The 121,412-nt window shown below is 36.2% G+C and overlaps 7 protein-coding genes across 15 annotated transcripts; 4 read left to right on the plus strand and 3 right to left on the minus strand.

Annotated features, from left to right (window-relative positions):
- The first annotated feature begins 1,403 nt into the window (after window positions 1–1,403).
- LOC127421746 (lens fiber membrane intrinsic protein-like) lies at window positions 1,404–3,030 on the plus strand. The gene is made up of 5 exons (XM_051664829.1): window positions 1,404–1,560; window positions 2,030–2,222; window positions 2,333–2,482; window positions 2,619–2,753; window positions 2,852–3,030. Exons 2-5 carry the CDS (start codon window positions 2,048–2,050, stop codon window positions 2,908–2,910), a joined length of 519 nt encoding a protein of 172 aa, XP_051520789.1. The 5' UTR covers window positions 1,404–1,560; window positions 2,030–2,047; the 3' UTR covers window positions 2,911–3,030.
- Window positions 3,031–4,135: 1,105 nt separating this feature from the next.
- hspa8b (heat shock protein family A (Hsp70) member 8b) lies at window positions 4,136–9,628 on the minus strand. Its single transcript, XM_051664817.1, has 9 exons — window positions 9,462–9,628; window positions 7,738–7,954; window positions 7,416–7,621; window positions 6,289–6,441; window positions 5,637–6,192; window positions 5,343–5,545; window positions 5,019–5,217; window positions 4,700–4,932; window positions 4,136–4,603 (listed from the first exon to the last, which is right to left on the minus strand). Exons 2-9 carry the CDS (start codon window positions 7,940–7,942, stop codon window positions 4,418–4,420), a joined length of 1,941 nt encoding a protein of 646 aa, XP_051520777.1. The 5' UTR covers window positions 7,943–7,954; window positions 9,462–9,628; the 3' UTR covers window positions 4,136–4,417.
- A 9,246-nt stretch (window positions 9,629–18,874) lies between these two features.
- On the plus strand, window positions 18,875–22,175 carry si:dkey-4p15.5 (zona pellucida-like domain-containing protein 1). The gene is made up of 11 exons (XM_051664823.1): window positions 18,875–18,920; window positions 19,373–19,486; window positions 19,635–19,861; window positions 20,028–20,212; window positions 20,320–20,392; window positions 20,501–20,598; window positions 20,702–20,782; window positions 20,872–21,043; window positions 21,152–21,245; window positions 21,351–21,371; window positions 21,744–22,175. Exons 2-11 carry the CDS (start codon window positions 19,384–19,386, stop codon window positions 21,836–21,838), a joined length of 1,149 nt encoding a protein of 382 aa, XP_051520783.1. The 5' UTR covers window positions 18,875–18,920; window positions 19,373–19,383; the 3' UTR covers window positions 21,839–22,175.
- Window positions 22,176–31,256: 9,081 nt separating this feature from the next.
- On the minus strand, window positions 31,257–52,414 carry LOC127421747 (synaptotagmin-like protein 2). The gene is given in 20 exon segments (XM_051664831.1): window positions 31,257–31,703; window positions 31,902–32,107; window positions 32,862–32,961; window positions 33,847–33,940; window positions 34,567–34,728; window positions 34,824–34,926; window positions 35,011–35,180; window positions 37,336–37,449; window positions 37,550–37,644; window positions 37,889–37,942; window positions 38,243–38,335; window positions 39,247–39,511; window positions 39,514–41,909; window positions 43,897–44,706; window positions 45,622–45,748; window positions 46,023–46,089; window positions 47,021–47,132; window positions 47,568–47,719; window positions 50,530–50,760; window positions 52,288–52,414. Coding segments are annotated over 19 exon segments (5,364 nt in total). The 5' UTR covers window positions 50,631–50,760; window positions 52,288–52,414; the 3' UTR covers window positions 31,257–31,560.
- A 2,533-nt stretch (window positions 52,415–54,947) lies between these two features.
- Window positions 54,948–86,428, minus strand: picalmb (phosphatidylinositol binding clathrin assembly protein b). 9 transcript variants are annotated; one of them, XM_051664807.1, is made up of 24 exons: window positions 85,753–86,428; window positions 75,912–76,054; window positions 75,688–75,763; window positions 75,455–75,557; window positions 75,025–75,118; window positions 73,486–73,597; window positions 70,938–71,044; window positions 70,810–70,851; window positions 70,078–70,089; window positions 69,846–69,931; window positions 69,557–69,680; window positions 68,479–68,612; window positions 65,054–65,145; window positions 64,755–64,907; window positions 63,969–64,052; window positions 63,612–63,701; window positions 62,880–62,990; window positions 62,486–62,593; window positions 61,680–61,710; window positions 61,473–61,572; window positions 61,316–61,375; window positions 61,122–61,226; window positions 60,763–60,874; window positions 54,948–56,290 (listed from the first exon to the last, which is right to left on the minus strand). In XM_051664807.1, the coding sequence occupies exons 1-23, from the start codon at window positions 85,880–85,882 to the stop codon at window positions 60,782–60,784; spliced, it is 2,190 nt and encodes a 729-aa protein (XP_051520767.1). In that variant the 5' UTR covers window positions 85,883–86,428; the 3' UTR covers window positions 54,948–56,290; window positions 60,763–60,781. The 9 variants fall into 9 exon arrangements, with proteins under 9 accessions (XP_051520767.1, XP_051520772.1, XP_051520770.1 ...); XM_051664812.1 differs by lacking the exon at window positions 64,755–64,907; XM_051664810.1 differs by lacking the exon at window positions 63,969–64,052.
- A 7,182-nt stretch (window positions 86,429–93,610) lies between these two features.
- On the plus strand, window positions 93,611–102,287 carry LOC127422195 (zona pellucida-like domain-containing protein 1). The gene is made up of 10 exons (XM_051665525.1): window positions 93,611–93,716; window positions 95,699–95,919; window positions 96,936–97,117; window positions 97,617–97,689; window positions 97,924–98,021; window positions 99,324–99,404; window positions 99,692–99,863; window positions 100,648–100,753; window positions 100,846–100,875; window positions 101,197–102,287. Exons 1-10 carry the CDS (start codon window positions 93,611–93,613, stop codon window positions 101,358–101,360), a joined length of 1,233 nt encoding a protein of 410 aa, XP_051521485.1. The 3' UTR covers window positions 101,361–102,287.
- Window positions 102,288–104,307: 2,020 nt separating this feature from the next.
- LOC127422214 (zona pellucida-like domain-containing protein 1) lies at window positions 104,308–108,358 on the plus strand. The gene is made up of 10 exons (XM_051665552.1): window positions 104,308–104,423; window positions 104,569–104,789; window positions 105,272–105,456; window positions 105,919–105,991; window positions 106,109–106,206; window positions 106,298–106,378; window positions 106,703–106,871; window positions 107,638–107,746; window positions 107,905–107,925; window positions 108,026–108,358. Exons 1-10 carry the CDS (start codon window positions 104,330–104,332, stop codon window positions 108,166–108,168), a joined length of 1,194 nt encoding a protein of 397 aa, XP_051521512.1. The 5' UTR covers window positions 104,308–104,329; the 3' UTR covers window positions 108,169–108,358.
- Window positions 108,359–121,412: the final 13,054 nt, after the last annotated feature.

Below are 121,412 nucleotides of genomic sequence, written 5' to 3' on the forward strand. Positions count from 1 at the left end.
GTCTTCCATTGAACTCCTATCAGCCATATCATGAGTATCAGCTCTTAAATTGATAAGTGTAGTACAATACAAACATTAATAGCAGGTAAAACACTTGAAAATGTATATTAAAATATACTGGTAGTGCTTGAGGTGATTGAGTCCCCTGTTCTTTATGTAAAAGGGCTTTGAGTGTAGTGTCAGAAAAGCACTAAAAGTGTAAAATTCATTCATTCAAAATATGTGAATATGAGAGTTGTTTATCTTCATCAAAGCAAGTAATATTTCAGTTTTTAATGTTTGCGCATATAACATTATATTAACATGAAAATAGCATGTTATGACCCCGGCTCTGAATATCTCCAGCCATGATCACACACAGGCAATGTCTAGGTAACCTCAAATCATGAGATTTATCCGCCAGAAGAGCAGTGCCGAAGTGTTGCAATTTTAACTTGCTAGAGAGCACAAAGTTACATAGTGCAGCTTTAATTATAGCTTTGTTTGAAGTTATTTTAATATTGTATTATACACTGGGTATAATACATGGTTTGGTACATTACTAATGAAAAATAAGTGTTTACTGCTTTTCTCATGAAACGAATACTGAAGGATCATCAGTATAATGACTGATTGGGAATCTGTAAATTCCTAGCAGTACCATACTTGATATACAGTAAAAAAATTATATATGTAATATGCAAATGTAGTTGTTGATAGCTAGTAACAAGCTGCAGGTTTCAATAGTTATTTGAACAGATCAAATTTAAGGTGGGTTAACTCAAGTCGTTCAGGTTTTTGCTACACAAATTATTTGAGTAAAGCCAACATTTTAATTTCATATCAGAGAAACTCATTTTCATTGTGTGAATTAAGTTAAACCAACAATTATTATTTTTCTGTGTGTTTAATGCATATTTTTGTCACAATGTTTTTTTTTTTTTTTTTTTTTAATTAAACAATAATTGTCAACCCCTCTGCAGTACCGCTGCTGACACCCTGTTAAAGTCATTGGTTTCATGTAAAAACCAAAATGTTTTTAAACACAATATTTCACATGATGTTGCTATAGTAGAGAAATGTCACTGAGTGACGGCTGCATTAAATATTCCTATCATTCTATAGTTTTGTAAGGCTCAGGTATGGTATAAAAATGATGGTTTTTGCACAAAATATAGTTTTGTTTTGTTTTTTCTTCACTGATAGATAACATAATCAATGTAATGAACAACATTATTTACTGAAATGTACTTTACTAAGAACTGCTTGTTATTTTGCTGTCAACTTTTGTATGATGTTTCTAAATTGTCAATTGAAAGTACTTTGTCATCAGTATTAGTGAAACAAACTAGTGCTAAATAGTTTTGTATTTTCAGCAGATTCTCTGAAGCACTATCTCGGCCTCTCTGATTGGCTGCTGTTCTGACAGCTCTATTGTTTCTCTACACTCTCCACCTAGCTCTTGTGCACTGACAAAAAATAACTGCCAATAGCTCTTGGAAATCTGCCTGCCTTGGCACAATTGAGCTTTACACTATTCAATCTGATAACAATTTTATTTTTGAAAAACTACAAAAACAGGTAGGTGATTCTTCCTTTCATATTATATGTTGGTTTTGTTATAGTGGCTTGTGTTTCCAAATCACTTTACATATTACAAGAGGTGATTTAGGCCATGACTCACATATATTCTGTATAAGTTTATAAGCTGTGTAAGTTTTAATTTGGGTAAATAGTGTTGTCAAACTCTTTTATTTATACAAGAATGGTTCATTTTAAACTATCTTTATTATCTTTAAACTACAAATGTAAAACAAGTGATCATGTATGATGTGCAGAGTTTTAAAGATGGTAAATTTAGCTGTTAAGACTTAACCTTAACCTATAATAATGCAACAACTTAAATAATGAGTTGTAAAACAACTATTTGAGTTATTTTTAGTAAAGATAAATCTTATTTATTTTAAATAAAAGTCACTTTTAAACATGGTCTTGCTTCATATTCAGATAAGGTCTTGGTTAATTTTAGTACTGTTCCATTTTGTTTCAGAGTGTCTGTAGGTGCAAGATGTACAGCTTTATGGGAGGTGGATTGTTTTGTGCGGGAATAGGAAACATACTCCTGGTAATCTCCACTGCCACTGACTACTGGATTCAGTACCGCCAGTCCAGCAGTTACATGCATCAGGGCCTGTGGCGCTACTGTGTTCCAGGGAAATGCATGACACACACAGACAGCATTGGTGAGACTATCACACCATGGATAGGCACTGTTCTACATGATATATACATTATTGTACAAGTTAAAATCACTTTTTATGTACTGAAAAGTCTCTGATTTCATTTTAAACAGCGTACTGGGATGCCACCCGGGCCTTCATGATCCTGGCCATCCTAGCTTGTTTCTTTGGCATCATCATCGGTGTCATGGCTTTCATCAATTACTCCTCCTTTGATAGCTTTGACAAAACCTTTGCTGCGGGAATTCTCTATTTCATTTCATGTAAGAATGCTTATGTCTATAAATACAGTAAAAAAAAAAAACAACAACAACAACTAATAGGCCAATACAGACACTTTAATATCATTTCCAAAATTTTTGTTAGCTTACTTGCGTTTTATTCTGTTCTCCCTTACAGGCTTCTTTGTGCTGCTGGCCATGGCTGTCTACACTGGGATGACAGTTAACTACTATGGAAAACGCTATGGGAATTGGCGGTTCTCTTGGTCATACATAATGGGTTGGGTTTCTGTGGCACTCACATTCTTTTCAGGTATAGTTAATACTACAATAAAGTAAAAAATGTTACATCATGACATTGCAGTCAAAGTAAGGAATTTGTTGGTTATTATTCCTTGTCTTTCTCTGCAGGGATGTTATATATGTGTGCTTACCGGATGCATGAACCAAGAGGCCCCATATCACGCTAATCCGTTCAGTCTGAATGTGAACCATCATGTCATCCCTGGTCCCTTCATTTTAGACCTGGCATTTATTGTTTATTTTAAATTACAAAACACCAACTAATAAATGACTAATAAACACGTTCATTTAATGTTTTATACATAATCTTATTTCCTACACAAACTAATATACACATGATTGGCAGCTAGGTTTGGTAAGACATAAGACATATTTTAGCTGGTAAGACAGCAAAATCCTTTAGAAATTCTTGATTTTTATGGTAAAATATACAAATCAAATGCAGTTAATTAGTATAATTTCTTGTATAATATCACTAGTATTTAATTTGTAGCACTTCACAATAACGTTGTATTCATTAAAATTAACTACATTAGTTAACACAAATTAACAATAAACAATACTTTTACAGCATTAATCTTGGTTAAGGTTAATTTCAACATATTTTTTAAATAAATAATGTATACTGTATGTTAACAGTAGTTAATTATGAACTAACAAAGGGGTTTTCAAACTGGGGTCTGGGGACCCCCAGGGGGCCGCAAGAGTGTGTTAGGGGGTCTGTGGAAAATTTTGAGAGAGACATTTTTTTTTTACAATATGTATTTTTAGGGCTGTCAAAGTTAACATTAAGATATTCATTATCTAGGTTTAATGCAATAAAAATGTCATTCAACCTTCGAAAGGCAGTAGAAATCTAAATCAGTAGACTTATTATTTTACTCTATTGACAGCAATACTTAAAAAAAATTAATAAATAATTATAAACCAAATTAGCACTTAATTTTGTGAAGAAAAACAACTGTTTGGTTTTAATGCAATGAGAATGTAAAGGCCAAAATAGTGTTTTTAGGAAACATGTCTTTGTAATATAATGCTTACTATTTCTTCACACAGTATATATGTTTTTTTATACATGAAAATATATAGCTCCTTTATATCTAAAGAAATGGTTCCCTCCCTGGGGGATCATCATATTTGAGTGTCCTTGGAATCAAAAAAGTTTGAAAGGCCCTGAACTACAAAATAATGAACAGTTGTGTTTTTATTAATTAACATTAACCAAGATTAATAAATGCTGTTAAAATATGTTGTTCAATGTTAGTTTATGATAGCTAATGCGTTTACTAATGTTAACAAATAGAACCTTATTGTAAAGTGTTGCAATTTAATTTTGAAGAGTTAACTGCAACAATTCTACATTGACACAGCCAAGGAAACTTTACATTGTGACTGGTAAATCCTTTATTTGTCTTGGTCAGACTCAACAGGCTGTGATGCATTCAGCATTATATTTAACATAAATTTAACACATGAATGAAAACATGCTGCTGCTATGCAGCACTCTGGTAATAAATGAACATTTGAGTTACACATCAACTCACAACTGGTCTGAATTAAAGGTCTGAGATCTATTACATCTTAGAAACATGCGATAGGGAACAAAAAGCAAAACATATTAAGGTGCTCCAAAAACAACACACTTCACACAGTGAGAAACTTTCTTTGAACAAATTAATCAACTTCCTCAATAGTTGGTCCAGAGGATCCACCTCCACCAGGGGCACCTCCAGCTCCTGGGAAGCCTCCAGGCATGCCCTCTGGCATTCCACCAGCACTCTGGTACAACTTGGTGATGATAGGGTTACAAACCTTCTCTAGTTCCTTCTGCTGATGCTCAAACTCATCTTTCTCAGCAGTCTGTACAGAAAAGACAGGACACAACTGAGTTACTCTACATACATAAAGATGACTGTACATCTCAGGTCTACAAAAGTTGAGCACAATAAGCCATACCTGGTTTTTGTCCAGCCAGCTTATGACCTCATTGCACTTGTCGAGAATCTTCTGCTTGTCCTCGTCACTAATCTTGCCCTTGAGTTTCTCATCCTCGACTGTGGACTTCATGTTGAAGGCATAGGACTCAAGGCCATTCTTAGCAGACACTTTTTCTCTTTGGACATCATCCTCAGCCTTGTACTTCTCGGCTTCCTGGACCATGCGCTCAATGTCCTCCTTGCTTAGACGACCTGAAAGAGTTGGGGCCACTGATTAAGTTTAAGGTTTTAAATAGCAAAACTAGTAAGAGACAATCAGAAGGTCAGGCCTATGGTACCTTTGTCATTGGTGATGGTGATCTTGTTCTCCTTGCCGGTGCTCTTGTCTACAGCTGAGACATTCATGATGCCATTGGCATCAATGTCAAAAGTTACTTCAATCTGGGGAACCCCACGAGGAGCAGGAGGGATACCCGTCAGCTCAAACTTTCCAAGCAAGTTATTGTCCTTAGTCATGGCTCGCTCACCCTCGTACACCTAGAAGAATGCAATCTGAAGGTGAATCTTGTTGATTCAACTCTGCGTGAAACCATTGGCAAAAAATGGAAAGTGCATAGATTCATGTAATCGATACATGCTATGATGAATGTTTGTTCCCGCACCTGAATGAGGACACCAGGCTGGTTGTCTGAGTAGGTGGTGAAGGTCTGTGTTTGTTTGGTTGGAATGGTAGTGTTACGTTTGATCAGGATGGTCATGACACCACCAGCTGTTTCAATACCCAGGGACAGAGGGGTAACGTCCAGGAGCAACAGGTCCTGGACATTCTCAGACTTGTCTCCAGATAAAATGGCTGCCTGAACAGCTGTAGAGGAGGAAACTTGTTTTTTACAGGACTTACTACATTAAAGTAAGTTTGAGTGATGAAGCATCAGAATGATAGTTATTCTGATTACCTGCTCCATAGGCAACAGCTTCATCTGGATTGATGCTCTTGTTAAGCTCCTTGCCATTAAAGAAATCCTGCAGAAGCTTTTGGATCTTGGGGATACGTGTGGAGCCTCCAACAAGGACAATGTCATGAACCTGAGACTTGTCCAGTTTAGCATCACGGAGGGACTTCTCCACTGGATCCAAGGTGCCGCGGAAGAGATCAGCATTCAGCTCCTCAAAACGAGCCCTTGTGATGGAAGTGTAGAAATCGATTCCCTCATAAAGAGAGTCGATCTCGATGCTGGCCTGAGTGCTAGAGGACAGGGTACGTTTGGCCCTCTCGCAGGCTGTCCGCAGCCGACGGACGGCCCTCTTGTTGTCGCTGATGTCCTTTTTGTATTTGCGCTTGAACTCTGAGATAAAATGGTTGACCATGCGATTATCAAAGTCTTCTCCCCCAAGGTGAGTGTCTCCGGCTGTAGACTTGACCTCAAATATGCCATCCTCAATGGTAAGGATGGACACATCAAACGTGCCACCACCGAGATCAAAAATCAAGACATTTCTCTCAGAGCCGACCTGGCACAAACATAAGTCAGATTAGAGGACTGCAATTTCTGCTTGTTTTCAATAGTTAATGCTTTACTTTTGCTGTACAGTAACAGTAACACTAACTTTCTTGTCAAGGCCATAGGCAATGGCAGCAGCAGTAGGCTCATTGATAATACGTAGAACATTAAGGCCAGAGATAGTTCCAGCATCCTTTGTGGCCTGACGCTGAGAGTCATTGAAGTAAGCAGGAACAGTAATAACGGCATTCGTAATAGTCTGTGAACAAAAATGGAACAATGAGTTTAGTAAAACTTTACATTCAGTACATTAACATGCACTTTAAAGGTTTGATTTCAGTTTGACTTAAACAATAATACGTCTTTTTAAAATGTCAACGCTTTAGTTAGACTGAAATTTTATTTTTGCAAAGTCGAACAAACAGACCTAGATAATGCGACTGTAGCTCGGCTTTGTCCAGCATGTACAGTAAATAGGTTAATAGCACCACAATTGCCCTCGGTGTTGTGTGCAACGCTCCGATTGACAGAGGTGACACACAACGTGTATTTAAGTCATAGTATTTGAAGTCCCCCTTCCAAATATTCAGTTACGCATTGTCATGTATACTTGGACAGACAGATGAAGACTGCAGCCCAACAATGCGAAAACCCTCTGTAGCTCGATTATAACTGTGCATGTATACTGTGCATGTAAAAGTGTTTAGTCAAAAATCGAATTCACAGTATTTAAAGTCATCATCTTAATATGGAACTTCTTAACCCACTGGTGCTTAAGATATGTTGTTCAAACAGGCAAGATTAATACAACAGGCCTTTAATAAACTATTTTGTGTGTCAACGTTGACAGGTTGAATGTGTCAACAGCTTTAGAAACGACAGCAACATAGAGGATATTCCGTCAACATTCTCAGTATAGAGAAAAATTTGAATAGTCTCCATATTTTCAATGTGCTGACTTGAGAAGGGTATAGCTGCAGGCAGAGGTCCAAAAAAGGGTGGGAGCTCCAAACCGCCAGCAAAGATATAGGGAGCCCCTAATCTTACCCTTTCCCTAACCTTAACCATGAGTGGAAGTGATGCACCCTTTTGGAGAAACCCTGCCCCTTCTGGAGTAACCCCACTCTCTTTTGGAGATTCCACCCCCATTTGGAAATCTCTGGCCTGTAGCTATACCAACTTGGCTGACTTGGGGGCATTATGGTGTACTGGGAATACTTGGCAGAAGCTCACTTTTCCAAGGTATGCCTCTGCAATTTCCTTCATCTTTATAAGCACCATGGAAGAAATCTCCTCAGGATAAAAGGCTTTGGTCTCCCCTTTGTATTCAACTTGAACTTTGGGGCGTGAGCTGTCATTAATAACGGTGAATGGCCAGTGCTTCATGTCTGACTGCACAACGGTGTCATCAAACCTCCGTCCAATCAGCCTCTTTGCATCTACAGAAAAATACAGCAACAAACTCATCAACGACATTCACTTAAATGTTTTGAACATAGAGTCATGCAACTTTGCAAATATAAAAAGGATGCATACTTTTCACAAGACTGCTTACCGAAGACTGTATTGGTAGGGTTCATTGCTACTTGATTCTTCGCTGCATCACCAATCAGCCTCTCTGTGTCTGTGAATGCTACGTAACTTGGTGTGGTCCTGTTGCCCTGGTCATTGGCAATGATTTCAACTTTGCCATGCTGAAAGACCCCCACACATGAATAGGTGGTCCCCAAGTCAATGCCAACTGCTGGTCCCTTTGACATGGTTTCTGCTGGCTGTAAACATACATGGTAGTGGTTAATTAATATTCATGGTGGAAAATATATTATATGCATGCGACCCACATCTGTCAGTATGGAGACTTCCAAAAATAATGGTTTTATTTACGTTTGATTTGCATCCTATTTATGGGATTCTTTTTTCTTTAACTTAAAGGAATATTATAGGTTCTATACAAGTCAATCGACAGCATTTGTGGCATAGTGCTGATTACCACAAAAAATATTTATTTTCTTTAAAAAAAGCAAAAATCAAAGTTACAGTGAGGCACTTACAATGGAAGTGAACGGGGCCAATAATTTTTAGAGGGTTTAAAGGCAGAAATGTGAAGCTTATAATTTTATAAAAGCACTTACATTAATTCTTCTGTTACAACTCGTGTAAAACTCTGTAAAATTGTTTTAATAGTAATTTTTACAGTCATTTTAGGGTTTATGGTAAGTTGTAAAATTGGTTATAGCTTTACACAGAAAAGGTTGGTAAGCGATTTTATCACGCTAAAATCATGTTAACACACATACTGTTTACCTTTTGTGGCTATACTTTTACTTTGAAACAGCAAGTATTTTAGTGTTTTCGTATTGGCCCAATTCACTTCCATTGTAAGTGCCTTACTGTAACCCAGATTTTTGCTTTTTTAAAGAAAAGGAGGGGCAAGACAAAATACATTTTTGTGGTAATCAATATTATTCCATAAATGCTGTCGATTGAGCTTAACTTGTATTGAACCCGGAATATTCCTTTAATAAAAAATGTAACAGGTTAGCTCAATTGTAACTGGTTTACTAAGGTTTAAGACATCAGATGACACTGTGACCAACATGCACTGATGAGCTCGACCACTAAAAAAGATCAGATGTCATTAATGTGTAAAGGAATGCTACTTCAGACAGAGCTCAGCAAATTCCTGAGAACAGCACTTCTGTTTAGAACAGAAACAACTAGAGCATTCTTTCGGTTTCATTTGTTATATAAATGTAAGATATAAAGAACTCAGTGACTGCCTCAGAGAGACGAAGTTTAAGGGTGGGTTGTTTCCTCTCGCTTGGTCCAAACAAGGCGTTCCACAACATGCGTGATTTCCGTAAGCGTTCCAGAATAAGAATCGGGTGTCTAGAACATTCCATAAACCCCACGGATCGCGCGCACGCTTGCCCAACATTTCGAGAACGTCATGAAATATCAACGAATATTTAAAATTAACCACAATAACGACGGATAAGTACGCTACTTTCTTCAGGTCGAATAAATAAAGTCTGTTATTAACATAATATTTGATTAAAATCCCGTTTGAAATAACTTTCAATAAGTAAACTAGCAAGTCAGAATATTATTATTCACGACGGGTCGTTTATATGTCGGTTAAATCCAAATAATTTTCACATAACTTTGGTTAATAACGGACCACATTTGTAATTGTACGACTGGAATCAGTTTGTTTCTTATCTTTAAGAAAACCTAGAAGCTCTTTGACATTAAAGACAAAGTAACAGTTCTTCTCACCAGCTGATACGCCGTCTACTCCGTCAAACACCTGAAAAAGCAAAAAACACCACTTGTCTCTTCCCTGTTCTTGGGTTCACTCACACTGCAACACTCGGATTGCAGAGATGTGCTATAATGCGCTTCAAGACTTGCTTAGAACAGTCCAGAATATGAAATGAGCGCAGCAGCCAATAACAGCGCGGGGGCGCTGAGGCGTTACAGATGAAGAACGCTGGCAGAATTTAGCCTATAAAACAACAGAATGTTCTAAGGAGGAACTTATCGACCTATTCTATAACATTCTCTGACGGACCATGCAGTATTTTTCGCATTTATTTTGCAGTTCACTCTCGAAAATCATTTCAGACGAATGGTCAGAATCAGAATGAGCTTTATTGCCAAGTATGCTTCCACATACAAGGAATTTTAAGACAGAGATAATAATAATTTTAAAAAATTGTAATACAAATAAAAAGCGAATAGAAATATAAGTAAATATATAAATACACAATAAGACAAACTATATAGTATGTACAAATACAAATCTGTTACAGTGCAAGGGAATGTAATGCAGAAGGGGTTGGATATGTTAAATAATGTAATTGACTAGGCTGTGTATTGCACGTAATTATAGTATACACCAACTTTCATTGGTGTAAAAGCATGTTTTCCCCGTTAACTCCGCAATGCGATCTGCTCTGAACAGCTGAAAGCCTGGCAGATGTAATGTGCTGTCCGGAATGGCTTCACTCAGACAGGCTTCTGTGAAGCACAAGGCACATAGCTCCCTCTAGCAGTAGTTTGAATAAACATTTGCCTGTCGTTTGTCTAAAGGCCATGGGCCCGTATTCAGGGGCGGAGCTAGGGGGGTGGCCTTGGCCACCATGGACCGAAGCCTGCCACCCCATTGGCCACCCCACTCGCAATTGCCTTTTTGGTCATTTTTTGCCTTGGGCACAATTTAGTTATTTACACAATACACCAACCACCAAAGGTCTTACTAGAAAAAAAGAAATTATGATCCAACATGAATTTTCTTGATAAAAAGATATGATCGTGTCTGGTAACGTGCATGTAAAATGGCTAGAAATAGTATTTTAGCTTAGTGTAAAGCTGACAATTTACACAAGGTTTATTTCTATTTCTTCTGCTCCAAACTTACTTCTCTGTCTGCTCGTATGAATGTAACACATCTTAAGAAAGTGTTTCACTGCTGTTCAAATGCACTTTGGATCGCATCATTTATATGTATAAATGTTTTCCATCTGAAAGGACTAAATATTAAATGAAACAAATGACAATAAAATGCAAAGTAATCTCTTCAGTAATCAAAATACTTTTTGAATGTAAATGTATTCTAATTACCAATGATTTAAATTGTATCTGTAGTGGAATACAGTTACTTATATTCTGTATTTTTAATACATAATCCCGTTACATGTATTCCGTTACTCCCCAACCCTGTAGACAGATATTTTTCGGTTGATGAACATTTCTTCATCCTGTGTTGATGTAATTAAACGAGCACGCATCCCGTTAACAGCATCAAAACACCGGGTAGCCCTGCGATTGCACTGCAGCGAGCGCACATCCACAGGAAAAAATACGCTATGAATTGTCGGATGACGTGCGGTCTGGAGAGGGCATATATAGTTTGATAGATAATTCTGCTGACGGATGACAGAAATTCGCAATTCATTCGCACTACACAGTTTCATTTTGATGTGGCTAGAGAGTTGTCAAAACCTTTATCTCCAGTGTAATTGGGTTGTTTCGGTTTGTGGGAGAGGTAACTGCATATAAATTTACAATAATGAAAACGCCCTTGCCTCGTGATTCAGTTGATACCTTTTTAAGTTCAATGTTAACATTATAATATTTTTTTAATTATAATATTATATTATTAAAATACATCGACTCAGTTGTGATTCAGGCGATGCCATTTTAAACGGTCAATAATATTAATCTGGATTGACGGCAGCAGTCATGCACAGGAGGACTTCTAAGCTATCGTTGTTTTAGGAGCTACTTTTAGCGTTAAAATGCTTCATAAATTACTCTTAGATGAAAATTTTACGAGTCCTAAAATTAGGAGTGACATGGCCCTAATTTTTAAGAGTTGCTCTTAAATTTCCATGTTAGGAGCTACTTTTAGCCTTAAGATTTTTTGTGAATACATGCCCAGAGCCCATCACCTCTGATATGGGATAGCTAAGGTATGGAGACAGAAAAGTCTAAAAATAAATACATTTATTATGTCTCCATATAGCTAGGGTTGCCACCTTGCCCCTGTAAAATTCCTGGACATCTGATAAATGATCGAAAAATGTATTACTGGCCATCATACAGAAACAACAACAACAACAACAACAAAAAACATATTGTTTATGCAGTGGTGTAGTAGTGTCTGAAGAGGTGGGCATACTGTGAATTTATTAAAATATGTATGTAAATTAATAGGTGTCATTAATGTTCCTTTCATTAGGCTACTATGAAAATTGTTAATACTTTTTAATTACTCTAATTAATAAACGAATACATACATAATACGCAATAAACTCTTAAGCATTGTATAGCTAATATAAATGTAGTTATGTTCACGTTAACATGTTATCTTGTATTACCATATATACAGTAGCCTACATAAGAATGAATGGTTATTTGTTTTATTTGTATACTATAATGTGCTTTTCTGTTTATAGTGAAATTGTTTTCCTACTAAGAAATATACATTGAAATTATTTGATATCACGAGAAAAAGGCACCTATCGACATCTGCGAAGAGCATCAAAAACTAGTATGGGTGCAATAACATGCAATATTTTCACAAAGTTTAATTGTATAAGTTAAATTTAAATGTATATATATATATATATATATATATATATATATATATATATACAGGTGCATCTCAATAAATTAGAATGTCGTGGAAAAGTTCATTTATTTCAGTAATTCAACTCAAATTGTGAAACTCGTGTATTAAATAAATTCAGTGCACACAGACTGAAGTAGTTTAAGTCTTTGGTTCTTTTAATTGTGATGATTTTGGCTCACATTTAACAAAAACCCACCAATTCACTATCTCAAAAAATTAGAATACATCATAAGACCAATAAAAAAAAACATTTTTAGTGAATTGTTGGCCTTCTGGAAAGTATGTTCATTTACTGTATATGTACTCAATACTCGGTAGGGGCTCCTTTTGCTTTAATTACTGCCTCAATTCGGCGTGGCATGGAGGTGATCAGTTTGTGGCACTGCTGAGGTGGTATGGAAGCCAAGGTTTCTTTGACAGTGGCCTTCAGCTCATCTGCATTTTTTGGTCTCTTGTTTCTCATTTTCCTCTTGACAATACCCCATAGATTCTCTATGGGGTTCAGGTCTGGTGAGTTTGCTGGCCAGTCAAGCACACCAACACCATGGTCATTTAACCAACTTTTGGTGCTTTTGGCAGTGTGGGCAGGTGCCAAATCCTGCTGGAAAATGAAATCAGCATCTTTAAAAAGCTGGTCAGCAGAAGGAAGCATGAAGCGCTCCAAAATTTCTTGGTAAACGGGTGCAGTGACTTTGGTTTTCAAAAAACACAATGGACCAACACCAGCAGATGACATTGCACCCCAAATCATCACAGACTGTGGAAACTTAACACTGGACTTCAAGCAACTTGGGCTATGAGCTTCTCCACCCTTCCTCCAGACTCTAGGACCTTGGTTTCCAAATGAAATACAAAACTTGCTCTCATCTGAAAAGAGGACTTTGGACCACTGGGCAACAGTCCAGTTCTTCTTCTCCTTAGCCCAGGTAAGACACCTCTGACGTTGTCTGTGGTTCAGGAGTGGCTTAACAAGAGGAATATGACAACTGTAGCCAAATTCCTTGACATGTCTGTGTGTGGTGGCTCTTGATGCCTTGACCCCAGCCTCAGTCCATTCCTTGTGAAGTTCACCCAAATTCTTGAATCGATTTTGCTTGACAATCCTCATAAGGCTGCGGTTCTCTCGGTTGGTTGTGCATCTTTTTCTTCCACACTTTTTCCTTCCACTCAACTTTCTGTTAACATGCTTGGATACAGCACTCTGTGAACAGCCAGCTTCTTTGGCAATGAATGTTTGTGGCTTACCCTCCTTGTGAAGGGTGTCAGTGATTGTCTTCTGGACAACTGTCAGATCAGCAGTCTTCCTCATGATTGTGTAGCCTAGTGAACCAAACTGAGAGACCATTTTCAAGGCTCAGGAAACCTTTGCAGGTGTTTTGAGTTGATTAGCTGATTGGCATGTCACCATATTCTAATTTTTTGAGATAGTGAATTGGTGGGTTTTTGTTAAATGTGAGCCAAAATCATCACAATTAAAAGAACCAAAGACTTAAACTACTTCAGTCTGTGTGCATTGAATTTATTTAATACACGAGTTTCACAATTTGAGTTGAATTACTGAAATAAATGAACTTTTCCACAGCATTCTAATTTATTGAGATGCACCTGTATATATATAGGGGGTGACGTCACTAAGTGACGAAACTCATGAATATTAATTAGGTTATGTGGGGATATATCAAATTAGATTTTACATTTTTAAAAATGGTCATTCTTGATGGTCAATTCAAGAGCTCCAATTAATATTTCACATAAGTAATTGGATAAATTGATCCATACGTGATCTGAACATCAAACTTCAGCGCTGGATCGCCACTTGTTATAACACACACTAATGAAATGGAAACTCCTGCTCAAGAACTGGAGATATTTCTTCTGCATTAGACACTTACCTGACGAAAGCTATTTCACAAAGTGGTGGGGACAAAATTGGCAAAGGCAAAAAGTGGAAGGGACATGTCCCACCCGTCCCACCCATAAATGACGCCTTCGGATGCTTGTGCATCAACTAAGACGCTGTAAATGTCCCGCCCCTTACTGAAACAGAAAATATGATTGGTTAGCAAATATTCAATCGCGTCTGAAATGAACGTTTTAATTGGTGGATCAGCCAAGTCGCACTGTCTGTCTTGCCCATGCCATCAATTGTGCTCACCTCCCGCAGCTCCATGCACGTTTGGAGATCATATCTGTACATTAAAAAAAAAAAAAAAAAAAAAAACAACAACAACAACAACAATACAAACACACAATTCACTCAACTGTGCTGCGGCATAGCGTTAGATTGAAAATGTTTCTGGTCAAAAGCCTACTTGTTGTTCTGGTGGCCATTTTAGCACAAATTTAGTCTATTTTTAAGACGCGCATTTCAATTTCATGACAAAATTCCACTGAAATGAATTGTGTTATTTTTACCAAAATTAAACAAAAACTTAAAATATTTATTTATTTATTTATTTATTTATTTTTTGTTAAAGATTACTCAATTCAATTTGATGGAATTTTGTTATGAAATTGAAATGTGTAATAATAATAATAAAAAATGTGTAATTTGTGTGTGTACAGGTTTAACATATTATTTACTTTTTCAGGCCCTAAGCTGTTTTCTTTAGTTTATGGTTCACACTGAACATTTAAAAGTTTGAATATGTACTGTATGTATAAAGTATAGAGTTATCTATAAAACCAAAGGAAATCAAATAAATGTACAAAAATATTTTCAAGATTTACATGTTTCAATGTCATAACAAATTTCAGTCAAACTGAATTGAGAAATCTTTAACAAAATTAAGTAAAAAAAAAAAAAATTTTAAAAAAAGTTTGTTACCTATTTAATTTAGTTAAAATATCACAAAATTCAATTTGATGGAAATTTGTTATGCAATTGAAATGCGCAAATCTTTAAAATATTGAAATATGAAAACATTACTTACAGTAAGAGGAAGGACTTTCCTTTATATGACGTTTTCCAGAACATTAATATTTTATAGTAAGTACACTAAAGTTTAAAGGCTTGTACACAAAAGTGAAAAATCTCAATCGTCCGTACAAACCAGTTCATTAAAATTAATCAGACTTTCTTATGATTCATATGAGAATGCATTTGATTCTCCAACTTGCATAGTGTGCTTATAAACAAGGGTTCATCAAGGGTTCATCAACAAGGGAAAGCATCTGAAAAATACTGAAATTCCAGGAGATTTTTTCACCCCAATTACATTTTTCCAGGACAGATGGCCAAAAAACTGTACAGTTCTGGAAATTGCTGGACTGGTGGTAACTCTAAGGATAGCACAAACACAAAGTAAATGTTTGCCACACATTACATACTATCTGGACATTCATACATTCATTGGACAAAAATGTGATAAGCAATTTTAAATATTATCTCCTTCTTGTTCCAGTGATTTTTAAATATATTGTCAAAATCATTCTTGAGTCAGTTGTGAATTGTAGCTATGTTGTATATGCCATTTGACATGGAGGTTGTTGTCTGCAGTTGTTCTACAAAGAAATAATCTTACCTTTGATGCTTATAGTTGTGGTTATGTAGGCCTATTTTCTAATTCACATTTTCATAACTATTTTCATAACTAATTATTTTCGTCTTGATGTATTTCTTTTAGAGGATTGGCCACAGCTCCTGTTTGCACTACAGAATAAGTGTTAATCACACCCGTATGGTAGATTTGTCAAGTTAAGTGTATATAAATATAGAGTATGGAATGTTATAGGGTGTGAAATCTATATATAAAAATAAAAGAGCAGGTAGTGAATTCTGCGACAGTGAACATACAGTAAAGTGACCAACTGAGCTATTTAATTATACCATATAGCAGCATACATCAGTAAAGTGACAAGAAAGTGAATGAGCAGAATGAGCATCCAAATGCAAGGATGAGTGAACTAGTGGCTGTTTTGACGGTCTGCAGATGGAAGCTGCTCTTAAATTTAGTCATGTGTTTGCCACTTAAAAAAGAAGCCACAAGGGGAGTGTTAAGACGAAACACTCTGTCAGTCAGAGACCTGTCAAAATTGTCAATAGTGGCAATGATTTTAGTAAGACAATCAGTTCACATGCACTGAAACCAATCTGTGACAGCTCAGGTGGAAACAATACCTGGTTTAAGCCTTCTGTCTCATAAAGGGATGCAGGTATTGTATAGAGGGTGTGATGAGTTTAGTTTATAGTGAAAGCGAAGCAGAACATAGACACACCCTGATGGACTAGACAAAGCAGAGTGGTTAGTAATTTCAAATCCACTGGGATGTGATATTTTCAACAAAAAGGGTTAGATCAGAAAAACAGTGGAATGTTTTTGTAATATTATTCTCAGTACCTTTTGTACCTGCCCTGGAAAAGGCCACAAGGTACAATCTTGTCCTATCAAAAAACATGTTTTGTTATTTGAAATAACTGAATACTGACAGGTTAACCACAAACTAAAGCAAAATAGACCTTTTTTTTTTTTTTTTTTGTTAGATTAATTCATTTTAACTAAGTATTTAGTTGATTTTCCACAAAGACTCCCATCTGTTGTTTATCTTAAGAGCTTTGTGATTGTTGGACTACATGCTGAATATCAAATATGGCATGCCATAGCTATGTTGGAGAAAATGCTTTGAGAATAATTGATCTGCCTCTGTCTTACAAGAGGAATCCCCTTTACTGTTTGTATATAAATTCAGTTTGCCCTGTTATCTTTGAAAAGGTGCTTGGTTTCATCAAGGGAATATCTTTTATGTGGTTGCTCTTGTAATATAAAAAAATATCTAACTATGATGTAAGTAGTAAAGGTAGAACCAAAACTATTAATACAAATAAATTATATGTCTTAAAACCCCTGTACAGTGACCAGCACCTTTAAAAAATAAATAAAAATACAATAAAGTTTTTGATGAAAGTACAATCCTAACCCTATTCTGATCAAGTAGGGCTGCTTACTTTGCTGTTTGCAGTCATTTTTGACCAGACACAGTACAGGTGTTTTTGTTTTGTTTTTGTTTTTTTGTTTTGTTTTTAAAGAATTTATATAATTTCTTCTTCCCTGAAGAAAAAAACAATAAAATTATGCATTTTGTGTTTTTTTTTTTTTTTTTTTTTTTTTAAAGATGTTATTTACATATAACATCTTATGTATATGTATATTTACACATACATAAACCTAATTACATTAAAAGCCTTGTTGAAACATGAGGAAAATATGAGAATGTGTCCTGTTTCATGGGCAGATTGCTGCCATCTGGTGAAAAAAAAAAAAAAATAACATGACTTGAAAATCATGTTATGACAATAATAGCCGGTAGATGGCCTCAGTGTTCTATGCAGCCACTTACTGTGTTGTAATTCTACATTTTATCACAAGTTATGCATTTAGATATATTTTTCGACATTATCAAACTATCTTTTGTCAAAGTTTAGCATTTTTTAAAACTGTTTTGAAGTATCAGTTTTTGCAATAATGTCACATTATGCTTACAGTCAAACCTGACCAGGTGTTGAGAAGAAATAAAATAATAATTTTGTCACCAATCATTTATTTCAAATTTAAAATGTAATAACTGTAAAGTTTCACCTCTTCATTTCTCTCTCTCTCTCTCTGTGTGTGTGTGTGTGTGTGTGTGTGTGATTTTATCTGCACTGTGGCTTTTTTATATATTGTATAAGACAAAATTATATTTAAACCATTCACAATGATGACTCTAAGACATTATAGATATTACAGATTCATTTTCTGGTAATGCATGATCTTCTGTAAAGCTGCTTTGAAACGATGTGTGTTGTGAAAGGCGCTATACAAATAAAAATGACTTGACTTGACCATCATTTCCTATGGTCTATACATGACCACGAACAGCAAAGGTGTCGCTTTTTTTTTTTTTTTTTTTTTTAAACAAACACTTAGACTTATCAAGTCAAGTCCAAATTTGTTTTGTGTGTTCAGATGGCTAGTGGAGTAAAAGTCACAAAGTCTTGTACCACTCAGATAAATAAAACCATTTGTGTCTTATCTGAAAAATGTATTATGGTCAAAAATGACCGAACAGAATAGGAAGGTTATTACTGCTTGAAACAAATCTGTACAAATATGCTCAAATATATGAACATATATTGTATATATATGTACATATATGGCCATATTAAGATGATTGTGGTGTAAGGACATACATATAATCCTAACATGATATTAGGAATACATATATTTTTGAGCTGTTGAATGAATATAGCTTGCTCAAATATATGGATTTTTTTATGTAAATTTTTTTATGTAAGGTCTTGATGAGAAAGTTTGTTTGATAGAGATTTGACATACTTATAAGATGCACCAGTTACAGTTGTTGTCTAGGGAATTATCTGTTCAGTCAACAATATTGATGACAAAATTGTTTTGTAAACTTACAGTAGAAACCAGGTTTGAATAGTGAAGAGGTAATATCAGTGAAGAGTTCAGAAGGTCTCGTGTTGCTCTCTTCTTTGTTATGCTTTGTCGCACACCCTTTTCCTCTGTATAAATACAGAATCTGAATGAACTTGCAATGAAGGAAGGTGAAGTTACTCGTTCAAGTTCAAGAGTTCTGTGGGTTGTTGCACACACAGGGTGAGGTATACTTTATTCTCTAGAAATGATTTATTTGGCATACATTGCAAAATTCATTTTCTTGTCGGTTTCCAGTAAAAATATCTAAACATATCTAAACATTGGTCAAATTTAGCTTAAAACAAGAAAAAATTATTCTGAGAAAAATATGCTTAATTTAAGAAATATTCTAGGAAACGAGACAAAAGTAAATTGCACTTGTTTCAAGAATGTTTTTGAAAAAGAAATCCAGAAAACAAGACCACAAATATTATTATTTATTTTATTTTATATTTTTGCAGTGTAAGAAATATTTGCTTCTGTATAATACTGCAACCCTGAAATGAAACTTTTTATTTCATAGATTTGATGAATCATAAAATTTAAAATGTGTGGTTAGATACATTAATATTTGATGAAAAAAGGAACTTCTTCTCAAATGCTTGTCTTTTCAAATGGTTTGTCTTTGTTAGTTTGCCTCAAGATGATCAGGCTAGCCCATCTGATTTACCTTACGGCCCTCGTTCTACAATGTGATGCTCAGGGTCTCCAAACGTGTCTTACTTCCCCTTCCTACAAACTGGCAGGTCAGTGCTCTATTCTCTTAAAGATTCAGTTAAACTTTCTTTATACAGAAAGAATTATGTATCTGTGATGATCTGATACACATACAGTATGTAAGTCTAATGAATAATTCAGAAGCATCTGAAATAATCAAATATTCATATCTTTCAGAAAATGCCGATATGACAGTGACATGTGGAACCAATCAAATGTATTTAAAAGTTCTGCTGTGTCCAATTTACTTCGGAGGATACAATGAATCTCTAATGGCCCTCAATGCTAAATTTAACATCCCAGCCTGCCTCGGGACAGCAGACTGGACTGCCAGTCCTCCTGTGTTGCAATTCAACTTCTCAATCTCTCAGGAAACACTGTCCCTTTGTGGCAACAATATGAACGTAAGAGCTTTCTAAGGTAGTTCAATCAATTTCAAAGCTATTCACTTTTAAACAAGATGCACAGACTCAAAAAAAAAAAAAAAAAAAAAGAAAAGAAAAGAAAAGAAAAGAAAAGAAAATAAAAAGACTTCCAGCATTTCTTGTTTGTTGCTTTTTTGTTGGTTAGATCACAAATCAAGTGGGCACAGGAGTATTCTCAGACTTCTCCCAAATCCAGTCTGTTAATATCTCTGGATTAATCAATTCCTGGGATCTCAGTAGCAGCACTATCACTTACCGGCAACAACTGACATACCAGTTTTCATGTGCGTATCCACTGCAGTATGTAGTCAACAACACTCAGATTGCCGTGTGAGTATAAATCCCAAAAATCTATTCATGAAAATCTATCATGTTGACATTTCTAAAATTCATACATGTACTGAAACTTACTAAAAAGCTTCTCTTCATGTGAACAGGTCAGGAGTGAGTCTTGCTATTAAAGACAACAATGGAACCTTCATCAGTACTCTAAGCATGAATCTTTATAGTGTAAGGATCCTTTCTTTATGTCTGAAGATTAAATAACATTTACACAAATTACAGAGTCAGTCGATACAAATTTCATTACATCCATCTCTTTATTTTCCAACTTTTAAGGCTGCGGACTATAGTACTAAACTCCAGATACCAGTAACTGGGCTGCAGTTGAAAACTAAAATATTTGTTCAGGTTAAGGCAACAAATCTCACAAACAAGTAAGACTTTAACTCTTGGATGTATCAGAATGTACTTATTGAAATTCACAGCACTGCTTACTGAATTACAGATGTAAAAAAATACAATTTTGTGCATTTTAAGGTTCAATGTGCTGCTGGACCGTTGCTACGCCACAACAAGCCCATATCCATCCAGCAGCACCTCCTATGACCTTTTAATTGGGTGAGTCATTCATAAAAAGTGGAATGAAAGAGCGCAGTTAAGAAGATGCCTAGTTCTCTTGTGACAACATCATCTATTGTTGTCTATAGGTGCCCTCGTGATCCACAGACAAAGATCGATTTGAACGGGATATCCCAGGAAGCTCGCTTCTCCTTTGAGGCTTTCCGCTTTTTGGAACATAGAAACCTGACTATCTCCACTTTCTATCTGCATTGTGCTACCAGACTCTGTGAGAACTCAACTTGCGCCTCCTTGATTCCGGTAATTAAAAATGCACAGTGATGCATATATGATGCTTTAATTGTATTAGAAAGTGGCAGTGAATCTTTTACAGAAGGTGGATATCATCATATCTTTTTTGTTTTGTAGAGATGTGTACAAAAGAGAGAGCTGCAATCTCCAGTCAACTCGAGTGATGCAGCCACTATCTCCTCAGGACCAATCAGAACCAGAGTTGACAATGGTAAAAAGAAACATGTCAATTTTCCAAGCCTTTATGAATAGATAAATAAACCAAACCAAATGACTAATGAAACAAAATCTGTCTTTTTCTGTGTTGCTTCATCAGGTGTCCCTGTGACCTCTCAAAGTAAGAATTCACCAATACCAGTATCCTAAAGGGGTGGTTCACCCAAAATGAATATTCTGTCATCATTTACCCTAATGTCATTCCAAACTCGATTGACTTTCTTTCTTCCGTGAAACACAAGAGGAGACATTTTGAAGAATGTTGAATCTGCTCTTTTTTAAATGAAAGTGAATGGTGACTGAGCCTAACATTCTGTCTAATTCGTATGGATTTGGGACAACGTGAGAAAATGATGACACATTTTCAGATTTTGGTGAACTATCTCTTTAACTAGATAATAAACAAACCTTATCCAGACATTTTTACAACAAATGTTTTGTTATGATAATTTCATTTACTGTACAACTGATCTGTTTCCCCATGCATATCTAGCTACCTCATCAGGATCCACCTGTCATGTGACATCTGTTGGCATAGCCACTGGCTTGTTGAGCTTCTTTCTACTGGACTGGGTGTCTGCATGGTGATACAGCAAGATGCGGAAATTCCTTTGGCTACCATTTAATTGAAAGCAGCATGTCTTGACTTTGCAGATCTCTGACTATATGATGAGAATGTACAAAAGTTATGTGTCAGCCATCAACAGCTCTATTTCCCAATTAATACTGTTGATAATACGAATCTTTTAGTTCTATGATCTTTAAAAAAGAAGCATGTTCACAAAGTAGTGTTCACAACACCAACTTTTGCAACTGTTATATTTAAAGTTTATGCATGTATTACAGTTCTTGGGAATAATTATATCATTTTTATCTTGGGGATGTAAATGTAACAATTTCACATTTAAACATGAATAAAAACGTGTTAGACACCATCTTTGTTCCTGGGATTTAAAAAAAAAATATATTATATATTTTTTATTTATTTATTTTTTCAGAAAAATGTATTCTATATATTAATCCTATATATTACATATGGTAATTTTAACAGATTTTTAAACCACATTTCAGTCAAAATGAAAGTTTAATTACTTTAATAAGTTAGAGTATATTTTCACTTGACAGTATGGCAGCTCGAGTGCTCAGGTACTGTAATTATTGGTCACTTTATTATGGATTTACATATCACAGTTACATAACTAAAAAACTTTTGTGTTTTGTTCAAAAATTGTTTAAGATAGTTGAGGTTTGAAAAAGCTAACCATTTACGCATTCTGTGGACTAATTGCAAAAAATTGGTCTAATTTCTTCAGAACTACTCCCAAATAATAATAAAAAAAAAATATCGTATATGTTTACAATCTTATGATGAACAGAAATAAAAAAAATGTTGTCCTAACTTTGTAAGCATATAATTTTGTTTAATAGAATATCTTGGCCCCTGAGTGGACTAGAAGCTCAATCTAAGTGTCATTAGAAAAGAGTTTATCACCAATAGTCGATAACATATTTTTCTAATGATTTGTTTAGCATGCTTTTCCTGCTGGACTGCATATTTTGTTCTGGACATCTTAGAAATAACATTGGATTATTTACCCAAGCAAGCTCACAGACAAGTAAACAATGGCTCATTTTGTAGAAAAAAAAGTAAAAGAATGTAAAAGCAGATATAAAGTTTTTGGCTATACTTGTGGCTTACAGCTGCATTTATCAGTATATAATAAAGACGTTCGTATTTGATGTCTGATAGAAATCATATTTAATTTTGTGATACTTTTGAAAATCTGAAAAATTTGAAAAACTGTGGTATTAGGACAACAAAATAAGCTGTACAGTCTTATTCTTGAGAATGAGAGCTTTCATTGGATAAATGACTAGTCCATTAAAATGCTATGTGAAAGACTTTCACATTAATATTTCTACTACATTACCTCTAGGTAGCTCTTTTTTACTACACAGCTGTTTTCAGCCCTTATTTTGTTATTTCAAATCAAATCAAATCAAATCAAATCAAATCACTTTATTGTCACACTTTATTTTATGTGACATAAATGAAAAATATATGGTGTGCTATGAAAAGTTTAGATTTTAAGCTTTCGAAAGATACCCCATATGCCTGACTTATGTATCCAGGGATTTTAACATTTTAAGCGTAAACCTATTTTGCAATATAGCGCCCCCCATGGACCTGTTGGTGGGTCCATAGAGTTTAAGGGGTTTTAATAGACACAATTTCTGAAGCAGAATGTGAAGAGATTATTTCATAGAATAGACCTTATTCACAGTAGCACGGTACACTGAAAAAAAAGAATGTTTAACGTTATGTAAAAATGCTACAGGAAAAAACTTTAATTGGTTAACGGGTAGTTACCTTAACATAAATGTTAAAAAGACAATACATGTCATTTTATGGTAAAATATTTTTAAAATGTTGTTTTTTAGATGTAAAAAGTAGGAATTTACTGTGTAATAAATGGTAAAAATATATGTTATGTTAAACAACAGAATACATGTACTTTTACGGTTATTGTTAAATTATGGTTAAAAAAACTATAATCAGGCATTCCCAGAAGTCCCTGTGTGACCCATCACATTTTATTATATTTTATGGGCATAGTTATGCTTCTTATTTGTAATATCAATTATGTATTTTTGGGTGTTCCGTGTTATATTTTATGTTGTTTAGTTAAAGTTTATTGCATTATTTTAGTGTCACGTGTGTTATCCTGATGGTGTTTTGTGCTTGTGTGAGTGACACTATCTCTACATGTGTACATTAATTATTGCTCCTGGATGGGCCACTCTTGATGAACTTTAAGTCATCACGTGGACTTAGGTTGAAGTCATTAAAACACATTTTTTAACCACTCCACAGATTTCATATTAGCAAACTATAGTTTTGGCAAGTTGTTTAGGACATCTACTTTGTGCATGACACCAGTAATTTTTCCAACAATTGTTTACAGACAGATTGTTTCACTTTTAATTGACTATATCACAATTCCAGTGGGTCAGACGTTTACATACACTAAGTTAACTGTGCCTTTAAGCAGCTTGGAAAATTCCAGAAAATGATGTCAAGCCTTTAGACAATTAGCCAGTTAGCTTCTGATAGGAGATGTACTGAACTGGAGGTGTACCTGTGGATGTATTTTAAGGTCTACCTTCAAACTCAGTTCCTCTTTGCTTGACATCATGGGAAAATCAAAAGAAATCAGCCAAGACCTCAGAAAACAATTTGTGGACCTCCACAAGTCTGGTTCATCCTTGGGAGCAATTTCCAAATGCCTGAAGGTACCACGTTCATCTGTACAAACAATAGTATGCAAGTATAAATACCATGAGACCATGCAGCCATCATACCGCTCGGGAAGCAGATGCATTCTGTCTCCTAGAGATTAACGTAGTTTGATGCGAAGAGTGCAAATCAATCCCAGAACAACAGCAAAGGACTTTGTGAAGATGCTGGAGGAAACAGGGAGACAAGTATCTATATCCACAGTAAAACGAGTCCTATATCGACATAACCTGAAAGGCTGCTCAGCAAGAAGAAGTCACTGCTCCAAAACCACATGGGGACAAAGATCTTACTTTTTGGAGAAATGTACTCTGGTCTAATGAAACAAAAATTAAACTGTTTGGCCATAATGACCATCGTTATGTTTGGAGGAAAAAGGGTGAGGCTTGCAAGCCGAAGAACACCATCCCAACCGTGAAGCATGGGGGTGACAGCATCATGTTGTGGGGGTGCTTTGCTGCAGGAGGGACTGGTGTACTTCACAAAATAGATGGCATCATGAGGAAGGAAGGTTATGTGGATATATTAAAGCAACATCTCAAGACATCAGCCAGGAATTTAAAGCTCGGTCGCAAATGGGTCTTTCAAATGGACAATGACCCAAAGCATACCTCCAAAGTTGTGGCAAAATGGCTTAAGGACAACAAAGACAAGGTATTGGAGTGGATATCACAAAGCCCTCAATCTGATATAATATTTGTGGGAAAAACTGAAAAAGCATGTGCGAGCAAGGAGGCCTACAAACCTGGCTCAGTTACACCAGTTCTGTCTGGAGGAATGGGCCAAAATTCCAGTAACTTATTGTGAGAAGCTTGTGGAAGGCTACCCAAAATGTTTGACCCAAGTTAAACAATTTAAAGGCCATGCTACCAAATACTAACAAAGTGTATGTAAACTTCTGACCCACTGGGAATGTGATGAAAGAAATGAAAGCTGAAATGAATCATTCTCTCTCTCTATTATTCTGACATTTCACATTCTTAAAATAAAGTAGTGATCCTAACTGTCCTAAGACAGGCAATGTTTTCTGTGATTAAATGTCAGAAATTGTGTTTAAATGTATTTGCAGGGTCGGTCAACCCATTAGGCGACAAACGCGAGCGCCTAGGACAGCATCGCTTGGGGGGTGCCAATCTACTGAGCCAATAAGTATGTGTTCAATCTGTGACAAACAAAATGTGTTCTGTGTGTTCCGATGATGTGTTGTGGTGCCCCCCATGGAACAAATGGACTGTGTACTAAATGCCTTACTACCATACTACTCTTACTGTTTCTGTTAGACCTGTGTTTGGCAAAAAAACAGTGAGAGTACTATGGATAGTATGCCATTGTGAACACGGCCATAAACTCAGCAGGGTTCGTGAACTGAAGTGATGCCTGATGAGTGAATTAATCAGTCTTTTGAGTCGTTTCTTCTCAATGAATTTGTCTAACGTACGGGCAGTAAAACAGTAACGGGATGCTTTAGAAGACAGAGAACAAAAACATCGCTGAATAAAGTGAATATTTACTTACAATTCAATTAAACAAAACCTGCAGCTGCATTCAGTTCTTTGCCAGTGATGAAGATTATGTGCGAGTGCAGTCTGTGAACGATTGTCTACTGCAGGTAAAGAGACTTTCTAAAGAAAAGTGTATCAAAACACTTATATTAAATGAAAGTGCTTAAAAGTACCAAAACCAAACCAATACCATGTTTTTTGGACATGTTCTTTGGAGTAGCCTTCTATATAAATACCATGATATTGGCCTACTGTATATAATAAAAATACCATGGTTTTACCATATTGTATCATCATTGTACCATGATACTGCCACAGCAGGCTTTTAGAAAGGTAATTTTGATAAACTGGTGGGTCTCACCTAGGGTGCCAAATGGGGTAGGACCAGCACTGTGTATTTGGTTAAGGTGTATGTAAACTTCTGACTTCAACTATATATGTATATATATGTTTGTCTGTTTTTTGTGTGTTTTTTTTTTTTTTTTCAAAAGTGTAAACTTGTATAGAGAGAACTGCATGGTAAGTAGTACGAGTTCAAACCTGGATCATGTCATTCCACAATCCCATTCTCTTCGTAAAATCTTCCTGTGGTTTACTCAGTGAATCTGTATAAGATAACTCTCTCTCCCAAGGGAGCATGTGTTCTTTGTTTTTGCTGAAAGATAGAAAGGAAACTCATGTACTTCTCTTATTTGTAAAGTTACGGAGTCGAACAGAAGAATTGATTCCTGTATTAGAGTCGACTCCAATTCTAGGACTTGTCAGAGACGAGGAATCGACTCTTTTGGAGTAGACTTCCCATAACTACACCAGAGCCCTTGTTCTATGAGCATTTTTTTTTTTTTACTCAACTGACCAATCACGCTCTCTTCAGAAGTTCGCCACTGACCAATCAGTTTCACTTTCGAGCACACGCTGAAATACAGTCACAGTAGTTTTACTATGGTATGTGCTTGTGAGTCTCACATCGGAAAGATGGAAAATGCTGCATTCCGAGACTGTATACGGAGGTAGGATGAAAATCAGGTGTCTTTCAACTGTTCTGAGACCCATTTCCATAAAAGTTCCATTCATTCAACAGCGCTGTCGGTTAAAAGCCATTAAGATTAGGCAGCAAGTAAGCTGAATAAATGTTGTATGCAGCACAGTGTTACAGCAGTTCTGTGCTCGATCGACATGAACTTTCATCTCGTGCTCTCATTATGTATTATGCACAAAAGTTCAGAACAGCTCTGCTCTGAGATCGGTTTGTGCATGCCGTTAACGTGCGCTGACCGTGTTAAAAAACGCTCCAGCTTTACTTCAACTGCATAATTTCAAGTATGTTTGGCCATTAAAAGTGCTTAAAAAAATCTAAAATACACTCATGGCACCGTGGTTTTATGGACCGAGGAGGATATGGGAGCATTTTACCATGTTATGAAGGAGCACCAAAGCCTGTCAAAGCTGTTGTCAACAGAAACAACACACACACACACACATGTTGGTGCAGCTATCATTATGAGGACTCTCCATAGACAGTAGCGGATTTAGGCACGGGCGACATGTGCAGTCAACAACTTTGGGGGCCTGTTGAAGCGGGTTTCGCATAGGGCGCCATACAAGCTAGAACCGCCACTGTCCATAGACATAATGATTTTTATACTGTACGAACTATAGATTCTATCCCCTAACCCTACCCCTAAACCTAACCCTCACAAAAAACTTTCTGCATTTTTACATTTTCAAAAAAACATCGTTTAGTATGTTTTTTAAGTGATTTGAATTATGGAGACACTAGAAATGTCATTTATGATGCCACATTTATAGCATAATACCCTTGTAATTACCAGTTTGTAACCTAGAAAAAGTCCTCGTAAACCACTTAAACCTGCCCACACACACACACACACACACACACACACACACACATTGCACAATACAAAACAATTCTTTAATTGTTCAATTTATTTAAAGAGGTCTTAAATTTGGGGGCATAAAGACAGGAATCATGATATGACCTAATGTGATTATCAAACTTCAAAAGAATAATATTGAATTAAATAAATGCATGCGCTGAGTCTTTCAGAGTGAAAACGCAGCACTGTTGTGATGAGGAGGAGGGTGGGGCCGGGCCGTGTGTGCGCACGCCCCAGCCCCCAATCGGGCTAATCAGCCGAGGAGAGGGATATAGATGAGCCGGATGTGGCAGTTCGGGAGAGAGAGAGCCACACGCAGCTGCCGTGTGTGTTTATGTTTGTGTCTTTTTGTTTAAGTTTTCATTAAATATTACTTTGATGGTTCATCCGGTTCCTGCCTCCTCTTTTCCCATTTCAACTGTATTTTCTCCAAGCACGCAGGGCTTGTGAATGTTTCCTGCTGTTGCAGAGAAGTTCACAATCATTAAGCCATATCGGAAATTTATGACAAGCGATCACTAATGATCAACTGTTGATGATGATGATGATATAATGTTGATGAAATATGACAATATTTACTTTTAATTGTTTATATTGTAATATGTTATAGATTAATGTGGGAGAGCACATTTTATTTCCTTTATCTGTTTAAATGAGCAGCTGGAAGCAGTGAAGGGCAAACATTTTAAAATAAGAGTCCCATGTGTATTCAATTTGGACACTTGTAGCCTCTGTCTGGCCATCCCCATCACAGGAAGGAAAGACCAAGAACATTTCATATAGGCTTCCAATTTTAAAAACTATTGGCAGATTAATTGCCTTTCATTCAATCAGGCCTGGTTCCAGATCAAAATCACTGAGGGTGCTTCTGAATATAGTGGGGGTCCTCTGTATAAAGTGGAGATGTATCATAATTACATATTTTTTAATAGATTAAATCATGTTCAAATGCTACTTAACGAAAACCTTTTTTTTTTTTTTTTTTTTTTTAATGTACAAAATATTTATTGCTTTGTTGCTTTGTTTTTTTCCACATGATCTGTTGCTGAAAATACCATCAAATGCTGCACCTGCAGATTAGGACCTATTGATTAGCAAAATCATACACGTTTATAAGTTTTGACGCAGCATTTTGTGCATTCACAAAATGCAAGGATTTTTTGGGTTTGCTGGGATTCAAGAAAATCTGCTTGCCAATTTACAGTATTAGTCTTACATATTTAATTGAGTTGGGGTGTGCAATTATTTTGGTACAGGGGCCACATCAGCTGTTAAGTAGAACATGGAAGAGAGAAGATAAAAGTTCTGCATAGTTGTATCTTTTAAACCCAGACATGCACTCAATGAATGATGCACAATTTTCTGAAGTATATACAGATTGATTGGACCATTCTGCGATTGCTTGAAATTTTGCTGCAACTTTTCTATCATGTGTTAGTAAAACTGAATAAAGGCTGAGTATAATTATTAATTGTTTATTTTTCCATACTTCAATGCAGTGGTAATTTAGTATTCAATTTAACACGCTACATCAGGAGTCTGGTTTAACAGTAAAATAAAATATTCGGAAATGAGATTCTAAAAGCTTATTTTTATGTTTGCTGCAAAGTAGACAAAGTTTTATTCTCAAAACATTATCAACCTGTTTACATGCTCATGGGTCATGATGTGGGTCTCGTCAATGATTGGCACCCCATTCAGCACTCAACTGAACACACTTTTCTTTGAGCATAATATTGCACTACTGAGTGCTTAGTTTTTTGTTTTTTTCCAAAGAGGAGAGAGAAAGCACGTGCACTCGCGTGCATGGTTATCAGATTGCATAAATGAAGTATGACATAAAGCGAAATATTTCCAATTTTTGCAAGTATAAATCTCTGATTGGAGGTTGCATCTATTATCTGGCAATGCCACAGAACCGGGCATGCTTTCAACTCATTATCGTATCAGCAAAATCCAATATTGGCCAACCTCTAATTTGTATTTATTTATATAATGGTACATAAACCAATTTTAATGTGATATACTGTATATGTGGAAAACATGTCTTAAGTATTTTAAACTTGCATATATCCTACACTGTTTTACTGATAAGCAATGTTAAGGCCATGTTGAAGGTGTGGCCCTGCAGAGTCTGATACTTGATTTATTTTGAGATTGTGTGGATTTGTTTTGGTATGAGGATACGGTATTAATTTGATTTGTTCAGGTCTTGAAAAAAGTCTTAAATTTGATTTTAAAAACTCTGCAGCAGCCCTGCCAGAGGAAGAATACTAGGTATTTAAAGGTGCTGTTAGCTATTTTTTTATGTAATGGTATGCAGAAAAAGTTCCTACTTCCTAAAAGATATTAATCAATTAAGTGCCGCTTTACTGTTCGGTGTCAGTCTGAACAGTATTTGTATCTTTGATGTGCAGGATTTTTGAAAGAGGCGGCGTGGCCAATTCAGCGGATAATCTCTTGGAAGTAGTATGGCTAAAATAACTTTTAGCACCTTTAAGACACACAACGTGATTTTTTGTTTTTGTTTCACTGGCTGATTCGACTGTGTTTGTACACCTATCAATGTGGGTACAACATAACGCAAACGTTTTGGTAACTGAATGCCTTTGTAGAAATTAGCTTGTGCACAGGCGTATTTCTTACCCATTAAAGGTGCTGAAAGCGATTTTAACCGTTATGGAACTTCCACATGATTGAGCTGTTGAATTAGACACGCCCCCTTTTTCCAAAACACCACCCTCCAAAGATAGTGTTGAGACTGACACCGAACAGTAGAGTAGCACTGCGTCTTCTCACGGTTGCCAAACACAACAATAGTGAAATAGCGCCCATTCATGGCATCCACCACCTGTTTCTCCCCCAGCAGCATTTGCACATATAAATGCATTTTGCGGGAGGTGGTGAGCAATAGCAAAAGCACCCCACCTCCCCAACCCCTGGATGACTGGAAAGGGCCCCACAGATCGGTGAGCCCCAGGGCTCCACGAAACCTTAATACGGCCCTGATCTCAGGACACTTATTTCAGAGATTTTCAGTGATTTCTTTCAGGGAGAAGGAACATTTTCTTCACACCATTCCATCTCTTACAGTCGCTTACAGTACCTTTAAAGCATCCCATATGAGTGGGGTTACGGAGATAAAGTGGTTGTGTAATTTTAACAAGGTGGCCACTAAAAGAGGGGATACAAAAGAGGGGAATACAAAACCTTTTCTAGGCCTTTCCCCCTTCTTTTTTCCACATTTGTTTTTCTGATATATGAAAGGAGTCTCATGTGAGTAAATCAGTCTACAAATATTTTTCAAGTCCAATTAATTTATTTAGATGTAAAACTTTTTAAAGCACATTTGTCACAAACCCGGCCCCTCCACAGCTTCTGTAATTAAGAATAACCAAAGATGGCTTTGTCTGATTTATTAAAATGTTTTTCTTAATATCAAATGTTATGAATCAGATAAAAACACATTTGTTTTTGAGTAATGGCAAAAACCTAATTTATTATAAATTATTATAAATGCAAGACATTAAATGTGGAGAAATATAATTTTATTGATGTACTTTAAAAATAGTACATCTTTAATAAACTCCGTGGTTCACTTTAATCTAATTTCTATGTGTTTTTGACTGACATTATCTGCCTCAGTGGTAACATGTCTTCCACCCATTCATTAGGTGACTCCATCATTCTCTTCCATAAAGCCACCTCCTCTGCAGTAGAGTCCATCCAGTCCACTTGTTCTCCATAACTCCTGCCTGTACAAGGAAATTTTTGAATATCATTTGTTGAGCATATGCATTAATTAGAAAAAATCTAAAGATATTAGTCATAAAAATTTTATAAAATCATCATGCTTGGTTTTTAAGTGGTGGTCATCAAATGTGAAACTCGTTTTAAATGGAATCAGTGTAAATTATAATGTCAGATAACTGCATAAAAACACAAGACTGCACCTGTGCCCATGCTGAGTCTTAGGCCTCCGAGCGGGTGATTAGCTAGAAGGTCGCGGTCCCAAACTGTAAGCTCCACACAGGCCTCTTTCAGGTCCACTGTCCTAAAGCCATCATACACCATGGTGTGATTAAATATGGGGTTAGTTGTCCTCTTCAGGACCCGAGTTTTCTGACGACTCTTTTTGCTGGTGTCAGGAAGTACAAAGCTGTGCAAGCATTCAAACAAACAATTATTTAGTAAGACCTGAAAAAATGTATAACAATTAAAAAACACAATAACAATTCAATCATGACTATTTAAATGCATAAATAAGAAGCAAGCAATCAGACATTTTTTTTAACTATACTTTAGCATGGGCACGTGTACTCAGAAGTGACAGCCATGAGCGCATATGTGTGACTTGACTTTGTCCGGGGCAGAAACAGCACTCAACATTCTAGAGAAGTGTATATACACACCAGGTGAGTTCTTCCTTTCAATCAGCAAGACGGAGCGCAGCTCAATGGAACAGAACGCATGGTCTACATCTACAAAACTATTTACAACTTAACAATGCGTATTAAAAACATGATGGTTCTGGCATCCCCGGGCAAGCCAACCGTGAACTGCAAATACACGGTTCATCCATCCAAGCTTCAAAAAGAGTTCCGCTAGCAAAGATATTGTATACAGAGCCCCTAACCTAACCCTTTCCCTAACCCTAACCGTGTCTGGAAGTGTTGCCCCCTTTTGGAGTTGGCACAGCCCCATTCTGGAGTAACCCCGCCCCCTTCTGGAGTTACTCTTTTGGAGTTTCCGCCCGTTTGGAGATCTCTGGGCTACAGCAATAGCCCCAATCCACCCCCCCACCCCCCCCCCCCCACTCCCGAAGCAGGAAGCGTATGGCAAGTTACTCAAGTAATCATTTCGGCATTCGAGTAGACAAAATTACCATCCCAACTATCTTTTTTTTTTATTACCATTTTACATATGGGTCGATAGATGGACTTCTGATGAGAGGGAGATTCTTGCAGTTTTTGACCCAGATATGCACTTCACCTGAACCTGGAACATTCTTAGCTGGGATAAAGAATCAGTCACAAATTAATTGATCCTTCCTTTGACATTTGACTCCATCTGTGACATTACATAGTATATTCAGATGTATACCAGTATACCAGCACTGCGAGTGCAAATTGTTATCTAAGGGTGTGTTCACACTTGGCAGGTTTGGTTCCATTAAAACGAACTCTGGTGCGATTGCTCTGTTAGTGTGGTTCATTTGAACAAGTGTGAACACTGCCATCCGAACCTTGGTGTGCACCAAACAAGCGGACCGAGACCCCCTGAATAGTGGGTCTTGGTCCGCTTCCAAACGAACTCTGGTGCGGTTCGATTGATATATGAACGCAGCATGGACCAAAGACGTCTAAACGGACCAATAACAGTAAGTCATTTGCCTTTAATACTGACCTCAAGCATACCTGGTTCTTCTCATCATAGGAGCTATGTTGCCCATTACAGTTCGGTACAGGCATCGGAACCGCCATCAGCCGTCCTTGCAGCATATCTTCGTTTGTGTGTGCAACGGAGGAATTCCTGGTGCTGTTTTGACTCCTTTACATATTTTATTAGCTCTTCGTTTGTTCTCAGCTGGTAAAAATACCACCATATATACATAAATCCAACGAGCGCATTTAGCCCAGCAGCCAGCATTGTTTTGAATGTTCGGCAAGTTCCGTCGCAAAATATACATAATAAAAGCTGTCCAATCAGGTTGTGACTTTTTCCTGATGCCTTTTGTTTTGTTTTGTTCGGTGTTAAAAATGCCAGTGTGAACACTAAGCGAACCAGGACTAAATGTATCATTTTCTTTTTTGGTCCGGACCAAGAGAACCGAACTACTAAGTGTGAACACACCCTAATTTGTAAATTATAGTAAATTAGTAACGCAAGGAGTCTTACAGTGGGTGATCTGAGGCAGGAAGCGTATGGCAAGTTTCATATGTGCTCTGAAGTCAGAGGGCTGAAGGCTATTTGTGGTCTGATAGGAGAGATTCTGGAACGAAAACAAAACAACTATTATATTATATTATATACGTAATATTCAGTGTTGGGTAAATTACTTAAAAATAGTAATCCACTACAAATGACTAATTATTTCTCTAAAAATTGTAATCAGATTACTTCATGAATTACTTTATTGAAAAAGTAATCACATTACTAATTACTTTACATTTAGTTTACTTTCTAAAACACTTTTCTGCTCAACAGATTCAAAATAATGTCTATATTTCTTTCTTGTTTGTTGATACACACAAGTCATATACTCAGCACCTCACATTTCTCCTTCACAATGACTCATTACAGGGCCATAATTCATGCATTCTACATAAATAATACATTAGAAATAAGCATAACCCTATAATGTACTTAAAAGTAACTATATTGAAAGTCAGAACTGTAATCTGATTACAAGAATTTAAAATGTAATGCATTACAATACTTTTTTGACTAAAAGTTATTAGATTACAGTAACTAATTACTTTTTAATTGGATTACACCCAACACTGATAATATTAATTTAAATTATATTATATTTTTATATTATATTATATTATATTAGCACTTCAATCAATGATAAGAGTGTCACATAATAGCAATTCTAGGAATAAAAATTCATACCCTTGGTTTCAGGGGCAAAAACTTCCTCTCAGTGTCGTTAAAATCCCATGAAGAAAGATCAAGCTCTATCTCACCCAAGAAACCGTTACGGCCAAATGTGTCATTGTGCCACACTGAAAGGTTGAGAATCTGGGATTTTAGGTACTCCATTCGGACTCTGTACTGTATAAATAAAATAATAAAAATAAATGAAGATTATTAGGCATGATAGGTGTTTCAAATACTTAACACATACTATTCCATTCTGATTTTCTTACCCTAAGAATCTCATTGTATGTAGGATTCAGCGTTCTCTTTTTCACAGCAGTTTTTCTTTTTCCCAGATTGACAGAGTCAGGTATGAGGTAACTTTTAACATACCTACAAAAAAAGCACAAGTTCTCTATTAGGCAAACATTCTCTTGAGAGGGAAAAGAGACAGGTACTGATATTCAGTATTCTTACGGGTCAGATCGATTCCTCTTTGTGTCCACTGCTGCCAGATTTTGGCACTGAATGACAAAGATGTGGAACTCCTGCAATCTTTGCACATAGTTCAGTGAAAATTGGATGTTCCCTTGAACTTCAAGACTGCTGTAATCACTGCTGTAAACACTTGCAACACTGCTGCTAACCTAAAGGTAACAAACAGCGTTACATATTCAGAATACAAAATAATGTAACTGTATTCAGCCCCCATTACGTTTTCAAGCACCTGTATTTAGAATACAGTTAGCCCACTTTATACAATTTTGTTAGAATACTTTTATAATACTTCTCTCATAATGACCACAAAATAAGACAGACAGAAAAAAATCTTGTCAGTCAAGTGAGAAACTTGATTGTTTTTCTAAAGTTTTTCTGAACAGACCAGATGCACACTGCAAACCTGAAAATTGCTACCTTCGGAGGCTGTATACTGTATGCTTTTCAAACTGTTCTGAGACCAGTTACCTTGAGTTCCATTCATTCAAAAACGCAGTCAGTTAAGCCATTAACTGATTAGGCAGCAAGTCATCTGCCTACATTTTCGGATACCACCATTTCCTCTCACTCTATCTTCCTCAGAGCAGCTGCAGCAGGGTTTCAAGACAAATTGGGCTTATTTGAAAACACAGTCGCAGGTTAAAATGATAGCAACTTGGGTGATGGTTTTTGGGATACTCTGAAAATGGCCACTATCACCAAGAGGTTTGATGGTTAACACTAGATAATGAAAATACAGTGTTTAAGTCATGCATAATTATTCCATGATTGAATATCTGGCAACCGCACCGGAATGTTGTTGTCTTAATCAGAGCGCTGTCAGCTGTGCACCAGAATCAATACAGTCACATTTTTACACAAATATTCCTTTTGAGCGCATGATACATTGTTTCCCATGATTGTAACTGCTGTGTAAATACATTTAACATATCATACGAAGTGATTCACAAAAAAAAAAGAAAAAAAAAAAGAATCTAAAATTGACAATTAAAACGAAAGGAGTTAAAGAATAAAAAGCATTAAAAAATAAACATTTCAGCAGTAAAAAAGTAGAAAATACACAGAATAACTCTGCCTAAATAAATCAAATAATGGGGTAAGAAGATTAAAATACAAAAAATAGTAAAAAAAACATTAAAAATGCAATTCTGAACATTCACAAACAACCATGCTTGGTAGCTACAATGTCATAGCTCGGGGCTTTTGGGTTTTGGAGGTAAAGCAGCATTTTTCTTGTTGGAAAGTGCTAAATTCATGAAATTTGCTGACAAATAGCTAGCTGGCTGTTTAGACTCACTTAGATGCTAATAGTGGAGATGTAGTGGTTCAGATAAGAAAATAATGACATATCACAAATAATTCTTCCAGTTGTGCCTTGCCTTTATAAATATGTATTCTAAAAGTATTCTTGTATTCTAAATATGTTACTTTTTCATGTGATGTATCGGAATATATAACTGAATACATTTAAGAGGGAGAATTTAGTATTAAGCTCAGAATACTTTCTGTAAGTACCCAACCCTGTCAGCCAACGAGAGATGAACGGCTCTAACCGTCAACAAAAATAAAGGGAATAAGAGGCCGTTGACGTGGCATCTAAAAAACTTGCCGCTCCTGTGCGAAACGTTGAAAAACAGCTAAATACAGCGCAATGGTTGAAGACGTCTGTTTAACGCATGTCTAACAGTGCAGACAGACATAAAATCGCATTTGGTGTGAACGGCCCCTAACTCTTTAATTCTAGAGTTTCATTATGGAAATACTATATTATCATTCCCAGTACAGCAATGTGCGAAATCAAAATTAACCTAATTTAATTTCTTACGTAATAGAGGTTCCAGGTCCTTTTGTGCATGATTCATCAATGCTTGTTATCCAAAGACAAAAAAGTTTGTCTTCATAATCTTTCATCAAAATGTAATAAACTGCTGAAAAGACATTCCTTTTCGACTAACATCACCAATCCCACTTATTTTTGAATCCCTTCCCTCCAAAGCTTGGTTTCATTCTGGTATGTAACGCCCACATTTCACAATCCAATCATTTCTCAATTAGTTGTAATCCCCACTCTAAATCCCATCCTAAATTTTTTCTCATATTCTGTTTTGCTCTGAAAAATACGCCAGATTACGTAAGTAAAATGGGTTAAGAATGCTGTTTCATGTTGACTTCTGCTTAAAATCTGACATAACAGATATACAGTAAATCATATTTGAGGTAAGTGGGATAACTGACACATTACATCAGCACATGAGTCATGAAAATAGTATACAGCATACTGTAATATATATTATATGAACATACAGATGAGAGTGAGGCAGAACCAGAGTAGCTGCTGAGGTTGGAGAATTGTATGTTATTTCTCTGTTGCACGCTGCTGCGAAAACTGCTCTCTGAGTCACTCTCTCCTCCATCACTCTGAAAAGACAGGACAGCATCAACAGCAGCATGTGTTATGTGCACCACATTTTTGTGACCTGGCTTTTTCATCCTGATGGAAAATTATAGATGAACAAACCTCTTTCTGTAGAAATGAGGGCACTGATTTGCTGAGTTGCTTCAGGTGTTCCGGGTCTGCTGTGGCAAAGGAGGTCTGGACAAGTGTGCTAGAGCCTTAGAGACAAGAGGGCTATAGTGAGATTCAGTAAACACACAAATCTTTCTCCATCATGAAAAAAGGGTAAATGCAACTATGATGAGCATATTATAAACAAATTATAAATAAAAGCCTTTATAATATCAAATTATATTATACTGTATTTAAAACTGAAAATATCTACATTCATATCTCAGACATTCTGCAATTACATTTTGCAACAAAAATAAATAAAGAAGAAGAAGAAACAAACAAACTTGCCAACATAATTGCCCTGCAAGGAGTCATCAGTTGGTTTGATTTTTTGGTCTTGCCCTCGAGGAAAAGATCACAATGACACAATGACAAAACATCATAAAAGTGGAAAGCTGTCACCTGAACTCTCCATTTAAAACCACACAATGAGCTATTTTAGTCTGGAGAAAGCATTCTGATACTACATGATAAGGTGTACTATGAAAGAATGAGCTAAATATAGATTTGTCAGTACTTTTAGCAGAAAAAAATATGTACTGTCTGAGCAAACATATAATCTGAAGTTAAAATTCTGTTGTAAAACAATTTAACACTGAAAAAGTTTCAAATCTTTGCCATGTTAAACAGAGTGATGCTCACTAGGAAGACTGCTGATATCTTCCATGCTCTTATGGTACACAGGTCTAGATGCAGCCCGTCTCAAAGCTCTCTGAACAGGATTGTCATTATCACCTGTGAGATTTAAAAGTTAGTGTTAGTTTGATCAAAACTAACAATCACAATAAATAGTTTTTTTAAAACTTTGAAACTACTAGTAGCTAGCTGTTCCATAAAGGTATAAAGAGTTAATACATGAAGCTAGAAGAATGTTGCTGGTCTTGTTTTCCCTTTTCCCATGATATTTTGTAATGTGAGTACTAAGATCTATTTGATCTAACACACTCGAAAGGTAGGCTGAAAGAAATTCCTGTGCAAGATTTATTTAATCACACATGCCTAATTTGTCAACAGATTAAATGTAGAATCCTTCAGTCATTTATGTTGTGTTAGAAGATCCTGCCAGTAGGGGATAACAGAAGGGGAGAGCAGCTCAAACCTATGGCAGGATGGGACCTAAACTGGTGGTGATGGGGTAGTGGGGGGGGGGTGAAAACAATGGCGAAATAATGAGAGATGAAAGACAGCTGTGCAGAGCTTTTAAAGCAGATGCTGGATGGTGATTGGATGAGATGTCTGAATTGAATGAATCCATAAAGATTCCGAGTCTTCCTGACAGAACTAGTGCTTACGCTTATATTTCTTTAATATTTTGCCAGAGAAAATACAGTGACCCCAAAAATGTAAGTGGACAATCAATCCACAAAAGTAATTGCAAAAATGGCTAAGAAAATTTAAGTTAGTTCTGGGCCACTGTTTGAGCGTTATGAACTTTGCATAGAAACAAATAATTTCTGAGTTTGAGAAAATGAACAGCTCAAAATCTTCAGAAAGTTCATCTTGTAATTTCAGTAATTCTGACATGACATGAATGCAGCAAATGTATAAACTCCCACATGATGTTTTGTGTTTTTGAGAAAGTTCTGTCAGGTAGGCAGACTAAAATTACATTTTGATAAGAGAAAGAGGAAAAATTCTGAACTCACGGTTCGAATTCCCCTTTGTGCCAGACAAGGTGTCTGCTGCACTGCTCTCTGAGTCTTCACGACTGGCATCTCCATCGATTTGTGTGGAAGAGTGGAGTCCCAGGCTCCCTTTCCTGGTTTGAAGATCAGGTGAACCCTGTACTGGAGTACTGGTTCTCACAAGGGAACATTTACAACTGCGACTTGTCTCTGGAGATGTTGTAAATGAAGTGCAAATTAAGTCCTCAACCTGCTCTCTTACTGGAGGTGGAGTGTAGATGCTTCTGTCCTCTGTGATTCCAAGGTAATGCTGGTAATCACGTGGAATAAAGGATCTGGCAAGAGGTTGGGAGTCAGAATCCTCAGAAGTACGAGATGGTCTTTGAGTGATTTTTCTCTGTCTCGAGAGATTTCTGGGGATGTTTGTGGCGGTGTAAAGCTAGCATCCTGAGTTTTCCTTAACTGTGTTAGGCTACTTTCTGTTGGCCTCTTGACCTGGTGCAGATTGGAACCCTTCTTGGACTGAAGATGTATGCCCTGGCTTTGCTCCTCAACCACAGAGTTCACAGAAAACATGCTGGAGGCCCGTCGCATGGAATTGGCTTTTCCATTAAGACTGCCTTTGCTGCTTCTTCTGCTCTGCAGAGGTCGTGACTGTTGACCTATGGCAGGTTTAAGAGGCATTGTTTTTTTTGAAGATGTCTGAGAGCCATTCTGTGGCTGGGGGGAATAAGACACTCCATGCAAGATTGCTTCACCTGAGACCACATGCAAATGATCAGTTTTTGAGCCAGATTCCTGTCTTGTAGTAATCTTTTTCTTTGAAGGAGACTGGACCGCACTCTCTATCTTGGCTGGTGATGACAACAAGGATGTTTTGGTACTTTGGCTCTGATTTGCATAGGCTTTGGCTCTCTCTGATTGGATATTGTAAACATTTTGACTTGTATGTGATGTCGCATCTATGCAGGATTGTAAGCATGTCTCTTTGGATATATCAGTTGTTTTGCTATGTGGGCTTAAGGATCTCTGAATTCCACTTTCAATGATGGGTGAACTTTGTCCAGGCTGCTTTGTAGGTGATGCGCCCCAGAAGTCTTGCAGGTTCTTAAACTGAGAAAAGCTCATACCATCAGTCACATTGGGCTTATCCTTTCTTAGTGTGAAATTAGGGGACATTCTGCCTCTGTCAGAAGTATTGTCCTCAAGATCCTCCTCAAACTCGGTACCTATTGATCTGAGATCAAACTCAGACTTTGTAAATCTTTTATTTAACCTAGCAGCAGAGGATTTATTTTGAACTGCAGCTGATTTGATATATGTTCTCGGTTCCAACGTTTCTCTCTCCCAGAAGGACTTGAGTTGTTTGATCCGCTCTGCCATGTTCTCTTGTTGCTGGGAATTCTGCTTAACAAGAGACACTGGATTTAGTCCTGGTGCAGCTCTAGATTTAACCTCTAATTCCTTTGGTGAGATGGGATCTCCATCACTGCTGCTTATGCTAATGGTGCCTCCCATGCTTTCACTGTTTTGACCACCTAACAAGGATCCACTATCAAGCGAAGATGATTTTAACCGCGGAAGAGAGCGAACTTCTTTGACAGAGGGAGCACTTGCAAGAATTTGGACTTTCTTCTGATTGTTCAGTGGTGGATTTACATCATTTGAATTATCTGTAGCAATTGGTGCTTGGGACTTGTGGTTTGTGTTAGTACTCCCTACATACTCAAGGTCTAAAATGTCCTCAGTGTTTATTGACTCCTTTTTATTCTGTTCTGGAGATTTTGCTATCAAGCTCTGTTCAGCTTTCTTTTGGTCCTCAACACCTTCAGTCGGCTTTCCGCTCACATCACTAGGGATTATGGGTTCATTCTTAGCTGGTACATTAGATCTGCTTATTAAAATCTTCGGACCAATATTTTCTTTCTCCCAGAATGATTTCAAATTACTAAGTTTTGCGGGCTGGTTCTCTTCAACACCTGTTCTCTCTTTTGGTTGATGTTGAGTGAGTTTGATGTCAGTGTTTTCCAGGTTTACTATGATCTCTTCCTTCCTCTTGATAAAAGCCTCAGTTTTTTTCTTATTTTGAGTAACTTTCCCATCTACAAAAATATTGGCTTCTGGATGTTTTGTGACATTGTTTGGAATTAATGAGTCAATAGAAGGCTTCTTGATGAGAGATTCTTTATGAAAGGTGGATTCAGATCTTCTCCGTTCTTTTGGAGCATTCTTGAAATGCTCATCAACACCCTGTTCCATTCCATAGCCTTTCTGTTCTAGAAATATTGCATCCACTTCTGGTGATTTCTCTTTACTTTGGCGTGGTATGATCATGTACACATTATCCTTTGTTTTGGCCCTTAGATTAACTTCATCTTCAAAGTCTATGTCATCGATCTTTGTATCCTCCTCCATGTCCTGATCATTAGTCTCTAAATCAAGCAGATCACTGCTGTCTGTACTCCTGCTAAACCACTCAAGGACTTTGGTGATGGAATCTCCTTGTTCATCATTAGACTTGGGAATATGAGAATCTGTCATGACAGCCAGCTTGGCATCTTCTTGCTTAGTATTATTGCTTTTTATATTGAACACAGGGGAGCTGCTGTCAGTCTCACAATCAGTAGAAACATCTGCCTTGTTGGATATACCTGCTGTGTTGAGGGCGCTGGGAAATTTCTCATCTGTAAGACAAACAGTATACTACTGAATGACCAACGCAAAATCTAGAAAAGCTGAATTGTACCCAAATATCAAGCCTGATCTCATGAAAATTACTTGACTGTGGCAACATATTTTCTTTATGATACTGTGGCATATCCAAGGGGAAATTTCTTCTAAGTGGCACAAAAAAAAGAGTAAAAATTTTTCACAAACAGATGAGGATTTTTAGGGTTATTGCTCTATCGAATTTTAAATCAACAAAACCTACCTCACTACCTTAAACCTTAAACTTAATGTAAATCGATAGTGTCATGAAAAGCAAATGTCAGATAAAAATGCATTATGTTGTGGTGCTTCTGCGACACTTCCAGCTCTCGTCAACTCACATGCTCTTCAGGACTCATAACCCGGTCCTTTGAGCTACCGCACAAATGTAGTTGGTCATACAATGCAATTGTTAAAATGTATAGGCCTAACAAGTAGGGATGTCAAAAAAATGTTTTTTTAAATACACTATATATATATATATATATATATATAGATTATTGATCGGCACATTATTTAAAATATATATTTTTGAGGAATCAATATATTAAAATTAGCCGTCATTTAAATTAGAAGCCTAATTTGTGTGCTTACCAATTCACTCGGTTGGGCTACTGTTTAACAGTCTGGCATAATAGCGTTGGGAGACCACAAGTGGGTGATATAATATTTACTGAAGCCAGCCGCGATCACACACACACACACACACACACACACACAGAGGACAAGCTGATGGGGCGCAGCAGATGGCAGTCCAAAGATACAAAGGTTTTTGTACTTCTTCAAGAATGAACAAAGTGACGTTGGTGAGTTTGCAGGTTAGTGTAAGAAACTTGTGTAAATTTGCAAACTGCACGATTAAAAATGGTGACATTTATTATGCAATTTCTCTGTATGTAACCATGAATAGACTTTCTTTCAAGCTGTCAAAGCACAAAATGACATACTTGTAACTGAAAATACATAGTGTAGGCTATATGAAAGATGCATATACACAATATATCATCCAGCAAAGGCTAGAGTAAATAATCTTTGTCCTTTTGATAATGATTTGGGTCGTATTTAATGGAAACCTATGCGAGTTACGCTCCGTGGCACTTCAGACGCTTGACACTGAGCATTGGTGGTGTGTGTGTACTTTCGTAGAAAATAATTGTTTCGAATTTTAGAACGCACCATGTCGTCCTCCAGACGCGTCCGGTGTGCGATCCCCTTTCATTTACCCTGCCGCTCAAACTTTACCAAAGTTGTGTTGAGAATTTTTTTTGAAAAGATAACGATTATTGTGCAATGAGCAGCCAAATTTATATCTGAAAAAAATCCCGATATATATTGCTAATCATCGGGAAAATCTTCCAATTATCGATGCTTGAATCAATAATCGGAATAAAAATATTAAGTAAGTGTTTATGAACTGATAATCTGCCATTGTACTCGTGATTTGTGGGAAAGGGGAATACAATTATTGTTGTTTTAGCGTATCTAGAGTTTATTTCACCAGGACAATTTTGCTATACGTACAACGAGCTACGTAAAAATAATTTTGCAAAGATAAAGCTAATGAATATTAATGCAGTTCTATTAGGGTCAGGTTGAAAATATCATAACCGACACTTCAATTCATCTAAATATAAACAAAGTCATCAAAGGGATACTTCACCCAAAAATTACAATTATGTCATCATTTACTCACCCTCATGTTGTTCCAAACTTCTATGACTTTCTTCTGCAGGACACAAAAAGAGGTGTTAGGAAGTATGTCTCAGTCACCATAAGCTTTCACTGCATATTTTTTCCATACAATGAAAGTGAATGGTGACTGAGGCTTTCAGTCCCTAATGCTCTCCTTTTCTGTTGGAATGACATGAGGGCAAGTAAATGATGACACAATTTTGGGTGAACTATCCCTTAAATATAATGTTTAAAAATATCTTCAGCATTGCAGAAAAATATGAATCATACCAACAGCAGTCCTGAGATGTTCTTCTACTCTCGCCATTTCCATATTTGGAAACTGAGTCATATGAGTCTCCACTTTCTCAGACTTGTGCTGTATAGGCTGAGGGGCAGTGATCTCATCCAACAGCTTTTCAGAGTTTGTGATCAATGCAGACCTTGCATTCTCATGAGGAAGATAAACGGTTTCTCTCTTTTTGCCCTCTGATGCCACAGATGACTGAGGAAGGCAACAATCTGTTTCTCTTTTTTGTTTGAAAAATTCTTCCACTTTCTTGTCATCATCTGATCTTGTGATGGAGCTCAGACTGAGACGTGGTTGAATCTTTGGTTTCTCTTGTATGGCCTGTGGAGGGTCAAAAAGTTGCGATGAGGCTCTCACTGGTAAACGTGATTTTGGCAACTTCAAAGGTGACAGGGACTTAAGTGGCTCTTTGTTTTGTGTTTTGTTACCAGATTTCTCTGTGCTTTCCAGAATAAATCTAGTCTCTTTAGAATCCTTTTCTGGACTGCTGTTTTTGGGGACGTATTGAGTTTTAACTGGCTGTAGCAGTTGCCTCTTGAGAGCGGACTCATTGGAACTGAAGCTGGAGGTGTATTTGAGGATACCGCTTTGTGGGGGAGATCTGATTCCTGAGCATGCTGTGGTGGAAGTACACTGGGTGGACACAGAGCTGTCACTGTCTGAGACAGAGCTCTGGGGTTTGTAGATTTTGGTCCTTTTCTTTGGCACAGGCTTTTGACAAGGGGCTCTGTTGTTTATGATGTTACAGACCTCAGTATTATCTTCTATGTGACTTTCTTCCTGATGTTTTACTGCAGATGTGGGGAGATATGTTGGACATGCAATCATGAGTGAACACAAATCATTATTCATTTAATCTTCTGAGCACAAATGTACTAGGGATGGGAATCATAAGGAATTTAACGATTCTGGTTCGTTAATGATTCCAGTAACAAATCTTTTAGTACTTTTGAGGAAGAATTATTTTTAAATAAGAAATGCAATTCTTATTGCACTTACTGCCCTCTGTAGTCTGTTGCCAAATAATGATCTACAGAGCAGATATAACAAATCAGAAATCAATTGAAAACAATTCTTGTAAAAGGTGTTTGCAGACATTTTAGAGGCATAAATGCAATCCAATAATTGATACTAACAATATTTTAAATAAAAATTCTAAACAAACAAGAAATGTGATAGCATTATTTAATTTATACATATAATTTAATTCCACCTACAGTATTACAACAAAACTTGTTTATCTTTAACTACACATTGGCCTTATTCATGAAACACGAGCAGAACAAATTTTTTGTGTAAATCGTTCGTAAAGCCGTTCTGACGTAAATTCTCGGATTCATGAAAGTTTTCGTATTTTCAAAATGTTAGTTGGTATGGAATTATTAGTTGGTATTCTTTCAGGCAAACTAGAAGATAGAAGTGAAATTAAATAAGTAATGAAAAAATTAACTAATAATTAAATGAGTGAAATTAACCTTAAAAAATAACATTGAATGAATTGTGTTGCAGGAAACACTGTCAGAGTATTTTAGTACAGTGTTCAGTTGGTCGGTGGAAAATTGCATGTACAAGAACCATTAACGGAACCGAAAGTCATGACAATCATACGGTTCTGGTATTGTTTTCAAAATGGAACCAGTTCTGGACAAGAACCTGTTCTAGGTACCCAACCCTAATCATTCAACAAGAAGTCTTGCCACATCAACCTTGTGAATCAGAGTCTCTGTGGAAAGATTTCCTGAGTCCAGATCCTGATGCTCCAGTGGTAAATGGGCTGTTAGTCTCCTCAAAGTCAAGCTCCATTGGAATACTTTTGATTGGGTTGTGCCTTGGCTGTAATGAGGAAAAAAACCTAAGTTAACTTTGAAGAAATAAACTGATTATACCATATTGATTTGTTAATTTGTCATGTCATCAGGAGTGACCTGGAATTAAAGGGATAGTAAACCCAGAAATTCACTTTTATTGCTTTTTTTTTTTTTTTTTTTTTTCATACTGAAAGTGAATGGTGACTGAGGCTAACAGTTTTCAAACATTCCAGCCCAGATCCTTAACAATTACACTGTCAAGAATTGAGATTGATTTGACTGCAGGAGCACTTACATACCTTGCATGGTGATCTCATGCCAATGTTCAGTCTCTCTTGCTGGACCTCTGATGTGTCACTGTTTTCCCTGATTTTCAAACAGTAATGCAACATCAGAGACACTCCAAAACCTTCTCATTTATTATTATTATGAGTGCTTGCAATGGTAAGTGTAATGTTTAATGTGTTTGTTCATGTATTTCAAGTCTTTTATTTTGAAAGTTTATTTCCTGTTTCATGTCATGTATTCCCTGGTCATGTGATGTCCTCTTTTCCCTCCATGCTCATGTGTCTTGTTATCTTGTTATCACTTCTGTCTGTTCGTTGGTTCCTTCGTCATTGTGTTCTCCCATGTCCATGTTTTTAAGCCCTCATGTTTTCCATTGTCCTTTGTCAGGTATTGTGTTTGGTAAAGTTGTTATGTCAAGTCGAGTTTATGTCAAGTTGTTTATGTTTGTTATGGTTTGGATATCACTTATGTAAATAAACTGCACTTGGGTTCATCTTTACTTCATCGTCTTCGTCATTGCCAGTGCCAGCAACAATCGTCACAATAAGAAACAACTGATTTTTGACAACGATACATTAAAACCTTCGCAGGCACAGTTCTCATTCTAGTATCTCATTCTAAGGTATGAACACTTCTTCAAAAGTACATTGTGCAAACTTCTTTGTTGACCCTTCTTGAGTCATAAAGATCTTGAAATCATGAGGTACTCACGCCTGCAAAACAAACAAGCACAAACTGGGAGGGGTGGAGGTTGCACACAGAGTGCAAACCAAGTGGGTCTGGCGAGCGTGAACGGTTAATACTCTCCTATTGTGCTGGATATGTTGATAAACACAGGGTAAATTAATCCAGATTACAAGAGCTGCTACAGCATATGTACTCCTTAATCCTTAGAGTATCTATCTATATGTACCAAAGACCATAACAAGTGACTACATATACAGTGTAGGATTATGCTGGTTGATTAAGTATAGATTATGTGCTTTTGTATGTGAACATTTAGCGTTACTTCTCCTTTGGCTGATCTGAGGACTCTGTAGCTTGTTTAGGTGTTATGATGCCTTCACTGTTCTTTCTACTGACACTCCTGGATCTTCCACCCCACGACTTGGTTAAATACTCTACAAGAAATGATAGTGTTACTGTAGATAGAGAGTCATATGTTGTCTTATGTTATGACTTATCTTACTGTTGTTTATCTTGCAATTAAAGGGATAGTTAACCCAAAAATTATTTACTCACCCTCATGTTGTTCCAAACCAGTATGACTTTTTTTCTTTTGTGGGACATAAAAGGAGATGTTAGGCTGACAGCCTCAGTCACCATTTACTTTTATTTTATGGAAATAGAGATGCAATGAAAGTGAATGGTGACTGAGATTAGCATACTGCCTAACATCTTTATCTGTGTTTCATGGAAAAGAGAAAGTCATATTGTTCTGTAAAAAACATGAGGGTGAATAAATGACAGAATTGTCATTTTTGGGTGATCTATCCCTTTTAGGTCTCCAGCAATGCAATTTTGTAAGGTTGCTACAAGAGTTATGCATATCTCACCAACAACTGTGGGTTTTGTTTGCTTCATTGATGCTATGATAATGTCAGATCCATGAATTCTGTCCTGGTGTCTCTGTGACTTCACCTCGTAGAACCATTCTCCTGTCATATACTTGCGTCTGTCTTCCTCAGAAACCACTTTCTGCACTTGTCTAAGATTCAAATCACAGGTTAAACTTTCGGTGAAAAAATTTAAGTTCCAGACATTTGAGTTCAACATGCATCTAACCTAACATTGTCTCACCACATCAGTGCTTTGGAAAAATACCGTACATTCCATTGGCTGCAAATTTGTTAAGTCCAACAGCAATCAAGACAGCAACTATCACATGTTGGGTCATCAGGGGATCATCAATTTAAATTTTCTACTTATTCTGTTATTCAACTAGTCTTATGTTCAAATTAGTGTTGTCAGTTGATTAACATTTTAATTGCAATTAATCACAATTAATCGCAGATTTTGTGCTGAAAGTGCTGAAACTTTACACATATATACTTATTTTCAGTCAAAAAGCATTTATTTCCATCTTAGGAAAGAAAACAAAACCATATTTAACAAAATAATGCTTTTTTAACATTTTACAAACAAAGCCTTCCACAGTATAAAGACAGAAATGCACTAAAATAGCACCAATTTAAGTAACATTAAATGTTTCCAAAAGTCTAATTGGGAGATTGACTAATTTAACAAACTAGTCTCCCCCATAGATTGCATTTTTTTATTGCAATAGGAATTAAATCTCTTAAACTCTCATCCTCCACAATATTAATCTGCTGGTAGACTGTAGTATTTTCTTTGCTACAGTAATCGCGTAAGGGCGTCAGCGTCAATCGGAGCTTTAAACTCCACATGAAAAGCACTCGCAGACAAAAACATCTCATTTTGCGTTTTGGTTATAGTTAAGACTATAAATGCTTCTGTGGTAATTAAAATGCGCCCTACATAAGCTAAAAAATACTTAGATTTCTATCACAAGTCCGGCTTTGTTTTGTACATCAAATAGCGTTAAGAAGTCTTTTCTCCATCATTTTATCACTGTGCGTCAGTGTTATGACTCTGGGCGGACACATTGCACAGGTGCCATTTTCCAGCCAGTGTTTATGCTGGTTAATGTTATATAAACGGTAAAAGCGTTAATCGCGATTAAGAAAAATTAACGCGTTAAACTTTTCTAATTAATCACATGCGTTAATGCGTTTATTCTGACAGCTCTAGTACAACATGCATTAGACAGTTCTTTGAGTTCCAGCAAACAGAGCAGCCCAAATGTTGGTAACTCATTATAGCACTTTATAACTTTATATGGTCCATCCGGTTATAAAACTTGGCTGTACTAGATCCTGCTAAATCAATAGCATTTTGTATGGCCAAGGAGTCAGGAAAAACACGTCATTCACTGGTTTATACTGTACACTGGGTTCGGTACTGTGTCTATTTAATTTGTAAATACAAAATTTCTTAAATGCCTGATTCTCTGCTACTATGTTTCATGAAATGATTCTTTAAGAAAAGCATTCATAGAGGTAGAAACCATGACAGTTATACATTTTAGCTGCAGTTGAATGCTACAAATACATAAAATAATTTAATAAAAAAAAAAAAAAAAAAAAGAGCCAACTTAATCAGAACATTGTGAGCATTTTCAGTAAATCAAAATAGTTTTATTAAAATCATGTGTTTGGAAACTTCAAATCTTCATTTTGAAGGAGGGGAAACTATGCTGGTCATGTGAAACAGGCAAGACAATTATTCTACAAGGGTAGACTTAATCCTTTTATACAACTTTGAGTAGAGCCGTGTTTTAACACAGGGAAATCACCCAGACATAGCCAGATTCTACATTCTTCCTTTCATGTAGGCACACAGATTTCCAGTTTCCAATTTCGAAGCATTAAACTAGAGAACAAATACTTTGCCAGTTGCGTTAATTTGGTTGAACCATTCACTGTACGTCTACGAGTTAAAGCCCTGTTCTTTCATGTTGTTTTGTAACTTAACAAGCTTAAAATGGTTCTAAACAGTAAAAAGTAGTAACCTCCAAATGTTACCATAACGAGCTATTTCTACCTGATCTAACCCTTAAATTTTGTTTTGTTGGTGTAACTTAATGTATTCAGGTTGATTCAGTGAAGTTAAATAATGTTTTGACTTGAATAAAACCAGTTAATTTAGATGTGACCACATGAAGCACATTTGTTAGATTAACAGGTAACACTTTACAATAAGGTTCTATTTGTTAACATTTGTTAACAACATTAGTTTACATGAACTAACAATGAACAATACTTTTACAGCATTTATTTATCTTAATGTTAATTTCAACATATACTAATAAACAAAACTTTAAATAGTTAATGCACTATTAACTAACATAAACTAACAATGAACAACTGTATTTTTATTAACGAACATTAACAAAGATGAGTAAATGCCATAAACAATATATTGTTAATTGTTTGTTCACGATACCTAATGCATTAATTAATGTTAACGGAGGGAACCTTATTGTAAAGTGTTACTGATTAAAATTTTTTAGTGTATGTTTAATGCATCCCTTCAAAATGTGTTTCCGTTATATGTTTAGGTTAGAATGTACAAGGGAAAGTGTATTTTAAGTGCTGTAACTGGTCACCATTTATTTTATTTATTTTTTTACCATTTTTAATCACCTGCTAGCTTTTTACAGTTCAGTTTTTAAATGATGTAAATGAAATGCAATTTCAATGCATTTTTTAAAGTACAACTATTCCATGTAGTCTCTCAATTAATATGAAGTCAATAAACATGCTGTTTAAAATAGTTTTACATGAAATATAGCATGTCCCACTGCTGTCATGTCAACTACCCATTTACAATCAAAGAGGTAAACCCAATGGCAAAGACCCCACACAGGGCCAATGAAAGTTGACTAAATTACAAATGAAAGTTTGTTTGGTGCCTGGTGAGAATAATGGATCTTACTTGATTCGTTCCTCTTCTGATTTCTTCAGTTCAGTGTCCCTCTTTAAAACCACCATGATCATCGCCTGCTCCTCCTCGGTCAGGTGGCTCAGGTCTATCATGATGAAACAGTTGTTCCTCTTATGGTTTGGCACAGACTTATCTCAAATCACTCTAGTGTTGAGTCTCACAGAGTCTGCCTTGGAATATACTGTTTCTCCAGAATCACCTTCATTTCAGTAATAACTGCACCTGGAACGCACACACGGCTCGCTTTCAGATTAAATAGGCTTCTCAGTATAAAAATAAAATAATCAGATTATTGTGCAGACATTTATTAAATGTAGAAAAGGACATGTAACTTAATTTATATGGTGAATTGGTTGTAAATTGGAATGAAATGTGATTCTTAATAAGTGCACAACAAAGTTGAGAGAGGGCCTGTTCAGAGAACTCTTGAGATTACACAAAACATGTGACAGCACTGTCAGTTGACCATGAGAATGGGCTGCCCTTTAGATGAAGCACATTTATGAGGCATTATGAAGTTTTCCATTGAACATTAATTATTTAATGTCGATCCTTATAGGAGTCATTTCAGATTACATAATATGTTCTGTTGTTGTTTTATTAATAGTATAGGCTTATTAATTTCCTTTTGAAGTTGATTAAAAACTAGAATAGGATCCACTTGTAAAACAAACTTGTTTCCTTACATGATCATATGACCATATTTAATGTTGAAGACAGCAGTGTGTCAAGTTAGCTGTGCAAATATTTGAAAACTGCTTTAGCTAAGACACTATTTACTCAGGGTTCCACCTTGATCATAACAAGACTAAAAAAAATTCAAAAGCAAGCTAATTTTGAACATTATACATACAATGGGAGAACAAGAACGAGACGTTGACAAGATATAAATACTTTGCATTGGTGAGGTGTTTAATATGAAGTGTGTGAATAAAAGAAATATTCTCCCGTTAGAGTCTGAATGATTACACAGATGATGACTTTATAGATGTCTGGTAGAATTACACAAAACAAAACCAATCTATCAAGCACCCTTTCAGTAATGAAAATGTAAAATTCTGTTTATTTGGCAGTATTTGTATGCAGTACCCCAACCACTCCTGTTTCAGTCCAGAGAGCTTTTTTTTTGACTCAAGAACTGGAAATAAGTCCTTATTTGGAAGGTAAACAGCTTGAAATGTAATGTTCTTGAAATGAAAGAGTTTTACATTACAACTTTAAGTTGAACTTCTTTGAAGTGGGATTAAACTTCACATAAAAGTCCAAAAGTAACAATCTAAATTAGCTAAATTAGCTTACAGCCCTTCAGATCTTGAAGATTTTGTCTGTTGGCTTTATAGACATGTAATTACGATTCAGAGACAGGATCATCTGAGTTCTCGCAGAATTCCTGTGCTCTATTTTCTATTCTAAATGTATTTAATTAAAACCAACAGAGAATTAACAACTTCGTCATCAGTATTATAGTAATGTATAAACCACAGCATAAATACTTTGATACAATTTAGTGAAGAACGTCTAACAATAGTATTTGTAACCCAATAAATATCTATATCCAAATTGTTACTACTATTATTATTAAGATATAGCTTAAAAAGCCATATACGTGACACAGAATCATTTACATCGCATATAGTTTACCCTGGACCGATAACATAATAGGGACAATGAAACCTACAGGAATGACAGGCAATTATACATAGACATAACGACAGGTACCTCTACAGTATGTAAAACGTTTCGTCTTACCTGGTTTTCCTTCTAAAAGCAAAACGTCTGGTGCGCCTCACAGACGCACAGCACAGAACACATCTACAGGATACGAGCGACGCGTCTGTCAGGTTTGGACGGAATTCTGACGCAGGCACCCAGCAAGCAAGCGACGCAACAGACTCAAACGCTCTGTGTAAACAGCATGCGAGCGCGAGCATGAGCGTAATTATGGAAGCGTACTTGTTTTGTCCCGTCTGATAAGTCTCCATAGGGTGTGTGTGACAACGGCTGTCGAAAGCTAGTCTTTACTTCAAGTGCCACTTAAATTAAAAAATAAGTAAATTATATACACATGGAAAATAAAATATGGAACAATTTAGTAACACTTTACAATAAGGTTCCATTTGTTAAGACTGTTAAAGATGCATTAGGTATGGAGATAATACAGTATCAAAACATCTCACAAATGCACACGACAATCCACAAATGCATGCAGCAGATAAAAACAGAGACGCAGCAATCCACAAAGCATGCAACAGATGCACACACACACACACACACACACACACAGCAATTCACAAATGCCCTTAACAGATCCACATGAGTGCTCAATCCACAAATGAAAGTAAAATCATCCCTCCTTTTATAAAAAAAAAAAAAAACAAAAAAACAAGCAAAAATCTAAATTACAGTGACACACTTACAATGGAAGTGAATGGGGCCAGTTTATGGAGGGTTTAAAGGCAGAAATGTGAAGCTTACAATTTTATAAATGCACTTACATTAAATTTTCAGTTAAAACTAATGTATCATTTGAGCTTTAATGTTGTTTATATAGTTGTTTTTAAGGTCGTTTTAGGGTTTTAGGGTTAACAGAGCTATGTTGTCATGGCAACAAAGTTGTAAAATTGGATATAACTTTCCACAGAAAAGCTTAATTAGAAATTTTATCACACTAAAATCGTGTTATCACATATATTGTTTATGTCTTGAGGCTATACTTTTGAAACAGTGAGTATTTTAATGTTTATAGATTGGCCCCATTCACTTCCATTGTAAGTGCCTTACTGTGACTCAGATTTTAATAATAAAAAAAAAATTAAAGAAAAGAAGGGACTGATTGAAGTTAATTTTTGTGCTTATGAACCTTATGTCACAAATGCTGTCGATTAAGCTTAACTTGTGTTTAACCTCGAATATTCCTTTAACCAAGATAAATAAGTGCTGTAAAATATTGTTTATTGTTTGTTCTATCAGGAAGACTCGCAGACTTGAGTGAAATTTAGGATTACATTTATTTGATGAATATAAAACAGAAATGTAATGTCTCTCTTTGGCATAAGCCCCATCTGGCGGTCTGAAGAAGTTGTACTTGGAACCGTCATATCCTACCGGAGATAGGAGGCAGGGGCGAGGAGCCTACCCCCGTGCAGGATGGGACTCAACTGGTGGTGGTGGGGTGGTGGAGGTTGCTGTGTTAGCACACTGAAACAGCAATGTTATAGATTGTGAGCAGACTTATAAAGCATTGGCTTACATGTGATTGGCTAGGAGTTGCCTAGTTAATGGTGCAATGATGTACAGCTGCTAGTCTTCCCGCTAGAACTACGCTGTGCTTCCATTTCATGTTAACACATTTTTAACAAATGGAACCTTACTGTAAAGTGTTACCAAAAAAAATATGATTAACCCAACAAGTTTATATTGGAACAAGTTTAACCTGGTTTATGTTTAACAAGTACAAGTGAGATATTGAAATCAGTAGATAGTCTAAAGAGGGCAAGGAAACAGACAATAATGTAAATGTGTTTGTAGTCTATTAAACTTTTATACCTCCATTTAAGGAACATTCATATTTATATGACTCTTGCATGCAATGTACTATTCTTGGATTAATCAGTTACAAACTCTATAATTTACTGTTTCCTATGGGTAAATATGGTATATTTGGGTGTATTTGTAAATAATAAATACTGGTACATGATTAATCACTATGCTGCAGTAAAACAATTTCAGGTTGACCTGAAAGAACTAATGCATGACAGGCACTTTCAAGACAAATTTAAAGGGATAGTTCACCCAAAAATGAAAATTCTCTAATCATTTACTCACCATCATGCCACCCCAGATGTGTATGACTTTCTTTCTTCTGCTGAACACAAACAAAGATTTTTAGAAGAATATCTTGGCTCTTTTGAGCTGTGAAGCTCCAAAAAGCACATAAAGGCAGCATAAAAGTAATCCATATGACTACAGTGGTTAAATCCATATCTCCAGAAGCAATTTGATAGGTGTGGGTGAGAAACAGATCAATATTTAAGCTATTTTTATACTATAAATCTTCACTTTTACACTTTTCTTCTTTTCTCATATTGCCACCTACTGGGCAGAGAGGAGAAATGTATAGTAAAAAAAGGATTTAAATATTGATCTGTTTCTCACCCACACCAATCATATAACTTTTGAAGGGCATGAATTTTAACACTGGAGTTGGAGATTACTTTTATGCTGCCTTTAAATGCTTTTTGGACTTTCAAAGTTCTGGGCACCATTTATTTGCATTGTGAGGACCAACAGAGCTGAAATATTCTTCTAAAAAGCTTTGTGTTCAGGAGAAGAAAGAAAGTCATACACATCTGGGATTGAATGAGGGTTAGAAAATGATGAGAGAATTAAAATGATTCAGACAAACAATATTTGTGGAAGCTGCACTTTATTAGAAAGAGTTCACTAATTTCTTCGTACATCTTTTAAATACATAAACAAAAAATGATCTGTAACACAGAAATGATTCAGTAAAACTTCGGTAAATTCAAATGTGACTGAATTGCATTCATATTTCAAACCATTCTTAGCTAATCCCTGGACAAACTGCCTACATGATATATGTATATATACATAAAAGCACCGATCAACAGTGCTCAAACTTTCACCCAGTCAATGCGTCTTATATTTTACACTACAAATTTACAGTGATATCAATAACCCTGTTCACGACCAAAATCTAGAGGTGCAGCCAGCTCCCGGCCAGCATTCCTGGGCTTTAGAGAGCAGGGAGTCTGAAACATGAGGGCAACTCTTAACATTCAGATCAGGGGCAGCCATATCTAACGGTCTGTGTGAAAATGATGGCATGCCATGCATAATGCAGAACAAATCCCTTCCCAAGTGTAGCACTTCACAGTCACAGAGGAAGTGCTTTTTTACACCAACAAATATCTTATTGCAAAACCCCTAAGCACAGTATGGACTAAATAGAATAACAAACCATTCACTAATGATCACCCTCCCAATAGCACTGGGCTGCAAATGTTTCATCTATGGGAAGTTGTTCTAGACATAAAATTTAAGAGAATAGTTAGTGCTCTATCATTTAGCTTACAGGTGTATTTTTCACATAATATCTACTTAAAAAATGTAACCTTCATTATACAATCCAACACCCATGAATAATGTTGAATTATTTATAGTTTTTCTCCCAATGTACCTCATAAACTCTCCTGTTTCATTGTTTTAGGCATTAATCATAAATAAATACAAACAACACGCAAGAATTGTCTACTGGTGAATACAATTAAAGTCATAACTAAAAGATAAAATGTAAAACAAAGTCACTGTTACTATTTTATAACATACTATTTCAGATGCTGAGTTATAGTCTGATTTAGGTCAACTTTTGCCACATTACCTCTCGTTAAATGCTCCCGGCTGAAGAGAAAACAAAAATGCTAGCAGGAAAATCAAACTATAGCTTTTCAAAACACAAAATATCAAAGTCTCTCAATGCTCTTACCTATCTTAACAAATTATAAAATGTATGAGGAATCCCTTTGTGGGTTGAACAGCAGCATCACTTGACATCTTAAACAAATTACGAAATGATTGCAGTATGCTCCCAGTCTTTCAACACACTTGGTTTACATCTCTGACGTTGAGTAAGTTGTGGGATTGGTCCTCTGGAGAGCATCCCAGCACAGAGGACAGAGCTTAATGGTTTGACATCATTGAGCAACTTCATTTTGTGTTACATAAACTGCATCTGGAAAAAAATATAGCAATTAAAAGTACAATTAAAAAAGAAAACTTCCCCTTAGTGCAATAAACAATAATGTTGATGTGAAACAACGTTTGCAACCCATTTTACTAGGAATGTCCTGATACAAATTTTTTGAGAGCTAAAATGAGTAACGATGAGTACTTTTCTTTCAGTACTCGGCGATACTGAGTCCAATCCCTTTTTTTTTTGTTTGTTTTTTTTTTTTGTTTTGTTTTTTTTTTAATTCCATATAAACAGTTTATTAAAATGTTATCATCAAAAAGGTGTTTAAATAAATGAATTCATTAAAACTTTAATCAAATTAAAGTATAACAATTAATTTTCAACATGATTTCTATCAAATGAAGTGATTTTAAACAGAACCTCACAGCACAATCCAAAATACAACATTTGAGGTATTTTTTGTCTAATAAAGTCACAGATTACTAAAATTACTATTGATTATGACTATTTATTATTATTATTATTACAGTGAATATACACACAGTAACTATACAGTAGAGATCTATTTCTATCATACTTTTTCTCCTTTAAATTGAGCTTTTATTTTGGCGGAGCTTTTATTTTGAAGTGTTTCTGTGTTGTTATGACCAAGGAGCTCTGACGTTATGACAGTAGCTTGCCACTCTGGAAAAGACGGTCACTACGTTTTAAAGTGGTAATTAAATAAATATGTAGTCTGTATGTGCCTCGTGCTACAAAGTGAATTAGCACTCCGCTCGCTGTCATCTGCTACAAACAGAGCGCGTGATGCTCATGATGGTGTTTTCCGTGTATGAGCCAAGGATCTCTAAATGTATGAGCAATTTGTGTCTTTATGTCAGCACAACACCAGCTCCACACATTCACAAGCACTCACATTTAAAGCACTGCAGATGCTAACTATTTTTTAACTCATTAAATTGCAGCTTTTGCTGTTAAATAATCTCACTAGGACACAACGTGATTTTAATTTACGCGCTTAATGTCATTCATACGACATTCGTACGTCAGATGGTATCGGTTCTTGGTATCGGAGCATTTTTACGAGCATGAGTACAAGTACATGGGCGTGGTATCAGATCCGATTCCGATGCCAGTATCAGTATGGGGACATCCCTACATTTTACATAAATAATGTGAAGTATGTTTGAGTGAAACTGAACAAGAAAAAAATGAGAGGGCTTGGTGATGTCAAATGAAAATAAAGTTGTGTCATTGGTGAAATAAGTTATCACATTTTGACTGAAGATTACAATTATGAACTTTTTTCTTTGAAATCATGGCCACTGGTGAATTAAAAAGACCCAAAAAAGTGTATCTAGAATGTAAAAAGAATCCAATTTGATTTCATGTTGACTTTAATAGGATAATCTGTAACAAAAAATATTATTTTACATAAATAACAGGCAGGGTTCCACACCTTTTGGTCAATTAATTTCCATGAATTTTCCAGTCAATTAAAAAAAATAATTTAATAGAGTTTGCACTTACAAGCTAGAAAAATGTAACTACTTTAGGAATTTCCACTATGTTTTTTTCCAGGCTTCAAAAACTGGAAATTTTTTAAAACTCTTGCATATTTCCAGGTTTTCAATGACCTTTTGTATTTGGGTCCATGAGTGACACGCAATAATTGATAAATCAGTAAATCCGTTGAGAAACTGATAAATCAATTGAGCAATCTATTATAAACGTCATTTGATAAATCAATATATCAACTGAGCAATCAATTATATACATGTGGATAAATAGATAAAAAGAATCAACAATTCGATAATCAAAAAAAAAAAAATTTATTTAAAAAACAGATACATAAACAAATTTAAAATGCAATATTCAGTTCAACCATTTATAATATACAATTTGTGATGCAATAGATTTTTTTTTTTTTATTATTATTAATATTTGATTACAGAGTGATTAATAATTGTATTTTTAATTTGCCCACTGCTTTTACCTATTATCTATTGCCCTTTTATCGATTTCCCGCTGAGACGGGAGGAACGGAGCCTAATTTGCTGTCATCACTCATTGCCCAGATGTTACAGAAGCTGTGATTCGTCAGTGCTCGTTTCATGCAGTTTTCACGTTAAGTTTTAAGCCGTCGAAGATGTGGTTTGTCTCGACTTCTAAGAGAAGCAGCCAACCAACTGGAGAGTCGTGATTCTATGCTCTCCGTCTCCTGCAGATCTGTACCGGAAAAACACGCAGCACAAAATCCTGTAGATGGTAAGTTACTGGTGCCCGAATTGCGGACCTGTTTAACTCATGGCTTAAAGCAAAAGATATCGTGAGCGTGGATGCATGCCATGGTGCGAATTATGGGTTGTCACGGGGGGGTAACCTGCGACCCCCTGGAAAGAAGATCGAGAAAGACCTGGCTGCAGCCCACAGAATGAGGCGGGGATGCATATGGGGCGGAACTACATGTGTTGCTCCACCCACAACCTACTCTCATTGGCTCATTCATCTTTCATAGACATACAAGATAGGAGATGTTGTCATCGTTGCCAGTGTTATCATTGTTTAAGAGAAATTTAATAGTTTAGCCAAACAATTTGATTATAGTGCTTAATTGTATGTGATATTCAATCCTAAGTTCCATGGATTTTATCCTATGTTAAAAGTGAGGAACAAATCGGGATTTAAAGGCTGAAACTGATGTGAAAATGTTCTTAAAGAAATGCTAACTGAGAAGCATGTATGAAGCATATGTTATTTGTGCTCATGCACCATCAGGACCATGTTAAAAGTAGATTATATGTGCCTTATTTTCTGCTGTAACATAGAATATGAGCGAAAGCACCACAACTATCTCAAGAATGGAATAACAGTTTTCATTAATTCATCAGCCTTTTGTTTACTATTGTTGAGGGCATAAATTAAAATGACTAAATCCTAAAATGCAGCGTAATAGATCGAGCAGATAAGGATGGCATTCATAAAGCAAACTTAGTCAATGAATGAATCTATTATTAATTATGCAATAGAGCTGTTATGGCAGAAACTGGGAGAGTAAAAGTGCATGCCAACTGCATACAAGCACATGCCTTATGAATGAATGAACGAATAACATGTGTATTTGTATTCTGTCCCCCAATATTTGAAAACACATTTATATTAAGAATCATTACGTCTTTAAAACATTTTTGAGAATTTGAGTGTAATTTACAGTTAATTTACAGAAGATGGTGCTGTTTGTTTTCATAACCCATATGTCGGGTGCATTTGCATCAGAACTAATAACAACACAATAACAATTGTGTGTGTGTGTGTGTCATATATATTAAAATGTTTATATTACAACAATTCTAATACACTTTTTTTCATTTTCACTGTATGGTGATAAAAAAAACATTTTATTGTTAATTTAACTCATTTATCTAACCATGCATTATAATGAAGGCTTTGTGAAATTGCAACTTTTTGAATTACAGATTTGAATGACAGCAGACACATCAACACTTTTTTCATCATTCCACGTGACTCAGTCCTGCTAAATTTGTTTGAAAAGACAAGTGAGGAACAACACAAAGTCATATCATTTGCGAGATATAGCACTGAAATCGAAATTATCTTGCTTAATAATTTTAACACTGACTACGACCGCATTAATATTAGAGTTGAATCTTCGCCATGGTAGGGTTTAGTCAACAAGACTAAAACAACAACATGCTGCATGCTCAGTCTGACTCCTACTTCATTTTTTTTTCAAAGAACTGAGGTATACAATTTCATATCACTTACGAGCCACAGTACTAAAATCAAAATTATCAGGATGAACTAATTTAAAACACATTTCCTATCATGTACACCTATAAAAGTTGACCGAGCAAATGGGAGCAAGTTATGGGCGGAGCGACACGAGTAGCCCCGCCCCATGTGTTGCCCCACCCCACCCCGTTCTGCAAGCTGCAGCCAGGGATACTTGAAGAAGATCTGATCCCTCTGCCTCTCTCTCTTTCTCGCTGTTCCCCCGCCTCAACATGCGCCTCATTTTTAATTTGTTTATGTATCTGTGATTTTATTAATTGGTTATTTTTTTGATTATCAAATTGTTGATTCTTTTTATCTATTTATCCACATGCATATAATTGATTTCTCAAATGATTTATTGATTTCATTTCAATATTTAGATTTATTTATCAACTGATTATTGCACGTCACATATGGGCCCCCATACATTTTAACCCTAAAAAATTGATTTTCCCTTTAATTGCTTTTGGTTTCCTCATGCTTTCCCATTTTTGACATTTAAATCATTTTCAGGTAAAGCCTGAAACACCAACCAGTCAATAAGGACACTAACTATTATATCTTTTACTAACCATTCACTAACTGCACTAAAAATAACAGAACATACAAACTTTATTTATGGTCTACATCTAGCAAGAACCAAAGGATGATACTGAAAGTACACATGTCATGCAAATGCATGCAAGCCCATCCACGAGCACAAAGGCATGCGGTACCTAGACAAAAGACGAAGCTCTACAAGAAATCCTTGAGGGAGAGCTGTGCAAAGGGGTCTTGTCCTGGGGCTCTGAGAGGACTCTGACTGGAGGGGCTAGAGGCAGCGGAGGGCTAATGCAGAGAGAACGAGACAGAGAGAGAAAGGAAAGAGCTTGGAGTGACAGGGGAAAGCACACATGGAGAAGAGGAATGATCTGCAGTCTGGGAGGGAGTCCTCTGTCACATGGCCCATTAGAACGCAATGGACAATGATTACGGAAGAGTGTTAATAGAAACAACATTCATCACAAGACGTAACAACGTAACGTACATTAACGGTTGGTGAGACCGTAAAGATTACACACTCATTGGATTGTACCTGTGCACTGGACACTGATCCAAAGGGGTTTGATGGCCTCATAACTGGCTGTGTGTACATCATTGTGGGCTGGGTCACCATGGTCATGGAGGGCAACTGTGGAGGCTAAACAGATCAGAATTTGGAGTCATGAGGAGTCATATAATTCTTGAAATAAAGCCATTCTGACTGCATATCTCACTGCAAGTACTAACCATGCCATAACCCATCATTCCTGTAGGTGTTGTGGCAGGGAAAGCCATGATAGATGGTGGCTATAAAACAAAAGATAACTAATGTGAACACCAAGTTCTTATACATTATAATTGGTCTTTCAATGTATTGTCACTGTATATAAAAGTACATTTTTACCATGGAGACAGGGTTCCATGTAGTTGATGGAGCAGTCTTGGGTTGCCAGTTCATTCCACCAGTCATTTTTTTCTCTCCTGGTTGGTTCCAATGGATATCACTGTAAACCAGATGACAGAACAAAACACCATACCAGACTATGAAAAGTGTGTTCTGTCAAAAAGGATATACTGAGTACAGACAACAGAGAAAGGGCAACATTCTTACTTTTTAGTGGTACCATTTCCAATACCCAGATCTGTAAGCAAGATAATATGTATTTTACAATGAAATATGTAAGTAATATAATTTTACCAGAATAGCAATATATTACACCTTGATTTAAAGGGATAGTTCACCCAAAAATGAAAATTCCCTAATTATTTACTCACCCTCATGCCATCCCAGATGTGTATGACTTTCTTTCTTCTGCTGAACATAAACAAAGATTTTTAGATATCTCAGCTGAGTAGGTCCTTTCAGTGCAAGTGAATAGTGACCAGAACTTTGTAGCTCCAAAAAAAAAAATAAGTCAGCATAAAACTAATCCATACGACTCCAGTGGTTAAATCCATATCTTCAGAAGCGATATGATAGGTGTGGGTGAGAAACAAATGTATGTTTAAGTCCTTTTTCCTATAAATCTCCACTTTCACATTCTGAAAGTGAAAGTGGAGATTTATAGCAAAAAATGATTGAAATATTGATCTGTTTCTCACCCAAAATGATTGCATCACTTCAGAAGACGTATATTAATCCACTGGAGTCGTATGGATTACTTTTACTGCAACTGTCTGTGCTTTTTGGAGCTTCAAAGTGATGATCACCATTCACTTGCATTGAAAGGACCTACAGAGCTGAGATATTCTTCATAAAATCTTTGTGTTCAGCAGAAGATAGAAAGTCATACACATCTGGGATGGCATGAGGGTGAGTAAATGATGAGAGAATTTTCGTTTTGGGGTGAGCTATCCCTTTAAGTAGTTTCCTCTGAAAACAACATAAATGTACTTCTCTAAATAATTAACACTTACTTCCTACAAGGTTGGCCAAAGAAGAATCCAGGTCGTCTGATACCAGTTTCTCTGGGTGCTGGTTGGAGGACTGATTTACACCGGCCACAGTGGGTTTCAAAATCCCTGCTGTGATGTTCACAAGTGAGACAAGATGAGGCAAGTTTATTTATATAGCAAATTTCATAAATAATTCTGATGCAATGTGCTTTACAAAATTTTAAAATAATTTTAGGCAGAAAAATGTGTCCACAATGTGACTCAAATACACTGTTTTTCTGTCTTAGAAACAACAGATAACACGTAAAGAATATGATTAAAATATATGTACAATTTTACCATTTAAAGATTATATGTACTTCAGTATTTCAATAAAGTTAACATTTTGTTTGATATTAACTGAAATGCTCCATACCATCTGTATCCAGGCTATTACAGGAGGCAGCTTTAGTACCAAATACAGACTCAAAGTCAACACGCAGCTCCCCTGAGCTCTGTGGAGGAGGCATCTGTGGAGCTGCATACCCTTCAAAAGGCGCAAAACAAAAAAAGCTATTTAAACCTTCTAATAGTGTCCAACACTTCGGCTAGGACACTGCTCTAAGGATACAAGAGTTAGAATGATGGACAATTTCAACACTTACTAAGTAACAGACCTGCCTATAAATGGACCAGTGTGCATGGTCACATGTTAAAATTAGTGCCGGCTAAAATGTAGACAAGCACAAGGCATCCAGAACTAACTCAAGCCATTCACTTGAGCAAATGAGTACACCAAATGCAAACCCACATTTTGTGGCCCGTTTCCCAAAGCCATCAAAACTTAAGAAGTACTTGAGTGGGCAGGGAGATGAATTTATTGTAAATAAGAACTTAAATATTGATGTGCAGCTTTGGGGAAGTGCAACTTTGGGAAACGTACATAAAAAATAATGTACAGTATGTTTGTAAAATCTCTCGTGGAAAACGCTCTTAACCGCTAAGATCAATCATTATTGGGAAACAAGGCCCTGGTCTGAATTGCAACCATGACAGATGTTCGATCATACAGATTTATAGAGGGGGTTCAGAGTCAGAACCATGGGAAACACTGATCACAAAGAGGGACAAAGCCACACAAGGCAACCTCCAGCCACAGGCTCCCTACCTCTGAATAGGCCTGCTACAGTGGAGGGCTCAGACTGGAAGGGAGAGGGGTTTGGGAGATGCTGGACCATAGACGCTTGACCAAAAGAGTCTGACAGGCAGGCAGAGAGAAGGAGAAACAACACGGCAAGCATTACAATGTTAAACAGACATGAAAATGCACAAAAAAGACATTTCAGATTACACAGATTAGTAAAGAGCGAAATTAGACAGCAATATTAAGACTAAACAACATCCATGTGCACAAGGCAAACAGCATCCACAGGTTAGTCATGTGCTTTCCCTATGCACTGCTTCAGTGCTCCTATGTTTCCTGAGAGAGGGGAAACATAGGTTGAATGGTTTGCCATCATGGTACCTGAGATTAAGTGCTCTATCCGCACAGTGCGTTTGTAATTGGTTGATACAGATGAACTTGAATCAATAAAGGGATTGTACTGATCTATGGTGAAAAGGAAAAACAAACATATCATTAACTAATATCTTTATAGTTAAACTAGTAACCTAATCAGTGTACTAACAACTAGACTAAGGTGAAAATGGCAATTAAATACTGTATTATGTCAGAATGATTTTTTAACATAAACTAGTTCTGAACATTTAAACAGGGCTCCCACACTTTTTGATCAATGAATTTCCATGATCTTTCCATGACCTGTCAAGTCGTTCATGAGAACTACAAAAAAACACTACACTTTTATCATTACTAGATTACTTCCATTTGTACGTCATGTATCTTTGGAATACATAGAATTATTATACTTAACGAAATAGCTCACCCAAAAATAAAAATTATGTCACAATTAACTAACCCTCTGTACCATCTGTAATTCATAAAACAGCCCCATGTGAACAAAGCTAAAACAAAGCTTTGTGTTTACCAACATTCAGAGATTTTATTTCAGCACTGCCACTAATTTGGTCTCCAATTACAGACTGCATTTTTACTCAAAGGTCAACTTAAACTCATGCCTGTGGATAAACAGACTTAGTGAAACACAGTGTGACCGAACTTAATCAGGGGACGTCTGATTTGACACAACAGGATTCTGAGCATGCGAAACAACGGGGGACTTTAATCGACCAAAAATTTAAACTAATAAACACTTTGGATGGGTTGAAGAAGAAACTAAAGTGTGTTTACCACCAAATATCTCATGACCTGACGTCCTAGAGGAGAAACTAACACCATCGGATGACATTACAGGTAGATGAGCACCATCAACAACAAGTTTGGTTAGGAAAGGGTTTAGATTTGGAATGGAGTCGTCGACAGCTTCAGAAGAAGAGAAAGGATCTGAGCAGGCAAAAGAAGAAAGAGAGAGAAAGAGTCGAACAGGAGGACATTAGAACGAGACTCAAATTAACACAGCTACAGCATGCTGAATCTACAGTATGAGACGTCACATGCAAAGGACATATTTTAGATGTGAAAGATCTTACCTCCCCATGCCGTGGCCACCGATGGTCCCGGCTGCATGCTTGGCTGAAAGTTAGTCGGCAGGTCAAAGAGGTCACTCTCCATCTTCAGGGCACTGAGGGTCAAATAAGAGGATTACAAAAATATCACCTGACCACAAAGCAGTTTAACAAATTTGTGAGTCTCATTATATCACAGTTACATAGGAAAAAACATGTTTGGTATATTTCCAGACTAATCGCACTTTGAATTCGGCGACAGTCAGTTGAAAGTTCTGCAGCTAAAATCGGTCTGTGCTTACTGAAAATCATAATACTGCCCCCAGTGGCCGAAACTGGAAGTATTGTTGAACATATAGACATACACCGATCAGCCACAACATTAAAACCACTGACAGGTGAAGTGAATAACATTGATTATATCATTACAATGGCACCTGTCAAGGGGTATATTAGGCAGCAAGTGAACAGTCAGTTCTTGAATATCATGTGTTGGAAGCAGGAAAAATGGGCAAGCGTAAGGATCTGAGTGACTTTGACAAGGGCCCATTTGTGATGGATAGACGACTGGATCAGAGCATCTCCAAAACGGCAGGTCTTGTGGGGTGTTCCTAGTATGCAGTGGTTAGTACCTACCAAAAGTGGTCCAAGGAAGGACAACCGGTGAACTGGCGACAGGGTCATGGGCGCCCAAGGCTCATTGATGCGCATGGGGAGCGAAGGCTAGCCTGTCTGGTCCGATCCCACAGAAGAGCTACTGTAGCACAAACTGCTGAAAAACGTAATGCTGGCCAAGATAGAAAGGTGTCAGAACACACAGTGCATCGCAGCTTGCTGCATATGAGCTGCGTAGCTGCAGACCGGTCCGAGTGCCCATGCTGACCCCTGTCAACCACCAAAAGCGGCTACAATGGGCACGTGAGCGTCAGAACTGGACCATGGAGCAATGGAAGAATGTGGCCTGGTCTGATGAATCACATATTCTTTTAGATCATGTGGACGGCTGGGTGCGTGTGCGTCGTTTACCTGGGGAAGAGATGGCAGCAGGATGCACTATGGGAAGAAGGCAGGCCGGCGGAGGCAGTGTGATGCTCTGGGCAATGTTCTGCTGGGAAACTGGCATTCATGTGAATGTTACTTTGACATATACCACCTACCTAAAGACTGTTGCAGACCACATACACCCCTTCATAGCAATGGTATTCCCTGATGGCAGTGGCCTCTTTCAGCAGGATAATTCGCCCTGCCAAACTGCAATAATTGTTCAGGAATGGTTTGAGGAACATGACAGAGTTTAAGGTGTTGACTTGGCCTCCAAATTCCCAGATCTCAATCCGATTGAGCATCTATGGGATGTGCTGGACCAACAAGTTCAATCCATGGAGGTCCCACCTCGCAACTTAAAGGACTTAAAGGATCTGCTGCTGACGTCTCTGTGCCAGATACCACAGGACACCTTCAGAGGTCTTGTGGAGTCCATGCCTTGATGGGTCAGAGCTGTTTTGGTGGCACGAGGGGGACCTACACGATATTAGGCAGGTGGTTTTAATGTTGTGGCTGATCGGTGTATGTGAGTGAAATGTCCACAGTGGTGCCAAAAGCGAATATTTTTAGTTGTAAATGATGTATTACAGTCAACAGGGCTACTCCCTAACCTAAACCCTAACCTAACCATAAGTGGAGTAAAAATGTAATTTTAGAGCAAAAACCAACCTCTGAATCACACTCACCATTTTTTTATATGAATGCAATTACTTGACGGTTCCCATGGGACCAGAACCCATGTCTCAGAAGATGATTGTGCTATGCGTTTTCAGTAGCGCTAAAGGGAAAGATGATCTCGCTTGAAGTGATGAAAAAACGTCTGATAGGGAGGCCGCTTGACAGTAATTGAATAGAATGGAATTGATTTCTGGGTACATGAACTTGGGTTTGCACAGATTAGTCGACTACAACTTACTTAGTCGACACCATCACCCTGAAGTTGACTAGTCGCTCACCACGTGATTTGTTAAACATGTCTGTGGGAAATACAGCACAGTGGCTCAAATATAGTCTGTGATGTTCTGTCAGACTCACATTTAAGAATTCACTTCAGAATTAGTGTTTGTTCACTGTGTCGCTCTGCTCAACAACGCAACGCATCAACATATCAACAACAATCTTACGCATTTTCTGTATGTGTATTGCACATGCGCATAGCATTGTATCAACACCGATAATGTTCAGAACATCTCATAGGCTATTCTGATAAAGATGACACAGGTGCTACGATAACCTGCAATACATGCAAACTGGTCTTCAAATATATCCAAAATACTAGATTTATGTTGACATAGATGTTGTTCACTCCTTCAAGAACACGATTCAGCTAAAGTCAGAAAAGTACTTCAAGTTGTAATCTGATAACTCGACAGAATACATCCCAATTGTCAACTTTGTGTGTTGGGACATCAAGCTGGAGTCAGTTGACCTGATGGAACACATCCCAATTGTCAACTTTGTGTGTTAGAACATCTGAGTTGGATGCTGTTCGCTCCTTCAAGAAAGCAATTCTGCAACAGTTTTGAAAAGCACTTCAATTGGAGTCCACTACATGACGAATGCATCGCCATTGACGTCTGCACACTAGATCCTGTGGTCACCCGAAACCATCTGAACAAGAGGACAGGGAACTACAACTAGTCCAGGCTAAGTCTTTTAGCTATGTTACAGCTCCACTTATGCCTAGCTGTTGTGGCAAGTTGCTTACGAGGATATAACTTTATGATACAATCCGATCTGTTCACATACAAAACAACGCTCAGACTGTCGCTCATTATTTTCCCCTCAGGCGTCCCCTGTGGTGGTTTGGGGGTGAAATGATGTTACATCTGTTTGAGTTCAACTCGACTAATGGGCTCGACTATTAAAAATCAGTAGTCGTGAAACCCCTACTTGGTACATGTTAATATACTGTTTACATGTGTATACTGTACATGTGTAAAGGCTACTGCCAGGGTTTTGCTCCATTCAGAATTGAATTTGAGTTGAGGTAGCAAACAGGATGTAAAAATAAAAAAGGAAGTACACTTAAAATGTAATGAAATTCAAACATATTCATATAACTGCTGTACATGTAGCTTTTAACAATATATTAAATTTTTCAGTGTGAATAACCCATAAACATGTTATCATAAACACTATTTCCTATTTCCAGAGAAAAACAGATGTGAAACATACAATGTTTGAAATGACACCTATTGAAATTTGTATTATCTATAAGAACATTCCTCTACCTGTCACATAAATTCCAATAATAATTCAACATTTAGTGCACCATGGCCAATTCAATTTAAATTCAGACTCATGAAATGAATGAGAGCCAATTCTTAAATTCTGCTTAAATTCTGTTAGATTTTGCCCAGCCCTGGCTACTGCACATTCTGTGAGTTAATATCCAGGCTAACCCATTGGAGCAGCTGGGCGTGGAGAACAGGTCTATGGCAGGAGCTGTGTTGATGCATGCTGCTGTGGTGGAGACAGGAGAAGTGTCAGTTGTACCAAATGAAGGCCTCTTGGAAAGCTCCTTCAGCCTCTGTTCCTATTAATATAAAGCACACAACATCAGTTGAAATCGCATTTAACGCATGTTAAAGGGCTAGTTCACCCAAAAATTCTCTCATCATTTACTCACCCTCATGCCATCCCAGATGTGTATGACTTTCTTTCTTCTGCTGAACAAAGATTTTTTGACAGCTCTGTTGGTCCATACAATGCAAGTGAATGGTGGCCAAAACTTTTAATGTTCAAAAAGAACATAAAGGCAGCATAAAAGTAATCCATATGACTCCAGTGGTTAAATCCATGTCTTCAGAAGCAATATGATAGGTGTGAGTGAGAAACAGATTCATATTTAAATTGTCCTCTCTGCCCAGTAGGTGGTGATAATTGGCAAAAACAAAAGTAGAAGATAAATTTATAGCAAAAAAATGACTTAAATATTGATCTCTTTCTCACCCACACTTATCATATAGCTTCTGCTTGGATTTGGATTTAACCACTGGAGTCTTATGGATTACTTTTATGCTGCCTTTATTTGCTTTTTGGACCTTCAAAGTTCTGGCCACCATTCACTTGTATTGTATGGACCTACAGAGTTGAAATATTCTTCTAAAAATATTCATTTGTGTTCAGCAGAAGATAGAAAGTCATACACATATGGGGTGGCATGAGGGTGAGTAAATGATGAGAGAATTTTCATTTTTGGGTCAACTAACCCTTTAACAAGGCAGAGCTGTATGCTTGCACCGGTACAAGTGGGCTAAAAAATGTAAAAGTAACACAGAAGATTAGAAATAGGTAGAAATGATTTTATAATTCAAAAACACTGGTAGACAACATGGAATTAAATGTACATGGACCTACATGTGAAACGACCAACCACAGTTTTACATTTTATAAATGTGATGCTTTAAAACACCACAACAAAAGTTGCCAACAGAAAATGTGGAAACTTATTTCAGTACGTGTGCTCCTGTTATGTACCTTTAGAGCTTTCAATCGTGCCTGCTCCTCCTCCAGAGCTGCCTGCTTTTCTCTTTCATCCACTTTGGTGAAAGACATGCCAGTGTTGGCCAGAGATGACACAGCATTGGAAAGTGTGCTTGCCCTACAAAAGTCAAAGAAACATAAATTGGGCTTCTGATGAGAAATTACACCTACACTATACATAGCTATTGCAGTTTATATGGTTAAAAAATCCTGTCAACAGAATCCGTCTTTTACAACTCATTAATTTGTATTCAGTGCTGAGCGTGACATTTGAATGGCCCACCTGCTGGCGGCGGTGGAGTCCTTCACCTTCTTTCCTTCTAATGATGCCAAGTGTTGCTCGAGGGCATCCAAAAGACTGCTGGGGGCCTGATGGAATGCAAAACATTTAATTAGGAATAGTGCACTGCTTGTATCAACAAACTATTGAAAGGACAGTAAAGAGCTTGACATATCTTAATAATAAATAATAATCAGTGCAAAGGAGTGCAGAAAAGAGTGAGAAAAATACTTACACAGACTGTAAACTGAAGAAGAACAGAAGGTGGAAAGATAAAGGGAAATACAGAATATAAAGGTGGTCTTGGTCAGACACACAGTGCATGTATTTCAAAGTAGCAATCTACTCTTAATTATGCCTATGATGGTATTTATTCTGATCATATAGTCTATCATTTTGAAAGGGATAGTTCACCCAAAAATGAAAATTCTGTCCTCATTTACTCGCCCTCATTTAGTTCCAAACCCATATGAGACGGAATATTAGGGACTAACAGTCCACTTTTATTGTACAGAAAACAAGAGCACCGTCTACTTTCTTCAGAATTTCTCCTCTTGTATTCCACAGAAAAGATAAAATTATATGGGTTTGGAACGACATGAAGGTGAGTAAATGGCTTAAAATTTTTGGATGAACTGTCCCTTTAAAATTGGCCATTTTTGACTCAGTCCTACATGTATTGACTACATCTGTGGAAGTCACAATCGACAACATCATTATATCTCTATTCTCAAAAATTCACTGAGCCCATAACACCTTTATTTGCTGTAGAAAGGGGAAAAGTTAACATAGAAAACGTGACAAGTCTTCAGTGACATGCACATCCTAATGAATTTCATGCATCTGGCACTCGGAAATGCATTTGTGCAAGGTAAAGTGAGAGAGAAAGCAGAACAGATTTGAAAAAAAAAGTTAATAATACTGAAAGAGAGAAGGACTTTAAGTCAGGATAAAAGTACGGTCTTACCTGGGACAAGTCAGGTATGTCCCCACGGTCTATTCCCACCTGCTATAAGATGAGAAGAACAATGTTACACAATGCTTTTACTGTAATGAATTCCTTTGCTAAATCAGAGCAACACATGAGAATCTAACCTCTGCCACTTTCAGGAACTCTGAAATCCGGGTCATTCGGGTAAGGAATTTCTTGTAGATATCCAGCCCTTCTTTGCACTGAACTTTTTTCATGTCAAAGTACTTTTCTGTGAGAGGAAGACAAAAATTAACCCATTAACAGTCATATCATGTTGAGATTTCTGCATTGAGTATTAAAATTTATTCCACAGGTTTACATTTCCAGAGTTTAAAAATCAGTTATAAAAGTTTATTTATTTATAAAATTTAATCCCCAATGCAATAAAAGCACTTATTGAAACCAAGCTGCACAAACGCCTCATTCTCTACTTCCACAACTTCCCTACATCACTGGGGGCTCTTTAATTCATGACTGCCTCTACAGTGAAAAACATCAATGCCTACTTTATGTCATAGCACCCTTGTCCCCACCCACTGGCGCTCCATTTGTACACAGAAAGAGAGAGAGCAGGACAAACAGGCCTAGTGTGGCCTAACAATTCCAGAACACCAAAGGGGACCCATCTAGTCTATTTTGAATTACTTTTGTATATAAACATGCACTAGACAGACGTCTCTGTCCGTTGTCATGTATCTCGCACCGCTTTTAAAAGACACATTGTCAAGTTACAACTCTGAAAGGAGATGCCATCATCAGCTGCTCTGCCCCTTGCTGTTTTGAGCACAAACGCGTCCTGGACACTTTCTTGCACCCATATGCGCAATTTTTAATTGTTGGTAAATGAAAACATGCACTAGCTGGACGTCTTTGACCGATTTAATGTGTTTCTGGCATGTATGTGCATTTTTTTCGGCTCATATCAGCGCAGATTGCTTGTGAACCAGTCAAAACGATTCAAGCTTTGCAAAGTAACTGTTACTGAAGGATGGGGCAGTTAAAAATACTTGGACCCGATTGCAAAACTGTAAGTAAACAGATTAATTCATAAATATTTCAACTGTCATGACTGTTTGATAGTTTATGATGCTGATGTGCATACAGTAAGGGAACAGTTTAATATATTTGGAAGCAATGTGTTGGATGTGCATTAGCGCTGGGCGATACATCGACTACCCACGATATCATAGTGATGATTTTGCTGACGATATAAACAATAACGTGTATATCGCAATGATTTTAATGAGCCTTTTATTTGGCCATTAAGTTTCATAGAGTGCATCAGTAGACTAATTTCACGATTCTTCAGGGCTGTATATTTAATCAAAATAACATCAAAATGGAGATATGATCATGTGTGATTATTTAACTGCCAAAGGCTGCGTTTAAAGACAGATAAACATGGTCTGTGTGCGCTTCAGAATGAACAGGCGACGAGCTGATCTGTGTGCATGCATGGGGCCGGAGGAGGCTCATGTTTGTAGCGCAGTTCACCTGCATTGTGAAGTACTGCAGGTTCAAGCAATCTCGCAATTCCCAACTTTAGTAACCTCTATAAAGTTATTATACAAATCTACAAACAGTAAAGGAGAGTTTGACAGCGTTCACAAGACGCAAAACGTATAACTGCCAAACAAACTTTGCACTTCCAGTTTCATAATTAAAGCTCCTGGTGAAGGTGAAATAAACGCAACTGCACTTGCACTGTCAAAATTAAAACCTCAGTTTAGGGTGAATTAAATAGGACAGAAATATATTAATTTATTTTTAACAAATCTTATCCTATTATAATATAATAATGATTCAGTATTATATTATAATAATCAACTTGACTGGGTTCCAGAGTAATAATTTAGTATGATGCACTATTCATCTGGTTTCCAAAAAAGTAAGTAGTTTTTGCAAACCTTATTCATTCACAAAGAAAAATGTTTTAGTAAAAATATATCAAGGTAAATAAGATTTTTATTATGCTTCCATGTATGATTGTTTGTTAAATATAAGCATAAGTATAAACATGCAAATCAGTGAAAATGATTACATTTTACTCCCATTTTTAATTTAGTGAAAAACTGTGGGAAACATGCCTCCATCATTTTTAATAGATTTATATTTAATACCTTTGAAATATGAATTCTACTTGGCTACAATGGCTGTTTAGATGAAATGATGGTTCCTCTGATTAAAAAAAAAACAAACTTTTATGCTATTTCAGAGCAAAAACATATTATTGAGATATATATCGAATATCGTCAATTTGCTGAAAAATAACGAGATATAATTTCTGAAGCCATATTGCCCAGCACTAATGTGCATTATGTGTAAACCCTGAAATTTAGTTTTATAATGTTGAGGAGCTTGTTTATTCTCTTCCGATTGAGTTTCAAATATGGTTGTATTTGAGGGGCTGCATGATGTTAGCCAATCATAACAGTGGGCCTTAACATTGAACTTTAAAGGAGGCACTTAGGCCAAAACCGAGCGTTTCAAACAGAAGGCCAGAGACAGTATGGAAAATTATCATATATTACTACATTTTACTAAAAGTTTACTAACATTATCAGTGGACCTCAGGGAAGATAATAAACTTATATATAAAAAAAAAAAGAGTACGTCATGACCCATTTAAAATAATTCAGAATTGAGAAAAAAGCACCCTGCAAGACCTACCCAGTAAGTTAATTATCCCCTCATTGTAAGCTGCAAAAAGTCGGATTGAGTCTTTGAAGAGAAGCATGAAGGCTGCATTGATAACCCCATTGGTGAGCTCATTGGCATTGACCTGGAAAGACACAAATCCTTATTTATTTTTACAAATATTCATGAATACACAGTAAATTTTGCCCAAGTACTTTGCTGAAACAGAGTATATATTAACTGCATATACACTATATTGCCAAAAGTATTCGCTCATCTGCCTTTAGACGCATATGAACTTAAGTGACATCCCATTCTTAATCCATAGGGTTTAATATGACGTTGGCCCACCCTTTGCAGCTATAACAGCTTCAACTTTTCTAGGAAGGCTTTCCACAAGGTTTAGGAGTGTGTTTATGGGAATTTTTGACCATTCTTCCAGAAGCGCATTTGTGAGGTCAGACACTGATGTTGGACGAGAAGGCCTGGCTCGCAGTCTTTGCTCTAATTCATCCTAAAGGTGCTCTATCGGGTTGAGGTCAGGACTCTGTGCAGGCCAGTCAAGTTCTTCCACACCAAACTCGCTCATCCATGTCTTTATGGACCTTGCTTTGTGCACTAGTGCGCAGTCATGTTGGAACAGGAAGGGGCCATCCCCAAACTGTTCCCACAAAGTTGGGAGCATGGAATTGTCCAAAATCTCTTGGTATGCTGAAGCATTCAGAGTTCCTTTCACTGGAACTAAGGGGCCAAGCCCAGCTCCTGAAAAACAACCCCACACCATAATCCCCCCTCCACCAAATTTCACAGTTGGCACAATGCAGTCAGACAAGTACCGTTCTCCTGGCAACCGCCAAACCCAGACTCATCCATCAGATTGTCAGATGGAGAAGCGTGATTCGTCACTCCAGAGAATGCGTCTCCACTGCTCTAGAGTCCAGTGGTGGCGTGCTTTACACCACTGCATCCGACGCTTTGCATTGCACTTGGTGATGTATGGCTTGGATGCAGCTGCTCGGCCATGGAAACCCATTCCATGAAGCTCTCTACGCACTGTTCTTGAGCTAATCTGAAGGCCACATGAACTTTGGAGGTCTGTAGCAATTGACTCTGCAGAAAGTTGGCGACCTCTGTGCACCATGCGCCTCAGCATCCACTGACCCCGCTCTGTCATTTTACGTGGCCTACCTCTTCGTGGCTGAGTTGCTGTCATTCCCAATCACTTCCCCTTTGTTATAATACCACTGACAGTTGACTGTGGAATATTTAGTAGCAAGGAAATTTCACGACTGGACTTGTTGCACAGGTGGCATCCTATCACAGTACCACGCTGGAATTCACTGACCTCCTGAGAGCGGCCCATTCTTTCACAAATGTTTGTAGAAGCAGTCTGCATGCCTAGGTGCTTCATTTTATACACCTGTGGCCATGGAAGTGATTGGAACACCTGAATTCAATTATTTGGATGGGTGAGCAAATACTTTTGGCAATATAGTGTATCTTAGAGAGTGCATTTTTAAGCAATGAGCATTCTAAGACATGTATGTAGATCAGCCATCAGCTCCAACTTACATTGAAGTCAAGAAGCGCATCCATCTGGTTCTGTATAATGGGAATGGTTTTAAGAAGCTTCTCTGTGTTCATGGTTCTCATCACACCATCCACCCTTTAGGACAAGATTTTAAAATATAGGTCAAATAACATTAGGGGTGATTAGTGCATGAACCAGTAAAATGACTTCAAGTATAATGTGACCTGCACAAATCCCCCATTAGAAGATCTATGACAAAAACTACAGCTATGGCTTATAAAATTATTTTATCGAGTGAATAATTGGTGGTCAAACGAATCACCATTTTCACCATTACATAATGCTCTTAATGCAATATTCAGCACACCACAGGAAGTGTTTTTCATAAGTAAACTACCTTCATGGTGTCTTTTATTAATGGGTTTGAAATGACATTCTATAAAATGTACAAGATTTGCATAAATGTCTTACCCACGCTTTACTTTTGTGAAGTCAAATGCCACCTGTCGATATGAAACCGCTTTTTCATTCAGATATCGACTATACCTCCGAATGAATGTTGACATATCGTAACCTATGTAGACAATAAAGAATATATTTTTTAGTAAAGGTTGGTAAAACAAGGCAGTAAATAATTATATAAAGATGTGTACCAATAGAGGACCCAATGTCTGCAAATGAAGATGGACAGTAGAATACTCTACCTTGTAGGCCACTTTTGTCCAAGAAATTACTGAGGTTGAATAATGTGTTCCTGGAGGCCAAGTACTGAATAAATCGCTGTAACCAACAAATGAAAAAAATAAATAAATATATATATATATCTATATATATTCTTACTACTGTTTCCAGATCATTATCCTAAATGCTTATTATTGCATGCAAAGAACATGTTTAAAAATTGGACAGGCCTCCCACAGTCACGCACCTCATTCCCATATACCATGAGGTGGTGTGTTGTGATAAGGGACTTAAAGACGACAACCCAACTGGTATTTGTGGTCCTCTCGAACAAAGAGTCTGCCAGCTGAGGAATGTTCACATTCATCTCATTGGTACAGTGTATTAGATCTACAATAAAAACAAAAGTTTCCATTAACTATTGACACCAATAACTGGGTGAAAAGGGATGAATTGAATCAATGAAAAAAATTGCACTGGTATTAAGTTAAAATGTGATAAATAAAAGAATTAGTATTTATTTATAGCAAGACAGGGAAAAATAATCATATGTGTAGATAGCCCACATGAAGTACTAAATAAGCTTTCCTAGATATAAAGTGTGTGCTTTCTTCTGGATTATGTAACAGAGCACAGGAACTGCACAGCACACAACTAACTCAGTATGCTGGTAGTGGAGATTATTGATAATGAAATGTATAATGCATTACTCCAAATATCTATTTATTTATTTTTTTGGAAGAAACAGGCAGATTCATAGAAGACCTAATCCTCAAATAAGACCAAATAAACTGCGTGGGTGCTGCAGACAAACATCTGAGACTTCAATCAATGACAGGCTTCCTAAAAATGAACAAAATCTAATAATAATAATAGTAATAATAAATAAGGTAAAATTATAATTAGTTAAATTATAAAAGAAACAAATAAAGGCACCTGTTTACATAGATTTTGGAAGTAACACAATGGAGGGCTAAACACTTCTGTTAATTTGGCCACATGAGCATGGTTATCGGCTGAAACAAATAATATAAATATATATCCAAATATAGTCTGATTAATTGGGACGGCAGATATATCAGTCTATGCCTACTTAACACTCTTAAACATTTACCAATAAATCTGTGCAGAGTAGAGGGCACTGCTTTCAGCGTTCAAGTAAAAGTCAAGACAAGCTTTTGACAATCTAGTGCAGAACAAGAATGGACGAAATAATGGGGGCAGATGGGGGAATCCACATACTTTTGGCCATGTAGTGTAGTTTGAGTGCATTTTCAGAACTTTAGAATATTCTTTCTGAGTGAGTGACATTAGTCGCGTTCACACATGCAGCCTTTTCCAGAAAATTACCTACAATTTCCAGTTTAGAGATCATGTGTGAACACGACCCTTTTGAAAATACTGGTCAATTTTGCTCTGGCAATTTTCCTTAATGCAAAGTTGTATCTGTGGTGATGTGGGCGTGGCCGAGCAACATCTGTGGAGAGCGAGGCCGGAAGAGGAAGAATGGTAAGGATTGACACTTGTGGGAAATTATCTCTAACAGCTGTTCTGTGTTACAGTGAGAGCTGGAGAGGGATAAGAGGGTGGTCCAGACCGACGGAGGGGAGAGAGAGAGAGATACACGCAGCAGTTTTTATGTGTGCACTCAGTAAGGTAAAGCAGTAAAGCAAACAGTGTGAGGATGCTGAAAAGTATTCAAAATATAGATTTACTCTGGATTGTTTGCCCGGCTCCCGCTTCCTCCTTCACAACAGAGCAAGAGACTTGTCACAGTATCATTACTAGGGTTGGGGAGTAACGGAATACATGTAATGGGATTACATATTTAAAATACAAAATATAAGTAACTGTATTCCACTACAGTTACAATTTAAAACATTGGTAATTAGAATACAGTTACATTCAAAAAGTATTTTGATTACTGAAGAGATTACTTTGCATTTTATTGTCATTTATTTCATTTAATATTTAGTCCTTTCAGATGGAAAACATTTATACATATAAATGATGCGATTCAAAGTGCATTTGAACAGCGGTGAAACACTTTCTTATGATGTGTTACATTCATACGAGCAGACAGAGAAGTAAGTTTGAAGTAAGTTTGGAGCAGCAGAAATAGAAATAAACCTTGTGTAAATTGTCAGCTTTACGCTAAGTTAAAATGCTATGCTGCAACAAACAATTATTTTGATAATCGACTAATCTAACGATTATTAGAATGATTATTTGACTATTCGGGCAATTATTGCAACGATTAATCATTAGCTCTAAACCGACTATTCAGCTTGTGCCCTGACTTAATAGGTTGTATTAAACATGCTTACTAACAATAAAGAGAACAAAATCATCTTTTAAAAATATCTCTAAATGACATTCACTGAATTAAAGGGAAAAAATAATTTTTATTATGTTTAATTCAGTAAAAATTTCACTACAAAAAAATCCTATTGTTATCAAGTGTTTTTGTCTTTTTTTCCATTTAAAATCGTCTAAAAATCCTTAAAACAAGATACATTTACTTGAGAAGTAACATATAAGATATTTAGACTTGCTTTAAGAGAATGTATCTTCAATATAAGTGTATTTTGTATATAAGTGTATTTTTTCACATGGTTATACTTCTGCAAGTGCAGTAAAGACAAAATACATTTATATTCAAGATCTGTTCTCTAAAAGCAAGTTTAAACATCTTATATGCTGCTTCTCCGGTGAATGCATCATTTTATAAAGGATTTTTAGTTATTTTAAAATATTTGTATTTTTAATATTATATTCAACATTCTCAGATAAAAAAAAAATTCTTCTGCAGTATAGCTGCTAAAGTAAATGTACGTTGTTTTAAAGGAGTTTTAGATATTTATATTGGAAAACAAGCCAAAACAAAAACATTTGCAGTGCATAATGGGGCGAAGACTACCCTCTCTCACCTTTCTGATCACTTCAATCAATCTTTAACTCACAAAAAAACAAACTCTCTCTTATTAATAAAGCTGCGTTTTGCCAATTATCTTCACGATAAGAAATACACAGTGACACATATATTATGATTCAATAAGTCACGAGCCATCACGTTATAATCTAGCTGCATTAAGCGTGCGCGCTCGAGGGATGAGTGTCCCCGCAACAGAGTGTGCCTCAGCCGGGAGCAGTTTCAATCTCTCCCCCTTAGATCGGGACACTTCGCACAACTCGAAGAGGAGCTGACCGCACAGAGAAATGCCAGTTTCCTTTTTAATAAAGCTATAACGCATTAAATATAACTGCATTAAAGATGTAACGCTGGGGAGTTTCCTTTAAAGACGCTCGAAACGCATGTTTTGCTTAAGCTGAGCGTCAGCTCCGGCTCTGCTTATTCCACAACAAGAGTGCTTCTGTATTTACTTATTTTGTATTTTTGCATTATAATTCCCTCATACTTTGCGATCTACATCACCTGAAGCTGTTTGGAAAGTTTAGAGTGCGTCTGGACTGTGAGATGTGTTTTCTTCTTCTCCTCAGTCAGGCGCGAGCTGCAGTGCTGCTCTTGTGTGCAATCATTAGAGTTTCAAATGATCTTATGTTACGTTAAGATCAAATGACTATTCGACCACGGAAATTTTTTTATTGTCGACATTGTCGATAACGTCGACTAATCGTTTCAGCCATAATATGTAATATTTTTTACTGTACTAAATCTTAAAATGACCATAATATGTCATTAGAGAATTAGTTTCCATTCCGAGCCGGAATTTCTGTTTATGTTTTGGCCTGTGTGATCCTGCACACTGCCCACTCACCAATAGTATTTCGACACCGCCGTGTTGCCAGATTTGAAAAAGTTTGCAGGCAAACAACACTGCGTGCTGCAGCCACTGAAGCCAGCAAACGAACTGGATCAGAGATAACAGATTCCACCCGACCTAAAAAGCCTCACCAGTCGTCTAAAAACCACCATGACCAGAGGCGTAGTAAAACAAGGATAAACATTGGAGATGCCTTTGGAAGATGGAGACAACTTAAAGCCCAGAAATCCTTTAAAACGGATGCTGAGTTGGTTAATTTGCATGTCAACATTCTGGCAACCCGCATGAGCTTCGAGTCTGGGGCGGGGCAGACAACTCTCCAATATTTTGAATTTGGACTGCAGTACCCATTTCAAATGCTTGTTGTCAATCTTACATATAGCACCTATAAGCAACACGATTATAGAACACTGCGTTCTATCCATTTAAATGTGTAAAAATGGAAGTTTACTTAATTTATTTCAGTTGGGACTACATGAATACTTTTTGTGGTGTTAATGTAGCATTAATGAAACGGAGCAGGGGAATTCCATTTCCCATCATGCTTTGCATGGGACTCGATAGGGAGAGTAAATTTTCAATTTAAGCTGGGCTGGGTATTGATACAGATTTCCCAATTCAATTCGATTCCGATTTACAAGCTCTCGATTCAATTCAATATCGATCCATATGAGTACATTTCTGTTATTATGTCAAGTTTGCTTACATATAAAAGAAATTAACTCTAAGCTAATGCTCTTAATTATAAGGAAACCTTCTAGGCAACCTTTCTAGTAGTGCTGAGCGATATGACGATATATATCATGGCGACGATATAAAGTGTCAATTGATAGAGATTTTGCTATATCGTGTATATCGCCATATCTAAATATCTATGTGTGCAGTAAGTGCGTATCTATCAGTGGGCACCCTTCATGTGAGACTGAAACCAGGCTTGGGTGGGGAATGAGTTGTGACCAGTAAAATTTCCGCGCACTGGTTTAACGGCAGATTCACTAAAGGAATTATGCAGATCAGGCAACGGTGCAAACGCGCACACAAACTTGTTGCTGATTCTTTGCAATTCTGATTTTGCGGGCCGATTCTGAGCGCTCTACACTGGAGGATGCAGCAGTCCATCATGATCTGAGACACTCTACTGGAACAGCGTCACCGTGATCCATATAAATGAATCATCTCTTTAACATGCCGAGGTTCACTTGACTACACTGCACATCTGTACTTGAGCAGGTTGTTGTTAAAACAGGCGCGACATCTGTCGTGTAGGTTCACAAAAGCCGACACTGATTAGAAAAATGTAATCTGCAAACTATGTCGCGCGACGATAATCAATTGTGGTAAAACATACAATCTGTATTACCAACTTAAAATGAAGCACGCTAAAGTATATTATGAAAGCCAAAAGATGCACTCCGCATTCCATCATTTTTTTTCTTAAGAAGTGTTTATAAATATATTTGAAATGTATTTTCTGCGTCTGGTTTTTGTTTTGTGGGGGGTTTTTCTTCTAAAATTATGTTATATTTTCTTTGTTACTTTGCTTTGAAAAGATCTTGAGTTTCTTAAGGAAAGTTTATAATAATATTGGACAACAACATGTCAGACTGAAATGTGGCATAATGTGAAATTGAGTATTATTCTAAGGTTGATTAACACAGTGTTTATTTTATTTTTAACTTTGACAGTCAAGTTGTAAATAAGGAGAAAATTATAAAAGAGGAAGTAGATTTTCCAAAAATAGGCATTACAAAATGGTTATTTATTATGTTAACCAATTTGTATTGGTTTTCCAAAAAAAAAAAAAAAAAAAAACTATATCAAGATATATTCAGTTGAAGTCAGAGGTTTACATACACCTTAGCCAAATACATTTTAACTCAGTTTTTCACAATTCCTGACATTTAATCTTAGAAAACATTCCCTGTCTTAGGTCAGTTAGGATCACTACTTTATTTTAAGAATGTGAAAAGTCAGGATAATAGTAGAGAAATTATTTATTTCAGCTTTTATTTCTTTCATCACATTCCCAGTGGGTCAGAAGTTTACATACACTTTGAAAGTATTTGGTAGCATTGCCTTTAAATTGTTTAACTTGGGTCAAATGTTTTGGGTAGCCTTCCACAAGCTTCTCACAATAAGTTGCTGGAATTTTGGCCCATTCCTCCAGACAGAACTGGTGTAACTGAGTCAGGTTTGTAGGTCTCCTTGCTCGCACATGCTTTTTCAGTTCTGCCCACACATTTTCTATCGGATTGAGGTCAGGCACAGTTAACTTAGTGTATGAAACTTCTGACCCACTGGAATTGTGATATGGTCAATTAAAAGTGAAACAATCTGTATGTAAACAATTGTTGGAAAAATAACTTGTGTCATGCACAAAGTAGATGTCCTAAACGACTTGCCAAAACTAATATTTGCTAATATGAAATTTGTGGAGCGGTTAAAAAATGAGCTTTAATGACTTCAACCTAAGTGTGTGTAAACTTCTGACTTCACTGTAGCATTACCGTGATATAAAATTAATCATATCATGATATAAGATTTTGGTCATATCACCCACCCCTACCTTCTAGTTACAATTTGAAAATATTAATTTTACAAATTATATTTTATCATTAGTTTTTCATCAAATTGGTCACATTTTAGCTTTTGAAAAACTTTCAAATTCAGTCTATTCCATCCAGTTAATTTGTATATATTATGTTGCATATATATTCTTGTTACATTTGTATTGTTTACTTGCTTAATTTGTACTATTTACAAGAATTTACATTGATATGTAGAACACATGCTTAATCAGTACTGTCTCTTTAAGACTAGCAGCATCAGCCAGATAGCCCATATTGGTTTCTTTAGCGCATCCATGTGTGATTAGAATTAGTAGTCGACCGATATATCGCAGAGGCCGATAAATCGGCCAATATTCTGACTTTTTTAATTATCACATCGGTCAATATATTTTCCTGCTTGGCTGATTTTTTTCTTGAGGCCGCCGAAAATCGCCTGCTTGCATGTGAAGCGTCTGAAACATGTAAACGACCAGTCATGGTTCGTTTTGTTGTTACATGCCATCGTGTACTACAATAATAGACTGGTGTGCAACACAGTGTCATTTAAACGGTCTGCATATCAGAGCTGTGGCAGATGCATTTGAGCTAATAATGTTAAAGTGCTTGCCTGTTTCATTCTCCCTCTCTCTCCTCAACAGTTCTCTGTAACTTTTAACTGTCTTGTCTAATGATAAAAAGACAAATATCAATAAAACTAATATCATATACTGTCTGCAAATATGTGCATATCTTGTTTAAACAGATGTAATAAACCAACCTCACACAACTTCAGCAGATCCAGCATCCTGTGGAGTGCTCATTTATTTACCTCTAAAGCACGTATTCTATCAGTCTCTCCTCAACAGTTCCATGTAACTTTTCTAATGATAAAATGCAAATATCAGTAAAACTTCTATTATATACCATCTGCAAATATGCAGATATCTCGTTTAAAGAGATGTCATTCACGAACCTCACAAAAATCCAGCATTTTCTTCCTGTCGAACGCTCATCTAATATCTTCCTCTGAAGCGCATATTCTATCAGCCAGAATAAAAAACTTCAGGAAAGTTCATCAAAAGTTCCTCTCATTCACAAATCGTGACGGTCCATCTGTGACAATCCAAGTAAGTGATCCAGGCCATTTAAACTGTCAGGAGATGGATCCGCATGAGCGCGTGAGTGCAACTTTATGGCTGCAAAATGCTGCCTCCGGAGGCTGTATACAGAGGTATGATGAATATAAGGTGCTTTTCAAACTGTTCGGAGATCTGTTTCCTTAACAGTTCCATTCATTCATAACAGATGTCTGTTAAGCCATTAACTGATTAGGCAGCAAGGTAGCAATTCAGCTGCCTACATTTTTGGATGCAGCCCAAAGTAAAAGCTCTTCACGTGTGCTATAAGTAAATGTCTTATTCACTATGCACTGTATGTACAGTTGGTTTGATTAGATATTTTTTGAGTAAATGCGATTGCTAACATGGACATGCCATCCATGGTTGCTGGACTACTGTGTGTACTGTTATTTCCTTATTTTTTATATATTAACAATTTCTTCATGTGCAAATAAATTTGAAGAAACTGCTATCTACTATTTAAAATACAATATAATTTTTTTTGTTTTGTGTGAAATTGAGTAAACATAGTGCTAAATAAGAGTTTATTTATTTTGTCATTTTTTTTACAATTTTATGTTTGTTATTTAATATATTAAATTGTGAGATGTATCAGCATTGTATCGGCCACCCTGCTCTCTGGATATCCGGCCATTAAAAAAAAAGATATCGGTTGAACACTAATTAGAATTAAATGTTTCTTTTTTTGTTTGTTTTTAATCAACAACTGACTGTAAAGAACAGAAAGGGTATTAAAAGAGACATCATTCAATGACATATGGATCCGTGGATCTCTCCTTTGGACACACAGAATGAGTTAAACCAAATTTTACTCTCAATACACATTGAAAGTACCTCTGTGCTAATAACTTCTCCTCTATACTACTCAATCACTGGTCAGTAAAATCTGAAAGTTTACCTGCCAAATGGCTAATCACAGCCATTTTTAGTAGCATAGTGCGAGATTTGGTTGCACATGCGAGTGATTTACTTGGATTATAGAAGGTTGCCACATAGAGTGAAAGATCGAACTTGGGATTTAGGAATTGATATCGAGATTGTTCAAACAAAGATCGTGATGCATCGGAAAATTTATATTTTTACCCGGCCCTAAAATTAAGTGTTATTTTATGTGTTTTTGTGCAAGATGAATATAAAGAGGGATACTTGTTAGTGTTTAATGTTTTGTTATGTTGAGATTTAGAAGAGTTTCTGTTATGTTGGAGTTTTGGAGGTTACCATTATGATGAAGATTGGAGCTTGAGCTAACGATGAGGACAGGCAGAAGTTGCCCATGATATTGATTGCTCGCTTCATTGAGCAATTACTGTGCTAACCATAGTATAGTTACTAAACTACACTCTGTAGTGCTTCCAACCAGCATGTATTTAGCATTCTAACTTTCACTAGTTAACACAAAGAAGTAAAAGAGGTTTAATTAAGTTACACTGACACATCTAATTGTGTTGGGTTTACCCAATACAACAAGGTTCTATCTACACAAAGTGTTCGTGTTGACAATAGATAATTTTAAGTTAAGAAAACTCATTTCGAACATGTGGAATGACTGCCATGATTGAATCAAGCTCAGCTAAAGAGCTATTTTTTGAGTGTGGTTGGCTGGATGGTTTGGGGTAAACCAGCTGCCACCAGAACAATGCCAACTTTGATTCCTCCTAATATGTCACTCCTACTCCTGCAAAACAAAGACTTGATCACAAACGATGTCAACTGTAATATGCATATCATATCATATGTTCTACAGCATATCTACTGTAGTTAAAGCAGTTCATCTTTGGCTGGTAGGGGAAAAAACAACAATTTGTGAAGCACTCTACAATGTAAGCCTTAAAAATGCCCAATTTACCTGCATTCAAATAGACCACAAGTTAAAAAATGACAGACACATCTGTAATTAAAATGATTTGTCAGCCTTGGCTGAGACAGATGTAAATAGTATTCTCAAGCAGAGAGTCCAGACTTTCTAGACTGGCACTCTACCAGCACTGCTTTAAGAAGGTGCAAACCATTCACTGACATCACCAACAAGCTTGTACTGTGATGTAGCCAAATGGACATTGTGCAGTGCAGGCAAGTCTTCTAACAAATCAAAAACACATGAAACACCTCCCTAACATTAACATGGGTCCATGGCATAAGAAAAACATTATTACTGGTGTATAACAACCCAATAAGCAATATATTAAGAATTAACTAGCCTAATAAAACACCAACATAATATGACAATGCTGAGGAGGTCTGCGTGAACCCATAATATCTTTTTAGTGCAAAAATGAATTATTAAAATCATGAAATTATCAGATTCATTTAATCAAACTTAATTACAAACATATGAACAATCTTTCTTATGTACAAATAGTTATTATGCACACGCACTGTTCTGCTTCAACAGAGTTTAATGTAATAAATATAATAATAAAATGTTTTAATATAAGATCTGTCTGTGTTTGCAATATAACAGGAGGAGTCTGTCTGAGCACGTTAGCTTAGCACAACCAGGGCCTGCCCATACAATAGCCTAAAAACCCATAACAATCAAACCAACAGCAGTAAAAAAGACGCATTGTCGCACGTTCATACCGCCTACTATGAATAAGACAGCGAGTGATACTTACAATCCAAATGTTTCTTTTTAGGGCCCATAACTTCGTGCGTTGTTGCCTTGCACACTGTTTTGGATACGGCTGATCCAGTAACGCTGTGCTGAGCAGCAGTTATCCTGTCCGTAATGCTCTGCCCAGACATCTTCAAACTGCTTTCCAGCGATCAATTAAGAAATAATATATAAGTGTGTGTGTATTTAAAATCGTGATTTCCACCCGTGTTCACAGTTTCTGGTCGACCTCCTAGCGTACGATACGAGAATACGGGGAGACAAAGATGGGAAGCCTTCTGAAATACAGTTATCCACTGCGCGAGACGATGAGGAATCCAGCAATTATGTTACTGAATATCTCCCGCGGAATCGTTACATTGTTACACTTTTTGAACGCGCGTTCTAAAGGTTTGTTGGCTGACTCATCTCTCATCCCCGTCTCGACACTAATCCTGCCGTTTAACCGCCGCCTGTGTTCTTTCAGTAAACCCGCAGGATTGGAAAGCAGCGAAGGCATTCAGTGAAATGGCGGGCCAAAGCTGTTCCATGAGAGCTGGATGAATATAGGACACTGCCCGCTGCTGCTGATCCAGGATCAGGCAGTGCAACTGTTACCTACACCTTAACCATTATACGTGCACTTGATTTGTGAGGGGAACACTGGGGCAATGAAAAATATATTTACTTATTTTTCCACATGTTATTTAGCCTACTGATTAAAAGTATGCTGGTAACACTTTAGGTTCCATTTGTTAATATTAGTTTACAACATTTGTTAACATGAACTAACAATGAACAATACTTTTACAGCATTTAGTCATCTTTGTTCATTTTAATTTTAACCTATAATCATACTTTTTTTTAATCAGAAGTTATATTAACATTAGTTAAAGCATTATGAACTAACATGAACGAACAATAAACAATTGTATATTTATTAAATAGCATTAACAAAGATGAATCCATGTTGTAAAAAAAAATATATAAAATAAATTTAAATATAAAATATTTCTCTCTTTTTCTCTTTTTTCTCTTTAAAAAAAAAAAAAATATATATATATATATATATATATATATATATATATATATATATATATATATATTTAGTTCACGATAAACGAATAGAACCTTATTGTAAAGTATTACCAGTATTTGTTTCTCATTTTTTTGCTTATAAATACGGTATTTATATTTTAATTGTAAATCTGAATAATCATTGGTTTCCTAATAATTCATTTAAACAGATTAATCCGTGAAATATAAAATAAAAGGCAAGTAAAGGCACCAGTTCACATGTTTCTGACGAAAAATTAAACAGTCTCCTTCACAATAATTTATATGTTTTCTGTTCCTGTTTTTTTTTTTTTTTTTTTTTTGAGAAAAACGTGCTTCTAATTTAAAGGAATATTCCGGGTTCAGTACAAGTTAAGCTCAATCGAAAGCATTTGTGGCATAATGTTGATTACCACAAAATTTAATTTCGACTTGTCTCTTCTTTTCTTTAAAAAAAAATAAAAAATAAAAAATAAAAAAAAAAAAAAAAGAAGAAGAAGAAGAAGCAAAATCGAGGTTACAGTGAGGTACTTACATCAATGGAAGTGAATGGGGCCAATTTTTGGAGGGTTTCAAGGCAGAAATGTGAAGCTTATAATTTTAAAAAAGGACTTACATTAATTCTTCTGTTAAAACTCATGTATTATTTGAGCTGTAAAGTTGTTTAAATTGTCATTTTTACAGTCATTTTAGGGTTTGTTGACATTACATTGTCATGGCAAAGAAGTTGTAAAATTGGATATAACTTTACACAGAAAAGGTTATTAAGTGATTTTATCACACTAAAATCATGTTAACACACATATTGTTTACATCTTGTGGCTACACTTTTGAAACAGTGAGTAACGTGTACAGATTGGCCCCATTCACTTCCATTGTAAGTGCCTCACAGTAACCCAGATTTTTGCTTTTTTTAAAGAAAAGGAGGGACAAGTCAAAATGTATTTTTTTGGTAATCAACATTATGCCACAAATGCTGTCGATTGAGCTTGATTTGTACTGACCCCGGAATATTCCTTTAATGAGTAGAAGACGCCCCTTTTAGAAGAGTTTCAAATTTAGAACATTGTGTTTAAATATTAAATAATAGCCTTTAAAAGAGTAATCGTTCTATACAGGGAATTAAAAACGTTAAACTTTATGGAAAATGTAAAAAAATAACATTCAATTAAATGGAACGTTCAGTTATTTTTTTATTATTTTTTTCATTTCTTAATTTTTTTATGTAAAAACAATGCTCTAAATTAGAAACTCTTATGAAAGGAGTATAAGCGATCATCTGCAGTCTTTGAGTTTTCTTATGTTTTAGATTTATTGCAGCTTTTGTTCTTCAGTAGCCTACTTCTGAATATGAAAATGTGTGTGTGGATTTAAATAGACTTGATGGATGAATTCACCTGAATATTGCAACAGACGACTTAATAAATAATCACGTAGTTCAATTCCATTAAAACATTTTAACATGACTTTTTTGTATTTATGTAGCCAGCAGTATGCCTAAATAAGGCAATACATTAACAACATTAATATAGACCGCATGATATAAACACAAGGGGGCGATGACGAAGCATAATGCCGATGGCAAAAGAGATGCGCCTGTGAAGTGCTAAAACGAGTCAAGTCTGACAATACACAGTTCTGACAATTTAAGCTCATTCTCCCTCAAATGAAACGAGAGAAAAATACCTGGGCCTAATATATAATTGGTATAAACATCTTGGTCCACTGAATGTTTTCAGTTTAAAGTACTTAGCCAAATAGGCTAATCAAACAGCCAAAGGAAAAACAAAAGAGTTGTTTTCTTTGTGAGCATGCTTTGTGCTTGACCAGCGTGCAAGTGAGTTTTCCTATTCCATCCCGTTTTTTCTTCCATTCTTAATAGAAAATACATTACAATAAGACGTGTTCATAACTGTAATCATTTTGTGTGACAAACACAATGGACAGAACAGACAAGAGCTGTGTTGTTGAAGAAATGTTATTAACATTTTATTATTATTTTATTATCTATTTGTATGCATATACAGTAATATTAGTAAGTAGTGTGTGCACATAGGCTATATTCACAAACCAGCTTTCTCATGGGCTTAACTTTCACTTATGAGATACCTTACAGTGTAAAAAAAAAAATCCTGTTGTTTAAAAGAAAAAAAAAAAAACTGGCAGCTGTGGTTGCCAGAATATTTATGTAAAAATACAGTAAACATGTAAACAACTTTACAGAACAACCTGTAAATTTTACAGTTTAAAAATGTTGTAATTTGCATGACCATGATGGCACAGTAAAAAATAAAATATAAATAAATAAATAAATAAAACAAAAATCTGTTAAATTTACATAAAAAAACTTCATAAACTTTATATTAACCTTCCGAAACTGTAAAAATCTTCTTTTTACTTTATAAGGTATTATTAATCACTGTAAAAATTATAGAAGGGCATGATGACATGAAGTTTGCTCTCTTCCAGGAGCAATGACCAATAATCAAGTGTCACTCACACAAACACTAAACACCATCAGGGTAACACATGTGAAATTAAAATAATGCAGTAAACATTAACTAAACTACATCAAATATAACACAGAACACCCCAAAGTACATAACTGACATTAAAAATAAGAAGAAACACAACTATTCCCATATAATGAAATATGATGGGTCATGTAGGGAATTGTGGGAATGCCCGATTATTGTTTTTTACAGTAATTTTTAAAATAATTTACTGTAAAAAGTACATGTATTCTCTTGTTAAACATAATGTAAATTTTTACCATTAATTATTTAGGAAAATCATACTTTTTACATCTAAAAAATTAAATTTGTACAACAATTTATTGTAAAAACTACTGTATTGTCTTTTAAAATATATTTACAAGATGTACTGTATATTTTACAGTTAATATTCGTTAATCAATTAATGTTTTATTTCTGTAGCATTTTTGCAGTCTTTTACCGTTAAAATTACAGACATTTTTTACAGTGTATGTTACACTCACACACAGTAAGTCAATAATGTTGCAAAATAAGTTGTGTTCTGTACGTTTATAAAACAAGTACATTTGCTTAATTGCAAATATTGAAACTTAAAACTTAAAAATCTAAAGGGCAAAGATTCTTTGTTTGAATCAATGTAGTCTAAAAAGGGGGCAACTTTTCATCAATGAGATTGTATTTGGATGACGTGGTGTACCTTGAAATGTTAGCTGACATCTCTTGTCCTCTTTTGAAACTGTAGTCACATTTCAGAGGTTTTATTATGCATACAAGCAAAATGCAAACTTATTATCAGTTGTTACGGATAGTTTTCAGTGTGAATGGGTCAAGTATTTGTTTTGGTCATATACATAACTGTGAAAATGGATGTATCATATGTTCTATTAGATATTAAAGTTAGTAAGTAATGAATATTTATAGGTCTATTAAAAATGCAATAAATAATGTTGAGGTGATAATAATTGGGTCGGTTTTCATGCTTATTCTACTCAGTGGAAATTTATTGCCCCTAAAGTTTAGAGGATTTATATTTCTGTGTCTGGCTGACTGTATTATAAGTGCATCTGAGGAGAATGCAGACTGTAGTGTAGTGCCCTATATGCTTGTGGTTTATATTATGTTACAGTAAACGTACAAGTTGTGAGGTTAAAACTAAGAATATAGATTATATATAATAGGCTAAACTGTTTTTCAGTCAAAAAAAAAAAAAAAAAAACTAGAATCTTTGAGTCTCTCCAAAAGTCAGTCAATGCTACATGATTACTGTATTGCTGTAATGTTACCTGAGAATGCTATGTTATTGTTATGAACCCAGGACAACAGGTATGAGAATATATGCCCATTTTGTCCCCACAAATCTGACCTCACCAGTTGCTCAGTATAGTGTTCATTAAAAACAATAGTATGTCATGTAATCTGTCGGGTTGAATTAAAGCACATACCATTGCTACCTGACTGCATCTGGGTCGTTTCATGGGTGAGTATTGTAAAATACAGTAGATGGTTGTGGTTTCAGTTTTTATTCTGTATTCTCTTCAGGTCAGGCGGGCCATTTGATCCAATTTAGGATGAATAGTATGTGAAAAGTTCTACATATTTGATTTCAGCATAGCCTAATAAGTGCAAGATTTTTCAAAAAGAACTGTCTCTCCCCTATTAAATCATTTGTTCCTTTTTGTGACCATTATCATCATCAACATGTGAATAATATTGTGTTTATGACTTTTAATTAGAGTTTATGATATGTTGCCAACCTACTGTATCGTCATGTCATAAGGCAACAAAAAATTTAACGGATCAAAACAGAGTGAGAAGAAAGATCAAAAGAATACCTGTGTGTGATCACATTGACCTTTGTGCGACATGCTTTCACTGTTTTTTATTAAAGGAATGTTCCGGGTTCAATACAAGTTAAGCTCAATCGACAGCATTTATGGCATAATGTTGATTCTTTTTTACCACAAAAAATAATTTAGACTCGTCCCTCCGTTTCTTTAAAAAAATAATAATAAAAAAAATAAATAATCAAGTTTACAGTGAGGCACTTACAATGGAAGTGAATGGGGCCAATTTTTGGGGTGTTTAAAAGCAGAAATTTGAAACTTATAATTTTATAAAAGCACGTACATTAATTCTTCTGTTCTAACTCATGTATTATTAGAGCTGTAATGTTGTTTAAATTGTAATTTTTACAGTCATTATAGGGTTTGTTGACATTACATTGTCTTGGCCACAGAGTTGTAAAATTGGCTATAACTTTACACAGAAAAGGTTAGAAAGCGATTTTATCACACTAAAATCATGTTAACACACATATTGATTGTCCTGTGGCTATACTTTTGAAACAATGAATATTTTAATGTTTACGGATTGGCCCCATTAACTTCCATTGTAAGTGCCTCACTATAACCCAGACTTTTGCTTTTTTTAAAGAAAAGGGGGGACAAGTCCAAATACATTTTTGTGGCAATCATATTTATGCCACAAATGCTGTCGATTGAGCTTAACTTGTATTGAACCCGGAATATTCCTTTAAGATCAGACACTGAGTTAAAATAGTTGACTGCTTGCCTCCTTTAAAAAAAGTTAATTATGTTGTTTTTTTAACACAGTCAGAAATCCTTTAACTATTTATGATCAAATGCACTGATTAAATTACACTGTAAAAAGTTCAAAGTTGTTACATTATGAAAATTCTGTCACCATTTACTCACCTTCATGTCTTTCCAAACCGGTATGGCTTTCTTCATTTTTTCCATGAGATCACTGTGATGTTTTGTGATGCTTTGTCAGGTGTCCTAAAAATGTGTTTCATGTGCTAACATCTAAATTAACTAGTTTAATGTAAGTCAAAAAAGTTATTTAATATGACTGAATTAACCTGACTATATTAGGTTAATCCAAAAAAAAAAAAAGAAAAGAAAAAATCATTTTTAAGAATTAGATCAGGTAGAAACATATCCTTAAGGTAACAGTTGCATGTTTCTACTTTCTACAGTGATGAAAGTGTATGGTGACTGAGGCTGTCAGTCCCTCAACATTGTTCCCAACATCTCCTTTTGTGTTTCATGGAGAAAAAGGTCTTTCAGGTTTGGAACAACATGAGGGTGAACAAGTAATGACAGACTCTTCATTTTTGGGTGAACTAGCCTTAAAGGAGCTATCCCTACCTCATCTGACCCTTAAAATTACTTTAACTGTTGTAACACAATATAGTCAGTTTGATTCAGTTTTGATATATTTTTGAGCATTAAATTTAGATGTTATTACATGAAGCATATTTTTTTGGTTACCTTGCTTTTTTAACAGTGCAGCGTACTAATGCAGCTATTTTTTTAACTACTGTATGTCCAACTAAGCATTACTGTCTAATATACAGAAATGGGCAGTTTGTGATTGCATCTGCATCTAGTGGATCAGTGAGCGTTTATGGTTTAGCTAAGCGTGAAGAGCCGTAAGGCCACAGTGACAATAGCAGCCACACACTCGCTATCAACCCTGATGGACTGACAGAAAGAATAGGCCTTTTAGTCCCTTCGTCCACTGATGAAAACATAATTTCTTCAGTCCCTCACTGAGCTCAGACATTATTGAGCGATGAAAGAGGCAGATCAAGGCATTAGGAGGCGAGTGGGAAATCGTAAAAGCTGCTCATGTTTCTGGGTCCTTAAAAAAGATTTGTTCAGTGCATGGAGGTTTTGATGGTTTTTCCCATGTTGTCCAGGACAGCTCTTTTTGTTAAAGGGTTTTGATAATGGCTCATTGTTTTGGCTGCAGTAGGGGCCGTAGTGCAGGTGGCCCTGTGGAGATTTCAGGCTGCCCATTCACTCACCGGCAGCAGGTCCAAACACATGGAGCACAGCTTACTTGCATCAGGGGACTGAGGTAAGAGAGGGTACTCGGCACTTTTAATTTATCACTGTAACACTATTATTACATTGTCACTATTAAAGGTATAGTTCATCCAAAAATGAACATGTTGTCATAATTTCCTCACCCTCATGTTGTACCAAACCTGGATGACTTCTGTGGAACATACAAATTAGATGTTAGAATATAGCCTCAGTCACTAATTACTTTCATTGTGAAAAAATGTGCAATGAAATTGAATGGTGGTTGAAGCTAACATTCTGTCTAACGTCTCTTTTTGTGTTGCATTAAAGAAATAAAGTCATATGGGAGTGAATGATGACAGAATTTTCATTTTTGGGTAAACTATTGCTTTACGACAACAAAACTGTTGCTGTTTTACTAGTTTTACCATTAGTTTTGAGTGTATTTTTGATATGACAAGAATGACTGTTTTTTCGTTCCATTCCAGGTGTTGAAATGGAGTGGATATGTGTTCTTCTTGTGATTTTCAGTGGGATTCCTTTAGCTTTGACACAATTCAATGGATTCAACTGTGATCCAAACTACCACAGCAGATTTCCTGGTAAGAAATCAACACCCAAAATCCATATGTCTCAGAATGTAAACACCAACGTTTAATTTTTTCTATATTAGAGAAACAGTGGGGTCCAAAATTCTGAGAACACACTGAACATCTGGAATACAAATTCTAATTTAAACCTGGAAATACAAAGAAAGTTTTAGTACTTTGCCAAATTTAAAACAAAGAAATTATGTAAAATGAGGGCTCCATTTTAGTGTTGCTTGATTTAATTGCATCATTTGATACAGTTGATCATTCAGTTTTAATTGATACAATGAAGAGATGGGTGGGAATATCTGGGGTGGCTTTAGACTGGTTTGTTTCCTATTTCTCAAATAGGAAATTTGTAGTGTCTGTTGGAAATGAGATGTCCTCCTCTTCAACAATAAATCGTGGTGTTCTGCAAGGATCCCTGTTAGGGCTCATTTTGTTTTCTCTATATACAGTATGTTACCTCTTGGTTCTGTGATTTGAAAATACAACATACATTTTCATTGCTATCCAGATGGCTACAGTCAGTGCAAATTACTGCAGCTAGACTTTCGACACAAACTAGGTATTTAAATCATATTACTCCAGTTTTAGCTTCTTTGCATTGGTTACCATTTCATTTTAGGGTTGATTTTAAGATTGTATTAATTACATACAAGGCATTACATGGTTTGGCTCCAGATTATTTAGAGTTAGACCTCTTAGATCTTCTTGTCGTGAACTATTGGCTGTTCCAAGATCAAGATGAAAACAAAAGGTGATAGAGCATTTGTAGTGAAGGCCCCATGATTATGGAACAGCCTGCCCTGGGATATTAGATCTGCTGAATCTGTGTCTGTTTTTAAGACATGTTTAAAAACTTGTTTTTATAGACTTGCTTTTACTACTTTTTTTGTTTTTACCTTGTGTTTTACTAATTGTGTTTTAATTTTATATTTTGTGAAGCACTTTGTGCTAAATTGCTAGAAGGTGCTATTTAAATAAATAAATAGGGTAAAAGGGGGCTAAAGGCCCATGGAGTAAAAGGCACTTTTGATGTTATTTTCAACCAAAACACTAAACAACAACAAAAACTACCACAATAATTTCCTTAACACCTGTTTGTCACTATACACTGCAAAACATTCCTGATCCATGATATTATTGTGTGCAATGTTTAAAGTTTGTTTTTGAGGTCATTTGATCTAATATTTAATAATTTAAATGTTGCAAATGTATGTAGCTATTGAGAATTTCTGAAATTATCATATTTTTAGACAAAATACTTATTTATAATTCTCAGCTTTGTTCAAGGTGATTAAATCCAAAGTTTTTAATAACTGCGCAAAAAGTAAAAGGATGGTATTTGGGGTAAATTTTGTGTCTGAAGTGGTTATTTTGAATAAGTTTTATCTTTATTTGTCACTCAAAAAAGCATCTTGCTGTCTCAAATGCCTTTGCCTAAGTTGACAAATTTTGCACTGTAACTATTGTCCCTATATTTACCCTACTATTTAAGATTCTTCACTATTTCTAGGCCAATAATCACATAAACAAATTTGTGGCACTGACCGTGTTAACTCCTTTGTATAAAAGGGCACATAAGATGCTCTTTGGAACATTCTCAGATCATGCTGGATGACATGGATCATCAAGTTTTGCACAAACTTGTGGAGTCAATGACAGTTGAAGTGTGTGATGTCATTAAAGCAAAAGGGGAACAAACCAAAAACATTCTAAAATTCATGTTATTTTTTTCACTTCAACATTTCACTCAAGTTGTTATCCTAATAATATAATGTTATTTGGGGAAAGAAATATTAAATAAGAAAAATGGAAAATAAAAGTATTTTCATTAGTGGTCTCAGACTTTCGAAACCCCACTAAATATTCTTATTTTATATGAGCACATGTTTTGTAAAGAATGTTGTCTCCAAAAGCAGCAGATACAGAATTTTGAGGTTTTAATTTCATGTTTTTAACTTTAGCTTTCTCTCTGTTTTCCCCTCGAGGTGAGAGAGATATTAGTGTTTACTGTGGTGTACAGACAATCACATTGAAGATTAACCTGTGCCCTGTGCTGTACTCTGGATACACTGATGCTGACCTGGCACTGAATGGTCGTCATGGAGATGTCCAATGCCGAGGCTTCATAAACAACAACACCTTCCCCACAGCTGTGCTTTTCAGCATCAGTCTGAGCACTCTGGAGGCCTGTGGGAACACGCTGGTGGTAAGAAATACATTACACTTGATATGTTCTAAATGTATTAGACCACTTACTGTAAAAAATTTGGTTAAAAATAGAGCCCAGTTTGCATGTTTAACTCTATAACACAGATGAAAGAATATCACACAAAATTTTTGTAACCTGTCACTTTTTGCACTTTGCACTTTGGCCTCTAAATAAAACATTTTCCAGAAATATTTCCTTCTAGATTGTGAGCTTTCCTACTCTTTATTTAATTGCATTTGGCTTTAACACCTAAAATATGTTAATTTTTAACCGTAGTTTCTGGTGCAGATGTGCTTAAGTATCATGGCATTACCATCTGATACCATATTGTGCCACAGTACCACTACAGTTCTGTTTTGCATCACTACTTAGCCAAACGGGTAGCCAAAAAATGTGTGTCTCTCTCTTTGTGTAACATTTAAATAGCTCAGTTTAGCAGATAAGCTGGATTCACTCCAGCACGCTGCAAGAGTTTTTCTCTGAAACCCACCTCCACCCCAGCTCCACTTGTCTAGATCTGCTACATGGGGATTGTTTGTTTGTCAATTTGTGCAGCAACATGTCCTACATTCTCAAGGTAGCATGTCTTGTGCTAGGTCTAATTGTGCAGCAGTAGCAGCAGCATGTCCACATGCTTAACTCAGTATGTCTGTATAAGTTCTAGCAGTAGCAAGTCTCCGTACTTGTTCTTCAGCAGCAGCACCGTAGAAGATCTAGTCCGCCAAGACCAATATCCTATCAATATTTCAAACCCATATTAACATGTGAAATCTTTCAGAGAGTATTCATGGCTGAACTTGTGTCAGAATTACCTTTTGTACAAGATATTTTTTGGTGTGTTAATAATTACTGTATTACATAAAGTAACTGATATACTCATTGGTTCTGCTAGAACTGCACATGTAATTTTAAAGATTTTAAAGATAAGATAAATATTGTGATTTCCCTTATGTAAATGAGTTTTAAATTAAGGGAACTTTTTGAGCTATAAATATTTTTCAATGTGTGTGCAGGTTTCTACAGCGCAGGGCTACAATGCTTATGGGAACATCTCCATGGTGCAGACGGGGAATATTTCGGGCTACATTGACACCCCAGACCCTCCTACTGTCATCAGCTACCTTCCAGGTCTGCAGTATAAATTTAGTTGCAGTTATCCTCTGGAGTACCTGCTCAACAACAGCCAACTCGCATCGTAAGTCAGTTTTTCTGTGTGATGATGTAACACCCTAATTGTCACTACTATAGTTCTGAAACCCATCTTAGCCTTGCCTTAACCCTCATGTTGTTGAATGGCTTTCTTTCTTTCTTTCATGGAACACAAAAGGAGATGCTAGGCAGAATGTTAGAGACTGATAGCCTCCATCACCATTCACTCTGATTGTATGGAAAAAAGAGCATCGTCAACATTCTTTAAAAGTCTTTTCTTGTGCTCCACAGAAGTCATACAGGTTTAGAATAACATGAGGATGAGTAAATGATGACATAATTTTCATTTTTATTTGAACTATCCCTTTAAATAAGAATTTTCCCCAAAATTGCACTGAGAGATATTCTTTATCTTATTTCCCTTATTAACCTATGAAAATGCACCACATGTTCTCAGTGCACTGTTAAACAAGAGCAGATTAATTCCTGCTTTGTTGATACTTTCTGCTGTGAATAGACAACAATGTCTTGATCTCCTTTACCAGCTCATCTGCTGCAATATCAGTAAAGGACAACAATGGCACTTTCCTGAGCACTCTCAGTTTAGTTCTTCACAATGTAAGTGACCTCTATGGTATATTTACTCAGAAAACAGCACAAATATTAATATAAATATCATTATATTATTATACAATATAAATGTGGCAAAGAAGGGATAAGAAAACATTTATGCATGCCCAACTGTACAATAAAGGTTTAAAGGACATTTTCCCCCATTATTAACCATATATTTTGTATGTATTTTTGTGAGACCACAGTTATGACGCTAACTTTCATCTGAAATTTTAACAGGACTCAACCTTCAGTCAGCTGATCTCTATACCCATGACTGGCCTGTCCTTGAAGACTCGCGTGTTTGCTGCAGTTAAGGCTACGAATCTGGACAGGAGGTATTACGTCTTAGAATACAGAGAAATATATGTTTGGATGAGTCTCATGAACAATTTTATCCCAACAAAAGAAGAAACTGTGTCCATTGTGACTATTTCCATGACGATGTGATAATGCACATCATGGTAAGTGTACGTCATGGTAGTACTTGGGTGTATCTCATATCGCTCCCTAGATCCCTATGTCATGAATCAGTATATCGTGAACACGAATTCGGGCACTGGCAAGGGTGTTCATCCAGTGAACATTGGGACACTTATGACTCAATCACCAGCAAAAGTATAATGAGTTTGCGCATTTAAACACAGCTGGTATTAATCAACACCATCACTGTACAAATGACACTGTCGTGCATTTTCGTGGTAGATATTCAAACGTACAGTGTTTTATGAAAGAGAAATTACATTAAAGAAGCAATGAAAATACGAAGGAGTGTTTTTTTTAACTTCTTAAAACTCATCATTTCCTTTTCGTGATCATTATATGGATGAAAGATATTACAAACGGCATCTCTTTTAAAGAGAGAATAAGGCTTTGACTTTACACTTTTACACTTGTGCTTGTCTTCTAATGACTTGAGAGACTTCAGAGGATGTTTTCGATAAGGGAACATAGTGAGCAATGATGCTCCCTGGTTGTTATGGTGCATTCTGGGATTTTTTAGGGAGCTAACGTTTCAGTGCACTGGAATGATTTTGCAATTGGGACGGTCCTAGAAATAGCCCACTCACTGATCAGTGCCCTGACTACTGAACTAAGGAGCTAACTGAGATGCACCCTTGTCTTGCTGAATTTAATTTATGCTGATTTCATAAAAAAAAAAAAAAAACCACACACACACACACACATATATCACAGTCATGAGAATTTAGGGTTGAATGTGCGTAATTGTGATTAAAATAGTATTACATTGTAAAAAAAAAAAAATCAAAATAGGCTTATTTTTTTTATGTAAAATCTTTATGTAAATTATAGTTTCTTTCTTTTAATTTTGGGTTGAAATACAATCCGGACATTTCTTCGTGCACCTTTTTTGCATGTTAAATTTATCATTTATGAAACACTAATAATGAATTTAGCTGTAAATCTATATCACATCACAGTAAGTTAGTTTTAGTTAGCCTGTGTAAGGATATATGTAGAGGTTAGTAGTATAAATTGTGAGAAATACTCACTTGACTTCTTGAGTAAATACTCAGTTCTTGAGCTCCGGGCCAATATTAACCAATTCTATTTTGTTGCAACAGAGATTTGAGATTAGACTCCCATTGATAGCAAAAATGTCTGTGTTTCCCCCAAAGGTGGAATGTTCTGATGGATCACTGTTACGCCACTCCCTCTGGGAACCCTAATGATGAGATACGCTATGACCTTTTCTTTGGGTAATTTTGTATTTTCCGAAATTATGTACGCATTAACTCGGTGAGTCCCCATTACCTGCTCAACTTACTACTATACAATGCACAAAGGCCTTTTAGAGAAAATTATTTGTGTGTGTGTGTGTGTGTGTGTGTGTGTGTGTGTGTGTGTGTGCGTGTGCATGTGTATTTGTGTGTGTGTGTGTGTGTGTGTGTGTTTGGCTATAACTGAAAAGAATCACTCTGTTAGATATCAGCAGATTTGAGCCTACGTATACTGTAAATTTGTTCTATGGGGGGGCTTTAAACAGGTGTTACAAGGATCCGCAGACAACAGTTTTTGAGAACGGAAAGAGTCAGGTGGGCCGCTTTGCATTTGAAGTCTTCCGTTTTGTAAAACATAAGAACCAGAAGATGTCCACTGTGTTCCTGCACTGTGTCACCAAGCTGTGTCGAGTAGATGACTGTGCCATGTTAATGCCGGTAAACAGCTTAACTGGTTGGTTAATGAGCATGAGAAATATACAGTTAAGCATTAAGAAATAATTTACCCAAAAATGACAATTCTGTTGACATTCACTCAACCACACCATCCTTCCAAACTTGTATGACTTTCAATCCTCAGTGGAACACAAAAGGTGATGTTATGCAGAAATGTTCACTTTCACTGTATGGAAAAAAAGATCCCATGAAAGAGAATGGTGACTGAGGGTAGCATTCTGCCTAACATCTCTGTTTGTGTTCCACTGAAGAAAGATTATCATATGGGTTGGGAACAACATGAGAGTGAGTAAATGATGCCCAATTTTTCATTTTTGGGTGATCTATTCTTTTAAATACAATAGCATTTGTACTATTCTATAATATTGTAAGGAATAGTTCACCCAAAAATGAAAATTCTCTCATCATTAACTCACCCTCATGCCATTCCAAATGTGAATTTCTTTGTTCTGCAGAACACAAACAAAGATTTTTAGAAGAATATCTCAGCTCTGTAGGTCCATACAATGCAAGTGAATGGTGATTGTATGGACCTACAGAGCTGAGATATTCTTCTAAAAATCTTTGTTTGTGTTTAGCAGAAGAATGAAAGTCATACAAATGTGAGATGTAATGAGGGTGACTAAATGATGAGAGAATTACATTTTTGGGTGAACTCTTTAATGCTAAAGAATGTTATGTAAAAAGGTATTCTAAGAAAACTTATTCTAAGTAAAACAGTGTCATAACTAAATGAGAGAGCTGACCTCAATATCACTCTGTGCAGATCTGTGGAAAGCGCAGGAGGAGAGACACTATTGATGATCATGTAGTGTCGGGTTCATCCTCTGGGGATGCAGTCATAACCGCAGGCCCCATAATCACTAGAAGTGGTGAGAGCCTCTCAGCATCATTATTCTTACTCTTTCCCATGTCTTGAAGTAGTCTTAAAATGTTTAGAGTCCATCTTGTGCCTCTTTTGCAGATGAAACTCCAACCAACAACTCACAACTCGGTAAGACATTTCTTAAGAAGTAACTTAACAAGTGGCTAATGTATAACTTGTTTTTTTATTAGTAGACCACCCCACACCCCACCCCACCCCACCCCTCCGCTGCTGTGTTCCTTCTGTAAGACATCAGCTCTGTTTTCACAGTGAAACAATGGACACCAGAGTCAAGTTCTTTAAATAAGATCCATGACAACCATGGTTCCCATTTGCAGAAGTCTATTCTCAATTCCCTCTGTCCTTCAACCCCCACCCCATCCCCATTTCACCCTTATTACCCCTATTCCCCCCACTTACATAATCTCATCCCTTTCTGTGCCCCTTCAGTGAACAATTCCTCCCAGCAGCTGAATAATGTAACCAGTGCTTTGATATCGGGTGTGGTCGTGCTGGGCGTGATTAGCCTGGGCCTCTTCATCTTGTCCCTCAGGCTGCTCAGCAAGCCCAGCCCTTCTAGTCTGACGGGGGTCTGGAACCCCAGCTTCAGATGACCTCCACTCTTTGACCATGGCTTCCAAATCCTGTCTGTCTAGTTTGAACTGTACATTTATTTACAGTCAGATGTGTATACAACTCTCAACACAGATTTCTTGGAAATCTGTATTTTCTGTCATATTCCTTTCATTCCTTTTTAATCTAGTCCTTAATGCTACTCTTACAGTAAACTGAATGTGTGTGTGCTTTTGTATCCCAAAATCAGCATATGGCCACATTACAATACGTTTGGACTGTATATGAGTCTTCTATTCCCATTTTAACGGGATTTTGATGGTAATGTTCCCAATACCTCAGCTAATTATGATTATATTCAGGGTCTGATTAATTATGTCTTAAAGTGCAATGCACAAGAGTAGTGTGTAGCATGCACACATAGATGATTTTAGATGGTTTGTTTTGTGATTTTTTTCATGACTTCTTGCATATCTTTTAAGCTGTGTGTGTAAACGTGTGTGCAAATATGAATAAGTGAAAAAAAGAGAAAAGAGTGAAAGATATGGTTATTCTATGGTATGGTTAAAATGTGAAATATTATTAAAAATACTTTATAGAGTATTTTGCAACAAGGTGCCATTATAACCTGTTTGACCTATTTGTATTATAACTGTATGTCATAAACTATGTCATGCATGTGGATGATATTTGGATTTTTTTATTTTATTTGTGACAATCCAACTGAAGTCTTATTTCACTTATTTTGATGCCTGTCATTTGTCTGTGCATGTTTAAATCAGTCTACAACAGGTGATCACCAACATAAAGTGGAAATAAAATCAGAACATTTTCTATACAGCCACAAGTAATGAAACTCTTTTTAAAACCTTTTGATCAAAATTACAACAAAGATACAAGCACCATTTGATTGTCACAGTGAAACTTTAGATCTACGCAATCAGCATCCTTTCTCCACATAATCCCAGATAACTGCAGGCCCTGTAATGAGTCTAAACAATGGTACAAAAGCCAGAAAATATCTGGTGCAGTATTACATTGCAAAAAGACACTGTAAACCCTAATTCTCAAAATAATTAATTGTTTTGAGTAGGAAAAAAATGTATCATACAAATTAATTCCAATAAATTAACCTTGATGAGTATTTAGAACTTTCTCTTTCTTTTGAGTTCACGCAACTGAAACCTTTTAAGTATCCTGAATTGTTTAATGTTTTGAGTGTAATGAACTTGTCTCTTTAAATTTACAGGAACATAAATTTAACTGAATCTGGGCTGGGAATTTCAATTTTCCAGCATGCTTTGCATGGCACTCGACAGGGAGAGTAAATGTTTACATTAAGTGTAATATAATGTCTCTTTGTGCAAGATGAATGTAAAGGGCGATACTTGTTAGTGGTTAATGTTTTGTTGTGTTATTTAGAACAGTTTCTGTTATGTTAAAGTTTTTGAGGGTTACATTATGGTAAATAGTGGAGCTTAAGTTAAGATTGAAGACAGGTAATTTTAAGATTGTTTTACAGTACATTTCTGTACTTGTTGAGGAATAGCTATGCTAATCAAAGCATAGTGTTATTAGCATATATTGAGCATGCTAGCATTCAATGAGCTAGCTAGCTTTAGCTAGCACTAGCTAAATAGATTACCTCAACTTAAATTATTTAAGTTGAGGTTTGTTAGCTTACCCAATATTTTAAGTTAACAGCAGCTAATGTGAATGCATAGCACAAAATCTGAAAGTTCTGTTAACTTGAACATGGGAGTTTATTAACTTTAAAATTGATGCAACTGATTTTTTTTTAGTTCTGATAACTTATTTACAGTGAATGCCATGGACCATTTGAAATGAAACAATGCAGCCTTTTCCTATACATGGCCAGCATCATGTTATTTATAGGTTTGTAACAATTTCCATGGTTTTGTATCATTCACAATAGAGGAAAGGCAACACCCAGCTCTCTGGTTTGACCCGAATTCGAAAAACTGTTTTTAACTTCCCAGGTAGCTCAGCTGACAGGTTTGCATTACCATTCCAATGGCTTGTCCTGTGAATTTGTACCACATTTTCACATTAAAGTTAAACAAATTTAGAGTCTAACAGTCACAGATTTCACCTCATTATCTCTTGATATGGCGTAAATATGACAACCTAACAAGAATCCAGTACTGATGGTTTTGCAGTTGTTTTGAAAGTACAGTCTCAGTTTAACTATTGGATTCGCTGGAATCAAGCTTTAGGATGACTGAATTAATGTTTTATTTGTAGGATCAAAACCCAGATTCAATTTATCACAATCCGCTTGAAATTTCCAAAATGTCTACACCAACAGAGCTAAAAATGAACAGCAGCATTTCAGGCTAAATCAAATGGGTGTATGAGACAAACCATCACTATGCTTGAATTTCAGGCAATGTCCAAAATGTGTCCATGGAATATACAGTACATCTCCTAAAAGACATTCACAGTCAGATGTCACAGTGACAGAGTTACACTTTAAGGTCAAAGAGAAGAGGGGACCTCTCACACATTGTGTGCATCTTCAATAGAGTTTGGACTTAGTTTATGAAATTACATCTTAGTATGTTCCAGGATGTTCAAGGGCCATACTAAATGACAAAGACAGTGGTCATTGTTTATGGTCTAAATTTGAAGGTGATGTTTAAGGTTTCATTATTTGCCTGAAGGTAAAGACCTTATCCACAAAAGTGAATTGTTCTTAAGAACTCTAGCAACCATACCAAATGGCAAATGACCTTATTTTGGTCCAATCCTGCAGCAGTGCTCTTACTAACATCTCTTACACATATATATAAAGAACAGGGTGAAGCTAGTCAAATTAATCCAGCAGCCAAGTTGAGGAGGAACAGTAAGGGAACTTACCATAAACAGCAGAAATACCTTCAAGAGCTATTAAGGCATTAGGGACTTTTTCTGGTGTTCTGATAGGGCTTAGTTTGTTTGAGGCTATTTTTTTATTCAGCTTGAAATGTATGAAGGGAAGATCACTGACATGGCTCTACTCCACCTCTTGATTTTGGGAACACTCATTCAAGGTCACCTGGCTCTCTCTTTAACTGATTGTGGAAATTACTTCAGGCGTCCAGGTATTTTCCTTGTGCAACCTGAGGGTTATTCTCCTATGATTTTTTCCAACTGCTTTAAAACTAACTAACATAATTATTAAGTGCTATTTGTAAGAAAATTATCCAGGAGCATCACAGTCTAACAAGGATACCATTGCCTTGACAGAGTACACTGACATCGCAGTGAGTTGCGGGACCCAATCTATAAATTTGGCAATCCAGGTTTGCCCAGTCATTTACACGGGATATAACGAGAGTTTGTTGATTTTGAACCAAATTGCAAATGACCCACTGTGTCGAGGAACTTTGGATGCGTCTGTGACTCCACCTGTCGTGCGCTTCAGTTTCCCACTCAGACAAGCGGACGCCTGTGGCAGCATCTTCTTAGTAAGTAATATCAGATCCGAAGCTACACCTATGCTGATTATTGAGTCTAACCAAAAGGGGTCAGTGTTTGGGGGACGTTCAGATTGAACACGTTCTTGTGCTTAAAAGATCTAGACACCTCACAACGCACTAAACAGAATAGATCGCAGTTGTCTCAAAATGCGCTTTTAAAGAAGTCCGTGTAGCTCTTGTTTACATAGAAAAAATATTCCAAAACATTGCGGACCGATGCAAAAACATGTTCGGTGTGAATGGCCCCTTAATTCTAATCCCATGCAGACCATTTACTGAGTGTTTTTTAATAGTATTCCAAACGTTTAAAGTTAACATTTATTGAAATAAGTTACTTGGAATCTTGTGAGATGACTTTTAAAGGGGTGAATTGATTTTCCCTTTCTCACTATCTCTAGCTCATTTGCCTTTGTTTTGTTTTCTCTCTGTGCATGCGTACTTAGTTTTATTTTTATCCTTTTATATTTTAGACCACCAGCGCTCCAGGCATCGGCCCATTCTCTGACTTCTCTAACATCCAGACGGTTAACATCAGTGGGGTGATTCGATCTTTCGACCCCACAGTCGGAACAGTGACCTACAATGCCGAGCTGAAATATTTTTACTCCTGTGCATATCCACTCGAATACCTGATCAACAATACACAAGTTGATGTGTAAGCTCTTTTTATTTTTTAAAGGATTCTTAAATCAGTGCTGCTCTTGAAAGTGGAAGCATTGATGAAAGCACAAGAAAGTTCATAGGCTTTAACCTTTGGACTGGCCCAAAGGTTCTCACATATTAAACAATGAATATGCAGCTCGAATGTAGAATCTTTATTTTCGAGAAGGGTATAATAGTTGCAGACATTGCTCCGAAAAGGGGCCTAAGCTCCAAATCGCCATTGAAGATATATAGGGAGACCCTAACCTAACCTAACCCTTTCCCTAACCTTAACCGTGAGTGGAAGTGAAGCACCCTTTTGGAGTAACCCCAACCCTTTAGGAGTGACCCCGCCCCTTTTGGAGATTCCCCCATATTGGAGGTCTCCAGCCTGCAGCTATACCTACTTTTTATTTTCCCTCCATCTAAAGAGGCCAAGGCACTTCTAATTTCTAGTCTTTACCTCCCTCTACAGGTCATCCTCCTCCATTGCAGTGAAGGACAACAACGGAAGCTTCATTAGCACATTGAGCATGCAGCTCTTTAAAGTGTGTACACTTAAAATGAGAAATTTGGGAAAAGCCAATGTTTTCCCAATTACCCAAATATATTGCTTGTCATATATTCTCTCTGCCAAGTATTTAATCTTTTAAATGTGTCTCCAGGATGTGAACTACACTTCTCCACTCATAATCCCACCTCTGGGTATTGAGCTCAGGGCTAAAATATACGTGCAAGTCATTGCAGCAAACCTGACATCACAGTGAGTGACATTTGAGGGTTTTTCTTCTCATATATCCTTCCATTAGTTTGTGTAACAAATTGGCTGAAGCTGTTCTTTACCTCCTCCACAGGTACCATATTCTGCTGGACCGATGCTATGCCTCTATCTCAGCCCTACCCTCAAATTCAACCTTTTTCAATCTCTTTGTACCGTAAGTCCATAAATTCAAGACAGTTCTTTTTAATTAATATTGAAGCAATATTTATGTGTTAGTCAAATATGAACAATGCTTGTATTGTTGGAACTAATTTTGTCATTTCAAAATATTTTTTATATAAGGGTTTCAAAAGACAGCACTGGGAATTTGTTATTAACATATTTCTTATATAATTTATCTGGAAGTTTACAATAGTTACAAAAAATTGTTTTCTGAATATGCAATGAAATATTTTTCTCTATATTTTCTCTATATCCTATGTTCTATCGTGTCTAGTCCTGTAAAGTTTATTTGTGAATTTAACTTTTTCTTAAAAAGGTGCTCAAAGGATCAGATGACCACCATGTTGGAGAACGGGGACAGCCAGAAGGCTCGCTTCAGCTTCCCGGCCTTCCGTTTTATAGAGCAGCAGAACCAGACCATCTCCACCTACTACCTCCACTGCATTACCAGGCTTTGTGAACTCAACACCTGCACCCAGTTCAAGGTACCAGAAGCTCTTCAAAGTTTATAAGACCTTTATTCTTAATTTGGCTGTATTTTAAAAGTTAAAGTAATAATTCACCCAAAAATTTAAATTCTCTCACAAGGACAAGGACTTTTAGAAGAACATCTCAGCTCTGTAGGTCCATATAATGCAAGTGAATGGGGTCCAAAACTTTGAAACTCCAAAAAGCATATAAAGGCAGCATAAAAGTATTCAACAAAAGTGGTTTAACCAATGTCTTCTGAAGTGATTCAGTTGGTTTTGGGTGAGAACAGACCAAAATGTAACTCCCTTTTCACTATAAGTCTTGACATCAGCAGTCTCCTTGGCGATCATGATTTCAAGCTTGATTACACTTCCTAGCGCTTGGCACATGCTAGGAAGTGTAATCGATCTTGAAATCATGATTTATAGTGAAAATTGAGTTATACATTGGTCTGTTCTCATTCAGAAGACATAGATTAAACCACTGGAGTCTTATGGATTAATTTTATGCTGCCTTTATGTTGTTTTTGGAGCTTCAAAGTTCTGGTTGCCATTCACTTGCATTGTATGGACCTACAGAGTTGAGATATTCTTCTAAAAATCTTTTTTTGTGTTCTGAAGAAGAAAGAAAGTCATTAACATCTGGGATAGCATGAGGGTGAGTAAATGATGAGAGAATTTTTATTTTTGGGTGAACTATCCCTTTAATTCAGTTAATAAAAAAAATAAGAGTAAGTGTGTCTTGATGTATATAACTTGCTTCATTCTCTTCAATCATCAGCAATGCAGTGGGAGGAGGAGACGAGACACACAGACAACAACAATTAAAGACGGTGTCTCAGACACCACTCTCATCACCTCAGGACCTGTCAAGACTCGAGTGGACACCCGTATGGCTCTTTCCTACCTTTGCATTGGCTCACTAAAATGATATGAATCACTTTAATTTGTTTATTTACACATTTAGTATATTTACATATTCCAAGTTATTTCAAGACACATAAATGTAGAAGGATAATAATTCATAATTGCTCTTTCTTTCTTTCAGCTGTTACCTCAAAGGAACAAGGTTAGTATTGATGTGTAATATGATTAATAATAATTACTGAAGAAAGAGTGTCAGCAAACATGCAAACAAACTTTTTTCTCCCTTTTGTCTCCCTGTACAGCCCTGACTGGTGCTCAAAAAGACAGTAATGGTAATGGGTCCCCTGCTGGACTGACCGTTGCTCTCGCTGTCCTTGTCACTGTGGGCTCTGTTGCTGCCCTCTTGGCTGTGTTATTTTACCGCAGACTCAGGATGCTACGTTAACTGCCCATGGTCTCAGAGCTTTTGTCATGTAGGAAAAAAACAGCGCTGGTGGAGGTGGAAACAAGCGATCCAAACTATTATAAATGTCTGACTTTTAAAATTAAAACTTTGTCAGCATAGCAGATAACACAGTGTCATTGGAAAAGCAAATAAAATTGCAACAAAAAAGCTATTTAAAAAATGAGTATTATTTATGGGCAAAGGAAAGGTCTGTAGCTCCAAATATCAGTTTAGTACCATATGCTGCAGTTACAGAATAAATACAATATTTCATATTTTATCAGGGTGATAGTCAGTACTTTGCTGAATTTATTCATTTACTCTTAAATGTATACTTCTGTACTTCAGATAAAAAATTGTATCTAGTATGTCAAATACAGCTGAGTTGCATTACATTTTAAAGCAATACAATTAAGTAGTCTGAAGCATATTGTGTAAGACAGAGAATTTCAGATGGCCCCATGCTTGTGAATCGAGTGCACAAACAAGTCATTTTAAAAGTGGCATTTATTGTGAGATGTAAGATTAGCGATAAACAGTTATTTTATCATGTAAAGATTGCTTTGTAATTTATCTTTTGCCACATTATAGTTGCCAAATAAGCAGGATTCAGGGCTTTAGGACTGACGGCTTTAAAAGTGAGAGAAAACTTGCTTCGTGAAGTTATTCTAACTGCTGCATGAAGAGCCTTTCTTTGATTTAGCAAACTTGTGTCTTATTAATATTTATGGAAATGTGCAATTTTGGAAAGGGGATAGTTGGCATGCTTTTTTATTTTAGATACTTCAACAAATGTAATATGTAAAAAATAAAAAATCTGGCAATTGATCTTATTGAACTTATTGTTTCCAAGAATCAAACTGTTTCTGAACTTTATTTGGTGAATTTGTCCTTCTATCCATGCAATGTCATTAATGAAGGCTTATAGGATTGTATAAACGTTCTTAATGATTTCTTGTTAATAGTGAACTCCACTAGGGGGAGCCTCGCCATTATTTGAAACAGGGTGTTGACTAGAAACGCTCTACAGAGAGAGAGAGAGAGAGAGAGAGAGAGAGAGAGAGAGAGAGAGAGAGAGAGAGAGCAATTTGTAAATAATCTGTTACAGAACTGTCAGTCATATTTAGAAGCACTGCAGAAAATATCATAAGTAACGACTGAAGACAAAACGACCTTTACAAACTACATCCAAAATTATTTAAGTATTTATTTCTGTATTTTGCTACAATAGTACTGCCTTGTGGCTATCTTCTAAAGGAAGCTTTTACAAAATACTGTATTTTGAGCGATTATTTCTATAATTTATATATTTGTTATAGCTCAACCCTTATCCCTATCAATATTTGCCCTTTTTTATTATTTTTTTTTATTATTTTGTTTTTATTATGGAGTAAAGCATTAATCAAAAACGACTCCTCCCACCTGATCTGTTTAGCGTCCTCTCTTTTAAAGGGATAGTACATTGTCTCATCATTTACTCACCCTCATCCCATCCAAGATGTTTATGACTTCTTTCTTCTGCTGAACACAAAGAAAGATTTTTAGAAGAATATTTCAGCTCTGTTGGTCCATACAATGCAAGTGAATAGGTACCAACATTTTGAAGCTCCAAAAGCATATAAAGGCAGCATAAAAGTAATCCATAAGACTCTTGAAGACCATCATCAGAAGCGATATGACAGGTGTGGGTGAGAAACAGATCAATATTTAAGTCCTTTTTCACTATAAATCTCCACTTTCACTTTAACATTGTTCTTCTTTTGTTTTTGGAAATTTGCATATCGCCACCTACTTGGCAGGGAGGATAATTTTATATAAAAAAGGACTTAAATATTGATCTGTTATTTGTCTTGTTATCCAGTTTATCAGTACTTGTGCATGTTTTCTCTGGTGGACTGGCATGCCACATAAAAAATAAATAAATAAATCTTAGCATATCAGATGCAAAAACAACATACTAATAACACTTATTTATTGTATAATGATTATACTCTGTTACTGTTCATTGCAAGAAACTTTATGTTTTTGTATACCACTGATGCATAAGGTCTGCAAAACTTTAGGGCCCCTAGTGAATGAAGGCCCCAAAACATGTTAGGCAGAATGATAGCCTTAGTCATCATCATTGTATGGAAAAAAAGATGAAATGAAAGTGATTGGTGACCGAAGTTAACATTGTGCCTAACATCTCCTTTTGTGGTCCATGGGAAAAAAATAATAATAAGCAAATGGGTTTGGAACAACATGAACACAGAATTTTAATTTTGGGATGAATTATCCCTTTGAATGTAGCAAAAGTAGAAAAGTGTCACAGGAAATGGATGTCACAAATAGTAGTAGTCTGTTGCTCACTATGATATAAATAATACAACTAATATGGAAATTATCTGCACCTTCTTTCTATTATTCTTATTTCAAATTTAACCTCATTCAGATTCATTTCCTTTTCAGATTATTGTCTTTTTAGTGAGTCAATTGTCTAATTATTGCAGACTGTGTAAGCATAACTGTTGTTTCAGCAGAAAGCACAATAATCATGTTCCCTGAATTGAGGCTGCTTTCATATCTCTTACAATACTACTATTGTATAAGTACACATAGAGTATTGGCCCTCTATTGACTCTAGATATTTGCACCATATTAAAAGTGCAAATTTGTCCTTGTTCATAGATATCATATGCCCGCACATTAATTTTGTGAGGAGCATTTAGTGCAGTTATATATATTCAAGTGTTATTAAGGAATGAGATGACTTGCTCTAAAGTCAGACCCACTGCAAATTAAAAATGTAAATGGTGCTAAGTAGGTCATGATAAATGCACAGAAAAATTACTTTCATTATATGGTCATGAGAGTGAGTTAATTTATGAGAATGATATATGAGAGGGGGCAGAAGGGTATTAGAGGTAAATATGACAATTCTGCACTGGGGAAAGTTTAATTTTTTAATTTTAATTAATTACTGGGAGAGTGAAGTTATGTAGCTGGAACAATGCCTGTTGGTTTTGTCTTCATTTACAATACTTGCCATCATTTACTCACACCCTCATGTCATTCCAAACCCATATTACCTTTTTTCTGGAACACAAAAGATGTTAAAGGGATAGGGGACTCATCATTTACTCACCCTCATGCCATCCTAGATGTATGATTTTCTATCTTCTGCTGAACACAAACAAAGATTTTTAGAAGAATATCTCAGCTCTGTAGGTCCATACAATGGAAGTGAATGGTGGCCAGAACTTTGAAGGTCCAAAAAGCACATAAAGGCAGCTAAAAAGTAATCCATATGACTCCAGTGGTTTAACCCATATCTTCAGAAGCGATATGATAAGTGTGGGTGAGAAACAGATCAATATTTATGTCCTTTTTTATTATAAATTTTCCTCCCTGCCCAGTAGGTGTGAATTGCCAAAAACAAAAGAAGAATATGAAAATGGAGAGTTATAGTAAATAATAACTTAAACATTGATCTGTTTTCTCACACACATATATCATTTAGCTTCTGAAGATATGGATTTAACCACTGGAGTCATATGGATTACTTTTATGCTGCTTTTTTATGCTTTTTGGACCTTCAAAGTTCTTGCCACCATTCACTTGCATTGTATGGACCAACAGAGCTGAGATATTCTTATAAAAATCTTTGTTTGAGTTCAGCAGAAAAAAGAAAGTCAAACACATCTGGGATGATGAGGGTGAGTAAATGATTATAGAATTTTCATTTTGGGTGAACTACTACTGGTGTGCCTTCATTAGTTAGAAGGATGACACATTTTCAATTGCAATGCAATGTGCTAATTGCAGTGGCTAAAAGTAATAACTGAGAGGTGATTTATGGTGTCATAATGGAATTCTCTATGATGCAATTTCATGTGAAGTTAAATCACATGGCAAGGTTAAGCTAATTAATGGAGTAGATATATTGAAAGTAGACATGTAGTGTGATTTTGGGAGATGGAGTTTGCGATAAATTACCAGTCAGGAAAGGAGTCATGAAACATTGATGCACTGTACCATATCCAGACAGATGGGTCTATCTGCCTCTGTCTGTCCTTGGAGACTGTGGCTAAAACATTAGCACCGAATGAAATATTCTTTCTATTAGATCCTGTGCAATATTGCTATGATGCTGGGTTATGCTTTTCTTTTTTTTTTTGTATTTCTTTTTTTTTTTTTTTTTTTTGGCAATATGATAAAAGTTGTTTTGTTCTGAGGACGAGGAAATGGGGAAATCGGCTGCTGGAAAATTAGCTCATATGTTTTAACCACACAAAACATTAAGGCACAAATCCCCAGGCGAAGACTGAGCCTTAGACTAAATAACACAGTGAATGAAGAGTACTCATTGAAAACAGTCTGTAATTTAAGACCAGGGTTAATCTGTGTTTGCAAAACCAATGCTAAGGTTATTAAAAGTTTATAAGCTCTCAAAACACTTACAGTATAAAGTCTCATAAAGTGTGAGTATTTGTGCATTTTCTTGATTATTTTCATTTATAAGTACCTTCATTTTTCTGCATGAAAATAACATACTTATAACTGCCCCCAAACATGTTGATTTCCTGTCTGATCATGTTGGGCTTAACATTAAAGGTACACTGTATTTTGGGGTGATATTGCATTGGCAAATATGGCAGTCTTTTTGTAATTATACTGACACCTAGTGACTTGGATGTAGTATAATGCCAAAACAAAAATGTTCAGTTCTCAGTTCTCAATTCAGTTGTTGAAATGTTATTCTCAGTCAGCAAAAGTGTTTGATATTAGGAGGATACAAGGATAAAGCGAGTAGTAGCCTATTCTGCTGGTAACGGGAACTCAACATGGTGGCCTGCATGAAGTAGCCCAGCTCCATATAAAATAAAACAGCTTTTATTAGGGTTAATAAGGGGTAAAACTTAAATCACCTTTAAGGATGGTTTTGAGTTGAAAGAAATCCTTTTTGTGTGTGTGTGTGTGTGTGTTGCTGGTCCATGCACATGTTCCTTTTGATTGATTTTGTTCTGCTCAAATGATGCAACTTCCTTTTGTAAATACTGCTGTCACATTCTGTATGTGCAATGCAGTGGGAAGTCTAGCAAAAACGGGTTTCATTCTTGGAGTTATGTAACTCCATTTAGACGCTCACAAGCTGCTTGGAACACTAATCATAGTTATCATCAGTGTGGCAATTGATATGTACATTTCTGAAGAACACAGGAAATACTGTACAGATTTTTGGCCATGCAAGACCCATCATTACGATTTTCTACTATTGTCTTTTTAAACTTCGATTACTTCGATTTAGGGCACCTTATGCGTTAGTAGTGAAAGCAGCTTGTGGTCTTACTAGGAGATATTGCACCAGAGGAATTCATGCCCATTTACCCCCTCTGACCCAGATGTAAGGGAGAGTCCAGGACTGAGGCGACAGACCGTGCCAGCAGTTGCTTATGGGATGGTTGAGTGCACCTATAGCAGACCCCCTACTGAGTGCAGACCAGCCCCAGCCACACATCTCCCGACCTGCTACAGCAACTGAAGAGGTGCTCGTCTTTTATAATTCATTACGTGGGCCTAGACACAATGCAGGCTGCCTGCGGGCTGTGCTATGAGGGTAAAAATCAACATGTTGCATTATGCATAGGATATGTTATGTTCTCTGTCTCAGGCTAAGCAAAGGTCTGGCTTTTGAATCATTGAGTGACTAGGAGAGAGGGCAAATGTCAATCTGTATTGTGGTGACCTGAATGATTTGTGACAATGCTCCTCAAAAACAGCATGCCTGATCAGCACGAAACTGTCACTACGCAGAATTCTACGCAAGAATGCTCATGGTATTACCTGGATGGCTAAGAGTGAGAAACTCTTGCTGTGACAGACAGAGAGGTAAAGTTAACTATAGCTAAGAATGGACAATGTTCATCAACTTTGGTGAATGTACCAGGAAACTGATAGTGTTAACATTGTAGTTATTTGAAGCAAATTAGAGGAATTTAAAAATGTTAATTTCCAGGCTAGGAAAAGTCATGAAAATTAATGGAAAAGGCCTGGAAATTTCTACACTGTAAAAAGTTGTATTACCTGCTAAATTTACCCTAAGGAGCTTTGTCTGCCTGATCAAAGCCTTAAAATTAGTTTTTTTTTTTTTTTTGGTGTAACCTAATGTATTAAGGTAGATTCAGTGATTTAAAAAAATATTTTTGACTTGAATAAAACTTACAACATTGAAGCATATATTTTAGTGTATAGCTAATATATCATTTCTAGTTAAGCTCAGCCCTAAAATATTTCATCAGCTAGAAATTGCTCTTTGTAAGTGCAATCTAAAAATGAGAATAATATATATATATATATATATATATATATATATATATATATATATATATATATACACTCTAAATAATAATCTCAAATTGTAAAAAAATACTTTACTCAGTTTTTACTATTCTTACTGGTTTTAATTAAGTTTCCATTACTCTCTAAATCCTAAAGTTGTTATTAATAAGTTCTATTTCTTATCACTATTGTTGTTGTTTTGTTGTAGCTGGTTGATAATTGAGATTTTTGTGAAGTCACCATGAGGGTGAATAATGTTACCTCTGGTGAACTTGGAGCCTGTTAAGTTTAAGCCATTCTTCTTTACTCAATTGTACATTACAAAAGTGCAGATTTATGTGCTCTGAGAAGTGCTGAGTAGAATCCAATGTGCCATATGGCTAACCTAGAGTCTAGTCATAATTGCCTTTACACTGTATAAGACTTGTTATAACCCAATTTAAATAATTAAATCAAAATAATGATACTTTAATCACAGACTAGTTAAGTGTACTTGTAACTAGTCAATGTTACTTAAAAAAAATAATTTTAGTTTACTTGAGTCAAATAAGTAAATTAACTTGTAATGCAAACAGATTGCCTTGAAAAATCAAAGGTCAACTAATTAGATTTTACAGTGTATATGTATACTGTATGTGTGTGTGTGTGTGTGTGTGTGTGTGTGTATATATATATATATATATATATATATATATAAAACTGTTAAAGTCATGGTCAAAAAAATGTACTGTACACTGAAAACCCTAATAAGTTGACTCTACTCATTTGATTGAATAAACTTGGAGTTATGGCATCTCCAGAACTTCAGTAATTAAGTTCATTATCTTGGTGTTCATATAGAATGAACTTAACTATTTAAGTTAAGTTAACTACACTGAAACCCCTAATAAGTTCACTCTACTTATTTGATTGAGTAAACCCATTCCCTCAGTTGAACTGAGACATGGTGTCTCCAAAACTTTTGTAATTAAGTTCAATTAACTTGGTTTTCATATAGAATTAACTTAACTATTTAAGTTAAGGTAACTAGATGCAAGTAGATTTAACTCAGATTTTGTTTTAATTTTAGATCAAACAATAGCACAGTTCAAATAAAGATAGTAACTGATTCTAGGCCAGTCATTAAATAAACTTAATTCTCCAAAGCAATGCATATACCTGCACTTTATCTGCACATGCACAAAGAGAACTAGTCAACAGGGTCCAACCTGACCATATGGGATACTGATTAGCCTAATGGTTATGGAGAAAGCGGTACATGTTCAGTTACAGACTTTTTTTTAGATAAAAAATAATATTCTTGAAGTATTTCAGTCAGGTTTTAGAACTTATCATAGCACTGAATCAGCACTTTTAAAAGTTTTTAACAATATTTTTTTAATTGTTAACGCAGGAAATCTGGCGATTCTGTTGCTGTTAGATCTTGGTGGAGACTTTGATACTATAGATCATAGTGTTCTCATTTCTCGCCTAGAGCGGTGCGTGGGTATTTGTGGAAATGCTCTTAACTGGGTCAGCATCTCTCAAATAGAAGTTCCTCAGTTCATCTTGGAGAATTCTCATCTGTCTCGTTTCCTCTTATTTGGCATCCCTCAGGGTATGCTTCCTTTAGGAAGTGTGTTTAAGAAACATGGGGTATCATTTCACTGTTATGCAGATGATTTAATCTTTGTATGTGACAGCGTATTTAAGTTCGATAAACAGATAAATTAAGTCATTAAAACATTTATCTAAGGTAAAGCCTTTCCAGTCTCTTAAGGATTTTGAAAAGGTTATCCATGCTTTTATTTTTGCTCGCCTGGATTATTGCAATTCCCTCTTTATAGGAATTAACAACGCTTCCCTTGCAAGACTGCAAATGGTCCAGAATGCTGCAACTAGGCTGCTGATAGGGGCCCGTAAACGTGACCATTTTATTCCTCTTCTACTCTCTCTTCACTGGCTGCCAGTTTGATCTTTTTGTTTTTAAATCCCTAAATGGACTAGCGCCTTCCTACCTTGCTGACCTGTTGCATATGCTCAATCCTCAGAGATCCCTCAGATCGTCTGATCAGAAACTCTTGATAGTCCCTAGGACTAAATTGAAGATGAGGGGTGACCGCGCTTTTGCGGTAGCTGCCCCTAAACTATGGAACAATTTACCTGTTTATATTAGATCGGCATCAACAATACATGATTTTAAAACATATTTTTTCACCTTGGCTTTTAATCAATCCTAGAGGTTGTGCTTTGTATTTTGTATATTATTTGTGTGTTCTATGTGTATTATCTTGCTATTTTACCCTTTTGTATTGTACAGCACTTCGGTCAACATCTGTTGTTTTAATTTGTGCTTTATATGGTGACATCACACAAAACAACTATTTGCAACAAAGCAACATAACTAATACTACAAAAGAGCTAAAACCACTATAAATTATGATTAATTACACCTATTTAAATGCCCCCATAACTCCCCTTTGACCTAAGAAACATAATTAAATAATTTAAGCACAAAGAATTTTGGGTACACCCTATAGCCTCAGTTTAGTATTTTTGAGTTATTAACATTTAAAATTTTAAGTCTATGTATTTTTTACATAAATAAGTTCAATTAAATTAAATATCTGAGTTATGATTCCAAAACTGGACATTTCAAGTAATACGTAATTAAGACAACTTGATATAGTATGTCCAGAGAGGACAACTTTAGGGTTTACAGTGAAGGACTGTATAATTTACAGACAAAAAATGTCCTACATCTTTGTTTCTGCTTTATTCCCTGGATTGCCATCTCATTACATTACATTTTTCACAGTGCTCAAACTACAACATAGTTTTGAGCAGGATGGAGTCATTATGAGTGATTCAAAACAAGTCTTACTGGTTCCAAAGTGGCTTAGACCCTATTTTAGTTTTGATGGGGGTGGTTTGGGATGAGGGGTTCAGAGTACTTTGAGTCAGAGACAGCCACTTGATTAAAGATTTATTGCCTCAAGAGAGCTGGAGACATTTCAATTTAGAATACAAACACTAGCATTGTCTACCCTTCTCTGTGAGAATATGTTCTTCACATTAGTGGTTTCCTTCAGACTATGTAGTTTTACTGCAGTTTGGTATTAAAAAGGTTTAGAGAACAAACAATTATGGAATGTAATGAATCTGCAAGAGGAATTTGTCAGTCTACACGCATATATGAAAACTATCTAATAATGATCATGTTGGGGAGGTGAAAAATACAGAGAGACAAAGCGAAAGACAGGGGGAGGTGTTTGGTGAGTGACAAGAGACAATTGTAATGTTTTAGAAGATCTTTGGGTGCGGATGTGTTTGGGTTTTGGAAATTTGGAGTGGATGGCTATGGCTATTGGAATGTGGCTATGTCTGAAAAGCGAAAATGGCATTTTTTATTTATTTTTATTTTTTTGGCATGAAAAACTGCGAGAGGGCTTGTGAAATTCAGTCAATGGCATGACAGTATCTCAAACAGCTATGGTTCCACAACAGAGAATTGCATGAACAAACACGTCTCTCAATTTCAGAAGTTCTGTGGTATTCTGCAGCTCTCCGACCAACATCTGTACCTATCTATGATCTCTAAAACATTTTTCAATTTGTTTTCCAGTGTCTCTCTTATTGATTTGTATATCATACTTGCTCATATCTTGCATAGAAACTGAAAGTGTAAATCAGGAATTCAATTTTTATCAAAAAAGAACAACTGAGTCATGAAACTTTGTTCCTATTCTCGTAATTCTCTCATTGTTTGACATAGTGCCGCATCTCACTAATGGGATGAGAGGAAACAATAAATCCTTGCATTCATATTTCCTAAGACTTTTTTAAACCTCCCATGATGAAATTCACTAGTAAGAACCAGCAGCAGGAGCACACAACATGCCATTTGACGGGTTGCCTTAAAGGAATAGTGCACCTAAAAATGACAATTCTGTCATAATAACAGATATAACAAATAATAACAGTAGCACACTTTCAGCCTTTCCTAGCTTAATTTTCAATTTAAGGGAGACTAAAACATTAAGTAGAACAAGTATTTTAGTTTCACCACAATTGTAAATCATCCCACCTAGAAATAGTACACTTTCATTAGCTTTTTTATTCGTTTTCATTAGCTTAGACACACCCTGTTATCTAAGGATTCACATATCAGAATTTAGAGAGTCACATTTGCATCTAGCGATCAGCCGAGGTTGAGTCTACATGTCTAGACCTTTGTGATCAGTGGGTGTGACATTTCGTCTCTGTTGTGTAGGCTTTGGTACTCACAAATCTCAATCTCACGAAAAAGGTTGTGCTCATCAAAGGAAAACAACAACAACCATCCAACAGATACCACTTTACATTATTGTTTATTTGGGCCGTTGGTCTGTTTTTTTGTCAGATATCTTGATCTCAGTTTCAGATATTGGGTCTTTGTCTGGACATCTGGTCTTGGTTTGACAGACTCCAGAATTCCACTTATCAGGACGCCAGAGCATGTGAAACCTCTCCTACGCTTTGATGCACAATGAAAGTGATAAACATTATCTGAGGTAATTGTGTGGGATATATATACGATGATTCAAAAATGGGTTTAGGTGGCCCTGGAGATTATTATGAAATGAACTAATGGTAAATCTGCTTTTTAAACCTTATACAATAAACCACTGAAAAGAAAACAGAACTAAAAGACATTTCAGAGACCAGACCCTGTAGGGCAACTAACACTCCCCTTACTCAATCCCTTCGAAGTTTTCTCTGAAAGTCTCAGTCACCGTTCACTTTCATTGCATAATTATTTCAACACAATGAAACTGAAAGGTGACTGAGGCTCCTTTTGTGTTCCATGGAAGAAAGAAAGTCATACATAATTAGAACAACATGAAAGTGCATAAATGATGACAGAATTTTCATTTTTGATGAATTATTAATTTAAGTATTGTAACTAAGACAGGTAAGATTACATTGCAGCAGGGTATACAAATCTGGGGGATTGATTTCTTTTATAGCATTAGAACATCAAAGAAATCACAGGTTTGGTTTGCACTCCAAGTGGTCTGCATTTTAGATCCTTTTAGGTGTTATCAAATATTTATATGCCAATAACATCATAATCCTCTTACAAAAGACTTGACTATATTACCTCACAAAAAACAATTCTGTGCCCTTTAGCACTTTACAATATGCATGCTTTTGTTACATTTTACATTATTCAACATTTATTTAAAAGCTAAAAACAATTGACTGAAAAAGAAAGAACCTCAGGATAATTGTAGAGCAAGTGGAGGTACAATGAAGCTTCCTTTTCCATTGGCAATTATATAATGGCACAGTTTGCTATGGCACAGTCTATATGTAACAGAGAAGAAAGGTAAAAAAGAACCCTGGGGTAAACTGGGGTCATAAACTCATAAGAAGGCGGGGGGCTCTCAGCTGACACTCTGTGTTAATGGAAGCTTTGCATTTGCCGGGTCACGGTGAAGCTCTCACCATAAAAGGCTGAAGGTATGAGATGGTTTTGCAACCATTATGGACCACAAAGTGATTGATTCCTGTAAGCATTAAGAAACATTAATTACTTAATTACTGAAAAGGGCGAACATGCCATTATGACAACGAAATGCAACAATTACTGGCCCTCTCTCACCTACCATTTGAGTTGATCAATACTGTATAAAGAACTTCCAAATGATGGTTCAATCAAAACATTATACTATATATATATATATATATATATATATATATATATATATATATATATATATATATATACACTGCATGCCCAATTATTAGGCAAACTGTATTCCTCAGGATTAATTTATTGTTGAACAAACACAATGCTCTCAGTCAATCCAAAATGTTACTGAACCTCAAACCTGAATGTTTAAAGAAAAAGTGAGTTTTGTCTTTCTCAGGGGAATATACAGTATAACTGTGCACAATTATTAGGCAACTATTAGTATGCACAATTATTAGGCAAATTAATTATAAAAAGAATTTCTCCCAGCTCAATTGTTTATTCTCAATTTTTAGAGTAAGTGCAACAAATAAGTAACACAAAATGACAATTAAATAAAATTTTTGGCCTTTCAAAAATATTCAGTGACCTATATAGCCACCCTTCTTTTCAATAACTGCCATGAGCCTTCCATCCATGGAGTCTGTCAGTTTTTTGATCTGTTCACGACCAACTTTCGCTGAAGCAGCAACCACAGCCTCCCAAATGCTGTTCAAAGAGGTGTATTGTCTTCTCTCACTGTAAATCTCACGTTTGAGAAGGGCCCACAAGTTCTCAGTAGGATGAGGAAGGGGGCCAAGTCATTATTTGGGCATCTTTGAGGCCCTTGCTGGCTAGCCAAGCAGTGGAGTACTTGGATGCATGTGATGGAGCATTGTCCTGCATAAAGATCTTGGCCTTCTTGAATGCTGAGGACTTCTTCCTGTACCACTGCTTGAAGAAAGTACTTTCCAGAAACTGGCAGTAGGTTTGAGAGTTGGGTTTCAGTCCATCTTCAACTCGAAAAGGTCTAACTACCTCATCCTTAATGATAGCAGCCCATACCAGTACCCCTCCTCCACCTTGCTGGCACCTGACTCAAAGTGGTGCCCTGTGTCCATTAGTGATCCAGCCTCGGGCCCATCCATCTTGTCCATCAAGAGTCACTCTCATTTCATCTGTCAATTAAACCTTTGAAAAATCTGTCTTCATGTATTTCTTTGCCAATCTTGAAGCTTCAACTTGTGAATATATTCAGTGGTGGTTGTGTTTCAGCCTTCTTGACTTTGGCCATGTCTCTGAGCACTTGGCACCATGTACTTCTGGACACTCCAGGTAGGTTGCAGTTCTGGAAAATGGTAGCATTGGAGGATAATGTGTTCCTGGTAGCTTCACGTTTAAAGTCTTTTGCAGTTAATTTGCGCCTTTTCTTCTCCATGCGTTTTTT

This window comes from Myxocyprinus asiaticus, chromosome 31 (assembly GCF_019703515.2).
Source record: "Myxocyprinus asiaticus isolate MX2 ecotype Aquarium Trade chromosome 31, UBuf_Myxa_2, whole genome shotgun sequence".
Lineage (NCBI taxonomy): Eukaryota > Metazoa > Chordata > Actinopteri > Cypriniformes > Catostomidae > Myxocyprinus > Myxocyprinus asiaticus.

Bases quoted from the DNA above. Each gene is read 5' to 3' on its own strand.
- LOC127421746 (XM_051664829.1), top strand. From the start codon at position 2,048: ATGTACAGCTTTATGGGAGGTGGATTGTTTTGTGCGGGAATAGGAAAC. The intron at 2,483-2,618 runs GTAAGAATGCTT...TCTCCCTTACAG, and splicing joins AATTCTCTATTTCATTTCAT to GCTTCTTTGTGCTGCTGGCC. The intron at 2,754-2,851 runs GTATAGTTAATA...CTTTCTCTGCAG, and splicing joins GGCACTCACATTCTTTTCAG to GGATGTTATATATGTGTGCT.
- hspa8b (XM_051664817.1), bottom strand. From the start codon at position 7,942: ATGTCAAAGGGACCAGCAGTTGGCATTGACTTGGGGACCACCTATTCA. The intron at 6,442-7,415 runs GTGAGCTTCTGC...TTTTGTTCACAG, and splicing joins CAGAGGCATACCTTGGAAAA to ACTATTACGAATGCCGTTAT. The intron at 5,218-5,342 runs GTGCGGGAACAA...GCATTCTTCTAG, and splicing joins AGCCTGGTGTCCTCATTCAG to GTGTACGAGGGTGAGCGAGC.
- si:dkey-4p15.5 (XM_051664823.1), top strand. From the start codon at position 19,384: ATGATCAGGCTAGCCCATCTGATTTACCTTACGGCCCTCGTTCTACAA. The intron at 20,393-20,500 runs GTAAGGATCCTT...CCAACTTTTAAG, and splicing joins TAAGCATGAATCTTTATAGT to GCTGCGGACTATAGTACTAA. The intron at 21,372-21,743 runs GTAAGAATTCAC...ATGCATATCTAG, and splicing joins TGTCCCTGTGACCTCTCAAA to CTACCTCATCAGGATCCACC.
- picalmb (XM_051664807.1), bottom strand. From the start codon at position 85,882: ATGTCTGGGCAGAGCATTACGGACAGGATAACTGCTGCTCAGCACAGC. The intron at 68,613-69,556 runs GTACATAACAGG...TTATATTAATAG, and splicing joins CACGATTGAAAGCTCTAAAG to GAACAGAGGCTGAAGGAGCT. The intron at 61,711-62,485 runs GTAAGTGTTAAT...TCTTGCTTACAG, and splicing joins TTTGGCCAACCTTGTAGGAA to ATCTGGGTATTGGAAATGGT.
- LOC127422195 (XM_051665525.1), top strand. From the start codon at position 93,611: ATGGAGTGGATATGTGTTCTTCTTGTGATTTTCAGTGGGATTCCTTTA. The intron at 98,022-99,323 runs GTATTACGTCTT...TTTCCCCCAAAG, and splicing joins GCTACGAATCTGGACAGGAG to GTGGAATGTTCTGATGGATC. The intron at 100,754-100,845 runs GTGAGAGCCTCT...CCTCTTTTGCAG, and splicing joins CCCCATAATCACTAGAAGTG to ATGAAACTCCAACCAACAAC.
- LOC127422214 (XM_051665552.1), top strand. From the start codon at position 104,330: ATGGCTCTACTCCACCTCTTGATTTTGGGAACACTCATTCAAGGTCAC. The intron at 106,872-107,637 runs GTACCAGAAGCT...TTCAATCATCAG, and splicing joins ACACCTGCACCCAGTTCAAG to CAATGCAGTGGGAGGAGGAG. The intron at 107,926-108,025 runs GTTAGTATTGAT...CTCCCTGTACAG, and splicing joins TGTTACCTCAAAGGAACAAG to CCCTGACTGGTGCTCAAAAA.